The sequence below is a fragment of the Gigantopelta aegis genome, chromosome 8, assembly GCF_016097555.1.
Source record: "Gigantopelta aegis isolate Gae_Host chromosome 8, Gae_host_genome, whole genome shotgun sequence".
NCBI lineage: Eukaryota > Metazoa > Mollusca > Gastropoda > Neomphalida > Peltospiridae > Gigantopelta > Gigantopelta aegis.
In genome coordinates, this window is record NC_054706.1 from 72,204,340 (window position 1) to 72,348,518 (window position 144,179).

The window sequence follows — 144,179 nt, forward strand, 5'->3', positions numbered from 1 at the left end:
ATTAAAAACAAACCATATTGTCTGGCTGGCTGTCGATCTGTCGGTCTGTCATGTATGTCTGGCTGTCGGTCTGTCTGTCTGTCATGTATGTCTGTCTTTCTTATATCCGTCAAGTCTGCCTGTAGTTGTCAGTCCACCAATCTGTCTAGAGCTGTTGTTCCATCCATCCGTTTGTTCGTGTATCTATCTGAGTCACCGGCCTCGGTGGCGTCGTGGTAGGCCATCGGTCTACAGGCTGGTAGGTACTGGGTTCGGATCCCAGTCGAGGCATGGGATTTTTAATCCAGATACCGACTCCAAACCCTGAGTGAGTGCTCCGCAAGGCTCAGTGGGTAGGTGTAAATCACTTGCACCGACCAGTGATCCATAACAGGTTCAACAAAGGCCATGGTTTGTGCTATCCTGCCTGTGGGAAGCGCAAATAAAAGATCCCTTGCTGCTAATCGGAAGAGTAGCCCATGTAGTGGCGACAGCGGGTTTCCTCTCAAAATCTGTGTGGTCCTTAACCATATGTCTGACGCCATATAACCGTAAATAAAATGTGTTGAGTGCGTCGTTAAATAAAACATTTCTTTCTATCTGAGTCACATCCTGTCTTTCACTGGATACAAACTGCTCAAGGTTCTGACAAGTCTTTCCTGGCACAGGTTCCAGCATTCGCTACGTAAGCCTAAAGGTTAAATAATATACTGGTGGAAAGAAATCGTATGGTACTTGAGACCACATTTTAATTCACTATTAGAGAAGTTATGCCTGTATAAAATACACAGACGTAATGAGGGACTACCGGGCTTCGTGGCGCAGTGGTTAAGCCATCGGACTACAGGTTGGTAGGTACAGGGTTCGCAGCCAGTTCTTAAGGGCTCAATGGGTAGGTGTACGGTCACTACATCCACTCACTAACCACTAACCAACTAACAACTAACCCACTGTCCTGGACAGATAGCCCAGATAGCTTAGGTGTGTGCCCAGGACAGCGTGCTTGAACCTTAATTGGATATAAGCACGAAAATATAAATTGAAAAACAAATGAGGGACTAAATGTCAATGCTGTGGTATGAGAGTTGACATGCTAATACTATAGATAAAATAAATAAAGTTTGTTTTGTTTAACGACACCGGCAGAACACCTTGACTTCATAACCCTCGGCCAAACATTATTGAAATTTTGATATGTATAGTCTTAAAGAGGAAAGCCGCTAAATGTTTTCATTAATAGCATAGGATCTTTGATATTAACCTTCCCACAAACAGGATAACACATGCCACGGCCTTTAATATACCAGTTGTTGGTGCACTGGCTGGAACGAGAAATAGCTCAGTGAACCCACCAACCCATCGGTATATCTTGCCTACCTGACATGTTTTCTACTTGAAAATGTAACATTGGAGTGGATACTCCCCTTTCTTTTACCGCCTCGATGGCCTTAGATGATTTTTTAAAAATTGATTGAAACATATTTTATTGCTTTTGAAAAACAAATTGGCTAGGCTCACGTTTTTCACCTTACTGGGCCTTCTGTTAAATGTTTATTAAGAGTGTCATTCATTGTCAGTCACTGTCCAAGCGCGTGTGCGGGGTGGGGAGGGGGTTTCGGGGATCGAAACGCCCACCTGCCCAACTCAAATTTCCTTCTATTTAAAAAAAGAAAAATCCGGGGAAGAATGACTGGAACACCCAAGAAACTTTGCTCGCCCCTTGCATAATTTCCTACATACACAAACGCCTGTTGAGTATCTTTCTCTCTTTTTTTCTTCTTTTTTTTTTGCTGTACAGGTCGTTGACCTTCTAAATGATCTCTACACGTTGTTTGACTCGATCATCGCACACTACGATGTGTACAAGGTGGAGACGATTGGCGACGCCTACATGGTGGTCAGTGGTCTACCCATCCGCAACGGCGACAACCACGCGGGGGAGATCGCGTCCATGTCGCTCGAACTGCTCAGTGCCATCAAGAGTTTCAAACTACGTCACAAACCAGGCGACACTCTCAAGCTGCGGATTGGGATTCATTCAGGTGAGTCAAACAACGTTACAAACCAGGCGACATTCATTCAGATATGTCAAACTACCGTATGTCACAAACCAGGCGATAGTAGGAACGATATCTGGAGGTGATCATAATTTCTAGTGGAGGGGGCACAGTCTCTAATGGACGGGGCACAGTCTGTAGTGAAAAGGGTACAGTCTCTAGTGGATGGGGCACAGTCTGTAGTGGAAGGGGTACAGTCTCTAGTGGAGGGGGGATAGTCTTTAGTGGAGGGGGCACAGTCTCTAGTAGAGGGGTCACAGTTTATAGTAGAGGCGACATAGTTTCTAGTAGAGGTGGCACAGTCTCTAGTAGAGGGGGTACAGTCTCTAGTGGAGGGGGCACAGTCTCTAGTGGAGGGGGCACAGTCTCTAGTGGAGGGGGTACAGTCTCTTGTGGAGGAGGCACAGTCTCTAGTAGAGGAGGCACAGTCTCTAGTAGAGGGGGCACATTCTCTAGTAGAGGGGGTACAGTCTCTAGTGGATGGGGCACAGTCTGTAGTGGAAGGGGTACAGTCTCTAGTGGAGGGGGGATAGTCTTTAGTGGAGGGGGCACAGTCTCTAGTAGAGGGGTCACAGTTTATAGTAGAGGCGACATAGTTTCTAGTAGAGGTGGCACAGTCTCTAGTAGAGGGGGTACAGTCTCTAGTGGAGGGGGCACAGTCTCTAGTGGAGGGGGCACAGTCTCTAGTGGAGGGGGTACAGTCTCTTGTGGAGGAGGCACAGTCTCTAGTAGAGGGGATACAGTCTCTAGTAGAGGGGGCACAGTCTCTAGTAGAGGGGGTACAGTCTCTAGTAGAGGGGGCACAGTCTCTAGTAGAGGGGGCACAGTCTCTAGTAGAGGGGGCACAGTCTCTTGTGGAGGAGGCACAGTCTCTAGTAGAGGGGGTACAGTCTCTAGTGGAGGGGGTACAGTCTCTAGTAGAGGGGGCACAGTCTCTAGTAGAGGGGGCACAGTCTCTAGGGGGCACAGTCTCTAGTAGAGGGGGCACAGTCTCTAGTAGAGGGGGCACAGTCTCTTGTGGAGGAGGCACAGTCTCTAGTAGAGGGGGTACAGTCTCTAGTAGAGGGGGTACAGTCTCTTGTGGAGGGGGCACAGTCTCTAGTAGAGGGGGCACAGTCTCTAGTAGAGGGGGCACAGTCTCTAGTAGAGGGGGCACAGTCTCTAGTAGAGGGGGCACAGTCTCTAGTAGAGGGGGCACAGTCTCTAGTAGAGGGGGCACAGTCTCTAGTAGAGGGGCACAGTCTCTTGTGGAGGAGGCACAGTCTCTAGTAGAGGGGGTACAGTCTCTAGTAGAGGGGGTACAGTCTCTTGTGGAGGGGGCACAGTCTCTAGTAGAGGGGGTACAGTCTCTAGTAGAGGGGGTACAGGTGGAGGGGGCACAGTCTCTAGTAGAGGGGGTACAGTCTCTAGTAGAGGGGGTACAGTCTCTTGTGGAGGGGGCACAGTCTCTTGTGGAGGGGGCACAGTCTCTAGTAGAGGGGGCACAGACTCTTGTGGAGGAGGCACAGTCTCTAGTTGAGGGGGTATATTCTCTAGTAGAGGGGGTACAGTCTCTAGTAGAGGGGGTACAGTCTCTAGTAGAGGGGGTACAGTCTCTAGTAGAGGGGGCACAGTCTCTAGTAGAGGGGGCACAGACTCTTGTGGAGGAGGCACAGTCTCTAGTTGAGGGGGTATATTCTCTAGTAGAGGGGGTATAGTCTCTAGTAAAGGGGGCACAGTCTCTTTTGGAAAGGGCACTGTCTCTAGTAGAGGGGGCACAGTCTCTAGTAGAGGGGGCACAGTCTCTAGTAGAGGGGGCACAGTCTCTAGTTGAGGGGGTATATTCTCTAGTAGAGGGGGTATAGTCTCTAGTAAAGGGGGCACAGTCTCTTTTGGAAAGGGCACTGTCTCTAGTAGAGGGGGCACAGTCTCTAGTAGAGGGGGCACAGTCTCTAGTACAGGGGGTACAGTATCTTGTGGAGGGGGCACAGTCTCTAGCAGAGGGGGCACAGTCTCTTGTGGAGGGGGCACAGTCTCTAGTGGAGGGGCACAGTTGCTAGTAGTGGGGGCACATTCTCTTGTGGAGGTGGCACAGTCTCTAGTGAAGGGGGCACAGTTGCTATCAGAGGGGGCACAGTCTCTTGTGGAGGGGGCACAGTCTCTAGTGGGGGGGGGGGGGGTACAGTCTCTAGTGGAAGGGGCACAGTCTCTAGTTGAGGGGGCACAGTCTCTAGTAGAGGGGGCACAGTGTCTTGTGGAGGGGGCACAGGGCACAGTCTCTTGTGGAGGGGGCACAGTCTCTAGTAGAGGGGGCACAGTGTCTTGTGGAGGGGGCACAGGGCACAGTCTCTTGTGGAGGGGGCACAGTCTCTAGTAGAGGGGGCACAGTCTCTTGTGGAGGAGGCACAGTCTATAGTAGAGGGGGCACAGTCTCTAGTAGAGGGGGTACAGTCTAGTAGATGGGGCACAGTCTCTAGTCGAGGGGGCAGACTCTTGTGGAGGAGGCACAGTCTCTAGTTGAGGGGGCACAGTCTCTAGTAGAGGGGGTGTAGTCTCTAGTAGAGGGGGCACAGTCTCTTGCGGAAGGGGCACAGTCTCTAGTAGAGGGGCACAGTCTCTAGTAGAGGGGGCACAGTCTCTTGTGGAAGGGGCACAGTCTCTAGTAGAGGGGGCACAGTCTCTAGTAGAGGGGGCACAGTATCTTGTGGAGGGGGCACAGTATCTTCTGGAGGGGGCACAGTCTCTAGTGGAGGGGGCACAGTTGCTAGCAGAGGGGGCACAGTCTCTTGTGTAGGGGACACAGTCTCTAGTAGAGGGGGGTACAGTCTCTAGTGGAAGGGGCACAGTCTCTAGTAGAGGGGGCACAGTGTCTTGTGGAGGGGGCACAGGGCACAGTCTCTTGTGGAGGGGGCACAGTCTCTAGTAGAGGGGGCACAGTCTCTTGTGGAGGGAGCACAGTCTCTTGTGGAGGAGGCACAGTCTATAGTAGAGGGGGCACAGTCTCTAGTAGAGGGGGTACAGTCTAGTAGATGGGGCACAGTCTCTAGTCGAGGGGGCAGACTCTTGTGGAGGAGGCACAGTCTCTAGTTGAGGGGGTGTAGTCTCTAGTAGAGGGGGCACAGTCTCTTGCGGAAGGGGCACAGTCTCTAGTAGAGGGGCACAGTCTCTAGTAGAGGGGGTGTAGTCTCTAGTTGAGGGGGCACAGTCTCTAGTAGAGGGGGTGTAGTCTCTAGTAGAGGGGGCACAGTCTCTTGCGGAAGGGGCACAGTCTCTAGTAGAGGGGCACAGTCTCTAGTAGAGGGGGCACAGTCTCTTGTGGAAGGGGCACAGTCTCTAGTAGAGGGGGCACAGTCTCTAGTAGAGGGGGCACAGTATCTTGTGGAGGGGTCACAGTATCTTCTGGAGGGGGCACAGTCTCTAGTGGAGGGGGCACAGTTGCTAGCAGAGGGGGCACAGTCTCTTGTGTAGGGGACACAGTCTCTAGTAGAGGGGGTACAGTCTCTAGTGGAAGGGGCACAGTCTCTAGTAGAGGGGGCACAGGGCACAGTCTCTTGTGGAGGGGGCAGAGTCTCCAGTGCAGAGAGCACAGTTTCTAGTAGAGGGGGCACAGGGCACAGTCTCTTGTGGAGGGGGCAGAGTCTCCAGTGCAGAGAGCACAGTTTCTAGTAGAGGGGGCACAGTCTCTTGTGGAGAGGGCACATTCTCTAGTAGAGGGGGCACAGTCTCTAGTGGAGGGGACACAGTCTCTAGTGGAGGGGGCACACTCTCTAGTGGAGGGGGCACACTCTCTTGTGAAGGGGGCATAGTCTCTAGTGGAGGTGGCACAGTCTCTAGTGGAGGAGGGGGCACAGTCTCTAGTGGAGGGGACACAGTCTCTAGTGGAGGGGGCACAGTCTCTAGTAGAGGGGGCACAGTCTCTTGTGGAGGGGACACAGTCTCTAGTAGAGGGGGCACAGTCTCTAGTGGAGTGTGCACAGTCTCTAGTGGAGGGGGCAGTCTCTAGTGGAGGGGGCACAGTCTCTAGTGGAGGGTGCACAGTCTCTAGTACAGGGGGCACAGTCTCTTGTGGAGGGGGCAGTCTAAAGTAGAGGGGGCACACTCTCTTGTGGAGGGGGCACAGTCTCTTGTGGAGGGGGCACAGTCTCTTGTGGAGGGGGCACAGTCTCTAGTGGGGAGGGCACAGTCTCTTGTGGAGGGAGCACAGTCTCTTGTGGAGGAGGCACAGTCTATAGTAGAGGGGGCACAGTCTCTAGTAGAGGGGGTACAGTCTAGTAGATGGGGCACAGTCTCTAGTCGAGGGGGCAGACTCTTGTGGAGGAGGCACAGTCTCTAGTTGAGGGGGTGTAGTCTCTAGTAGAGGGGGCACAGTCTCTTGCGGAAGGGGCACAGTCTCTAGTAGAGGGGCACAGTCTCTAGTAGAGGGGGCACAGTCTCTTGTGGAAGGGGCACAGTCTCTAGTAGAGGGGGCACAGTCTCTAGTAGAGGGGGCACAGTATCTTGTGGAGGGGGCACAGTATCTTCTGGAGGGGGCACAGTCTCTAGTGGAGGGGGCACAGTTGCTAGCAGAGGGGGCACAGTCTCTTGTGTAGGGGACACAGTCTCTAGTAGAGGGGGGTACAGTCTCTAGTGGAAGGGGCACAGTCTCTAGTAGAGGGGGCACAGGGCACAGTCTCTTGTGGAGGGGGCAGAGTCTCCAGTGCAGAGAGCACAGTTTCTAGTAGAGGGGGCACAGTCTCTTGTGGAGAGGGCACATTCTCTAGTAGAGGGGGCACAGGGCACAGTCTCTTGTGGAGGGGGCAGAGTCTCCAGTGCAGAGAGCACAGTTTCTAGTAGAGGGGGCACAGTCTCTTGTGGAGAGGGCACATTCTCTAGTAGAGGGGGCACAGTCTCTAGTGGAGGGGACACAGTCTCTAGTGGAGGGGGGCACACTCTCTAGTGGAGGGGGCACACTCTCTTGTGAAGGGGGCATAGTCTCTAGTGTAGGTGGCACAGTCTCTAGTGGAGGAGGGGGCACAGTCTCTAGTGGAGGGGACACAGTCTCTAGTGGAGGGGGCACAGTCTCTAGTAGAGGGGGCACAGTCTCTTGTGGAGGGGACACAGTCTCTAGTAGAGGGGGCACAGTCTCTAGTGGAGTGTGCACAGTCTCTAGTGGAGGGGGCAGTCTCTAGTGGAGGGGGCACAGTCTCTAGTGGAGGGTGCACAGTCTCTAGTACAGGGGGCACAGTCTCTTGTGGAGGGGGCAGTCTAAAGTAGAGGGGGCACACTCTCTTGTGGAGGGGGCACAGTCTCTTGTGGAGGGGGCACAGTCTCTTGTGGAGGGGGCACAGTCTCTAGTGGGGAGGGCACAGTCTCTGGTGCAGGGGGCACAGTCTCTAGTGGAGGGGGTGTAAAAGGAACGCAGGACCTCGGTTCCTAGGAAGAGTAGTCCTATCGGACCTCCATAGCTTAGGAACCATAGTCTTACCCGGACTTTCATTCCTGGTTTATTTTAGAGTTGTTTTTATCCTAGGACTTGTATTCCTACCGGACTTAAATTCCTTCTACAGCAGTGACAGAAATACTAGTTTGGCAAATTGGATGTCCGTTTATTATACTCTGCAATTTGCACGAGCTGCCAGAAAGACACGAGATAAAAAGTGAGGTTTTGGCAGCCTTCCCTCGTAGTGTAATATGTAGCCCAAAATTGTTTTAAAAATATATATATTTAAACTGGTAACTCCAAAAAAACTAACATTTGGTGAACAACAAAAGACAATTTCTATATGCACCAACATAATTTTTAATAATATGTTCTGTAACTTTATATTTTGACGGTAAGTCACAATCTGATTAATTGTGATTTTCTTAATCTTTGGCCGATCGGACTTCCATTCCTCGGAATCCTAGTCTGTGGGACCTGTATCCCTAGGAATTTAAGTCTGTGGGACGTACATTTCGAGGAATGTAAGTCCGTGGGACTTTTATTCCTGGTACTCCTAGTCCACCGGACTTTCAATCCTAGTATTCCTAGTCCTCTGGAATTTATTTCCGATAGTTTGCTTATTACATATATATGATTCCTGAAAATCCCTGAAATAAAACTTTTAAAACTGTACTTAGTTCTAGTAGTTAGTACTTATAACTGGTACTATAATGACCAGTTACTACAATATAAAATAACAGGAATAATAAGCATCAAAATTTGATTTTTTATTGATGAACAATTAAAAATAGCATCAAAACACTTGAAATTAATTATCACTGACTGCCTTATGGCAGTTTCGACCATAAAAAGCATAAGATATGAGTTGGGGAAAGGGTCTCTATTATAATACCTGGCCGTTAGGAACATCATAAGCGTTCGATACTGGGTGCAGGTGAGAGTCGGGGGGGGGGGGGGGGGGGGGGGGGGGGGGGGGGCAATGGACATGTTCGGGCAAAATGAGCTGACCAAAAATCTTCACCATGCATTTCCATAATTTTACTCACAATATTAGTTGTAATCCATGTAAAAATGCAGACTGATTTGTTTGGAATCCTATTTAGCATATTGGTAGTAATGCGAATATAAATATACGTTGTGTCCCAGATTTGGACATTTTCGTTTCATTCCGGCAATAATGATCAGCATGCCTCCCCCACCCCCTCTCCCAAAAAGGGAGTCTGAATGCCTATTGCGACCAAAACGGTCAGGTGTAAAAGTGTCATGAGTAGTTAGTCTGTTTAAAAGGATCTTTGTAAATTGTGTGTGCATATTATTAACAGTATGATAATTGTTCTATGATTACCGTTTTGTTTTAGTCGGTCTAGTAGCCCATTGAGCTGCTAAAACCCACTTTTAGTCATTGATATTTCTATTAATTGATAAACATTAATAAAAACCATTTAACATATTTGTTTATCGATGGTATGGTTTGTTGGGACTAAGATATCATAGAGGCTAGAGTCTGATATGTCATATGTTAGACCAAATTGATTTTTAAAATGAGCAAACTTGACAAAGCAGGCACATGTTCAGTAAGCTATGCAGGGGAGAGGTGAAGAAATGTGCTTTGAAGAGGGGTGTTTAGAACACGCTACCCCACCCCCACACCCTATGTACACGTGCCTGCAACATTATTGACAGAAAGGCACAAACTTAAAATTATATAATAACAAGATAATGTATATAACGCAAATATCACATTTTTATAGTTAAATTATTATTATTATTATTATTATTATTATTATTATTATCAAATACCAATATATAATGTCTAACAGATAATTGTGTTGGTATATCATATGGGCAAGTTAAACTTATTTGCGAGTACTAATATGCTTCAAATTATGGTAAATGTTTTTGAGTTTTATTAGTTGGAACAATACGCAATGAATAAAGACCTTGGTTCTGCTGATGTAATAAGGTCAACAAAATGTGTACAAACTCTTGCAAATTATATAAATGGAAAATATTGGAATAAATAGAAAATGTTTAAATAAAGAGAGGCGCTAATACCCTAAGTTAATTAAATAAACCAAAAAGGAAACTGTTTTTCGTTTTGTTTACATTTATAATTTAATTTTTATGTGTACGACCGGACTTAAATTTCGATTGTCCAGGAATGCAAGTTCGGCCCGGACTTCATATCCTGGCAGTCAGACCAGTATTCCTATTGAATGTAAGTCCTAGGACTTGCATTCCTAGGTATATTAGACCAAGGACCTTTCCTAGGACCCTACGGAGCATTCCGTTACACCGGCCAGTGCATTCTAGTAGAGGGGGCACAGTAGTAGACAGTCTCTTGTGGAGGGGGCACAGTTCTAGTAGAGGGGGCACAGTCTCTAGTGGAGGGGGCAGTCTCTAGTAGAGGGGGCACAGTCTCTTGTGGAGGGGGCACAGTCTCTTGTGGAGGGGGAAGTCTCTAGGAGGGGCACAGTCTCTTGTGGAGGGGGCACAGTCTCTTGTGGAGGGGGCAGTCTCTAGTAGAGGGGGCACAGTCTCTTGTGGTGGGAGCACAGTCTCTAGTAGAGGCGGCACAGTCTCTAGTTGTAGGTTTCACATTTTGATATATATATTTATATCTATTTGTGATAATTACCCACAAAATAAACCGTTTCCATACATAATATTTGCATAATTCAACAGGGCCGTAGCTAGCGGGTGTGTGTGTGTGCAGGGGGGTGGGGGCAGTTGCCACGGAAAGCATTATAGAAACTTAAAATTCTCTCCTTAACCGTTTAAGGAGTTTTAGACTATTAACTACTCAGTTGACCCCCCCCCCCCCCCCCCCCAAACGTTTGTGTCTTTATATCCTGTATATACTTGGTTAAAATTAAAAAAATACGCAGAACAAGCTACGTCACATTTGTTGGTTGGTTGTTTTTCTGTTGTTTATTATTATTTCTTTTCTTCTTCTTTTTTTTTTAGGGGGGGGGGGGGGAAGAGGCGATATGGTCTTGTTGTTTTTGTTTTGGTTTGTTTTGTTGGGTGTTTTTTTGTTTTTTGTTTTTTTTGGGGGGGGGGTGTTAGTTTTTTTTTACTGAACCTATAGTCGTTTTCAGACTCCAACACCTCAACGTACTGGAGGTACATTGCCCTATCCTTAACTGATAGCAAAGAAATATGGCTATACTGTGTGTAGCGCCCGTGTGTGTATGCCTAATTATTATTAACTCATATACGCTACATTTGTGTAACGTTCAACATCGTGTGTTTAGGATCCTTCCGGGATGTTTTAAACATGCATGTGTCATTTAATTGTAGGCTCGTGTGTGGCTGGTGTGGTGGGCGTCACGATGCCACGGTACACGCTGTTCGGGGACACGGTGAACACGGCGTCCAGGATGGAGTCCAACGGGGAAGGTGAGAACATATGTATTATCGCGGTCGTACGACTCGCATTAGTGTGCTTAATGTTACAAAGGTATTCGCAAACAACAACAACCTTGGTGTAATGCTATATACATGTACGTACGTACATGTATATAGCATTACACCAAGGTTGTTGTTTGTGAATACCTTTGTAACGTACGTACGTACATGTATATAGCATTACACCAAGGTTGTTGTTTGTGAATACCTTTGTAACGTACGTACATGTCTATAATAAAAAGGGAGCTCTTTGTTATATATATATTTAAACATAACTTTACCTCGGTTTGTCGTTTAGCGGTACCTGTGAACATTTCATTCTGTTTTCCCAAATTTGTTTTAGAAATGTTTCTTGTATTTTATAGAACTATTTTATGCAGATCCGTCGAAGAGAAGTTTGAAGTATTATATACAGTTGTTTATTATTATTATTATTATTATTATTATTATTGTAAATGTCGCTAGGTTCATTCTTTGACTTTTAAAATCAATTTACAACCCCACCCCATTCAACTATATTATGCATAAAGATGTATTTTGTATACTACTATACTATCCACAAACAAACTTTTTTCTTTTTAAATTATTTTCGTCCTTACATCCAGTTAAGGTTCAAGCACGCTGCCCTGGACACAAACCTCAGCTACCTGGGCTGTCTGTCCAGGACAGTGGGTTAGTTGTTAGTGGTTAGTGAGAGAGAAGAATGTGTAGTGGTCTTACACGTACCAACTGAGTCATTAAATCTCGCTCTGGGTGGGTGCCGGTACCGGGCTGCGAACCCTGTACCTACCAGCCTTATGGCATAACCGCGCCGCGACACCACTGAGGACGGTCAAACAGACTGATAGACAGACTGAAAGACAAATGCAGCTTGGGAGTTATTCCTCTATTCTTGTACGAGTTGTTTCCCTTGTGTTGCAGCCTTGATGATTCACATCAGCGCCAGCTGTCGAGATCTGCTCAACAAGCTGGGGGGATACGAGACTGAGGAACGAGGTTACGTCACCATGAAGGTAACACAATCATCTTGAGAGGGTTTTTATTAATTTTTTTTTTTTTTTTTTACTTTTCAGTCGCGGGGTGCAAATTCTCAAAGCAAAAAATCTTCTCTTTTTCGTATGTTCTCCAGGGTAGCATGACCCAACCCACCGACCCTAGAAACTTCGCTAGCCACAGTCAAGATTCCCCACATGCATAATTTTCTGCACACGCGCTTGCTTCTTTATTAATATTTTTAAACTTTAAACACGACAGAGTTTAACATTTCACAAATATAAAGCTTTATTTTCATATATTTTTGGTCAAGATTAATACGAAGGTCTGTATCAAGAATATTAAATTTTAATTGGATTGTGATTTTCACGGATGAAAAGGCGCAAAACTGACATCACAGCATTGCGGTTATTAGGTGTCCATTGGTTTGTGTGATACTTTGTGGACGCTCGACCGGCCTCGGTGGCGTCGTGGTAGGCCATCGGTCTACAGGCTGGTAGGTACTGGGTTCGGATCCCAGTCGAGGCATGGGATTTTAATCCAGATACCGACTCCAAAGCCTGAGTGAGTGCTCCGCAAGGCTCAATGGGTAGATGTAAACCACTTGCACTGACCAGTGATCCATAACTGGTTCAACAAAGCCTATGGTTTGTGCTATCCTGCCTGTGGGAAGCGCAAATAAAAGATCTCTTGCTGCTAATCGGAAAGAGTAGCCCATGTAGTGGCGACAGCGGGTTTCCTCTCAAAAACTGTGTAGTCCTTAACCATATGTCTGACGCCATATAACTGTAAATAAAATGTGTTGAGTGCGTCGTTAAATAAAACATTTCTTTCTTTCTTTCTTTTTGTGGACGCTCTGCCACTAGACATCACCAATATATCTTTAAGATACAAATTGTATTCTACAATATAGATGTTCTCTTAATATACTGATTCTGAAAAGATTCTTTGGTTTCAACAAATATTATTATTATAGGCATACGAGATGGCTGGATGAGGGTTACTAAAATGAACGGGAATAGAGTAGTTCCCTGAATTGGAATTACTGGTCCACCAAAATCCGTCAGTCTGTTTATATACATTGACTTTGTTTTCGGTTCCATGATTGTTTCCAATTGCTCCACCCATGACCCAAAACAATTGATATATCACAAACATTGTGTATTGGTATAAAAATCCACTCCTTTATTCACATTCGTTAGCGGTTGATTTTGGTTTTGGTTTACCTAAACATGCATTGTTTTCTCTCACTCAACTCCCTCCTCCCCTCTCTCTCTCTCTCTCTCTCTCTCTCTCTCTCTCTCTCTCTCTCTCTCTCTCTCTCTCTCTCTCTCTCTCTCTCATACTTTTTTCTCTCTTTCCATTCTATCTACCTACTTTTTGTTTTTCTTTCCTGGACGTGTACCGAATGTTGTTATATTTATATTTAGGGAAAGGGTGACTTGCTGACATACTGGTTGATCGGCGAAAATCCGGAAGTACGAAAAGTGAGGATGTTTAACTGCAATCGTGGGAATTTCTCCACCTCAGCGAGCTGTGTCAGAAGTGAATCCGTTAAACATCGCTTTGCTAACAGCGTGATTCGATCAGGCCGATGTGATTCGCAAAAGCAGATCAATGGACCAACAGCGGATGGTGGTGGTTCGTTGGAGGGAAAACAGCGCAAGCTGTTGAAAACCGACAACACTTTGCCTCTAGAAAACTCTTCCAGCCATGCTCTCTGTTCAAGATTCAGTTCTTGTAGGGAAGCGGCAAAGACGCCGAAGTCGTCTGCTCATGAACGGAACTCATCTGGTGATCATATTTCCGGCCAGATGGACCGTGCGTGTGATTCGAAGGATTCGTTGGTGAACTATTGCCTAGACAACATTCGACTATACGTGCCTGAAAAACGTTCTGCCAACACTCACAATTCTTGTTCCAAATTTAGTTCAGAGTCTGGTGCGAGTCCAGAAAGAGAGGACTCGTTAAGTATATATGATAATGAATCTCCGGAAACGGAGAGCTTGTTAGAAAACGCCAATCCGTCCATATTCATGCCTCTTGATCCTAAGAAAAGAAAAATTAATGGACGTCATATAGTGCCAAACGCCAATGGACATCCAGTGTGATTTTTTGTTTCTTCCTTTTTCTCTTTTTTTTTTTTAAAGTCGGAACTAAAATGTAGACATACTTTCACATTATCTAGTATTTAAAAACGAGTTTATGTGTGGTAAAATAATGCCACACACACTTATCTACCACAACTTACATTTTCTTGGATGTTATTTTGTCAACATTCTTGCTTAATATTTAAGCCTACATTTAGTTACGCAGTTATCATACATCCGTTTTTAGCCAATTTCGTAACCAACGCCCATTTCCTGTTTCTGCCAGCGATTGTTCAGACATCAGGTTACAAATAGCTGACTGAAACAGTTTATGTCTGCGATGGCATAGGTTTTGTGGGATATATAAATTTAAGAATACATTAACGGGTCTCCTCCTCCTCCTCCTCCAACTCCCCCACCCCGGTTCCTACGGCTGCACTTCTTGTAACGTTTCTCGTTGTAGGTCCTCATTCGTATTAAAGTTATAGTAACAAAATGTACGTAAAACACCCCTTCCCCAGTCCCCTCCATCCAAAGATTATAATATTAATAAAATAAATCTGATTTAGATTGTAAAATGTCTAGAATAATAGTCTATATCTTGTATACCTATGCAGTTTTTTAATCTGGTTTTGGAAGAGTTTTCTTTAATGTTCATTTCAGTTTTGTTTACTTCATGTTTTACTTTTCTTTTTCGGGGGGCAAGAGGGATATTGAATTTTGGTGGAAGGAGGGATGGGAGTGAAGTCCTTTTTTTTTAAATCGTTATGTACTGACAATCAAAAGAAAGCATGCCGAACAAATTTCTTTTTAAAAACATATTTTTGAGGGGAAGCATGAAACAACAGAGAACCCTAAAACTCCTCTCACTATATATATCATTCAATTTTAACTTTTAGAGACGATCATTTTATTTACTTATTTCACGAAATATAACATTGGCATCAACTTTATGCTTTGTGTCGTTTATACAAAAAACTGATTCATATCATATACTTTCTTTTGATAGTCATTTATTTCACGAGTCGTTTCTCATTTCCTTTGGTTCTATTTTTCGTTACAAAATGAAGTAAAATTCTACAGAACGTGGTATCGAGTCGATACACTGAATGAGAGATTTATTAATCTCGGTCTCGCCCGTTTTATAGAATTGAGAGATGTGTTTCGTTTACGTTTAACAATGTTTACTCATGTTTGATGTTTTTACAAATGTGTGATTAAGATGTAGCTGTAAATTGGTGTTTATTGTTTGTTGTTACAGTTTAAAACTGCTCCAGAAATAATGCCTGCCATATTCAGCAGTATTTAGTTTCAATTTACTATAATTTGTCTACAACAGATGAGTGCCGTCTTATCGCATGGGCACACTGGGCAGTTGCCCGGGGGCCCCGCGATTTTGGGGGTCCCGAAATTCAATTTGAAAAATAAAAATTAAGGTTCATATTATTAAATAGGGGCCCCAGTACATTGTTTTTCCCGGGGGCCTCAAATGTTCTTAACACGGTCCTGCAACAGACGTGTTTAAACACGTTTAAAAAAAATAATAATAAAAAAAAAAAAAAAAAAAAATATTTGCCAACTACAAAGTTGACTATAGCTCCTGATTTCATTCTTCTCGTTTTTCTGGGACGTTTTGCCGAGGGACGGGTTAGTTTTTCGGAGGAGTTGGGGGTTATGCTTGCTTATATATATATATATATATATATAAATATATATATATATATATATATATATATATATATATATATATATATATATATATATAATGGTTCAAGCACGCTGTAATTGGTACACACCTCAACTATATCTGGATTTTTTGTCCCGAACACGGGTTAATGTTTTGTTTTAGCCGTCAGAGAAAGTCGGAGCAGTCTGCAGTAACCTCGCACCTGCAGACTCGGACGTTAAGTGTCAAAATCTAAGTGGGTAGCACCTGCCATCCGACATCTTTACACCACCATCGATTTCATATGGATCATCCTTAAGTTCAGTCAGCTGCTTGTCGCTAACGCTTCCTAGATGTTACACGTTAAACCGAATTGTAGGAGACTTCTGATAAAGATGGAGAGTGTGTGTGGGGGGGGGGGGGGGGGGGGGGGGGTGTTGGACAGAAGGCAAGTACCTCGTCAGTAAAATAATTTGGGACATCTCGGCAGAAAATCAGGATTGATCTCAGGGTTGGAGTATCACTCTTCCCAGCGCCACCCCCGGGGAAACTAGACGCTAAAACCCATGTGTAAATAAGCTTCATAAACCGGTTTGGCTAATTCGATAAAAGCTGAACAAGAAAATACAGGAAGTTAATTTATTTCAATTTTCAATGTCACATGCGCAAGGTGAGATTATGTCTCAAATTTATCAAGAATCACACTGCAATATTTTTATCTGTTATTTTATGAAATCAAAGTCTATTATTCCAATTAAAGACTTGAATTAGGTATGGATGAATAAAACATACATACTGTTTGATTTTGATGAGCCATATTAAACGTACAAATGCGTAACAGATATAAATCCCAAAATGTTCATTCCATCATATACAAAATATCATTTGGACTATATTACTGGCTCAAGAAACTAGGCAACAGATACATTTTAGATATGCAAAACAAAAACTATAAAAGAACGAGAACTGGTTAAAAGCTGAACATAGATGGTTGTGTGGTCTTACTTCCACGAACGTCAAAAATTATTATGTTCAATTTTTATAATTCTAAATGTATAACTATTCATCAATATAAAATATTATGAAATAACAAAATGGAACTCTTCTTCAGGGAATGAATACACCCAACGAGCCGAATTTCTCACATTATTTCATACAACAGAATTGTAAATAATTAATAACATTTACCGACTGAACCTTAAATAATGTAAACAATTGTTTATTAATTTAAAACAAAGAAACCATCTGAAATGATCTATTTCGTTTTCCAAGCACTGCCGAAAGTAGTGCAAAAAGGAGCTATGCACGTCGGTCTTTTACGTCACATGTATCATTTGGACTAATCCAAGTAGTAACAAAATAATATTTTCAGATTGGAATTACTGGTTAATAATTCCAATATGTAGATATACTTTTGCTATAAAGTAAAAACATTTGATATGTTTAACAACACCACTAGAGCAGATTGATTTATTAACCATTGGCTATTGGATGTCAAACAGTTGGTAATTTTGAGTCTTAAGACAGGAAACTCGCTCAATTTTTTCACTAGTAGCTACTGGATATTAAACGAAGTTCCATTTTGTATCATTTTTATGTCCCGAGTGAAATAATTTTCAGTTGTCACGATCTTTAGCGAGTGACAGTGAAAATTATTTCACGAGGGACATAAACATGATACGAAATGATATCTAGTTTAATGTCCTATTTATTACCCAAAATCGATCTTAATTTATATCACACTTAACTCGTTTGGTTGACATTCCTGCAATGTTTATGTAGCGTGCTAATCGATGGTGTCACTTGGTGTTTTAGTGGGGCGTGTCACTTTGTTATGTACCAAGATATTTTTTAATCATATGGGTAATAACGAGATTTTATATATACACCATCCTGCAGGATATCACATACCACAGCCAGATGGTGCACTAGCTGTAACGAAAACCAGCCCAATGGGCCCACCGAACGGCTTTTGTTATAAATGCTTGAATTGGTCCAAATGGTATGTAACGTAAGAAAACAAAACAAGAAAGAAAAAAAACGTCATTCATAAACTCCTTGGAGTTTAATACTGCACTACTTTCGTTAATGCTTATAGTCGGAAAAGTTGTGTTGTTACAGTATTTTACACCTATAAAATAGTTATACACTTGCAATTATACAACTTGAAAGTAACAGGTGCTTGACGTCCGTTCAAGTATGAACCTCAGAACCGCAATACACCTATGTATGAACAGTTTTGCGCCAACACCTACGTCATTTATCCAGTGTATAAAAAGCGGTTCTGTTTCTCATACATCCATGAGCGACAAAATTCTCACGATCAATTCGTAAATAACATAGATGCCCCAAATTCCGGAAGGGTAATGACAAAATCGCGAATAGGCCTATGATACGTACGTAAATTAATTTCTAGTTGGAAGTTACGGTAAGTAAAAAAAAAAAAAAAAAAAAAAAAAAAGAGAGAGAGAGAGAGAGAGAGAAAAAAAACCCATACAACTGAACAAGCACGCCACAACAAATTGGGTGCTAATTGTGTAACAAAGCAAGAAAAATCAAACCTTACGGAGTTTCAATCATAACGGAATTAGGGGCACATTGACAACAAGTGATTTCATTAAAATAATGTTCAGGATTGTTACCAAGAACGGGGGGGGGGGGGGGGGGGGGGGGTATAAGAATTATTATTGATCGAAGAGAGGCGATAATCCCGACGTAAGAGCAAAACCCAAATCCGAGATATCAAAAAGTGGATTCATTGTACGAGACCCACACGAATCGTCATGCGTCAAAGGACGAATACGCCCACCCGCATTGTATTGGAATTATTTAGTATTTTACGATTGAAAATCCTAACAAGTAAATATGCCAATAGAACTCCAAATTAGTTCCACTAATCCCAGTTCAAAATGTTCTCCTATTTTCCTATATAACACTGCGAGACATATCTGAGGAATAAGTACCAAATGAATACTGCTGCCAGCTGGCAAGTGAATATGGTGGAAACACGTGTCATATCACGGAGATGAAAACACGAGTCATATCACTGACGTGAAAACACGAGTCATATCACGGAGATGAAAACACGAGTCATATCACGGAGGGTAAAGAATCACAACACCTGTAAATCTTCTATCGTTGCAGACTTAGTAATCCACCCTGGCATTTACAGATTAAATATAAATTAAATCTATGCGACTATCTAAACAAGTTATTCATTTTAGTGTGTTTCAGAAAATTAGTTGGTGTTATTGTCTGTACTATTAAGCAACAGTTTAGCATAATCAAAGGAACATTCTTAATTTTATAGCCACTGGTAAGGAAAGAAGACGTTTTATTTAACAGTGCATTCAACACTATATATGGCTATATGGAGGACCACACAGATAATTAGAAAGAATGTCTCAATGCTCCATGGGTTAATATTTTTGATTAGCACCAAGGATCATTTATATGCACCATTCCACAGACAGGACAGTACATACTTTTACCACAGCCTTTGTTAACCAGCTGTGGAGCACTGGCAAGAACCAGAAATAGCATATGGAGCCCACTGATGGAGCTTAATCTTAGATAGATAGTGGGTTAGGTGAGTGTTTTACCTTTGACTTATGTTCCATTCCCTATAGCCACCATTAAGAGCTTCTAGATAACAAAGCCCTTTCATCTATTAAAATAACACATTAATTACATTTCTTAGACTTTGAATATCAAAGTCTGGATGTCCAGCGTGTTTGTTATTTTGTTGTTACTGGTTTATTTTTGTTTTTTATTCTGGTCCTAATGTTTGTAGTAGCTCAAAATTGATACTACCCAATTTTATTTTTTAATACACAAGAACGTATGGAGATGTACAATCTAGTTTGAGATACTACACACTAGATACACAGACCTGGATATTCCAACTCTCATGATGTAAATAATATGTAATTACCGGTCTCGGTGGTGTCGTGGTTAAGCCATCAGACATAAGGCTGGTAGGTACAGGGTTCGCAGCCTGGTACCGGCTCCCACCCAGAGCGAGGTTTAACGACTCAATGGGTAAGACAACTACACTCTCCTCTCTCACTAACCACTAACAACTAACCTACTGTCTTGGACAGACAGCCCATATAGCTTAGGTGTGTGCTAAGGACAGCATGCTTGAACCGTAATTGGATAGAAGCACGGAATAAAGAAAGAAAGAAAAGAGAGAAAGAAAAGAAAGAAAGAAAAGAAACTGTAATTTGTGTAGTTGAAAGGAACCTTTTAGCTAAAATTGTTAGAATGTCTACAGTCAGGAATGTTCATTTAATTAAAAAAGTTGACAAACAGCAACAATAATCAAACTTGCTTGAATGGAAGCTGTTAATTAATACTATTTTTGGTCTGATTAAATGTGTAAGATTAATCAAGAACAGGTAAAAACAACCAAATATTATAAAGAATATTCAACGAGTACTGAATTTGTAGAATTCATACTGTTTATAACACCACAATCTAGCAAACCTAACATTTCTCAACAGTGCAAAATAAATGAATAAAGAATTTGACAAAAAATGCCATAAAAATAATATAATGCACATAAGATATTCTAGTTATTTATTATTAGAACACATTCATGCATAAACACACTGTTTGTCAATGACCAGAAAGCAGATTAAAGTAATGACAAACATTTTTATCAGGTGTAAATAGAAGAATTCAAAACACTCTTTATGGTTTTTAATTTCTGAAATGGGACTCAAATACATCATTCAACTTCAGCATGCATTACTTAACTTGTAAAATATCAAATAAGATATTCACTTTTTTTTAACTTATAAAACAGAAATTGATAAAACTAAAAAGTTTCACATTTAATTAAGGCCACCCTATTTAATATATCGGACAATAAATTGACTAAAGTTTAAAGTTGCAGCCTGAAATGAAAAAAATGCTATTATTAACAATATGAAGAGATCTTGTTAAAACAAAACTTTTAAGTCTGGACTTTAGGTTTTTACAAAATACTGAGATTAACTTTAGTAGGTATGTCCTAGAACTTTGAGCACTACTTTCATTATATGCTAATTAAATAATTTACATAGCATTTGCCACAAGAAAAGAAACATAACTGTTCTCTGTACATCATGCAATTTTACTATAAAATATTCACACGGTATAATGTACAAAAATATGCATTGTTACAGAAAAGATTTCTGTCTGTACAACCACCTACTATTGGACGTGAAATAACACTTCAGTATTAATCAAACATGATGGAGGCACATGAACAAAGCAATTGCACTAACTAGTAATGGCATGTGGTCAGGATTTCAAAAAATCACCCTGCTTTTACAACTATTTGAGTCTATAAGCTGGAAAAAAAACAAAAACTAAATGAAATTCTGAATAGTGTTGTCAAAGAAAAATAATTAGGAAAGAAGGAAATGTAAAGGTATGGTTATAAAATGTCCATGAAATGTAATAAACACCATACATTTATTATATAACATTCAGTGAAGTATCTGAAAATATCAGTCGCTAGTGTACCCTTTGCCACAGCATAAAGTGTTCTTTTCACTGCAGTGTCGCCACTTATCAAAATGACATATAAATCTACATTTTGATGATTGTTAATCTATGTAGTTAGAAGTACTATCTCCTTATTTCAGACAATCTGAAACTGATGTAATATGTAACTAAGCAGCAGTCAGGACACACATTTTGTTGCCAACACCCACTAAATATTTTTATGGTCCTGCGTACACTATCCATTGTGTTTAATTCAAAATCCAGGCTACAAAGAATTTGATAATGCTATGAAGCATGTATGCCAATTGAACAGGTTTTTCTAAATGTCAACATCCATTATTTAAATGTAATGGAAAACAATAACATTCCATTTTCTTAACATAGTTTTTTAATTGTCCTACATTACTTAAGAACACAAAAATACAAACAAAATGCCATTTGTCATGGCAAAATTGTTGCATATATTTTGTTACAGTATTAAAAATATTTTATTTCACAAAATATTTTTACACATAAAATTTACGTTGGTAGTGGCATGAGGAAAAATAAGTTTCAACAAAGCAAGCTAAGAGTTTTAAAGAACTGGACACAGTTTTACAAAGCAATCGTAGCAAAAAGTTCACTTTAAGTGCACGGAGTAGTAATGCACTTAAGTTGATGTTTGCGCTAAGAATGCTTCATAAAACAGGACCCAGGTGAACATTTTAATATCATATCACCTCATAGAATTCACAAGAGATAGGGTCTCATCACAATCACAACTTTAGCTTTAGATCTTCAATCAGTCTATTTATTTATCGTTCTTCTTTTTTCAATCCATATTATATAGCCAGCAAGCTTCACAGAATTTCTTGTCTTCAAATTTAAAAAAAAAAAAGAATCAACAACAAAACAAATCACAATTTCTTTCCAATTATTTCACTTTCATTTAACAAGTATTTCACTTTCATTTAGCTGGCCATTCCATGCATTCCGACGTAATATATTATATTCAAAGACATTTTTGGTTTCACTCATTCTCTTGTTCACCAAACTCAAAATGTGTATATACAGGTGACGTCTCACACCTTGTGGATGAAAGTGCCTTCAGTTATCATTCACAGCTATAGAAGTAGCAAACTAGGTCGAGAGGTCTGCGGTACGCGAGCAAATTACTTCTACATAAAAAGAGTCAAACTTTGTTGTTTCTGTGATGAAGGGACAGACCAATCACAAGACACTGGTGGTTTGACATAAATATAATAGCGGTTAGTGAAAATTATGCCATGGGACATTTTCTTGACCTCAACATATCCTGGTTTCTCGAAATAACAAAGTTTGTCTGTACATGGTATTATTTTCTCTATTTTAAAATTTCATGTTTTCACAATGTGTTAAAGATGTGAAAACACCATTACGTGTTAAATAATGTTTTGCTACACAGATGAAAATCAACTTGGGACAAAAAAAGGGTGGGGGCAAAGTTTGGAGTTTTAAGGAATAAGGATAGAAAAGGTGTAGCACTAAAATCAAGAATTTCGGAAACATCTGAAGATTTTGTCCATCTCTGTTGTTAAAATGGAATGCAAACAATCCTCACCATCTCCCACACAACTACCACAAAAAACAAAATACTTTCACTCCAAGTTTGATTTGTAGTTTTATATATATATAAATACACCATCACATTAATTACTTACATCTACAAATCTCATGATGAGGGCAGAAATAAAAATCAATCACCAAAGATTAGTACAATGTTACCAACCTGATTCTAACATCCACCACCTTATACCCCTGAAATAAGTCATCATAAACCTGGACCAAGAGGACACCTCGATATAGTTGGCACAGGTTTAAGGATGCAGATATTAATGTATGTTTAATTACACCAATGTAAAGGCGAGAGCATTCTCGGCAGCTCTCGTCACTTCAGCCTACTTTCTATACTGATCATTATATAAATCACTGCACTTATTAGATATAGTCACCTACTTTTTTTAATTTCAAAGATAAATAAATGCCCTAAATGCGTGACAAATGATGTATGTTCAGGAGGATGAGCGATCACGGCCACTCATTAAGACTGGTTTTTGCCCCTAAGGTTATATGAAAGTGATATGACAGAAGACAAAAGGTACCAGTCAAACAATTTCCAATCATTCAGCCCTCCTGAACCTGCCACTGATCACCAAGATAGATATCCGTTTATTGACCACCTTCAGATTCGTAATTTCAGTTTAAAATGATCAAACAATCATTACATTTTTAAACAAAACTTTCTTGAAATTTGTATATTCTTACTATAAACATTGCCATGTGGAGGTAGAGAAGTTCTGCAAGAGTGTAAGACCCGGGAATAAATAAGACAATTTGACTGATGTATCCAGCTGAGTCCTCCATAACACAACTACGACCTCAAGACTCTAGATTGCTACCTCGAAGTTGGGGAGTTCAATTTGACAGTTGCCTAAGGTGGTCCAGTCTCAGTTGATGAACTGGGCCAGCCATCGGAATCCTTCACCGTAACCCTGTCTCTTTAATACACTGCACATGAACAACTCCATGGGACGGCCAGGCAGGTCATTCCGACTCACATTTCCCTGCAACAGAAAAAAACACATCTTGTACTGGAAATGAAAGAAAGAAAGAAAAGAGAAAAAGAAATGTTTTATTTAACAATGAACTCAACACATTTTAATTATGGTTATATGGTATCTGACATAAGGTTCAGGACAGATAATGAGAGAGGAAACCCACTGCTGCCACTTCATGGGCTAATCTTTTTGATTAGCAGTAAGGGATCTTTTATATGCACCATCCCATAGACAGAACAGTACATACCCTGGCATTATGGAGCACTGGCTGGAATGGCAAACAACCCAAATGGGTCTACCGACAGGGATCGATCCTAAATCGACTATGTTTCAGGTGACCACTTTACCATTGGGATACATCCCACCCTCTGTATTGGAAATGTGATTTCCCGTCAACAGATATCCATTAATGTGACCAGTATTTAACACACATCAAAATAACAAGTCTGGCAGTTGTACAAATAAACAGCAATAGAACTAGTGACAAAGAATGAAGTTCATGTATTTTAATATATGGGAATTTTTGACCCATCATGTAAAGGAAATGTCAAGCAAAGTTTCCATACCAGTTACAGCTTACCTTTCCCGTTGTCATTCCATGAAGACCGAACAAGTGTCTAATTTCTTCCTCACTGGCGGCACCCGGTTTATCAATCTTGTTACCTAGAATCAATACGGGGGCATTGGCTACCTGCTCATCGGCTAACAAACTCTGAAAAACAACAGGTAGTGTTAGCAACATTCAGTATCACCGAGCACATCTCTCACTTCTTACGGTCTGAACCAAAATCTTAACTTTAAATCAAGTGGAAGACATGCTTAGCAGGCTCTAGAAAACTAAAGGGTTGCTGTGAACATTTCACAAAAAACTAAAACAGGACAGTTTTCTCGTTTGTTCTGATGGATGCTGATGGTAAGTAAAATATACTGTAAATAAAAAGCTACATGTTTTCTTGTAAATAATTTCTGTTTTGTTTGATGTAAGAAAAAAAGTTATTTTTTTTTGAAAATAACAAAAAATTACTATTTCTGTGTCCAATTTAGAAAACAATCAGCTCAGAAATAAATAACGTGTAGTAAATTCCTTAGCATGAAAAAAGGCATTCCCCATGATCAAGATGGATCAAGAACTACAGGTATAAATACTAGTTATACATAAACTCTGTTAATAGGCTAACTTAATAAACAGCACAAACAATGACACCACTAGAGCGCACTTATTTTTTTATTAATCATCAGCTATTAGTCTCATAGTCTTCACAAAACCTTTTTCAATTAGCAGCATACCATTTATATGCAATTTCCCCCAGACAGGACAGCACATACCACAGCCTTTGATATACCAGTCAAAGAATGGGTTTAGAGGCCATCCATAATTTTCAACATTTTCAGTGTACAAAGAGTACACTTTTGACCAACTTTTAAAGCAACTGAAACATAACCACTCACATCTAATTCAACCTTTGCTTCTGAAAATCTTTCCCTGTCGAAGGCATCAATAAGAAAGACAACCCCGTCAACTGCTGGAAAATAGTCTTTCCATACTCGTCGGGCTGTTGACAAAAACAAACAAATCATCATGAATGCATTTAGTATAATATTAACGTAATGATTACTTTATTATAAGTTTAGTAGTATTAATTTTTTGCCAATGTGTTGTTGAAATTAAAGAAACACACAAAAATATTTTTGTATCAAATGTCTCTTTCATTTTGATAGTGTGAAGACTGGATTAAGAACCACTACCACTATTTAATTATTATAATCATAATAACCCTATCTTTGTTTTAATTTTATTGAAAACATTTAAGTAAGAAAGAACAAAGTATTTCATAAAGAATTAAGTGCAAAACATGTCATAGCAATGACATGTTACCATTGGCAACAGTTAATAAAATGTAATAGAAAACTCTCATAAACTATATTACAGAGAAGAACTCTGATAATAGAGAATATGGGGGGAAAATGTCTGAAATGCATGATAAAGAAATAACCTTTGCTAGGGACTGATTAAAGAAGAACAAAGAATTTCTGTTTAATGACGCACTCAACACATTACTATTTTTATGGCGTCAGACATATGGTTATGGACAGATGAGAGAACACCCACTGTTGTCACTTCATGGCCTACTATCATGGATTGGCAGATACGGATCTTTTATATATGTTATATCACCTTACTCTTGCTAAAACAAGAAATAGCCAGATGACTCAACAGGATTGACATAAACACAAGTGGGGGTAGCACTGGCAGGATAAACATTTATAACATTAATGATGGGCAATGTTATTATATACAATGAAGACTAAAGCTCAAAAGGCAGTACAAGAAGAATACATTATACACTTCAGCACATTTAAAACAAACACATCAGCACATTTAAAACAATGGCTGTTTTGACCCTTGATTTAGAAAGAGGAAAGCTGGTACCTCTACCAAAAAGTGGCACTTTCTCATAGACAGGACAGTATATACCCATGGTCTTTGATGTACCAAGTATGGGGCACTGGTTGGGAAGGAAGGAAGGAATATTTTATTTAATGATGCACTCAACACATTTTAATTAGTTATATGGCGTCAGACATATGGTTAAATATCAGAGAGAAAACTCGCTCCCACCACACCATGGGCTACTCTTTTTTATTATAGCAGCAAGGGTTCTTTTATATGCTCTATTCCACAGACAGGACAGAATATGGCACAGCCTTTTTCACACCAGTTGTGGAGCACTGGCCGGAATGAGAAATAGCCTAATGGGCCCACCAAGGGAGATCAATCCTAGACCGACCGCACATCAAGCAAGTGCTTTACCACTGGGATACGTCCTGCCCTACACTGGTTGGGACGAGTGGGAAAATCGATCCTATGACCCATGGCGTGTCAGGTGAAAACCCTAGCACCGTACTGAGCTACATCCTAATCCCAAGTAGCAGCACGAAGATGATCATCACCTTGTTTATGTCCGCCCAGATCAAACGTGGTGAACTTCATGCCACCCATCGACAGCTCCTCTGATGCTGAAATGAACAATTGTCTGTTTAATTAGCAAGTCTATACATGTAGTTACAGAATGTGAATACTGGAAATAATCAGAAATCATAGTTTGCCATTCATATCCTATTCCTTTTCGCTAGTTACTTAGTGCATAACTTATATTCATTATCGTATTTCAGTATGTGTACTTTATTGTGGCCATTAAGTTAAATATTATTCATCCTGCTACTTAACACATTCATTTCATGCAAATCAACATTTTCCTTTAAAAAAACAAAATAATAAAAATAAAATCATTTCAATTTTTAAAACTAAATCTAATTTAATATCAGGAAAATTACATCTTACAATGTTACAGTACTATCTATATACCTTATTACAATCACACATTACACAGAAATGTATACAATGTTTCTTATTATTAATATTAAACATTATTTTAAATATTCTATTATAAGAAAATTTACTATCACACTTCCTAATTAATTAGCCGTAAACATAACATTCATGCTCTTACACATTATGTTAATGAACACACAAGTTATTAAAAAACAAAACAAATATTAATGTTGTAAAAAATACACTAATCTTGAAGTGTTAAAATTATTAATGTTCAGTGAACAAAACGGGTATTAGCCGAGATATCATATATACAGGTACATGTGCATTTGGTGACAAATTTATCAATTATTAACATCTTAATTACTTTATTAAATTAAATTTTAAAAGGTTAGACCCAAAAGCAAGGCCCAAAATTCATTGTGTGGAGTGGAAAGCAATTCTTGTCGCTCAAAAATCGGGAAGCAGTTTTAGAAATTTATTTTAAAATTGAACTCCTTATTAAATGTATCGCATAACTTTTTTCAAGCGAACATGTGTTAATTCTGATATGATGAATATTGGACTAAATGTGGAATACTGATAAAACATAACATGGAATGAAAAAGCTGTCTGTGAAATTGATTATCAGAAAGCATATTGTGCATTTCAAGTAGCATATTGTGCATTTCAAGTAGCATATTGTGCATTTCAAGTAGCATTTGCTGCTTGCCTTCAGTCAGTTTTGAGCCATGCAAATGTACTTCCAGTTATCAATTTTTTCAACATCAATTCTAAACTTCTACCCCTTTACAGTGATCACTTATTGCAAAAATATATAACCATTTATTTAAACTGTAATGCTTTGAATTAGCATTTAATAATAATATAAAAGGTATGTATTAATAAATTGTATATAATATGCAGATAAAAGACCACAAAATAAGATTTATGTTTGTTTTTAAACAAGACTCCGGATATGGTTGACTATCGTTGGTATCCAACATGCAACAAGGTACAGGAAGCTACATGTACTTGTAGAATCTGTGCAATTAATTAATCTCCATGTTCTGGGGATTTTAGGGAGAGGGGGTAGTTTTCATTTGTTATCTTTTTTCATTTTTGTTAAGTAAATGCAGAAATTTATGTTGTTAATGACAAGCACTACTGAAGAAAGAATATATGTGTATTTATTATTAAACAACCACACATTATAGTCTAAGCACTATTTTCAAAAGTCAAACTTTTCAGACAATATCTACTCCATGTACATGAAATCACTAAAATCTAGTCCTCTGCAAAGCCGCGCGATTACATCGGGGAAACATATGCTGTATCAGTATCCTCTTACTTGGGTGGAGTGTGGGGACATGCTGTGCCATTCTGTCATCTTTGAGCATGTGCAACAGAGTTGTCTTTCCTGCATTGTCAAGGCCCAGAAACACAAGCTTACCAGACTTTTTGTACAAACCTACAAAATCAAACACATGCAGTTAGGACACACAGGCAAAACAAAAACAAAACAAAACAAAACACAGAACAGAGACAGTTCACAACTAAGGTTGGTACTGCAATCACAGCAAGGTATGTGCAAAATAAATTATTAATAGGCCAAGGATTATCCAAACTTCATCAAAGGTTAAATGCATGTCTTGAATGTGGAGAGAAATTAAAAAAAAACATTTTCTAATAACAACAAAACAGGGATACGAATCTTATTTTTTGTAATTCTGAACCTCGAGAACTGTGACCATGTATGATGTATATATGGAATGCATGTACTGACTGACACTCTTTTCTAATAATACATTTCCGACTATAATGATGACAGTCCATCAAGGAGGTGGTTTCTGGTATTATGGCTCTCTTTGGGTTCTTGCACGTGGTATTAAAGGCCATGGAAAAGCTCATATAAAAGATCCCTTGCTACAAATGAAAAAAATGTGTGGGTTTCCTCTCTAAGACTATGTCAGAATTACCAAATGTTTGATATCCAATAGCTGATGATTAATAAATCAATGTGCTCTAGTGGTGTTGTTAAACAAAACAAACTCAGTTTAACTATAGTTTCTAGATTTGCAAATTGGGTGCATGTCATCCCATGAATTTAAATCCTAATTGAAACACTGGTTTCATTTCTTTTTGAACTGTTAAAATCAACTTGTAAAAGATCACATTTAGTACAAAACGCTTTTACATTCCTTTGATGAAGTTAGCCTGATTAGTATTCAAGTGAACCAGGTGCTGAAATGCCAAGTGCACTATGGGTAAGTTTCACAAGCAGGTGATCTGTCTAAAGCACGGTTACCACATACTGGGGTGCAGTGTCGGGACAGGCTGGACCATGTGCCCCTCTTTGAGGACACCTAACAACGTAGTTTTTCCAGCATTGTCCAAACCCAGAAGTATCAGTTTTCCAGACCTTTTAGTCAACCCTAAATAACATGCAAAATCAAACAGTTTACTGAAACTTTGTTAGATATACTGTGTATGGTACAGAGCTGACATTTAAAATATTTTTTTAAAAACAAAAAGAAAGTAACTATTTAATCAAATTACATAATTTCTCTTTGCTCGCATTACACATACTTTCCCCCTCCCCTCCATTACTACATCTAACAAAATTTTAAAAATTAAAAAACACAATAGGGAATCACTATCACTGGTCACTGACCTACTGTTATTCCAACTGAGTGGACAAAACCAGTTCCGTCAACTCTCCTAACGTAAATCTCACTACATAAAACAATGTATGTAGTGTACAGCTGCATGTTTTGTAATGTGAATGAATGAATGTTTAACGACACCCCAGCACGAAAAATACATCGGCTATTGGGTGTTAAACTATGGTAATGCAAATAAATAAAGTGATGATCAACATCAATATAAAAATTCAAGACTTAAACAAAAACAGTGTAAAGGACTGTGCAAAAACACAAATATCACAGAATTTTACGGATACTGAATTTTACTCAAAACTTCAATTTTGTGCTGTATTGGCCATTCTCAAAGAGAATGTTACACCCCTGCACCACGATGAGGTTACAGCACACGCAGGGGATTTTGTAATGTGAAGTTTTGATTAACCTGTACAGATTATGTAACATAACAAGTCCATGACAATTTATTAATTTAACAGCGAGATCAATAAGCATCTACATGATAATATTATAATATTATAACGTCACTACATGTAGTTCAAATCTCTACAAAACTACATACTATGCAACTTGATTTCCGCAGTAACCAGAAATCGGGTTTAAGGTATTTTATGAAAGTCACTGTAACGATGTCTACAATGGGTTGCACTTTAATAGTTTGCAAAGAAAACAGTGCGATCCATCATCAGTCCAAGAAAATGGTTTGATGTCACATCCACACTTTTAAGTTTTTGTTGACGTCACTACGTGTACATTCAGTAAGTTCCGTCAACATCACTACCTCAAGGTGCATGTATATGCTTTCTGATTGTTTAGGTTTTTAGTAAAACTGACAAAGTTCCTTCTGAGTGGCAGGAATGAAATGAATAGGTGTTTAATAACACCTCAGCTAAAAACAAATACATCGGCTGTTGGGCATCAAACAAAAGTAAATACATGAATAAATTGATATATAATGATAACAAAGGGGTGGGACATAGCCCAGTGGTAAAGCATCAGCTTGATGCAGTCAGTCTGGGATCGATCCCCGTCAGTAGGCCCATTGATCTATTTCTTGTTCCAGCCAGTGCACCACAACTGGTATATCAAAGGCTGTGATATGTGCTGTCCTGTCTGTGGGATGGTGTATATAAAAGATCCCTTGCTACTAATGGAAACATTATATTGAGTTTCCAAATATTTGACATCCAATAGCCGATGATTTTAATAAATCAATGTGCTCTAGTGGTGTCGTAAAACAAAAACAAACTTTGATGAGTAGCAGGAGTTCTGAATAGTTTTATCACATTCACAATTTCAGATATTTTGGTGGGGAAGGTGGCATGCATGTATATGAAATGACAGGGCTTCTAGATTATGGCAGCCCCACTCCCATGGCTAGAGATATTCAATGTGACAGTTGGGCCAGTAAATAATTACTATTGCCATGCCCGTCGGCTAGTGAATTTTTGTTGTCAAATGTTACAGTTAAGTCTATTTTGTAAATATGAATATCCTGCCCCCATTCCCCAATGTTAGTTTTTTAAGCTCTATCTCCCTCTTTCTAGGTATATCACTATTATTTTTGTAAAATGTATTAACTTAAAGTAGGGCTAGTGAATTTTTAATCGTAGTTAGTAAGTTTTTTAAATCACTGATCCCATGGCTAGTGGATTTTATATAAATTCTAGAAGCCCCGGAAATGAATTTAATATGTAGTACATGTAAATAAGAATAAATAATGAATGTATCTACATGTATCTACAGAGGTCGCCTCTAGCTGGCGTAGATGATCTGTAAGTGACACACTGATATTGTCCAATGCATACACAGGCCTCAAAATTTCTTCTCTTTTTTTGTGAATGGAAGAAGGAAGGAAGGAAATGTTTTATTTAACGACACACTCAACACATTTTATTTACGGTTATATGGCGTCGGACATATGGTTAAGGATCACAAAGATATTGAGGGAGGAAACCACTTCATGGGCTACTCTTTTCATTTAGCAGCAAGGGATCTTTTATATGCACCATTCCATAGACAGGATAGCACATACCACGGCCTTTGATATACCAATCATGGTGCATTGGCTGGAGAGAGAAATAGCCCAAAGCGAGCGATTTACCACTGGGCCACGGGTAACCCTTTTTTTTTTAAATGGAATTTTATACCCTGTAATCATTGGAACATATCGTAAACTTGTTCAGTATGGTAATGGTGGATTATGTTATACGATACCATTGCATGTATTTTGAAGGGTCCATGGGAATAATGTTTGATGTCAAAACAGATAGTCCGTATTATAACAATTGTGTGTCATGGTCACAATGACACACTATGTTAAAAACCTATAATTATGGTAGGTCATGAAAAGTAGTTGGTAAATTCTGCTTTTTTAGGCATCAATATACCAAAATTTCAGAGACATTGTAAATGTTAAAATTTTTAAAAAGATCATCTAATTCAAAATGTGACATCAGATGTCGGTCCTTGGTTTTTGAAAATTATAGGAGAGTGGAAAATCGCACACCTCAATATGCTAATGCTAAGGCGAGTGAAAAATCACTCTCCAAAATAAATAAAGTAACTCCGATTGGATTTTGACTGGTACGTCTACAAAATTGTTTATTAAACCAGTATTTTCCGATTTGTTCAACAAAGTGAAATACCAGTTTAACGACTGCATGGAAGCCACACTGCCATGTTTTTATTATTCTTTTTTTTAATAAAAGGACCTTCCTATCAGCTAAATGAGCTATGAAAACTGTTGAATTTTGTGAACAGTGGAAATAAATATACCCATCTATTTTACGTGCGCCGTTTGTTCAATATAACGTGCGCTGTTTTTCACACTCATCAAACTAAAATTACATGCGCTTGTGCACCGTAAAAAGCAAGGTCTGAGTCGTAATTCTCATGGACCCTCTATATATATATATATATATATATATATATATATATATATACATGTATATTCTAACATAAGTTATTATTTACCAAAAATTAAATGTGTTATTTTGTAACAAAGTATACACATTTTATGTAGGCCTATACAACCGTGTCAGTTTACCAGTTCAAATTACCCTCAACCTACCAAGGAAATTTAGCATACTCGCAAACCATTCCCATAGAAACATCTTTGTTCACCTGCAAAGACAAAAAGAGAGATGCTAGTTAGAGCTGAAATATATTCAGAACTGGAGACTAATTACTGATGTTAATCTGAGACCATGTACATGTAGACTCAAGACTGTACAAAATGTAAGAGTAAACTTGTATACAATTTGTAAGATATTAATGCAAAAACATGTGTCCGATGTATCGACACAATAATTAGTTGATGAATTATATTTTTAATCTATAACACCACTTAAAAATCTCAGAAACAACCAAACGTGTATTTATTAGAATAAAAATGCTATTTTATCTACAGGTATATTGCTGTATATTAACTGACTTTTCAAGCCTCTATAAATACCATCATGAGAAGAGAGGTTGGCCAATACACAGTCGACAAAACAATTTCTACAGAAATATGATACTAACGAAAACTTGTCTGTCATTCTAAGCTTAAAAATCGTACTGTTGCATTTTAAACCAGTATTTTAACCGCCTCTATCAAGTCGCATACCAGTGTCCATTTGTTTGTTTGAATTATGATACACAAAATAAATGTTATATTTGAGAAATGAAATGGAAATGTATTTTATTTTTATTGTACTGACAATTTCCTGCAAAAGCGACCGACAAGTAGTACCAGTATTTGGCACCAAATTTGTCAATTGATCGAAATGGTCATTATATATTTTTATGACCAAAGGTTTAAACAAATTCCCGCGATTTGTTTTGATTTGTGATTTTTAAAAGTTGCATTTCCCAGATGCATCAATACAAATATGCATTTTAGTTTGTACATGTATGTACCTGTCCCAACACAATAATATCATGACTCATTATTTTCATGATTTACAGTAATTAATCAATTTTCTGTCTGTTCAGAAATTTATTATGACGGATCCTCTGATTTAAGTGATGGCAACACCCATTAAACATTTGATTGTTATGCTCTGACTTCTTTCATAAAATTGGATCGACACTCACATATTTGGAAGATTTAACCAAAAATGAGTAATCGATCCAAGCCTTGACAGGGTTTCTACCAGAGGGTAAAACAGGTATGGTCCCATACGAGTACGGCTCAGATCATGGGTACACTGAGTGTATGTTGAACAAAAAATCAATTTTCAAAGGATATGTAAAAAATTTCAAAGTTGCTTTTACAACTATGTCCAGGAAAGACTTTATAGAACCTAGTAGGAGCAAAGTTTGCTATGTTTGGTTTGCACCAAGTTCAGGAAAAAGCTAAAACGACAGTAATAGTGGGTAAAAACAATGGCCATTTTGTTACATCATGACGACTACAAATTTTGATCAACAAATGCCCCATGTACAAAAGCAATATACAGACCACAACTACCACCTAACATAAGATAAATACTCTTGTTATTTTATCATTAAATTGTTTCCATGTATATTTAAGTAAATTGCATGATTTTACTGGCAATAAATCTACATTCCGCTCATAACCATTAGTGTCTTATTTACATTAATTCTAGACAACGCATGTATCTACTGCAACAAAGTGTTTTTTCGTCACAAAGACCACATGGCTTAATATGTACACTTTAGTACTGTACACGGGAAAAACTGAGATTTGTGATTGTAAAATTACGTAATTTATGGTCATATATATAACTCGCAAGTGATTGGTGTCCTGTGCGTTATGAGCGAAAGAACACACGCTGCAACTTTGGGTAAAATTGTGATATGTTCTAAATTTGCTTAATACATTCCACAAGTTGTTTACTAAAAGCAACGCGTCATTGGTTTGTGCCAAGCGCGTTGTGATTTACAAAGAGAGCTTGATCTGCGTTCGTGTCTGTTGGTTTTGACACATGTTATGAGCGGAAGACAATTTGATCCAGGGACGTTTTTCTTCAATTTGGTTGATAACCGAGCAGTGCACACGAATGGAAGGTTAGTATTTCTTTTGTTAATATTTATTCTTTTTACTTGACACTTTGTGATAAATTTTATGACGATAAATGCATTTTTGATGGTCATTCTCTCACCACTAGAATCGCGTCTTCGTTATGAGCAGAAGTGATAGTTCGCATATAACATGCCTAATTAATTAAACCAGCTTTATGTTGGTGCACATTAATGAAATAGTGCTTGAAATATATCTGTCTAATTTTTGTAATAAATAAGCAAATTTTAACCCAATTGTAACTCATGGTATTCTGCTCATAACACAGACACCCATTTTATTTTAATTTTTGGAGTCTTTGTTATGAGCTGAAGTGATTGTTTGCAAATCAATGTGCCTAATTAATTAAACCAGCTTTATGTTGGTGCACATTAATGAAATAGTGCTTGAAATATATCTGTCTAATTTTTGTAATAAATAAGCTAATTTTAACCCAATTTTAACTCATAGTATTCTGCGCATAACACAGACACCCATTTTATTTTTATTTTTGGAGTCTTTGTTATGAGCTGAAGTGATTGTTTGCAAACCAATGTGCCTAATTAATTAAACCAGCTTTATCTTGGTCCACATTAATGAAATAGTGCTTGAAATATATCTGTCTAATTTTTGTAATAAATAAGCAAATTTTAACTCAATTGTAACTGATGGTATTCTGCTCATAACACAGACACCCATTTTATTTTTATTTTTGGAGTCTTTGTTATGAGCTGAAGTGATTGTTTGCAAATCAATGTGCCTAATTAATTAAACCAGCTTTATGTTGGTCCACATTAATGAAATAGTGCTTGAAATATATCTGTCTAATTTTTGTAATAAATAAGCAAATTTTAACCCAATTGTAACTCATGGTATTCTGCTCATAACACAGACACCCATTTTATTTTAATTTTTGGAACCTTTGTTATGAGCTGAAGTGATTGTTTGCAAATCAATGTGCCTAATTAATTAAACCAGCTTTATGTTGGTCCACATTAATGAAATAGTGCTTGAAATATATCTGCCTAATTTTTGTAATAAATAAGTAAATTTTAACTCATGGCATGCTGCTCATAACACAGACTCCATTTATTTGTTGAAGTACAAGAGTACAAAGCTTAGACAAAAAGCCTTTTATGTTGTCTTTTGAAATATTTTGAACTTTTAATTATCACCAATGTGATAATCCACATCCTTTTGATACTACAGATTCAAAGTGAGGTTGAATGTATTGTATAGTAACACCTCCCACCTGTGTGGCCCACCTGTGTCTACCTTTAGAATTTTTATTGCCCCTAATTGCCACCTGTTCTAAAAGATGTGTTAACAAGACTAGCCACTTTGTTCTTTGTAGTCTTTGATGGTGAAACAAAAAAGGGTTAAAGTTCTTTTATTGTGTTTGATGTACTTCTATTCGGTAATCAAAATCTTTGAACAGAAAAGTTTTAAGCAGATGTCTGAACAGTCTTTTGAGGATTATTTTAGTTAGTCTTTGTTATGGCCGAAAAAACTTTAAATAATCAAAATCCATCTTTTCGTTGGCTATTTATGTAGGCATTTTCATAACCATAGCAACCACAAACTTTAACCAAAAAAATGCTACAAAAAATATTGACTTAGTTGTTTTATCTATAAACATAACTTTTAGGTATCATTTTATGTTAACCATTGAAAGTGTTTGTTTTTTTACATTTTAACACTTTATTACAAGGAACCTGGAAGTAAAATACAATTAGACCAAATTAAATAATATGTGTGGCTCGGGTTACCTGACCGATCCTAACCCCCTCACCCCCTTTTGCCATTTGTGCCAAAAAAAACTTTATGGAATGTACAAAACAGATTTAAGTTTTGGATTAAATTACTTAGTTATTTAAACCTCATGAAAATTTATTTGGATGTTGACAACAAACCCTGTAAGATAAACAACAGAATCAACAGCACAAACATGAAACAAATGTGGAATTTTTTCTGTTTACATTTTGTCAGTACATTGTACAAGCTTGTTATATAATGTGACATTTTCATATTTTGCAGGTTGAAAGTGTTGATGACGATGGAACAGAGCTGCGTTTCCTGAGGAAAATGGGGCAGCACTATGTCAAATCTGATGTATTGGACATCTCGTTTTTTTTTCTCCAATAAGATCCTGGACATTATGCCTGTTCCAAGAATTTCTTTTAAAGACACAAATTACCTACATGATTTCTGTTTAGTATTGGATCCCAATGATCAAATTACAAATTTTATTCCAGTGATTGCCAACTATTTTTTCCTCATATTTCGTTTATTGTTTTTTTTTCTCCCAATCATTAAAGTAAGATGTTATAACTTAACACTAATTGAGAGGCAATATTATCCTGCTGAGTATATTTACAGAGCTTCTACTTCCAATCTTTTATATTCATTATAAAAGTGAACTCGAAATATTACAAAGATTCAGTTTTTAAAAACATATTTTACCGGTTTTCTGTGTCACAAGTCTATAGCATATATATACTAGTACATTGTATTTTTTTTAAATTTATTATTACTCAAGACAAGCTAACACATCCTAGGAATGATTAAGTCATTCTGTCAAATGGGGTCACATCTGTATGATTTGCAGTGTTTTATGATGTATTTTGGCATAATCAGTGTCTGTGTTATGCGCAGAAGGTGATTTGAAATAGTCTTTCTACTTCAATGTGTGCTATTGATTTTGGGTTATCATAAATGATGAATAAATCTATTTCCATGTACCATATTGTGTTCATTGTTGTATATGTCCAATGGTGTTAGTTTTCTTTACCTGGAAACTTTTTTTTTTTAATCTGCTGCTCATAACGGTGTCTATTTTACAGTGTCACTTCTAAACTTTAAGTTTATACACAATTTGGGGTTTTTGGTGTCTTCACATAGTCTTCCACTTATTCATGTTTGTTTTTGGGTTTAATTGTGAAATGACCTTATTTATTGTCAGTTACTATGCATCACAAGACACCATGTTATGAGCAGAAGATATGCATGTCTTGCTATGAAATGCTCCGTCAAGAGCAAAATTCTTATGTTCTTGATCTGCAAGTTATAAATCTACATAGTTTAGATATCAGTCAGTAAATTAGTGTCATTTCACATGATTTGTGCAAAGTTTAATATTTGACCTAGGTGTAACAGTTTCTGTACCCATGATCTGAGCTGTACTCATACCCAAAGTTGCTGGCTTACAATTGCTGTAGGTGGGCTTAAAATTACTGTAGGTGTCCATTTTGTCTATGGCTAATCATTTTTCAAAATTGATGCAGATAACAAATTCTTAATTTCAAGCTCTTCGATCATAAGGCCAGAAAGATACAAGGGTTCATCCGTTTACTGTCTAATATGGAATAAATGAACAGCTCTGTATTTTTTTTACCAGTTAATGTATGGCTCAAAGGTAATAAATTGAGATTTAAATTGCTTCTGGTCAGTGGCACCACAAATGGCATTTTTGTGTCATTGGATAAAAATTACTGCCTTCAGGAAAGCTTCTCAATGACAGCAAAATGTATACACCTGGTGTATGATATCTGTTGGTATTTAACAATATATACAGTACAATGACATGTTCTTTTTTGTGATTGGTTATCAACTAAATTATAAATTTGTACCCGATGTTAAAGAATGAAAAACAGGTACATGCACAACACCTGCAGTTAAGAAAATTACCACAGCAAAAAAAAAATGCTGCACGGAAAAATAATGTCCACAGCATTTTCCACTAGGGATGAGACGATTATTTGATGTTACCGAAAACCACGATTTTAGACCCACGGTTCAGTGCACCGTTTCCCAATTCGCGAACTGCAGTTCATAATTCACACGAAACATGTTGTATACCCTCAGGATAATTTGGAATGTTTTCAAATTATTTTGAAATCACTGGCATGATTCTGTAAGTAAGGTTTTGATTGGTGGACATGAGCTCCAACTGGCTGCTGTTAGATCCACATGTAATAGTGGAGCTAATTTTAATTAGATTGTTAATCAATGTGCTCTAGTGATGCCGTGAAACAAAAACAGTCAAATCCTGGGGCAAGTTTAGTCAACTGCTTGTCACTAACATCCACTAAACTGGTTTTTATTCTAACAGTAGCATGAACCAACAGGAACAATAACTCGTGACGGCATGAATTGCGTCTGCGCAAAAACTGGCTCCAGATTTGTCTCATTTAATGGGTACAAACTCCGTCTTAAAGCTCTTTTCTGATAGGTTCTGACACAGGAAACATAGCCAATGAGAAAAGTTAATACATTAATCTGCTAGAACATTCTATTTTCACTTAATTATGCACGCATTTGCCTAAAAATAATTCAGTGTGAAAAGTTTGCTTCAGGTAAAAATGTAGTTAGGAGAGGTGTTCTACATCGTGGTTTGGTAATATGAAAAACCATCCATACCTTTATTAGTGTAAATCAGAAAAAATACAGAAAATGGGCGTAAAATTGTTGATTTTGGAAGTTTAACAACCCAAAGTGACTATTTCCGAGCGCTCACGGAAATCAACGGAAATTTCCGATCGAAATCCAAGATGGCGGCGCCCATTCCCGATCAGTATTTACAAACTTTTAAACGTATTCCTTGACAATGCAATCAATTCTACATGGATTATTACAAGTAATTTGGGGACATATAGCATATAAATTATAATCCAATACTTCGTATATATAGACCTCTATTATTGAGTAGAAATTGTTGCAAATGTTGAAACATTTATTTTGTAACTTCCTCCTCATACCACTTCGCACCCTTTTCATACTATTTAAAAACCCATTCAGAATATTGTAATGTATGTTTTCCATGTCCATGTTGACAATGATACATCCACTCCGGCTCTACTCTATCGGCACCCGGACACGTCCAACAAACTTTACAAAGATTATTCCAAATCATAGTCCTACCAAGTCAGTTCAGTATTTTGTTTGGTGATTCCTGATGGTGTATTTTGTGAGATCTCTGACGGGATGCGGTGAACTTGTATGGAAACAAACTCGTATGAACGAAAAACTCGTATGGAAAACGAACTCGTATGGAAAAAATAACGGTGAACTCGTATGGGGATGTATGCAGATATACTAACTTTGATATTTCTCTTAAATGTGTATTTTGACACTTGTTTTGTATACATGCTTCTTATTTATGTCCCCATCAGTCAACTATTGGCGTGTCAACCGCAGTTTGTGCGTCAAAGGCAGTCACCTATAATTAAAACATGCATGTCATTAGACTTATTTCCTGCAACTGAAACCGTAAACAATGCATGCATGTTTTGCGTTTCTCACCAGCCCGAACTTAAAAACCACTAACCAATGCCATGGACGTTGGGCTAGCGGATTTGTCGAACTCTGCATAAAAACTACAAACAAGTTGCTATACAGTTATGGATATATCCGTTTGTTCACTGCATTTTCCCCCATACGAGTAAGTTTTCCATACGAGTTCACCGCAAGCCTATCTGTCTCTGGAGGAAATATTTGATAGATTTTGATTGGTCTATCTATTTATTACTGGCTTCAGAGGTCCCACAAAAGACACCACATCACCAGCAAAAGTATTTCATGAAAACAAAAAACTAAAAATAATTTTCAGACATTGGTGGATGAATATGAACATGACTATTCTCATTACTGACCCTAGTTGTGGACACGTTACTGTGCCAAAACTCCCGTAATATCCATAGCAGACACAGTACAGGAGTTTTTGCGGAGTTACGTGCCCACAACTACATGTATACATACCAGTTCATTTTTCACATGCATTCTATAATCATAATGCACTAACATGAACATGGAGGAACCAAAGATATAGACGTAAGTAGTCTGTTTCGCTGAAAATGGTGACTTTTTGCTTGCATATATCATTGTAAAACGATACTTAAAACCATTTTAATTCTGCGTTATATTATTTGTTTCCATTTTCAATCAGATTAGAGGTCATATTACATGTAAAAAACAAAATAATCACCAGTTATTTGGATGATTGCCATGTTACCTTCATTATATTCATTATACAGGTTTTTGGACAGAAAATGAAAAAAAATATTTAAAGGTCCGTCAACCGGCCGTATACACAAATTAGTTAAAAATTAATTTTTCACTCTTTTTCATTAAAACAAAAAGCATTCATCTTCTAAAACCCATACTATGGAAAGTGTACCGCCCGTTCCCCCCATTAGTTATCGATCTAAAGAGGGATTTTTTGATGGGGTATATATATCCCTAACCCTAACCCTAACTAATATCATCATGTTACAAAACGACCAAAAAAAAAAAGAAGGAAACATTAATAAACTATTATAAATGATGGGGGGAACGGGTGGAGCTCTTGCCTGAGTCTCGAGTTGTAGGTAAGAAGGATAGTAAGTTAAAATAGAAAATAAGCAATCTATTTTTCTTCCTCACATTACAAAAAAAACACCAAAAAAATGGAAACCACAGCCACGAGCGAAACGAAAATAGGGTCTCACCATAATAACCGTCCTCGACGACGATACCTGTAGCGTATAAAAATTACATTTTTGAAATCAAAAGTAGGCGAACAAAAATACACTTACTTATTCAAGTAGATACCCTATTCAATGTAAATTTGATTCAAAATAATTCCATAAAACGTAAAAGAACGTTTTATTCTGTCTCAAAAATAATACGTGACACAAAATGGCTGAGAAGGATGACGTATGTCCGCATTTTTAAAAACTATTTTTGATTGGATAATTCGGACAAGTTAGCGAATCAAAAATCGGATAACAAAAGTGACGGTATATTCTACAGCATGGCTTCCGTGATCTGTCAGGTGCTGTTTGGTTTGTTTCTACTTCAATTTTAACAGCGTTTAAAAATTGTTGTGATATTTTCTTTAAAAATTTTGCTGATTTTTTCCAATATTATTTTACTCACTTCATAATAATATGAACTAGGTAAAGCGTAAAAAGCAAAAACAATTTCTAATAAGAAATTAAGGTTGCAATGACAGTCACAATGTCAAAGTTGCAAGTGTTATATTTTTACAGTTTTTATTGTATCGTACCGTCATACAATTTCGATCGACATATGTTTTCGATACTTTGTTTGTAACTGCATGTATCGCGAGATTATGCGAGATATTACGTCACTATCAGCCTAAACATAAACAACGAAGTGTCTTTTACCTCACAATATTAAAAATGCTTCAAGTCAAGCTGCCAACTTTATGTTTTAATTATAATACCATAAATAGTGTGCATGTTATCAGTTTTTCGTAATGCAATATTTTGGTACTAATGAAATGCCTCACATAGCGAAATCCAGGTATCACAAATCCTTGCAAAATTATCTTAGACTGCAACACTGACATCTGATCTGTCAAAGTTTGACGATATACCACGTGATCATTACACTGAACAATAAAATTTATGGAAGGCTGGTTGGGTTACCTCTTATGTCATTCACAGCAAAGATCTTTTCGGTAATTTCTGGTGGGGGCATGTTTACATGTGCATCTACATTTACATTTACTACAAATAAAGGTGGTTTGGTGGAATTAGATTTTTTGAAAATATATAGTTCTGTATCTCTGTACTTAAGGTGACAGTCTGAATTTAGGTGTCGTTGATACATATAACAAGAGGATTAGACATTAGACTATGACGAAAACATAATGTAAATATGTTTTAAGTGAACACTGTCTATTGGTCTGAAGATTATTCAATATTTTGTACAAGTTACAAACATTATATGATTTTATTTTCAAAAGAAGATTTTGATGTAAATTATTGCACAGAGTATAGACCGTTCACTGCCATAAAAAGGACAAAAATGGACAACCAATGAAACTACCGAAAACATATGATGTTTGTGAAAATATAGCAGAAACACCTGTATGACTTAGCAGCTAGTGTTTTTGGAGGAAAATTTGATGTTTGTGACGGTACATGCTCTTAATTTCTTTTCGCCTGTGGCGATATTAATTGTTTTAGAAGGCCGTGTGCAGTTCCAAATGCATTTAGCCCAGATGGGCAATTTGTTACGTAATACCTTCACGTGACCGTGCATTCCAATATGCACTTAGTCCAGCTGTGGAGGCCATGTGGCCAGTAGTTACGTAATAACTCTGCGAGTGCGTTTTTTACAACCTTGAATTTCGCGACTGGCGACAGAATGTCTGGTCATCTAAGGAAAGATACCAACTCTGGGAGAGGTGGAAATATTAGATGATACGTGAGGTACCGCCTTGTACCTCCAGGCGATATTCGCTGTCTCTGAGAGTTTTGAATAAATAGCTAGGATTTTAGAGATATCGGGGAGAAACATAGGAAGGCTCCAGGGGATCGCTGTCCGTCCGGACTGGTAAATAATTTTATTTCTGCTCTGTGTTTAACCTTGATGTGATTGATGTGACCTTAAATATTTTAATACTGTATTTACCAATATTATTTAGACGGTGCTGCCGGTCATCTGACGCAGTAATCTGTAGGCACACTGTCCTAAATAATTATAAAAAGCTTAACCAGTCATCCTAGAGGACCTAGGTAAACTGTAGGTTATTGTCTTTATTGTGATAGGTACCAGTATTAATTTTGTATTACAAGGTTATTGAATCAGTAGTTAGGGTTAATTAAAAATTAACCGGTTAGGAATAGAGTTGTAATTCCTTTATTAGTTAAGTTCTCCTGGAAGCGTTTCTCAATTATCACGCGTTATTGAACGAGTAGTAAGGGTTAATTAAACATTAACAAGTTAGGAATAGAGTTGTAATTCCTTTATTAATTAAGTTCTCCTGGAAGCGTTTCTCAATTATCACATGTGTGGGTGTTGTGTCACGGTGAAGTGCATGATTAGCATATTGTGTAAACTAGACACCTAGAGATTAACTAATTAAGTGATTAGTTCTGGGTTGTTATTATTTGTTGTTGTTAATTAACTACTGCGGCAGTACATTTGTCAGTGTAGGTTAATACAGATTCCAAAGTGTATTGTGTTTTTGTTGTGTTTTCTAGTGAACTAAACGTGCTATAATAATATATACTTTATATAAGATCGTATTTCTGATCATACCTAGAGACGAGCCACAGCGGGTATAACTGCCTGTTACAGAGAGATCTAATAGATATACAGTTAGGAGAGATATTTGGATAATCGTGTTTCATCCAGTTACGGGTATTATAGAATCCCCGTGACAGTGTTCATGGGAAATTATCACTGTTTTTCACAATAAACTAATGTGCCTTGAGAAAGGTAAAGTAGTATTGTATGTACGAAGTATTGTTTTTATTATATTTAAATTTTTTGCTTATCGTATCGAAAACATATGACGCCAGGATACAATGTATGGCATTATCCGTACGTATGTCTGTCTGTTATCTAGTTTTTATCCAAGGCGTGTATAGTATACCAATTCATATAGGATAAAAAGTTATTTTGTTTTGTTTAACGACACCACTAGAGCACATTAACTTTTTTAATCATTGGCTATTGCCAGTATTGGAAGTCAAACATTTGGTAATTCTGACATATACATAATGTAGTCTTAGAGAAGAAACCCACAGCATTGTTCCTTTAGTAGGAAGGTTTTTTTATATATGCACCATCCCACAGATACGATAGCACATACCACGACCTTTGATATACCAGTCATGGTGCACTGGGTAGATGGGCTCACTGACCGGAATTGATTCTAGACTGACCGTGTATCAGGCAAGAGGTTTACCACTTGGCTATGTCTCCCACCCTTGTATAGGATCATCAAACCTTGTATGTGTATGCAAGAACTCTACCATTCGAAAGCTAGACGGACAGTTGGACAGTTATAATCACTCTGCTATCAGAGACAAGTCTATAATGAAAACAGAATGTTTGCCTACAACTGAATAGACAAAGATTCCTGCTCAAATACAGTGATAATCCTATGTCTGAATTGATAATTTTGGAGTTCGCTAACAAACATTTCACATATTAATCACATACTATACAGTCCTGAAAAAACCTCTCAGCACCCACTTTCAACTTCTCTGTTGGTGGGCTCATTGAGCTATTCAAGGTTACCTATGGGTAAACCGAAAATTTGACAATTTATCTATTAAACTTAAAAAATTGCAGAAAATTGGTTATTTTTTTAACAAAATATCAATTATTGCATGATATTATATTTTTAAATTAAAATAAAATTTGACAATTGTTTTAGAAATTTGCATTTGGCGAGTACCAGAGCTAGCCGTAGCTATTTCTAGTTCTAGCTAGGTGCTTCGCAAAGTGGTATACGTAACAAAAGCTGTTGTATGCACTGTCATATCTGTGCATTACATGTAAAAGATTCCTTGCTTCTAATTGTGTGGTGGCAGCCTGTTTCCTGTCATTAAATCTGTGTGGTCCTTAGCCATATGTCTGACACTATATAACTGTAATTAAAATGTGTTGGTGTGCATCATTAAACAAAACTTTCCTTCTTTCCCTTTTCAAAGATGGTTCAGATATACATGTATGTATGTATGTAGGTTCTTTCTGGTTTCTTTCTGTAGTGTCTGTATTAGTAATGAATATGTGAAATATTTAATTATATAATGAAAATTGATCAATTGATCCAGTACAAACCAATTATATTTCATGACTGATGATAAAATTTCAACAGAATTCCAGTGCTAGTGACTATGGATTAGTTGGGGATGCAACTATTGTAGATCTATGCATGTACTATGTTGACATTGTATATTATATACATGTATACATGTGCAGTAACTTCTTATTCCTTGTACTTTTAGATAATTCAATTAACAATCTACTGGATTTATTTACTTTTTAGATGCAGCGTCAACTGCTGTCTTCAGTCAAACAGTTGATGATAATCCGTGGCTTGGCAACAAGTCATTGTGCATGTAAGAACATCAGATCTGGGATCGTCAAGGCAACTGTCAGAGGAGATAAACCACTTACATATGAGCAGGCACTGGCACCATATCAAATTGGAGTGAGAAAGTCATGGAATTCATGGAATACCAGTAAGTTAATTAGTAGTATATGTATGGAATATCAGTTGTAAGTCTTAAGGTGATCCCCGTGTTTTTGGTATAGATACATAATGTAAGTCTTAAACATGGACAACGTAGGACATGTAAATGGCAGAACGCTAGCTTCTTGTAACCATACAAGCCGTTTTAGGGAACTTTAAAAAAAAAAAAATCTTGATTAGCAATATTTCTAGTCAATTGAAAATTGATTAGCAACTACTGTTTTATGTTTCAAAATTGTGTAGCGATCTCTGAAACATGCGTAGTGAATCGTGATGCAATGATGAACAAAATGTTCTTTACATTTAGCCTGAGATTCATTGTGAATATAGCAAAATGTAGCAGAAAATTTTACAATTCGTACTTTAAAAAAAAAATGTATTTATTAAAGTTACTATTGGTTTGTAAATGTTTTTTTGGTAATATTTTTTTTTTCATAGGCAACCTTAAAGGAGAAGGAAGAAAAGCTGAGACTGTTGTGGAGGACATGTTTATTCGGAAGTTTATCATGGGCACGTTTCACAGACTGTTTTGCTCGGAGGTGATCATAAAGCGACGTCACAACATGATCATCATCGCTGGCCTCGTGTTACAGAACACCATGCCTCGCAAACTCTACTTCCTGTGGGGATACTCAGAAGAGCTTTTGTCACACTACCTGAAATGTCCAGTCAAACTGGAAATACAGACTGTTGCGGACAGAAGGGACATCACTTTTAAGTATGTGTGATTTGGACCGTCTTTCCAGCATGTGATGACAAAGTGTGTTACAAGTCTTGTAGATAAGACAGATGGCGAAGTGACCTGATTTTTAATTTTTATTTACATATATAATATGTATAGCCGATTTGGTTTGTAATAAACATTGAAGAGAAATATAATTTTGTTGTTATCCTGTTAGTGGATGCTGTTTTGTTGTATTTAACCTATATGTATGTACACTTGATCTAATTGGGTAGCTTAAGGCCTGCCAGGGCTAGCTCTGGGTGAGAAGATAAATTCGCCATTTTATCTATTAAACTTCAAAAGTAGTATACTCTGTAACAAAATGTCTATTATTACATGTAATTTTTTCACAGTTGGCAAATTTGGTGAGTGCCAGAGCTAGCCCGGCCTGTTTTCATATAACAAGATTTTCAAGCATTTTCGCACTCCAAGTTTATTGATTCATACACATTATACCTTTTCCATGTGTCAGAAAAAGAAATTTGAGTGATTAGCGTGTCATAACATGAAGTATTTAATTTTGGCTTAAAGGGACATTCCTGAGTTTGCTGCATTGTAAGATGTTTCTGACTAAAAAAATATTTCTACGATTCAACTTACATATTAAATATATTTTCTTGTTTAGAATATCAGTGTCTATATAGTCAATGTGTTTCTGGTTGTCTTAATATTTGTAAGAAGCCCAAAGTGGAATCTGTCTTCAAATAATTTCGTACGTACGAAAAAACTATATTTTAGGAAATAAAATGAAATTTAACCTAGTACAAATATTACAACGATTCTAAACACATTTAATATACAGCCAATTATATTTGGTGCAGAAAAATATATTTGATATGTAATTATAATCGTTAAAAAGTCTCTGTTAATCGATAACATCTTAAAAATTGCAGCAAACTCGGGAATGTCCCTTTAAAAGAACACCATGACATTTTATATAGAAATCTGCTTGCAGAAAGTCTGATATAAAGAGCAAATTTCCATGTGTTGAAATGCACAATAAATGACGCACAGAATCCTGTTAATGAAAAGCAGGCCTTAATATCAGAATGTTGCATTACTACAAGTATATAAAACGTGCTGGGGTATCAAATATTCCTGTCCTTCAGAAACCTTTCGTGTTAATAGTAATGGTAGTAAAACACCTCTAGAGCACATTGATTTATTAATCAACTATTGGATGTCAACATGCTACATTTTTCCATTAGCACCATCCCACAGACAGGATAATATATATCACAGCCTTTGATATACCAGTCGTGGGTCACTGGTTGGAACAAGAAATAGCCCAATGGATCCATTGATGGGAATCGATCCCAGACCGACCGGACATCAAGCGAACAGTTTACCACTGAGCTAGGTCCCACCTCAGTAATAAAATAACTAAATGCAGTCCTTAATTACAAAAGGACCGGCATCATGGTTAGGCCATCGCTCTACAGGCTGGTAGGTACTGGGTTCGGATCCCAGTCGAGGTATGGGATTTTTAATCCAGATACTGACTCCAAACCCTGAGTGAGTGCTCCGCAAGGCTCAATGGGTAGGTGTAAACCACTTGCACAGACCCGTGATCCATAACTGGTTCAACAAAGGCCATGGTTTGTGCTATCCTGCCTGTGGGAAGCGCAAATAAAAGATCCCTTACAGCCTGTTGTAAAAGAGTAGCCTATGTGGCGACAGTGGGTTTCCTGTAAAATGTCAGAATGACCATATGTTTGACGTCCAATAGCCGATGATAAGATAAAAAATCAATGTGCTCTAGTGGCATCGTTAAATAAAACAAACTTTTTAATTACAAAATGTTAAAACCTTTCAATAAGGAAGGAAATGGTTTATTTAACGACGCACTCAACACATTTTATTTACGGTTACATGTATATGGCATCGGACATATGGTTAAGGACCACACAGATACTGAGGGAGGAAAGTCGCTGTCGTCACTTCATGGGCTACTCTTTTTTTTCGATTAGAAGCAAGGGATGTTTTATATGCCCCATTCCACAGACAGAATAACATACCATGGCTTTCGATGTACCAGTCATGGTGCACTGGCTGGAGTGAGAAATAGCCCAATGGGCACACTGACAGGAATCGATCCCAAATTGACTGCACATGAAGCAAGTGTTTTACCACTGGGCTACTTCTCGCCTAATATAACCCACCGCACCCCACCGCACCCCACCCCTATCAATAAAGGTTCTTTAGACAATGTAAATGATTTTTGCCGAGTGTTTTTTTCAGACCTGTCAACCTTTAGTCAAGAGAAAGCAGGAGGTGTGTTGAAAAGCAGGAGATTTTTTAACTTCACACAATTTAACCCAAAATCACAAGGTTGTTGTAAACATTATTACAATAAGTTATATGAACACTACATAATGTCATATATACTTGTTAACCGTAGATCTTGGCTTTAAAAAAAAAAATTAATTAATTAAATTTTTTTTTTTAAATGTGTGTATATATTTCTTTTCAAAGTTTAAATATCATTATGATTTAATAAATCTCTTTTAACCAAAAATGTTAAGAATATTAACAAGAAATTAAAAAATTTAATTAGTACATTTACGGCATTACACTTACAGGTTACGTTACATCATCATTTGTGGCTAGTGTACCCAAATTGAAGTACCCAAGACAAATTTAGATAAATCTTATAAATTAATATTCAGTTTTTAATATAATAAGGAACAGTGGCATTGTACTTATTTAAAATCATTATAATGAGGCAATAAACATTGTATTACCATTAATCATAAGTAAAACCTCATTACGGACATTGTGTGAAATATACCGGAATTATACATTTATTAATTGTAAAAAAAAAATCCATTGAATGGCCCCTTGTTACCAACATTTTACTGCACAAACATACAAAATTAACTGACACAAGTAAGTTTATATAGCTAATTGGTCTTTTCTTGGTCTTGCTGTGACATGTGATTTTAACATACATCGTGTGTATTGCTGTCAACCCTGGGCCAGAGTCTGGCACTTGAGATCCATCATAGTTACTTCCCTTATGTTATTTTCGTAAAAGGGGATATTTGTTTTTTTATGCTTACAAAAATGTCATTTAACAGGAGAAATTGTCTCCTGCACAGATATCTCGAGATTTGATCAAATACCAGGAGACTCCTGCCGAATCCAGGAGGGTTGACAGGTCAGGGTTTTCTGTGTGGGATCAATATACCTGGGCTTTGAAATATGGTTCAGTGGTAGAGCATTTATCAAATACACATTAGGTTGTACAGTCAATCCACAACTACTATACTAGTATCAAAGGGTACTTTGTAAGACCTGACCATTTAAAGTGAGCTATCTCTCTCTCCCCCAAAACTAGTTCAGGAAGAGTAATTTTTAGCTTCCTTTAGTATATAGCATCGGTATGGTAATATCTTAAATGGCTACGTATGATCCAAGTTAGAACAATTGATCGCTACCCTCAATATTTTTCACACCGAGGAATGCAGACATATGCAACTGGTGATGGCACAGGTGTTTGTGCTGTAAAAATTGCATTAAAAGCAAAATCATTTTGGATATCTTGACATTTCCACCACAACCCCTTAAAAGTACACTAGTGTATGTGTTGGGGTCATCCAACTGCCCCCTTTCCTCTCTCCTTTGAGTTCCATCTCATTTCTTCCCAATCTGGCAGCTCCCATCTTTCAACTTCTTTCACCATCCACCTCCACACCACAGTCCTTGTCCCTCCCAACTGCTGGTCTCTTGTGGCTATCCGTGCCACACACCTTTCATTTCCCCCATCAGCTTTTAATTGTGGGCTTAGTCTGACCACTTCGGAGTATTCAGTAGTTACCTCTAGCATTGTTAAGAGGCACTTGTACCCACCTACTACAGACAGTCGTTAGTTTGTGTCATGGGTCAGACCACTTTATTTGCGGAAGAGGATGCCAGGTGGGTGCACACTAGCGTATGTTTGTATGCTTTTAAAAATATTGATAACTAATAAAAAATATAAAAAATTCATGGTGCCTTTAAGATTTGTTTCCCAATATCAACAAGACAAAAACATAATTTGTTTTGATGGTTTTTATTGTTTTACTATTAACAGCTTTGAAGAGCATCACAAAATTGGTAAAAGAGTTGTTGGATGCATATATGTACAGTTTATCGATGGTCACATTTACAATTGCAGGACTGGAAAGAGCTAAAACAGCCAGTCCTGAGTGCATATTAAACGCACTCTGTCGTTGAAACATTTACACACACTATTTACACTAATGGAAGCTACCATCAGTTTGGCGTGGTGCGCAAAGCTGAACATGTCTGACCACACTCATTCTTGGCACGTTATAAATTAAAGCATTACTGCTGTTAAAAACAATGTACACTGGCAAACGGTCAAATCTAGACATAAAATATACAGTGCCACACAACAAGACAAAACAGAAAAAAGACTGTGAATACATTAATAACTTGAGAACACTTGCACCTTTTATTAAACATTCATACAGTACAAATCTGTATTGTTAAATAGGCTAGATTAGCTGCTTATTCATCTGTGTAACATGTATTATAAATAATTATCATTAATATTAACATTTCTTTATTTAAAATCATTATTGTTCTTGTGAAATGATGAAGTCTCAGTGTTTGAAATGTTTGATGGATAGATTTTAAAACCGAGGATATTACGCTATTCCAGAAAGAATTTACATGGTTTTGAGGTTGTGGAGAGAATTAATCTAGAAAAGATACAACTCATTAACATTAAATTAATGTTCCTGTAAAAAAAAGGACAAGAAATACATTTAACTATTTAATGACTTTCTGAACAGAACAATTATGATTAACTCGTCCACTAAAAAGGTTTTGGGGTTCTTTTTAAAATTCCTATAACACTTGTGATATCATTAAAATTATACCAAATTCCTAAACAGGTTTTTAATAGGGTGGGGTTTTTTTTTTATTACTTGAGGTAAATAATTAATTTTGATTGATCTGTTTGCGACACCTAATAGCCAATATTAATATTTTGTGCTGGGGTATCGTAAAACATTCATTCAGTTTGTACAATTCATACGTGTTGTGCTAATTTTTTTAACATAAAGTTGTCTGTACATGCTGTGGAATAAACACTGAATAAATACAGTTTGGTTCTTCAATCACATTCACTCCTGCCTTTCATTCGAATATGCATCAGTAAATAATTTAAGCAAATACTACGAGACAACACTATGATGGCAGTCAAATACATCAGACATGGGTATAGCACAGATACTTGTAGAAATAGATTTCTATTTAAAACTATTTTTCACTCCATGTATTTGCTATTTACAACTGTACTATATTTAAAATAAAGATTGAGCGAACAAAATATATATCTATATATTACGTAAATGCACATCAATCTGAATTAAAATAAACCTAGGAACAAAATCATACCAGTAATTTGAATATTACACAACGTATGAAGTCCATTACACAGACATGACAATACATATAACAACAGTACACACAGGTTTGCCCGGCAAAAGGCAGAATGTAAACAAAAAGAATACAAACTAAGAGGTACAATTGCCCATGGAAAATAATACTAAAAGTTATCAATACACACAAGTACACCAAATGTGCTGATGATGGGCGATTATATATACCAGTATCGCCCATAAGTAAAATAATTCTTAAATCTTATTTATTTTGCCTTCTCAAACAGAATACAGTTTTTGTCAAATTCTTTCAGAATAGCCAAGAGCAGAAGTAAGAAAAGCAAAATTACAGAAATAACAACTATACTACACATAAACGGAACTCAAAGCAGTTTTTACCATGTCACCTGTTTCAAGATTGCACAAGAATAATATCCCAATCTACCAGTAAATAATAATAATTAAAAAAAATCATATTCCATTTTGTGCAATCTCAGGTTGCATGGTTTATGTAATATTTGGTTACTGGTCATTTGAACCGGGGCAAAAGGTAATATTCAGAATATTATGTATGTCATCTACCAAGTTATTGCCATAGATTTTGCAAAGCATTTTTTTATTATTAGTGACTGATCAGGTTTTGGGGGTTTTCTACTAAATACTTACAGCATTTTATTGAACAAACCACTGACAATGTGGAATTTATCCTTAAGTATAAAATAGTCAATTCCAGAAATAATTGAATGTAAAGATTCAATATTGTAATTGTACTTAGTTCATTATATGTGCCACTGAAAACAACTTGAACCCCTACCCACACAGAGCACCCTATAGATGCAAGTGCTTATGAAAAGACAAGGAAAAGCATTTGATACACACAATGTATGAAGTCTTTAAAATATGTACTGACCTAAGGTGGTTGAAACAAAGACTAGAACAAAGCTTGCAGGTGAAACGATGATCAATTGGTTGCATAAATCCTATCACAGGGCTTCTACATTATGGTAGCCCCACTCCGATGGCTAGTGATATTCAATGTTGAACTAGTAAATAATTACTGTTGCCATGCTTGATGGCTAGTGAAATGTTTTTGGGTCAAATGTTGCAGCTAAGTCTTATTTTGTAAATATGAATATCTTGACCCCACCCCAACCCACACTGTTAGTGTTTTTAAGCTCTGTTTCCCTCTTTAGGTGACATATCTGATTATTACTATTATTAGGTAAAATTGTATTAACTTAAAGTAAAGTAAGACTAGTGAATTTTTAATCATGGCTAGTAATTTTTAAAATCACTGATCCCATGACTAGTGGGTTTAAAACAAATTCTAGAAGCCCTGTATGAGTAAAACAAGGTGATTGGTTTGCAGTGGTTGCACAACGCCTACATCAACAAAGGATGCATCAAGTCTATGCAACAAGATCTCTAGTTGTTGGAAATCAAACCACAACAATCCATGAAACCAGGAACATGACATAACGGCTGCACATGTTTATAATGGTTGTAAAACTCGTTACAGATGAGAACCATTTATTAAAGAGGAATTAAATATATAACAAAAATATTTCTTCTAATAGGTTAAACAAAACCATACAAGAATATTATTCAACAATCACCTCACATTATAAACACGCATTAGCATTTCTGATTATGTTTTCTCTCTCACTCACCATCACAAATTTAATTCATCACAAACAATTAAACAGTTACACAACTAACAAAACCATAGTGTTGTAAAATATTACATTTTATCTCCATTACATAGAGATGTTAACTAATCCAACAGAAGACCATGTTAGTTACTGGACTAAACTGATCAAATATAGCCAGGATGTATAGGAGTCTTGAATCTTCTGTTAAATTATTGACACACGTATACAACAACATGACAGTGCAACAGAGAATTCACCAAATTAAAATAATCATGCCTGAAACAATTACATTCCATGTAACTTTGTTCATGAACATTTCAAACACTATGTGAACTCATTTCATAAACATAATCTAGGACAACGGTTTTCATGCATAAAATGTTACAAAATGTATTGAATTACCAATAAACAAAAACATACACACTTGATAATTCAGTATTTAAATGGGAGACATCTGGCATGGAGTTGAACCCACGTAGTATGTAGCAGCTGGATTCAAACAATGGAACAATGTACAATAGACCTGTCGTACCTTTTTGTCAAAATATTAGTTTTATGTCAACCTGTTTTGTTCACATCTCTATGCAACGGAGAAAAACATACTGAATCTAATCAGAAATTAACCGGTTACAAAATTACACTTTTTATACTGCCTACAATGCCCCAGTCACAAGAGCTCTAATGGTTGGGCGTTTTAACAGCATGTACCAAATTATTCACTCAAACATTCGTACCACACATAGATTATGACTTTTATTTCAGTATACTTCTCCAACCTGATCTGGATCACCTAACAATAAAAACAGGGTTTCTGCCAGAGGGTAAAACGGGTATGGCGCCATAACCAAATTTGTTTTGCAGATTTTAATTTTTTTACATTGACCTTTTGACAAAATTAATGACTCTTTTATTATTTCTTAACCCTAACCCTAAACCTAACCAATTTTCTTTCTGGGAGAGACCCCCATACCTCCTGTTAACTGTGGATGCGTTCAGCACACGCATTGTAAATATTCAATTCCATAGCGCCATACCCAAAAATGTCTTTCTGGCAGAAGCCCTGAAAAAAAAAAAAAGAGGGTTTCAGGATTCCATGTCACTGAACGTATTTCCTCTGCGTGGTTTACACATTTATCAGCACCAAGACCTAACGGCACCAAAAATAAGTGGGACACTTACTTAAGGATTCACTCATTTGATTGCACTATATAAATATAACGAGCCATTCTCTCAAAACTACGTCAAACAACTACATACGATCTGTACAATTCAAGAACAATCATGCATGGTACTTTCAACTAACCAAGGCTTTATTACGCTTGCATATTTCAGTTTAAGCTACTGGGGTCCGTGCAGGAACTGTTACACCCTATACTGCCAGTGTCAAGTCTTGGTTTAAGTACTGGCTCCACATACAGTCTCGTGAATTTTCACTAGATCACCAATGTGTCTGTATTTATCAAACTGAATTCCATTTGTTCTTAGCTGAATAGTTGTACACATGAAATCCACAGTCTTCTATTTATCCAGACAATTTTCACGGAAGATCATCAAATATATATAATCATTTGGTTTCACAACATGTTTTTGTATTTTTTTTGTAATGCACCCAACTGTTCACAAGTTGCCAATGCAATGGTAGAATGTCCACACTACATCATCACAGAATGGATCACTCCACTGTCAGAATGCCGTAGTTTCAGTTAAGTTTGTGGACGCTAGTTAACGGAGTTGGTTAGCTCTTACTCCTCTGTTGTAAATATTGCAAGAATTCATAGTACGACATGCTCGATTCACTCCTGTCTTCAGTCATGTGTTCAAAAAACAGGTACCTCATTTTACTGTCTTCCCTGGAAACAGAACGAGAAACACTAAATTAGTTATCACTGGAACAATCACAATTCCAAGTCTCAAGTATTTTCAGAGCTAGCTTTGGTACTCACCAAATTTGCCATTTTGCTAATTTTGAAAACAGTTGTTGAATTTTATTTTAAATTGGCGATATAATCGCATGTAATAACTGGTAAGAAAATAACTGGGTTTTTGCTATTTTTAGCATTTATTAGATAATTTGACAAAATTCTCTACTAATGCAGGGCTAGTCCTGTGTTTTAGTTATCATAATACTAAAAACACTTTAAAAAGAGTGACTTTTTTTAAGTTACATTTTAAACTGGAAATAAATATGATCTCAATGTAACCGAAATTATTTACGTTATACATGTAAAACTAAATACATTTGTCCTCAGAATATTATCATTAAAAGGAGAATCATATTTTAAACTATGACTACCTGATATCTATAACATAGTTATGTTAACACAATTAAAAGAGAGAGGAAACCTGCTGCTTTCTTATAGGCTACTCCCACCAAAAATGTGATGTGTACTTTGGCATAGGCAGGACAGTACATACCATAAGCTGGCCCTGTGCTTATAAAATTTGTAGACTCTAGACTCAAAGACTCAATAGAGTATGCAATTTAACGCCATGGCCACGCCATACAAATTGTATACGTATGACGTCATTAGAGGTTGGAGTCTGTACTATTAAAACATTTTCTCAGCAATGGCCCAGATAGTTAGGACAGGGGCACCCTCCACCCTCCCGTGTCCAATGGCCCAGATAGTTAGGACGGGGGCACCCTCCACCCTCCCGTGTCCATTGGCCCAGATAGTTAGGACGGGGGCACCCTCCACCCTCCCGTGTCCACTGGCCCAGATAGTTAGAACAGGGGCACCCTCCCCCCTCCTGTGTCCAATGGCCCAGATAGTTAGGACGGGGGCACCCTCCACCCTCCCGTGTCCACTGGCCCAGATAGTTAGAACAGGGGCACCCTCCCCCCTCCCGTGTCCAATGGCCCAGAGATAGTTAGGTAAGGGGCACCCTCCCCCCTCCCGTGTCCATTGGCCCAGATAGTTAGGACAGGGGCACCCTCCACCCTCCCGTGTCCAATGGCCCAGATAATTAGGACAGGGGCACCCTCCACCCTCCCGTGTCCAATGGCCCAGATAATTAGGACAGGGGCACCCTCCACCCTCCCGTGTCCAATGGCCCAGATAATTAGGACAGGGGCACCCTCCACCCTCCCGTGTCCATTGTGCGAACTAGCACACCTCAGCCGAATGCTTTATTAATGAGCTACATTGTGGCAATATTAATCTTACGACAAAAAAGAAAACTGTTGACCATATACATGTTAATAATTACCTGATAACAAGAAATGTGGAACCACTTGGTGCATTATCGGTCAAGTTGTTCACAAAATTCCTAACATTTTCTGAAGTTAGGTTTTCTAGTTCAGGCAAATCAGTCTGAAAAAAACCCAAAAAACAACTACACTGAAAATAATGAAGCAGCAACAAAGGTAAATACAATATGCAAGTCCTAATTTCTGTATCTTGTGACTATTCAATTAATTTGCTGTATGAGTGTAGAATTAGAATTATCACTGTGACCGTAAAATATTCCTGAGCACAAAAACATTATATTAATTAAATTAGGGTCAATTCCTTTCCTTTTTCACTCCTTTTTTTTGTGGGGGGAGAGGGTGTATCATTAACTTGAGTTCTTCAGCTCACCACTCTAATACCATAACAAACCTAACCTGCATATTAAATATTCTACAACAGTTGTTCCAGACTTGATCATAATCAGGGTGGAGGACAAAAGGGGAAGGGGGATTTTAAATATACCCACAACCCACAAATTAAAAAAAATTAAATCATAGAGTAAAAGATGTGCAGATCCACCAAGGACAAAATAAACTATAATGAATTCCAGCCCTAAACAGGACTCGGCTCTTTGTACTGACCATGCCATCAGGTATGGACATGAAGTTGGGTTTGTCGAAGACCTGCTGACAGAAGTGATCACTGACGGCCCCTCCCACCAGCATCAGCATCTGTTCACCAGAGTCCATGAGGTACACGCCGTGACGGTCGATGTTCGCAGAGTTCAGCTGCAGCACGGGCGGCTTCGGGATAGTAATGCCGTTCTTTGATTCCATTACCTGAGCGAGGATGGAAAGGTTGAAATAAAGCGATAAGTTAACATCAAGGGTAATAAAATATACATGTGTATATACGATAAGAGGCTCCGTTAATATTACAATGTGTGTAAGGAAAACAGCCCCCATTATCAACAAGCTTTTTGAGAGTGTTGTTAAACCAATGCATGTTTCCGACTGCACCCAACAAATTTTTGTTCAAAAGCCGTAATTCTGCCAAAAAATTAATAAATTACCATGAAAGTCAAACCTAACCTACAACAGTACAAGATAAAGTTATACACAAAATTTCAGCTCAATATCTTAAGGCACTGCAAAAAAAAAGGTTTGGGAAAAATATATGCAAGACAGACAGAAATGACGACAGAGACGAAACCTAGTCCCCTCCGGTTAGACAGGTAGCGGACTAACAAAATACAACAGGTTTCTCTTTTATAAAATTATACATTCAGAGGTCTTCCAAAATTGATCACACTGGATGGAGAAAAGACGTGGCAGACCCACAAGTCGTAAAATAATAATTTTAATGCTTTCCCACCACGTTATTAATTTTGAAATAACCATAATGAAGACGCCCTACCTCTTTGTCCAGGTTGTGTATTGGGTAGAGATCAGGGTAGATGAGTTGGATTAGGTAGTTACACGGTAACGACTTGAACTGCTGCATCAGAAACACGCGGTCGTCCAGCTTGATGGTCGAAGACAGCCGAAAAGCATTCTGGAAACAAAACATATTTCATGTTTTCATATCTTGTGTATGTAATGATTAACACATTTATTTAACAAAACAAAACTTAATTTAAACAAATATAAATTAAAGTTCAAGATAATCCCCATGATCCTACAATAAATGCAATCAGTCTCACATATTTCGTACCTAGCAGCTGTTCAACAATTAACTAATTGTTTGTTAATACTTATTTTCCAGCTTATATCCTATTACGGTTCAAGCATTCTGTCCTGGGCACACACCTCAGCTATCTGGACTGTCTGTCCACGACAGAGGGTTAGTGGTTAGTGAGAGAGATGGTGGCGTTGTGGTCTTACACCTACTCACAGAGTCGATAAATTCGCTCGGAGTGGAAGCCGTTACTGGGAACCTCAGCCATACGTCCACTGGATTAACCACTACACCACCAAGGCTGGTATTAACTAATGCTAAATCATTCTATTTGTTTTCGATCCTTTCCCACTTTTGATGCTTTTTAAAACGCATTCCAAAGTCATAACCCTCCTCCACTCTCAAGCATTACACAATTGTTGAGCGACCAATACTACACATTCATGTATACATTTTAGTTTCAATACAACAAGCCTTACACTTTTTATCAAGGACAGAATGAAGACAGGCAGACAGCGCAGGGTGAAGGGGTACAGCAGAGCACCCATATGTTGGGAGGGTGCGATGTGGCTGGAGTACGACTGGGTCGCATCCAAGGCAGCGTTTATCATAGCATCTTTGGCATCCCCCACAGACGACGATACTGACCTGTCAACAGCTGAAAGAAACAACATGCATCTATAAATATTAGAAATGTAGTAGTGTTGGTATAAAGTGCTCCTACTGGCAGTAGCTAGTGGGAATTTCCCTATTAGCTCAGTTGGTAGAGCGCTGGATTCTCATACTGAGAGTCCGTGGTTCGAATCCCCTCAGTGGAGGTTGATTTTTCTGTTACATTTGGAGCCGATGTAGGGACTGAGTGTGTTCTTAACACAAGAATACAATTATAACCCAGTCGGGACCCGTAACAGTTCAACTGCCCGTGGCCCACAGCTCCGGGAAGTAGCTTCACTTGAGGGGGGAGTATGTAGTAGTGTTGGTATAAAGTGCTCCTACTGGCAGTAGCTAGTGGGAATTTCCCTATTAGCTCAGTTGGCAGAGCGCTGGATTCTCATACTGAGAGTCCGTGGTTCGAATCCCCTCAGTGGAGGTTGATTTTTCTGTTACAGAAATATATTTTAAAGAATATTAAATTGCATAAAACATTTATTCAAATAATATTAAACTGCAAAATATATTTAATATTATTTACACACTTTGTTGAACCACTGTTTCCTCTAAATGCTATTTGGACCCAAAACCGACCTGTGAATTTGTTTGTTGGGACAGTAAAAATGGTAACCATGAAAAAAACAGGAACTGACCTTTGTGATTAGTCTGCAGTATAAAAATATTCTATAATTGAAATACCCAGTGAGTCAGGCAATTAACCATACACCAGTAAGAGAATGAATGATATATATTTGGTCCAAATTAGAATAACAAAAAAAAAATATAAGCATTTCTTAAGAATAGTAATGTTTTTTTTTATTAAATGTCAGCATAGTATTAAATACTATTAGTTTTAGATATGCATAGTACTTGGACTTTTTTTTACCCATTTTCTACGTTTAGAGTATTAAAACACTACTCTTTCCTACCCATTTTCAAATATTTGGTACTAAAACACTACTCTTTCCTACCCATTTTCAAATATTTGGTTTCCATATTAAAATATTAAAAGGTTTCTTACCCATCTTGGCTAACAGAGAGATAATGGCCTGCTGGTCAGCTCCTCCAAACAAATCAGAGATTTGGTTTGTAACCGGCAGACATAACGTGTGCACTCTGATCCTTCGCTCACCTTCAGTAAGAAAATTATTTTAAAGTTAATATTTGCACCTCTGTGTTAAGATACAGTAATAAATTATACAGTACTGAAATTGTAACTGTTGAAACACTGGAAACATAAACTGATGAAATAACACACAGCTCACCTGAAGACATCTAGTATTGAAAATTAAATATTGCATGATAAGTTTTAACTTGTTGATCATCATATCTAAATATAATGGACAACAATATCACTTGTATCCTGCTTTCAGGACATAATAAGCTTTTTCAAAGATTATTATATATAATTGTAAAAAAAAAAAATTGGTATTGGTTGGTACAGACACGCTTATAAGAAACAATGGAAAATGCACATTAAAACTTACAAAAATATACTGAAGCACACTTCTATTAACTTTACTATATTAATTCTAACAAATCATTTGCTAATCTAATCTACCTGTATTACAAAACCACCTGTCTCAAAACAATCATTCTCAGTGTTTTAGGTGGCAGTTTCAGTGAGCAATATTTTGTGACTTGATTACAAAGAGTTCAGTACCTTTGCTAGACGTGTAGAGTAGTGCAGCCTGGAAACACACGGTGGACATGTCGGTGAGACTGTCTTCGACTGACATCTGCATCCCAAACCCAGCATCAGGGTTGATGTTCGGAAGTGAAAGCAGGTCAGTCGACCGCACAAAGAAGTTACCATGGAACGTGTGGATGCTCAGACCTGTGGGAATTAAAACATCATTTGCGGATAAATATTTTAAATTCATACTTGATTAACTTCATGAAAATTTTGATGTTTGTAGACTAGTTTCATAAATGTGAGATTCATGGAAACTGTTTGTTGTCAATCTTAATTTTATCAATTTAGATTCTTGTAACTGAGCTGTTTCACACAATTAAATACTTGTAATTGATTAGTTTTATGAATTTAGATACTAAGGGTCAACAAGTTTCATAAGTTTAGATATCTGTAGTTGACTTGTTTTATTAATTCAAGATATTTGTATTAAGTGACTTGCATGAATTTTAGATACTTGTAGATATCTAGTTCCTCTTTAACAATAAAATAATTTCGCTGAAAAAAAGTACAATAATTTTAATGTTTTTTGTTTTTTTAAAGTCTAAAACAAAATCTTGTTTACTGTACCTCTTGTACACCTAATTCTCATAACAGCCTCGAACCCAATCTTCCTTGTGAAGTAACGCCGTAAGTCCATGTCAAACTTATCTGCCAAGCTAGGATTCTTCAGAGTGTGAAATGAGGGATAATATTGAATACATCCTGCTGAATACTTTGATATACATGCTGAAATCAAAAACAAATAAATACTTATACAAGTAATTACACATAAAACGAGAGTAGAGCATGCGTTAATAACCTCACCAATATTTAATGCACACATTACAAGTATCCAATCAAAACAAAAAGGAGGGTTATAACAATAACAAAAACAAAAAAACTAATGGGTTATAGAAGAATATTTTTATTTGAACTGGAATCAATGTTTTAATACATGAAATGGCTTATTATTATGTGTTAAGCATTTAGTAATAGTGACCTAATTTCAGAAGCTGTCCCATTCAATTAGCAAGCCAGTTTGTTTTGTTTAACAACACCACCGGAGCAAACTGATCAACTACTGGGTTTCAAATTGAGACACATGACATCCAAACATTTAATAATTCTGACAGTCTTTAGAGAAATCTTGCTACATTTTTTCATTAGTAGCATCGGATCTTTTATATACATTTTTCCCACAACAACAGCACATACTTTGATATACCAGTCATAAGGCACTGGTTAAGATGGAAAAAATAAACACAAAAAACAACAGATCAACAGAGGTGGTTTGATCCATTTCTGTCTCCATGAAAACACCATATATATATTTATCTCATCTGCTATATACAGGGCTAGCTCTGGTACTCGCAAAATTCGCCAATAGTGAATTTATGAAAGCAGTTGGCAAATTTTATTTTAATTTGGAAAAATAATTTCATGTAATAATTGACATTAAAAAAAAAAAAAAAACTGTTCATTTCTGTAATGTTTAATGTTTAATAGACAATTTGGCAAAATGTTTTGTTCACCCAGAGCTAGCCCTGTACATATAACTACAGTGTTAAATCTAAACATGTAATCAAATATTCTACACTGAACGAGCTGTTGGTCACATGATTTACCTAGTGAGGCTATATCAGCGTACTGGCCATTGAGCATGAACAGGTCGACGGCAATCTGCTGAGCCGAGAAGTCGAGCGCCATCTTCTTGTAGAAATCTGTCGCAGGACCAAGATGGGGGATATTCTGCCAAGAAAAAAATGCATATAACAATGCTGTAAAAAGAAACATCTATTTAACAATTCTTCTGCAACCTGTTTAATTAGTATAGGGGATGGGAGTAGAGTGGATCTAGAATCTTGGGAGTTGAAACATCCTGAAAATAAGACTTTATGAAATCAATTGGCAGTGACTGTATTATTACACTGGGAAGTTGTGAGCATACAATTACCTGTCAGGTGTAACAAAAGCATATATATTATAGACCGATTCAAATTGTCTGTGTAAAATTGCATGTCAATATAATTTTTTCACCAATATTTTCATAAATCATATGTAAAACCATGGCGGGGTATAATTTTAATTAGGACTGTAGCCTGCATCATCAATACTGTTTGTCAGGTGGTTTATAATTTTTAAGGAACAGAAATGGTAAAATTATTAGTTTTTACATGTTAACTTGTAATACAAAACAAGTAACAGTGTTGGGACCAGAAGTAAAACAGCACAATTGAAATTGAAATGGAAAAAGCAAACACCTTACCTTTCCCACGTCTTGTGCTGGCATTTCTCTCATCTGTAGAGCACCCGGTCCGACTGTTGGTAACACAGTCTGCATGACTGTCACCCGACCTCCAGTCGAACTCTGAAAACAGAAACAATTAATTATAACTTTTTACCATTGATACTTCATATCGGATCAAATATGTTTGTCTTCTGGGAAAAAGCAAACATGACAAAGAGCCCGAAATAAACAAACTTGACTGTCACGGCAAAGTGATGACTGTATATTATTACTTAACCTGATATTCAGCATTTGTTATTTTATTAAATTTCAATGCAGAGTGTCAACCAATATTCCCAGTCATTCAGTTTACAGGTTTGAACATATTTGACATATATTCAGATTTGCAAATGAAAGTAAGGTTCAATCTTGTTGTTTTGGGAACACAACCCATCTATTAGGACTATCTGTCAAGGGCAGTGGTTAACAGTTAGTCATACGGTTATATTGCTTCAAACATATGGTAAAGTACCACACTGATAACAGTTTATGTAAAATTACATCATAGTGACCAAGCAATGACACAACCAAAAAGTTAAATAAACTTTAATAACTGAAATAATATGGAACAATATATATTTCACATTGCCTTTAGTCCTACCCATTGCACAGAGCTAAGACTGCTGGGAAGCGACTGACATCGCTTCCACAATATGACGTTATTGCTTGGTCATATGACTACACAGAGGAAATATGCTGTCACCACTTTATAGGCTATTCTTTTTTTATTAGCAGTAAGAGATCTCTTATATGCAGAATTTCACAGACAGAACAGTACATACCACAGCCTTTGTTAAACCAGTTATGGAGCACTGGTTGATATAACAAACAGTCTAATGTGTATACCAATGGGGATCAATCGTGCATCAAGCGAGCATTTACCCACTGGACTACATTTCATCTCCTTTTGGTAGGATGCAAACCCAGTACCTACCAGCCTTAAGTGTGATCACTTAAGCCATTATGCTAAATTTTGTTTTGTTTAACGACACCACTAGAGCACATTGATTTATTAATCATCGGCTACTGGATGTCAAACATTTGTTAATTCTGACATTATCAGAGAGAGGAAACACGCTACATTTTTTTCCTATTAGTATCAAGGAATCTTTTATATACATCATCCCACAGACAGGAGAGCACATACCATGCCTTTGATACACCAGTCGTGGTGCACTGGCTGGAACAAGAAATAGCCCAATGGGCCCCACCGACAGGGATTGATCCCACACTGACCGCACATCAGGCAAGCACTTTACCACTGAGCTATGTCCCACCCCTAGCCACTGTGCTACCACGGCTGGTTTTTGCATAACAAAGTACAATTTATTTAAATGAATCGGTATGCCTTTGTCATACTTACCATCATCTTGTACGCAGCCTGCAGAGCGGCCCCCAAGGCACTCCCCGTCTCTCCGTTCCCCTCGAACAGACCCGGCAGCTGGGAGAGCAGATCAATGACCAAGTCCTTAGACTCGTGCAGGTTCACCAGCAGATTGTCCGGACATGGCAGGAAAATATCTGAAACAAAACACAACATTTAAAATAGTTTTAACATACTTCATGAAGCAGGTAAGAAACAATCTAAAATTACATTTTAAGTTAGTAAACTAATAATATGCAAGTGCTGTAACTACTAGAAGAATTTTTGTATTGAAGAAAATAACCAGGCACTAAATCCACGAACATAACTTTGGTATTGCAGAAATAAGCAGTCACTAAAATCACTAACAGAACTCTGGAATAGTAGAAAATAAGCAATATCTAATACCACAAATAAAACTCTGGTATAGCTGAAAATAAGCAATCCTTAAAACCACTAACAGAACACCACTACTAGAGCACATTTATTAATTAATCATCAGCTATTGGATGTCAAACATTTGGTAATTCTGACATAGATTCTTAGAGAGGAAACCCACTACATTTTTCTATTAGTAGCAAGGTATCTTTTATATTCACTTTTCCACACAGGAAAGCACATACCACGGCCTTTGCAGACCTGTTTACCCTAAGTGATCTGTAGGAGTAGTTTGGTTCAGACTTGTCAGTAGTTTTGACTTCTTGTCAGTAGTAATACTATAATCTTCAAAAGAAGAAACGCAAAACCACATTGTCGTAACATTTGGAGAATTGATTTAATTATTGAATGGTGAGTCTGGTAATTACCAAATGTTGCAGGATTGTTCACAATTCACTCTAGTCCATTGTGAGTAAGTGATAGGACACACCACCAAGGTCAAGGTCATCTGGAGTCAATACCGGGTGTGGCCTCCGCGTGTGTTGACAACTGCCTGGCACCGCCTGCCCATTGAAGCAACCAGAGTACGGATGACGTCCCGGGGGATGGTGGCCAACTCGGCCTGCAAGGCTGCTGCCAGCTCGGGCAGGGTCTGGGGCTGTGGTTGTCGCTGTCGGAGGCGTCGGTCCAACTCGTCCCATAGATGCTCAATTGGGTTCAAATCCTGTGATATCGATGGCCAAGGAAGGACATTAATGTTGTTGTTCTGTAGGAAAGCCGTTGTGAGACGTGCTGTGTGAGGCCTGGCGTTGTCATGTTGGAACACTGCGTTGGCGTTGGCCATAACTGGAACGATGTGTGGCCGGAGGATCTGGTCAATGTAGCCCTGTGCATTCAGGTTGCCCTGCACGTGGACCATGTCAGTTCTGCCAGTGTGTGAGATGGCTGCCCACACCATGACACTACCCCCGCCGAATCTGTCCACTTCCTGCACGCAGTTTGCCGCATAACGTTCACCACGACACCTATACACGCGACATCTTCCATCATGACGTCGGAGCAGAAATCGGGACTCGTCACTGAACCACACCTGTCTCCATCGCAGTTGAGGCCATTGTCGATGTATCTGGCACCACTGCAGTCGGAGTCGACGGTGTTGTGGTGTTAACATGACACCTCGAACTGGACGTCTAGCACGAATTCCTACCTCACGTAGGCGGTTCCGTACGGTCTGGTCGGATATCCTGCGCAAACCTGGTATTGCTGCGGCTGTGGAGGTGGCAGTAGTCAATCGTTCCCGAAGGTGGCGTACCCGGATGTAGCGGTCCTGCCCGGGGGTAGTGACCCGTGGTCGACCGGATCTAGGGAGGTCACGTGTTGATCCATGTTGCTGGTAACGGTCCCACAGTCTGGAGATGGTGCTTGGGGACACATGGAATGCCCTGGCAACGGCCGTTCTGGATTCGCCTGCGTCTAGTCGGCCGATGGCATTGTTTCTCTGCGGTTCACTGAGACGTGGCATGTCCTGGATAGTCAACTGTCGGCCAGATACAGAGGCCAGGCAAGCGAACACCCTGCACTTTTATACTGTCAGTGTTCATGTTGCACGTGCAGACAACGCACGTGCAGTGGTGACATGGTTTGCACGTGGCTGCGTTTTTGCGAATATTCACATTTTGGAACTTTATTGTACAGTAGCTGCGTTTTATCGAATGTAACCGTGGGAATGTGTTTGGGACATGCAATGACCTTATATTCACAAAGCATGAACCAGTAGGAAACATAAAATCCGAGTTATAACCCATTTGTACCCTTTTGCGGTTCTTTTTTTGAAGAGTATATGTTCACAGATTTTAAGGAAAATAGTTCTCAACCGGCAGGATCTTTTGTATGCACTCCTCATATTAGCAAAAAGCACATGCATGTACTTTAGAATTGCATTCTGGGCCCTAGCTCTGCCCACTCCCGCTCTCCACACTGTTGATCTGATGACATAATGCACATTTGAAGTTAAAACGGCATTAAACTGGATGTTACAAAGCTAAAACTTCATTTAACAAAGTTAAAACTGGATTCCACAAAGTTAAAACTCATATCACAAAGTTAAAACTGCATTTAACAGTTGAAAAAGGATAAACTTGCATAACACAAAGGTAAAACTGCATAATATTTTACTGGGTTCCACAAAAATAAAACTTCCTTCACAAAACTGCATAATTTATGACAGTCAGGAGTTTAAATATAACAATGTAGTTGCCTATAGTAAGCCCCTTTCAGATGATCTAGAGTTTTGTCGGAATGCTGTCTGTATGTGTCACAAGGATGTCCTGGTCTTGATTTCAACACCAACAGAGATTCCAGTGTGCTGTCCCCAAGAGAAGCTCTCTGGTCTGTTCTGTTTTTCCAAACTGTGGAAAACACTCGCTCACAGTGAGAACTACTGTGTGGAATGCACAAAATTCCACACATAACATGCGCCAGATTTCTGTACAGTAGATGTCCGTTCACATCTTGCATTTTACCTATGGCTATCCAAGTTTGATCCAGTCTGTCTTTTATCAAATGTTTGACGTCTTGACACTGATATGCTATGACCTCTTCCATCACCAAATCCTTGGAAATTCCTTTTCGAAGTAAACGTGGAAATTTATCCAAAAAATATCTCAATGCAAGACTGGATGACAGTGACATCTGCTACCTCAGCATGGCACAGTATGGGTTCATTCAGTGGCAGTTTCTGTATGAAGTAGTCACATGCATTTTGAAAATACATCCGGACACATGCGTAGAATTCTGCAATTCTACTCTCTAGCAGATGATTATTTCCCTTATTTGCTATATACTCCTTGGCTGCCTCTCCAATGACTAGCTCCTCGTTGGGTCTTCTGATTATATTTCACTTTGTATTCAACTTTGTCAACAGACTTGCCAACAATAAAGACGGGATAACGGAATCGACCATTACGCCGCTTTTAAAAATATCATCTGAAGGACTTTTTCAAGAACCAGTTGATGCGCCTTTTATTCGGCAAACTCCGTAGTTTGCTTCGGTAAACTCCGCAGTTTGCCGAATATACCATGTTAAAAAAAACCCAATAAAACTAAAAACAACACAAAGTCGTAGTTTGTTTGAGACAACACATAGTCCGTACTTTTTGGCAATTTTCCGTAGTAACTACGGAGAAAACGTAGTAGTAAACAGGTCTGCCTTTGTGATCCACTAGTTGGAACGAGATTTTTTTTTTTTAATTGAATAGATCCACTAAGGTGGTTCAATACTGCAATGCTAAATCCCATCCCAAAAAATAACCAATCATTAAAACCAATAACAGAACTCTGGTATTGCAAAAAATAAGGAATCACTAAAACAATAGGTAGAACTGGTAGATTAGAAAATGACTAAACATTAAAACCAGTTTCCTACAATCATAGCCAAGTATGAACAAAACATAGAATAACAAAGTCTGTGACAATCCCTAACCTTCCAGGTCGGGTACAATCATCATCTGGGGCTGGGCGAGGCCCTCCGCGAGGCTGAAGAAATAGAGGAATCGGTCGTACCCCACGAAACCGATCTGTGTCCGGGAGTCTCCAGGAAGTTTGTCTAGCTCATCGAGAAGTGTTTGACAGAATAAACTCAAATAACCTGGAAATTTGAGAGAGAGAAAACAAACACAACAAGTTAATTATAAGTTCCACAACATTATATCTCATCCCATTTAAAAGCAGCAGTCAAACTTAATTACAAGTTCAATAACCTTTAGGTACTCTCATTTTGAAGTAGCAAAGTCAAAGTTCAGATTAAATACCGTTTGTGCATATTTCACTCATATTGAAAAATCAGCGAGCTGTGTTAATAAAATAGGATGCATGGGGTTATCCCAACTCAAATGTGAACTATTAACAAGGTGTCATGTAATAATATTAAAAAACCTACCTGTTTCAACAGCGTTAAAAGAGACATCTAATAAAAATAAATAAACAGCTGGCTGTGGAGGTCTCAACTGAAAAACAATTTTTTTTTTTGGTAAAACATGATTGTAACATATCATAAGTTGGTATATTCAGTTTAATTAGATTAATTTTTTTCATTTAACTATTAAAAAATCACTTACAATAGAAATAAAGGATTAGAAACGGATTCATTCAACTGATTGTTGTTGTTTTTTCATTCCAACCAGTGCACCACAACTGGACAAAGGCTGTGGTACGTGTTTTCTGTTTGTGGGAAAGTGCCTATAAAAGATCCCTTGCTGCATGACTACGTGTCAGTATTACCAAATGTTTGACATCCAATAGACTCTGTTAAACAAAACAAACTTTAACTTTGTACTTTGTTAACAGAATTACATTTAATATCAATTTTAAGCAGATCAGTAAATGGATGACATAACAAGAACTTAGAATGTACGGATGTTCCACAATTGATCACATGGGGTTGGAGGGCAATGCTGGCAATTGTTTTATATACACAGTACTCACAAGGGGCGGAACATAGCCCAGTGGTAAAGCACTCACTTGATGTGCAGTTAGCGTGGGATCGATCAGTGAGCCCATTGAGCTATTTCTCATTCCAGCCAGTGCACCACCACTGGTATATCAAAGGCTGTAGTTAGTGCTATCCTGTCTGTGGGATAGTGCATATAAAAGATCCCTTGCTATTAATCAAAAAGAGTAGTCCATGAAGTGGCAACAGCGGGTTTGCTCTCTCAATGTATGTGGTCCATAACCATGTCTTACACCATATAACCGTAAAATAAAATGTGTTGAGTGCGTCACTGAATAAAACATTTTCTTCCTTCCTTCCACAAAAAAGAAAATTTTATTCAAAACATATACACACAGTGGACAATATGTAGCAGATCTAGCAGGCATAAAATAGGTCCAGTGTCTCCAGCCTCACCCCACCACATGTGACAAGCCTAAATAAAAGCCTGAAGAAGAAGCTAGTGGTTACCATGTATTCTGACGGAGCGATGAACTCTATGGTGGACGACCTCACTTCTGGGCGACGCTGTGGATCTCCGTAGGTCTTACTTACTGGATCAAAGGAAAACTCCTCTGGTACTGGAAACACAAAATAATAATGTAGCTATACTGACAATGTGCATTTACTCAATATTCCCAACCGTCTTTGAATGGGTTAAAATAGAATAAAATAATGTATTATAATTATATTGTAACATTTTTAACCAGTAAGGTATTAATTTGGAGACTAACATGACTGTGGACACATAATCTGGATGAGATTGCTGGGTCTTAAAAAGCAGCAGCATAACTGGGACAAGACCAGACAGGTCTCTGAAAATTCCAAGAATGATTCTTTCAGTCATGGGCCACTAATTGCAAGTCTAGTTTAACAACACCTATAAATAACTTACTCTAGCTATAAATTTATGCTGCACATTAAAATGAAACTTATGCCAAGATTTTTAAATCTAGTATCCTAAATTATTTTACAAAGGAATTTAGATGTAGAAAAAATCATAGTTTGGAAAATTTCTGTTAAAAAAAAAGAAATGTCTGAATATTGCAGCCCTTGCCTATATGCATTTGTTGCAGTGGGTGTATCATGATATTAAAAACTTATATTAAAACATGAAAAACTTAAAATAGAAAATAATTTAGCCTTATGAAAAGATAATTAAATATATTTGAAGAAGTATAACTCAAATACACATTTTTAGAATTAGTGGATTCTGTCTAAACCGGATTCAAATGGGAAATGTGATGTCGGCTTTAACAGAAATCCTGATTAAACAGATGCCAGTTTGGTCAAAATACACAGTATTTGTTAATTTAAAAATATATGTACTAAGCTCATTATCATAATCAATACACAATTAACAGATATATTGTTAAAGCTGCTAGGTTGTCCAATACTTACATTCATTTACTCGGTAACAGAGATTGCACTTCCATCTGCGTTGATCGAGAAAATTAACAAACGGGTTGATGTATGTTCTGCATGAGCGACACCGAACTATCACACTTGACTGAATCACAGGTAGTTGCTGCAAAATACATCAAGGAAAACCCCCAATGTAGTAGTCTTGTAGATTAAAACATACACACCTTCTGGACTTTTTCTGCTGATATTTGCAACTTAATGTTAACCCACTATTCAGCACTTTTATACTCTTCATATAATTAGATAACCACATGGAGATTTATATTTGTGGGTGTTATTGTCTATTTGATGTCCACAAATTGAGTTTATTTTAAAATTGCTTATATATATTGTCGTTCAGATATTTTCTCGAGCAAGATAAAACAGTACGGTTTTATACAAACTGGTATATCACATTTTCTAAATCATTTGACGTTCATGTACCAAACATCACAGGATCAATTCTCCAGACAAACTGTTCTAAAGATGAATCCAGTACCAACTTGTACATTCATGAATATTAGTTTGTATCTGAACTGTTTCTGGATAAACAGAGATAAATAATATCACAGCTAAAAACCAACCATTCCATTCCAATAATATTATGATATTATTTCTTCTAAGCAGTGCACTGCCACAGATGTGGCAATGATTGTACTATCAGACGAGACGCCTTTCACATATCACTGATCCATGCATCTACTTATTACACCTGACAAACCATATTCTGCCTGCTTCATTAACCTGTTTGTAAATACACTTAATGACCTGAGGTTTATAAAACATTATTCACACTTCAGCTGAAAACCAAGTTTTACAGCTTTATACCATCTATCCATTAATTGGTTCCATATTCTTATCAGTCAGAGGTGTTAAACCATTAATATTACACTGATGGCACCTAAGTCTGCGCACCTAAGCATTTGTGTTATATTTTTAAGTTAAAATCTTTCTTTAAAAATATTTGTTTCACCACCACAGTACAATGGAACAATAAACATGTTACTACTAAAAGTTATTTTAATTTTAATGGGTTTTTTTAGTGCATTTGAATGCATTTTTAGTGGGACCCCCTGTATTTACTGGCCTGCATGGCGGCACATAAGTATGCGCAGCAAACATTAAAACAACACTTCTGTTGCTAATATTTACAGAAATAGCAAACAAATAATGAATCCGACTTTTTGTAAGTTCTAAACAACAAACACTTCCTGTTATAGTCTGTTTCAGTAAAATTTTGATTATGCAAATGGCATAAATATAAATGGTGTTCCATGAACCTTAGTTTGGACAACACAAAATGACAATATATAAAAAGCCAATGTCAAACATTTTGATCATTATTCAACAAAAGTTGTCTGCTATTAACTGTGTAAATGAGTACAAATAGTGTTCGTTAGATATATAGGACAATCAATGATAATTTTGAAACAGACTATAGCTAAAATAGGCCATGCTGTTAGTGCAGGCTTCAAAATCTGTGTGCAGCCATTTTGCATTATGTCACTCAGTGGGAAATTCAAAGTATGCTTGAATATTTACGTTAACATAAAATAAAACACTTATTTCATTTATGGATTCATAAATTACAATAAGGTATGTATTGAAGCTTCTATGTAAACTTGTGTAAGTTGATATACAAGGTTGATCATTACATGATCATGTGACATGTTGACAGGTGATACAAAAAACACGTTGATCGAGGCTGGCAAAAGTATACTTTTAGTGCATTAATTCAGAGGGGTTTTTTTTCAATCAAATTGTTATCTATCAGTTTTATACATATATTCACAATCAAGATGTGTTGTTTTAACCATTGTTTTATGAATTAAATTAACATTGTTTGTTTGTTTACAAACATACCCCAACACTTATTTCAAGGCGTAATGTAAGGTAATTGACGTGCGCAGACTTTTGTGCCGCACAGACTAAGGTGACATGAGTGTACATACAATCATAAGGCCTTTGTATTTGGAAACAATAGGTAAAAAATTTCCAATGAGGAAAGTTAAAAGTTTGTTTTGGTTAACAACACCACTAGAGCACACATTTATTAATCATTAGCTATTAGATGGGCAATCAAACGACCGTAAAATGCACTCCCTGATTTAATAAAAAGGAGGAGGTGATTGCAAGCCACTGCTTGCCATTATGTTGATCGTAATTAATTATTTGTAAATTACATGAACTACATGTAGGTTAATACCATTCATCAGAAAGGGTTTCTTAGATTTCTTCATTTATATTCTTATTCAACTTGTGTCTGGTGCTTGTAGTTAAAAATCTAGTATTTCTATTTGGTTTATGAATCTGCATGATTCAATTTATAATATTTTTTATCATAGTGAAAATTCTGCATCAATTACATTACTTTATAATAGAAAAACACCAAATTCAGAATTTGAATATTACTGAGCTATTATTAAATTCATATTTGTGTATTCAGTAACTTTCTACTGCAAGCTACTGATATTTTTTAATATCCTGTCTGAAAAAAAAATCACTGATCAATGCATCTACATTGATAAGCAAATTAATTGACATAACAGAAAAAAAAGATCATTAAGCTTCTATTCTTATCAAGTCCAACTTTGAAAGTTTCCCAATAAAAAGTAATACAACATTGTTCAAATTTTCTGCCAATGAAAGTTCATGTTAATTTTGTTAATAATTTAAAATTATAATTATTTCGAGTTAAAATATTTAATGCACTTTATATTAAAAAAATAATAATAATAAATAACAAGAATACAAAACCACAAAGAACAACCAACAGTTAATTTTGTATTTTTGTAAAAAAGGATTTTCTTTTTTTTTAAATTGATTAAACAAGCATTTTACTGTTCCAGAAATACATGTCCCCTTCCAGACCCAACAATTTTTCGTATTTCCTAAATTCAATAAACCCAGACATTCTATGACGCCATACCCCACAAAGGGTACACTTCTCAGCATATTCTCTATAGGTAGATCTCATTTAGCCAATAGTTTGGCAGTTTTCATTTGTGCTAAGTAGTATTATTCACTCTTGTAATACCCTCTACACTCAAATATTACAACGACATAGGAAAACAAAATCAGAAAACAATGCAGGGTATTGAAAAGGAGAGAGTACCATGAGCTTTTCATCACTGAACAAGAATATGAAATGTTTAGGGTAATTCTAAAATCACGAATTTCAGAAAAATAGTGTTTTAATCTGGGCATACTGAATGTCTTGCTATTATTAGGGGTGGGATGTAGCCCAGTGGTAAAGCGCTCGCTCGATGTGCAGTCGGTCTGGGTTCAATGGGCTATTTCTTGTTCCAGACAGTGCACCACGACTGGTATATCAAAGGCTGTGGTATGTACTACCCTGTCTGTGGGATGGTGCATATAAAAGATCCCTTGATGCTAATCTGTGTGGTCCTTAACTATTTGTCTAAAGCCATATAATAGTAAATAAAATGTTGTTAAATAAAACATCTCTTTCTTTTTTTTGCTATTACTGCATTATCCATATGCTGCTGGAAAGGTGTTATAGTTGTTTTGGGGTTGTTGTTGTTGTTTTCTGCTAGGTTGTGTGAAAAAGGAAAAATCTTAAAGATGTTGCAAGATGTGTAACCAAGAAGCAAAAAAAAAAACCAAGATTCAACCACCAGTCTTAGGAATGATGATGAAACGTGAACAATAGACCAATGGTGGATGAAAAATTAAGACCAATACACTTCATGCAGGAATTATCAAATGATTTATTCCTTGCAATCAGTAGCGTAAATTTAACTTTAAATGATTGAAATGGAACATGTGAATGCACCTCAACAGAACTGAAATGTTACTTACGGGATCTTCAGGATAAGTCTGTAAAATAATGTTTATTTAGGAAATTTAAAACCACACTGGTGTGGCAGACAGCTTTATATCACGGGGGTGCAATGGTTAGAACCTATTTTACAAGCATTTTCTAAAGAATTCCTAAATCTTGTGTTTCAGTCTGCGTGTGCTGTCATTTGGTAGTGTGCTGTGTTTATGTAGATCCAACTTCAGAATATTATATTCCTTATTACAGATGTATTATACATACTATATACATGCTGATGTCATTTATAAAATACAAAAATTCCAATGGATTTCTGAATTTTGATGTGACGATGTATGGTCATTGAATATTTTCATTGGTTTTGGGAATACAAGCTATTCCTACAAATGTATCCAATTTTGTCCCCCTCCCAGTAAATTCCAGATAAGCCAATGACAATTCAATGCATTAGCATATTTTGTTCCAATTATATTATAGACAACAGACACCGTAGCTATTATGCAAAATCTCAGGAGATGCAAAGCAAAAACTTGACTAATACAAGCCAGCAATTCATGCACTGTAATCACAAAAAGAAAACTGCAATACATGCTTTAGCCATAAAATACACAAGAGGCTTTAAATCAGTAATTAATTTAAGCCGTTTGGAATGTATTATAAAATGCATTTGCCAACTAAGATGCCAATAAATGATTTAAGCACATTCTACTTAAATGTATTTTAGCGCATTTTAATGTTTTCAAAATGAGAAAAATCCATGTTTAATCATCGTCATACACAATGTGACAAATTATAACAACTAAGTTACAAGACACATTTGCACAACACCAAAGGGAAAACGAACAAGAGAAAAACTTACAGATAAATCTTTAAAAGGGTGGATTAATATTCCTAGAGGCAACCTCGACTTGCTCAGGAGAGAAGCTGTCTGAGGAATACATCGCAGAGTGCAGCGGAAAATTCTACAAAAATAAAACAAGTCAGGAAAATACATTCCAACTTCTGAAAACAAAAATTAATAACACATCGAGACATCAAGACTAGCATTTATGTTAATTCAATAAGGACAATAACACAGCATTATGATTACAAAAGAGAGAAGTTAATCCTCAACAAAAATAAAAATGAAGACTCTGCTCATCTTACTAGCATTTACATTTCATTTTAACCTGATGTTATTATGACTGAAACAAATTCAACCAGTTTAATATTTTCCAAGTAAAAATTACTTTTAAAATATACATGTCAACCAGTTTTGTCTAGTGGTATCATTAAACAAAAGAAACTTTAACTTTGTATACAATGAAGTGTGTCCTAACTGACATCCGAGTAAACTGCATTTTTGTGTAAGCCAGCACGATCAGTCCCAATCTGTGACAACAGCTTGGTAGACATCTAATTCAACACACTGTGCAGACATGCACCATTTGTCAGTCTTTTTAGAGTACTGTGGTTTATTCATTGCAATTGCAATATGGCATCCGTCTGTCTAAAGATTACATAAAATCAGAGTTCATAATCAACAACTGCATGACTGAAAACTTCGTTATCACAGTTACTGGTATATCAAAGGTTGTGGTATGTACTGTCCTGTATGTGGAAAGTGCATATAAAATATCAATTACTGTTAATGGGAAAATGTAGTGGGTTTCACAATGACCAACTGTTTGGCATCCAACAGCCAATGATTAATAAATCAATGTACGCTAGTGGTGGTATTAACCATTAAACAAAACAAACTTTAACTTTTATTATCACAATTAAAGTTAAAGATGACTCACTCGGGGTTGCAGTTCACGTTTTTGAAGTCATGTTGCAGGGTAGGTTTAACTACTTCCAGACCTTCTGGTGGTATTAACCTTTTCTCTTGCATCAAATTCACTGTTCTCTGAGAATCCTAAAATGCAACAAAATACATAGTGGTATAAACGTATTAAAACATAATACATATTTTATTTATAGATCAACAGAACAGACCTGATTTTATATTTTCCAAACATTAGTCTAAGAGGCATCTATTAAGATTTTTGGTCAAGGCTACAGGTGAGTTTCTTTTATAAGACATAAGCAAGTAACCAAACATTTCTGTGGGGTACAGGTTTTAACAAGCAAAACCATGTTTTCAGTATATTTTAGGACATATGAACGACTTAAAGTATTTATTTGAAAGACTGACAGGATTTTGCTTAACTGTAGATGGCTCAATCCACGTGCTATGAGATGTAGGATCACACCCCGTTGGTGAATCTAGAGTCCCTTCCCCCTACCCCCATCCAACCAGTGGTATATCAAAGATCATGGTATCTGTTCAGTAGGAAACCACATATGATTCTTTGCTGCATAATTGGTAGTAATCTTCATGTATGTGGCAGCTGTGTGTTTCCTCTCACACACTCTAGGCCAAGTGTCGCAATAATTTAAAATGAGCTGAGATGTCACTAACACTATTCCTTATATTTCCTTTTGTTTATTTCACCAATAAAAACTATTTAACTTACATTGACACCAAATCTTGCGAAATCTCCTGACATGGCATTCATGCTGTTCTGCTGCTGCATCATCTTCTGTTGTGCACCTTGCTGACCTGGTTGCGGCATGAAGCTTCCCTGTCCTGTAGGACCAGACATCAGCCCAGTAGGACCTGACAAAGGTCCTGCAGGACCAGACATTGGCCCTGTAGGACCTGACATTGTTTGTCCTGCAGTTCCTGACACCAGCCCTGTAGGACCAGATATTGGCCCAGGGGGACCTGACAATTGTCCTGAAAGTCCTGGCATAGTCCCTGCTGGACCTGACATGGTCCCTGGAGGTCCCGACATTGGCCCTGTAGGTCCTGACATGGTCTCTGGAGGTCCTGACATTGACCCTGTAGGTCCTGACATTGACCCTGGAGGACCAGACATTGACCCTGGAGGACCAGACATTGACCCTGGAGGACCAGACGTTGGCCCTGGAGGTCCTGCCGTTGGCCCTGTTTGGTAAGGTTGACCTGGCCTCATCTGCTGGTTGTATCCCTGTGAAGGTGGGACTCCATAGTTCTGTATTCCGGGAGTGCCATATCCTGCTGTCGACTGTGGGTTTTGTCCTGCTGTTGCTGGTAGCCCATACATTCCTGGCTGGGACACTGGTGGCCCTGAACCACTTGCTGGTGGATATGCACCCTTCAAACACAAACAATCAGATGAAAAATACTTCATGGCTCAAACAAAGTAATTGTTAATGACCGATCAAGCAACATTTTCCCATTACCCAATATGCACCTGTAATCCAAGAACAACCAATCACATGAAAAATACCTGATGGCTCAAAAGTAATTGTAAATGACCTATGACGTAACATTTACTCATTACTCAAAATGCATTATGTAATTCAAGAACACACAAACAAAAGGTTTATCTTTGGACCATTGTATCAATTACCAGTAAATGATGAAATGATCCAAACCAAAATCCCCTATGGTACTATGTTAAAACAAAATAAAAAGTTGCAGAATCTGAACAGGGGCCTAATTCACAAAGGTCTCTTAGGTTCTGCTAGACAACAAAACATCCTCTTTGCAAGTCTTTTAGCATCGCACTGCGAGATCGCAAAGTTGCATGAGTTTAGTGAATTAGGTCCCAGATATCTTAGCAATACAAACTGTTCAAACACTTTAATATTTTATAACAGAAGACATTAAAATGAGTATATAATATAATTTAACACAAGAGTTTAAACCATGTTATACCATTTGAGGATACTGTCTTCTGCCTGTGATTCCAGCTGACTTTTGACTTGAATCTTGCTGTGTTGGAGAAGCTGCTGTCTGAGGTACACCAGGTCCCGGTGGTTGACCAGGAACACCTAATTACAACAAATCCTTCACATCATTCACCAACACTCAACGTACAACAGCTGTCATCATCTACCAGCTAACACTGGTTACTTTTTCTCTCTAAAATTGCTAATATTTTTTTGTTCAGCAGTTTTAAATCCTGGCCATTTTATTCAAAAGTTACAGATTCAGTAATGTTATTTATCATATTCACAATATAAGATAAAAAAGACATACAAAACATAATCACATAAATTATAATCACATGATGTCTATTGCTATTGAACAGTAACAGCTGGTACTTTGGTTGTCAATAGGCAATTTATATTCGCCACATATTTTACAACGGAGTGTGACAAAGTGTAATTCATTCAATTTTAAAGTAATCGCTCTGCTAACAGCTATTGTTTGTAATAAACTATTTATACCATATTTCGAGAAACCCTCAACATCCTTACTATATTACCTAATGCAGAGATTATAACAAATGCAAATGAATCATGATATACTTCATTTAGATACAAATTCCCGATATGATGAGTAAATATTTTTGTAATTAATTTAACCATGGTGCACTGCATTATTCAATGGCCTAAAACTACCACCATTGTGATTAAATCATGCTAATTTTCCCAATCCCATCAGACAGGACAAGCTGCTGAAAAATCGCAGACAATGAATGAAAAACCGTTTGTTTTGTTTCACGACACCACTAGAATACATCGATTTATTAATCATCAGCTATTATATGTCAAACGTTTGGTAATTTTGAAATTTTTCCATTGGTAGCAAGGGATCTTTTATATACACCATCCCAGACAGGATGGCACATACCACGGCCTTTGATATATTATTCGTGGTGCACTGGCTAGAAGGAGAAATAGCCCAATGGGCCCACCAACAAGGATCAATCCAAAACTGACTGCAAATCAAGTGATTGCTCTGCCACTGGGCTATGCCCCCCCCCCCCCCCCCCCCCCCCCCCACCCTCGTGACAATGAATAAGTACATCATGAAAGACATGAACAATACCTTGAGCTGTTGGAGTGAACTGGCCCTCCAGGGCATCAATTGACTGCATGCTGACTGGAGATGGTGCTCTTGAGGACTTCTGTGATGGAGGGTCTGAAAAACAATTAGCAAATTTACATTATTAACTTCACAGTTTACAATTATACACATGACACTGGATTTGATACATCTAAAGAATAGCTATAATGGTTTCTGCGAAGGCTAAAATTACATACTCTAAAAAATTTGTAGTAATTGTTTGGGATTTTTTATATATAGATAGATGATAGTAAGAGAACTCCTGTTTAAATCTGTCAAGTACATAAAATGCAGTGTCCAATTTCAAAATATTTCAAACCCATAACCACCTAATAGTGACTCATGGTCTGGATTTTTTTTTATTACGTACTCTTAAAATATTTTCCGGCAGAAACCATGGCTATGATAAATAAGCATCCCTTTTTACTCTGTTTACAGTACAAAATCAAGACTCCTTAATAGAAAACAGTTAGAAAACATTTTTGCAAGAAAAAACAAACCAGGACCATTTCAAAACATACCATGCAAATTTGGGAAACAAATGTGTTTAATTTAAACCATTTACAATTCAAAAGTACTCAAAGTACTCAGCAATACAAATACATGTTTCCCCCACCAGAAAAATAAGAATTTGAAAGTCTAGAAAATGTTGACCATCCATCACCATTATTTTAATAAATGCATTTCAATTAAATTATTTGCAATACATAAACGTGTATGTACTTTTATGAAAATTAATGTATTGACATGTACTTCAAACTGTCCTCAGATTATTTTTTAAATGGATCTGAATACTATCCTATATCATGTGTAATAGTGTCAAAAAAATTACATGTGTTTTACTGTTACCTATAGTACTTAGTTTAACTGTTATAAATGTAAATGTTCAAATTTCATGTATGTGAAAATGTTCTAAAATGTACCTGAGCTGTTGGGTGTAAAGCCAGGTGTGAGCTTCAAGGACGCACCCACTTGGTGAGAGTATTGACCATGGCCATGATATGGAACGGGCAATTCATTTGGTCGACCTACGGGAACAATCAATGTGCAAGTCAAAGGAAGTATTGAAAATTTAGCAACTCAAAAAGAAAACATTCAGAAACATGGCTAACTCACTAGATAACCATCTTATAATTTGTGAAATAAATGTAAATTTATGTGACATTGTTTACAAGTACTCATACAGAAAATACAATAACAGAACTGTACAAATACAGTGCTGTTAACTAATGTGCCATTTACTTTCAATGTTTATTAAAGACAATTAAGAGCAGAGTTCACTTCAGAAATCTAATATAAGAAATAATATAAAGTCCACCACCACAGGTTTAATAAACACCCACTATCATAAAATTGTATAGATGCAACCCCTGCAATTAAGAAAATGTCCATGGCAAAAAAAACCACGTCATTGCAAAAAAGTGCTGGGAAGAATTAAAAACTCCAAGGCAAACTCCAATTGCAGGGGTTGTAGATACATACAATCATAAAACACATCTGCATGTACATGTATGTATGGACTGAACAAAATTAAGACAAAGATGTGCAAAATTTTCTTTTATTAATTTTACATTCATCACAAAAACATGCAAGCAGAAAAACCAGCAGTTAGGTTAAAACAAGCCTTGATCAGAATGCATTCCTTACACACACACACACACACCAAGAAATTACTATAACCGTAATATGAACCAGTAAAAAAAAAAAAAAAATCAATGTATACAGGTATAAAACATTGACTTATAGGTATTTTTATCTGGACTATGAAAATAATTCAAGACAACTCAATCATGACATCATCGCTGATCTAGGAGCCAAAACAAACATACAAACTAAGATATTCACCTGTCGTCTGTCCTTGAGGCACCATGTTAGTCGGTGTGTTTGCTTTAGGTGGACCACCACTAGGAGTCATCTGACTAGCTGCTCCCTGAGGAGGTGGAGGACCTGGCATATTTGATGGAGGGACACCAGCCCTTGGTGGTGCAAAACTAGAGCCTTGAGGTGGTGATGGTCCTGCACTTGCTCCCATAGGAGGTGGAACCCCACCTTGTGGAGGCCTCATCCCACCTTGTTGAAAAGACGGACCCATTCCTGGTGGGGGCATCCCTCCACCATGTGGAGGGTTTTGAGGCATCCTTGGCATAGCCTGTGCTGGATTCACTCCCATAGAAGAAGTGGGCATCCCACCTTGTGGGGCACCCTGGGTCATCTTTGGAACATGTGATGCTCCAGTTTGTTGAGACGTCTGAACCATTCCTGTCGGAGGCATCATCCCCCCACCGTGTGGACTGTCTGTTCTGCCCCCCGTAGTGGGTGGCATTCCACTTTGCTGTGAACTTGGTGGAAGCTGGCCCTGAAACCTATTTACAGATGTGTTTGGTGGAAACTGTCCAGTGGGCTGATTAGCAAGGGAGCTTGGTGTTGGAAAATTGGACGGTCCATTCATTACTGGATTAGAGAACTGTGGCTGAAACTGGCCTCCCGGTGGACCTGAAGACACAGGTGGGTGTGGAGCAGGACCAGAAGGTCTTTCGCCAACAAACTGTTGAGACTGGTAGCCTGGATGTTGTCCAGGATGTGGTGGCCTTCCACCATCAGATGCTGGAGGCATGGGGTTTGGTAATGGTTGTGGAGGACCAACCCTGTTGGATGTTGGTTGGCCAGGAGGTGGCATGCCATTTGCAGGTGGTGCATTTCTTCCTGGAGGTTGGTTCGGCCCTGGTGGCTGGTTTTTGAAATGTTGTGGCATGCCCATTGCCATTGGTGGTGGTGGTTGTGATTGCTGACCTGGAACAGGAGAAGCATTCAATGGTGATCCATTTGGCTGAATCTGTCCACCTGGTGGATATGGCATCCTTTGGCCACCTACAACAATTACAAGCAATGTATACTAGACATTTACAATGCTTAAATATTTTTAAAACCATAATTTTAACTCTTTTTTTCCTAACCAACATAAAAACTACAATTTATATGTATATACATATTACAGTTGTAATTCATTTTAAATTATGTTCCCACCCAAAGTTGCACGATGTCATATTTTACTGTTTTAGTGCACAGATAAAGCTTACAGTTTGTGTAAAACATGCATTGAACATGGGGATCCAGAGGTTGTTCAGTAAACAATTAGATTGACTTCTTGATTACTGAGGGGTGGGATGTAGCCCAGTGGTAAAGCACTCGCTCGATGCGTGGTTGGTCTGGGATCAATCCCTGTCGGTGGGCCCATTGGGCTATTTCTTGCTCCAGCCAGTGCACCACGACTGGTATATCAAAGGCCATGGTATGTGTTATCCTGTCTATGGGATGGTGCATATAAAAGATTCCTTGCTGCTAATCGAAAAAGAGTAGCCCATGAAGTGGCGACAGCGGGTTTCCACTCTCAATATCTGTATGGTCCCTAACCATATGTCCGATGCCATATAACCATAAATAAGATGTGTTGAGTGTGTTGTTAAATAAAACATTTCTGTGTGTGAATTTGTATAAAATCCACTAACAGTGAATTAAAAGTTAAAAAAATTACTAGCCACGATTAAAAATTCACTAGCCCTACATATGGGTGTGGGGCTACCATAATCTAGAAGCCCCGATGACTATAGTATATAGTCACAAATGTGACCATAAGCTGACAACTTTAAAAAACTATATTTTTTAATATCTAAACAGGTGCTTGTAACCTCAAACATTCAGTATTAAAGTGTCATAAACTAATTATAATGTTTATTTTTACAGTTTTATGTTTTGCTCCAAAAATAAATAGTTTGTCCAATTCTTTGTTTTAGTTTTAGGTACATAGTGCTCCTATTTCAGAATGTTAACTTTGATTCCTGGAATTTATGACATGTTGTCTAATGCAATTTGGAAGAAACGAGGAAATATTTTATTTAACAACGCATATTTTAATTAGGCTTATATGGCAACAGACATGGTTAAGGACCACAGAGATGACAGAGGAAATCCATTTCTACCATACAATGGGCTACTCTTTCTGATGGGAGCAGGTCAACTCGCCCCAAAACCAAGTCACCCCCAACCAACTTGCCCCAGCGGTTTGGTCAACTCGCCCCACACTGTTTCTAAAAAGTCAACTCATATCATTACCATTTTATTAATTAAATATACCAATAATTTAAGCAATAACAGGGTATGTACTTGAGATGTTTTTTGACTGGCCAATCGGGCCACTCACAGCAACACTTTGACTCGCCCTTACAACTTTTGAATGGCCCGCAACAGAAGTTCGTTAAATTTTTTTAACTTACTTGAATTGTACTTTAAAAACATGTTATCATATTGTACAAACAATAATAACAATACAAAAGAAGGAAACAGAATTTGTTTTAGTTGTATTACAAACTGTTGTAATTAAATTGCAATTATTATGTTGTTACGGGACCCACACAATCAAACATCTGGAATGTTTTACCAAGGCTCGGTCTTGGAATGAATAAGGTGCTTTTATGGCCGTATGACGAGAAATTAAAAAACATTACTAAGCTGACAGCAATCTATACAAACAATAATCACATCCACTAGAGAAATAAACTTTCTGATCTTTTACAAACATTAGTTATTTGCATTTTGATACATAATACAATATGCGGAAATTTTCGGTCGCCAGGCGGGTGACACGCAATATGGTTTTGATTTGCCCGATGCTATTCTGACTCACCATGGGCAATCGTGCAACCATAAAGTGCACACCCTGCAATAATGTGCATTAAATATTTTTTAATGTGCATACCAGTCAGTCCAAAAGGCCTTGCCTGATCATTGCTTTGAGGATATGACGGACAAACTTACAAGTTACATATTTTGACAGTTCATTGTAATTGATTATTGGAGCTGCCCAACACAAAACCATTTTAATAAGTGGTCATAATAGCTGCATTACACTGTAATATTAATACATAAAATGACACAAAAGTTGTAGACATCCACTTTTAATTTCGTCACAATTATTTACGGACAGTAAAGTTTGGGACGAGTTGTCCAAACACTGGGGCAAGTTGGTAGATGGTGAGTTGGTTTTGTGGCAAATTCACCAGCATTCTTTCCGATTAGCAGCAAGGGATATTTTATATGCAGCATCTCACAGACAAGACAGTCTTCATTACACCAATTGTGGAGCACTGGCTGGAATGAAAAATAGCCAAATGGGTCCACTTACTGGGATTGATCCTAGACCGACAACCCACCAGGCAAGCACTTTACCACTTAGCTATATCCTGCCCCCTAGTACATGTGGAATCATGTCACAGAAAATTGTTAACCCGTGTGGCAGTCACAGTGATTGAAATAATGTTTGTATAAGTCTTGTGAAAATATCATATGATGTGACCAACCTGGTAAGATAGCTGCTGCATCTTAGTATGGACATGAGTCTATTCTCAAACTAACAATGAATTGATTGGGTTTTTTAAATATGTAGGAAAATATAGTTGACTAAAATTTTATAAATTATATGTTACTAGTGTACCAGACCAATATATCATATGTACATTTCCAGCTGTTAAATAATTAGAAAAACGATATCAATGTATTTTGTACCTGGTAACCCTGGTCTCTGGGTGTAATCGACCTGCTGAGTTTGGTGCTGTTGGTAATTTTGAGACGAGAGGGGGTCAGCCATTGCGAGTCAGATGTTTTACAAATTCCGACAATCAGTGAATCACCTGCTGAAACATACAAATGATCGCAGCCTCTACAGTACAACAACTAGCGTGGTGAATTAACAATCCACTACTAGTAAATAACAATAAATGTAAGTACAGTCTTCTCTATTTGTATATTACAACATTACATTCATTCTAAATTCTGCAACATTTCTACGCGATCACTTGCCATTTTCCGGAAGTTGTTTCCACTTTTAAACATGCGCATTACGAATATACGTGGCAAAAGTAAAGGGAGGTAAATATTACATAGTGAAATTCTACGTAGGACAAGACTGCGTGTCCACAAATATTATAATAAACACCCAATCATTAAATATAGTTTTACAGGCCCGTAAACCGGTGGGGTGGGTTCACACACACACACAGACACACACACATACACACACACACTTGAGGACGAAAATGTACCGTTTTGTTTTGTGTTCTCTATATTAATAAAGAAAAAAATCTTGGTATTGAAAAAAATGCTATAGTTATTATTATTTACAAAGGATTAGAACAGAACACTACTATTTATATTATTATTAAAGGTACTTGGGTTTTACGACTACAATATAGGGACTAGGTGTATAGGTGTATCTAGGATTTTTTTTTTTTTTTTTTTAATTTTGGGGGGGAGGGGATGAATTCTCGGAACCAACGAGCACATCTAAAACTCCTCAAACGGTCAAGAAGAGAATTTTAAACTATTTTTTACCGGAATTAATGTTTGTTGGTTGTTGTTGTTTTTTTGTTTTTGTTTTTGTTGGGTTTGGGGGTTCAGTTTGTTTTTTGTTTTTTGTTGTTTTGTTTTGTTTTGTTTGGGTGTGTGTGTGGCAATTGCACCCACACCCACCCGCTAGCTACGGCCCTGCTAATGTACATTGCTGATGAAGTGGGGTGGGGTGGGGGGGGGGGGGGTCCACCGGGGTCCCAGGACATCTACTCTCTTGTCTGAAGTGTCCTTTTTTAATGAAGTGGGGGTTCTTTCTTTCTTTCATTCTTTTTTTCTTTCTTTCTTTTTTCATTATTGTTGTTTTTGTTTGTTTTCTGAAAAACGCCTCTCTGAGCATTTTAATTTTTAAAATGTTTAATAGCATACGGTCTTCAAACACCCATATACCGGCCTCGGTTGCGTCGTGGTTAGGTCATCGGTCTACAGGCTGGTAGGCCTACGTACTGGGTTCGGATCCCAGTCGAAGCATGGGTTTTTTAATCCAGATACCGACTCCAAACCCTGAATGAGTGCTCCGCAAGGCTCAATGGGTATGTGTAAACCACCTGCACCGACCAGTGATCCATAACTGGTTCAACAAAGGCCATGGTTTGTGCTATCCTGCCTGTGGGAAGGGCAAATAAAAGATCCCTTGTTGCCTGTCGTAAAAGAGTAGACTATGTGGCGACAGCGGGTTTCCTCTAAAAAATAGTGTCAGAATGACCATATGTTTGACGTCTAATAGCCGATGATAAGAAAAAAAATCAATGTGCTCTAGTGGCGTCGTTAAATAAAACAAACTTTACTTTCAAACACCCTTACAGATCTTGCTCCTTTCGGTAAACTTTGCTTGCCCTTTTGGGGGAATTGTGTAACTCTATCCCCTTTACAAAATCATGGATCCGCCTCTGATTAATATGGTTTTTATATTTGGTAAATTTAAAGTCAATTTACGATGGTTCATGAATTCATGCCACTTCATTCTACCTAACACGGGGCGGGACGTAGCCCAGTGGTAAAACGTTCGCTTGATGCGCGGTCGCTCTGGGATCAATCCCCGTCGGTGGGCCCATTATCGTCACAGCCAGTGCACCACGACTGGTATATCAAAGGCCGTGGTATGTGCTATCCTGTCTGTGGGACGGTGCATATAAATGAAACAAAAATGTAGCGGGTTTCCTCACTATGAAAATGACCATATGTTTGACATCCAATAGCCGATGATTAATAAATCAATATGCTATAGTTGTGTCGTTAAACAAAAAACTGTACCTAACACACACACACACACACACATATATATATACATATATATAGCTAAGTTGTAATTCTTCTCATAGCATTTATACTAGTCACCATTCAGCTGATTGGGTTGGGTTTTTTTTCGTTCCGACCATTGCACCACAACTGGACAAAGGCCGTGGTATGTGCTTTCCTGTCTGTGGGAAAGTGCATATAAAAGATCCCTTGCTGCATTAGGAAAAATGTAGTGGGTTTCGTCTAATGACTAAGAGTCAGAATTACCAATAGCTGATGATTAATTAATCAATGTGCTCCAGTAGTGTCGTTCGGAAAAATGTAGCGGGTTTCCTGTGATTATTACGAATAAAAATTACCAAATGTTTTACATCCAATAGCCGATGATTAATTAATAAATGTGTTCTAGTGGTGTCGTGAATGAAACAAAACTTTTTATACTAGCCACTAACAGTTCTTTTTTCTTTTAAAATTAAATTTTAATCACCATCTTCAATCTATAGCAACATGTTACATGGTACATTTTATTATGACATATTGTGTCACCAACATATACATTGTAATTTGTTTGGAGTGGTTCTGAACAGATATATATAATATAGCCACAAACAGGTTTTAATTCATAAGATAATGTGTAAAATCGAAAGGTTCAAACTAAATACCTTTAGCATCAGATTTTTTAAAATGTGTGTAGGAAACCATTTGGTTGTCAAAAATTAACAATCGACTACAAATAGTAATATCTAGCCCTGTCCCAACGTATGAACTGGTCAGGCTACAGGACACTATGAGCTATAGTGCTGTCGGAAATAGAATAAAAATTATTTTCGTCGATTATTTCTTAAATATTAAACAGACAAGTAAATATTTTGTAAATATCTATTTAATTATAGTCTACCTAATTTAGCATTTACTTGTTTTAGCTCTCATTGATGCACAAGGTGGTGTTTACTCTTGAAATTAAAAGAAATATGTCGGTAAACAGATGATTTGTGCACTTTATTGGAACAGACTATAACAAAGTTTGGTCAACATATGTCAATTTCATTGCTGTTACAATATGTGAGGGACCCTTTCTGATGATGGTTTACCCCTATTCCTCGCCAAAACAAAATATTTGTAGACATTTATAAGTAACTTTTGAGCAAAACTGTCAAGAAACATTTTGAGTTCGTGATCTATTTTCCGGTATTAAAGGTGCTATCTCATAAGTTGCATAATGACAGCTATTGCAAATCATGTTTTTATTAAATTTTGCTTTAACATTTAAAGACTACACCTTTAACTATATGCCCATAAATGATTATAGGAAATGATTTTATCTACTAGTAGAAAATACATTTTTATTGGAGAATCTTTATCACAAACAGATGCTCACATATAACTTTTGATATAGCACTGTCACGGGGATCCTGATAATACCCGTAACTGAATAAAACACGATTATCCAAATATCTCTCCTAACTGTATATCTATTAGATCTCTCTGTATCGGGCAGGCTACTACCCGAGTGGCCCGGCTCTAGGAGTGATCAGAGATAAGATCTGATATAAATATATATATATGTAGAACGTTTAGTTCACTAGAAAACACAACAAAACACAATACACTTTGGAATCTGTATTAACTCTAACGCTTACAAATGTACTTGCCCAAGTAGTCCATTAACAACAACAATATAATAACAACCCAGAGCTAATCACTTAATTAGTTAATCACTAGGTGTCTAGTTTACACAATATTCTAATCACTTCACCGTGATACAACACACACACACGTGTGATAATTGAGAAACGCTGCCAGGGGAACTTAATTAATAAAGGAATTACAACTCTATTCCTAACTGGTTAATTTTTTAATTAACCCTTAAATACTCATTCAGTAACCTTGTAATACAGAATTAATACTGGTACATATGACAATAAAGACAATAACCTACAGTTTACCTAGGTCCTCTAGGATGACCGGCTAAGCTTTATCTTACCAAATACTCGTATAAAAATATTAGAACAGTGAAGCCTACAATTTACTTCGTCAGATTACCGGAGACACTGTATAAAGAATATTGGTATAATACAGTATCAGAATATTTAAAGTCACATCAATCACATCAAAGTTATACAACAGAGCAGAAATATATAGTTACCAAGTCCGGTCTGAACTAATATAGTTCGTTCAGTTGGACAACGTCCGTTCCCCTGGATACTTCCAATGTTTCTCCCTGATATATCTAAAATCCTAGCTATTTATTATAAAATTCCCAGACTGGTCCGGAGACAGTACGCGGGACCGAATCTTATGATGTGTATATTTCCACAGTGATCAAGACGGTATATTTTCTTATAAGCCTAGACTGGTCGTCGCCAGTTCGCTAGAGATACCATGGTCGCGCGGAGGTATTACGTAACCACTCTCCACATGGCCTCCACACCTGATCTGGGTGTGTATTAGGAGGCGCAGTCGCGCGGAGGTATTACGTACCAAGTTGCACTAGCCCCCCAACACAATGGACATAGCCACAGGCGAAAAGATAAGAGCATGTTACGTCACAAGCACCTTTAAGTGCTTGCAAGATTGTATAAATTTCTACTGTATATTTTGAATTCATATTTACTAAATATGCTGGTCATAATTAATAATTAATGCTGCAATTCAAAATAATCAATTATCTTGCAGTTTTAAATTAAAAGTTTGTTTAAGGGTAAATGAAATTGACACATATCCATCAAAATGTGTTATAGTCTGTTCCAATAAAGGTCACACATCACCTGTTTACTGTTATTTTTATTTTTATTTCAAGAGTAAACACCACCTTGCACATCAATGAGAGCCCAAACAAGTAAATGCTAAATTAGGTAGACTATCATTAAATAGATATTTACAAAATATTTACTTGTCTGTTTAATATGTTAGAAATAATCGACGAAAATAATTTTTATTCTATTTCCGACAGTACTATAGTTGTTTATGTAAGTTATATCATTCCAGTCCAAATTAACTAACTGCATCTCTAGTCTCATTATGTACGCGTGGACCCCATATCCAGACTAACAACCTAGATACGATAAAGTAGCGCTGACTTTGATGTAGATGTTAACAGTTTCCGTTATAATACCGTAACTACCAATGCCCCTGTACTATCAAACGCTTACGTTTCTTTCTTCTGTAATGGTAATTAAGGAACATATAAATTGCTAACTCTTGCTGTTAATTGGTAAATGTAGGTAACTCTGTCTAAAGTTACATCTCAGTCCCAGTTTGAACTTTATTTGGACATAAACACAGAAAGAGTAGTAGCATCATCAGCGACATCATTATTATGGACTCGATCGTTTTCTCTTGGAGAAAATAATCAGTGCGTTCAAAAAGGAGGGATGACTGTAAATGACAATAAACATGGCCGATCATTGATTGTTTTTTAGCTGTTTTTCCGGGTGTCATTTTTGGGGAATGAAAAGAGAGCAAAATCATGGAGTTGCAAGATATGTTTTACCCACATTCAGACTTTATTGAAACTGTAAGACTTTGTTATCATAATTTTAGTGCAGTATTTTAGGACGTGTGTGAAATTTACCACCTTTTATCCATTGCCGATTCGGCGAGTGTGCTGTCATTTTAAATTGTTTGACGATCCTGTGTAATGTCTCAAATACACACAGTTTCAAGACGTGATGTAACCAGAAAGTAGGTTATGGTATAATATCCGCCCGGTCCCCTCCATTATTATTTTTAGTTAGGGTTAGGGGTTAGGGGAGGGGGGGACTGGGCGAATATTTTTCCGAAAAGACATTGCTAGTGCTAGGATAGCCCAAGTTACGTATTATTGAAGTAATGAAGTATCCTGGACCTATCGAATTCCATCCCATTTTCAGGAAAACGCTACTGGGCATGTTTAATACAACAACAGGATAAATTTAATGACATCATTGTTTACCTCATCGAAATCAAAGTAAAATAATAATAATAATTTTGTAATTACTTACCTTTGTTGTCAATGAATGTAGAATTCCCACCATGAAGTGAATATTTGTAATTTTTTAACACCATCGAAATCTTTCCCATATGAACGTCACAAATGCGGAATGTATGAAAGACCACACCCATCATAAAACTGAGGGAACAACACTACAACAGATTGTCAATGAAGGCTTTTTGAAGCAAATATAAATGAATTATGAACATATACACATGTTTGGTGAACATTGATTGTCGACCAACACCACTGTATTCAAGATTAAAAAGTTCCCCTTGCTTTTTTATTCTTTAGAGTTTGTTTTAGAATTTGATTTTTTTAAAGATGCTTTTTAAACAGTCATGCCACTCTTAACAGCTTTTCAAGTAGTCCATAAATTTTCATGAATATTGAAAAATGGTTTTCTTGTGCTAACAACTTTTGTAGTTGAATGAAAAAAGAAAAAGCTTTTTTCTACAAACGGTAAAAAATCTACTACTGTTGTTTCTCAATAACAATTGTCAATCTGACACAAACAGTCTTTCATACCCCCCCCCCCCCCACTAAGAGTGTCAGTCATGTGACTTGTTACTAAATATAGACAAAACTCATGCAGATGACAGTCATTATCGATATGTCAGATCTAGTCTTTTCATTTATAAAGGTTTTAGTATATTATAACCTTTGGATATGGTTCCTGTATGCAATAATAGAATCACCAGTACTGTACAAGGGAGATCTTTTTCTTTTTTTCAGCTTTTTTTACCCTCATTTTCAATGTTGATCGATCGAGGCTTGGTTAGTTGATGCAGTGGTATTAAAGTTCGTGCTTGTGCAGTTTGATTAAAAAGAGTGCGGAGTTCGATGGGGGGTGGAATTCGATAGTTTAGGATACTATGCTGTTTGAGAGCTAGACAGACATTAGTATGGTTATGATTGCTCTCTCAGTCAGAGATTACTCTGTAGTGAAAGCACCGTATGGTGGCTACAACACAGTAAACAAAGATACCCACTCTAATACAACAACAATTCTAAGTTTGACGCTAAATACCTTTACTTTGATCATTTTTGAGTTTTGTCGATAACAAATATTTTACATAGTAACCACTAATACACGCACTACTTGAAGAACCTGGAGAGCACCCCCTTTCAATAATGTTCCTGGTTCAATATGTAGGTGCTGTTGACAGGTTTCTTCCTTAGTGGTGAGTAAGCAAAATTTTGGTTATCAGAGAACGTCAACTTGAATTGAAAATTATCAGTGTAAAGGTATTTAGCATCAAACTTAAAATTTTTGTTGTATTAGAGTGGGAATCTAGAGCAGAGTAATTTCTTATTGAGACGGTGATCCAGAGCTTCTAGAATTTTTATAAAATCCACTAACCATGGGATCAGTGATTTTAAAAATGTACTAGCCACGATTAAAAATTCACTAGGCCTACTTTACTTTAAGTTAATACAGTTTTACTAAATAATAAAAAAAACTTGGATATGTCACCTAAAGAGAGAGATATAGCTTAAAAACAGTAACATTGGGGGTAGGGGTGCGGTGTAGGATATTCATATTTACAAAATAGACGTAACTGCAACATTTGACCAAAATATTTCACCAGCCGTCGGGCATGGGAATAGTAATTTACTAGCCCAACATTGAATATCACTATCCATGGGAGTGGGGTTTCCATAATCTAGAAACCCTGGCAATCGTAACCATAAAATGTCCTAGCCCTCGAATGGCAGAGTACTCGGGCCACTGCTAGCAGTAGCACTGATCATTCAATACATTAGCTTAGAGAACATATTACATACATGTATGGTATATGTGGTGTAAATTTGCATTAAAAATACTTATTGTGCACATACATTGACACTGGCGTAGGAAGCGGGCTGGGGGGCAAGGGGACATGGCACCTTTCTACGTCACTGATGTATGTAAACCTGTACATACAATAATATGTACTGAGTTTGGCTTTATTTCAGGCTTCTGGTAATAAAGTGAGCAGGCAGAGTGTCCTATGTGGAAGTCAAAACATTATTATTAATGGAAAGGTATGGTACACAATAGACATGATCAATGCAGATTTGTTTACTTATTACATTGTAGTTTTATGTGTAAATTTTTATTTGTATACACATAGATATACATTTATTGGTATGCTGACCTTTGAGAAACCTGGCCATGAAAACAAAATTACAGTGGAGTGATTAATTTCTCTCCTAACTTAGTTTATGGGGAGCCATTTAAGATATTACCATATATTGATACCATATAAGGGAAGCTAAACATCATTCTCCTTGAAGTAGTGTCATGGGAGGGATGGTGAACAAGTTATACATGTATGTGATGTATGTAGTTCCCCTTAGATGAAGACGTCTTCAAATGAAGGTTCAGAATGTAATCTTGAGGTAATTTAGTGTTTTTCTGAGAAAGTTGCCAAAGTATGGTGGATTAAACACTTCGGGGATATTTTCACTATTTTCAGGGCCCTTTTTTATTTATTACAACAACAAAAAAAGGTAATAAAATCAAATTTAATTAATGTGCTTGTTTTAATAAATAGATGGCAAAAATTTAGCAGGAATCTTGCATTCATATTTTATTAAGTAATAATATATACATTATATATTAATTACATATAAATATAATTACAACCCATATAAATTAAGTATGCACCTGGATTTATACTGATTTTGTAATATAAGTCATTTTACATGTACAAATGTATGTTAGTAATTTTAAATGAATATATTACCTATTTGTATGTACTGTTACTCAGCTAGTCTTGATTTCTTTGAAGATGATATGTAACACTGTAGAATAACATACAAACATATATGTACATGTATATACATATGGACCATACACAAACATGGATACATGTAGATAATTAGAAATAATTACAGTTTTGAACTCAGTTGTACAGCCAGTGTACCATGACTGGTATATCAAAGGCTGTGGTATGTACTACCCTGTCTGTGGGATGGTGCTTATAAAAGATCCCTTGCTGCTAATCGAAAAGAGTAGCCCATGAAGTGCCGACAGCAGGTTTCCTCTCTCGATATCTGTTGTAGTCCTTAAAGGCATACTGTCACAGATTTAAGGACCTTATTTCTAAAAATGGATAATTAAAAATCACATTATATTATTGGTGGAAACCAAATCTAGCTATTGCATCACCTTAACTGAACCATGATGGAGTGAAATCCATGTCAACCCTCTCGGCAATTTTAGTTTTTGAATTATGGACCATTGCCATAATTAAATTATTTTTACAAAATGTCATTAAATAAATGGAGTATGGTGGTTATGAAGATGGTTGAATAAAGTACATTTAGGGACAAATCAAATTATGTTTGTTTAGCTAATACTTTGTTAGACCATTAAATAGGTCAGTAGTCTGTGACAATATGCCTTTAACCATATGTCTGACGCCATTATAACCGTAAATAAAATGTGTTGAGTGAGTTGTTAAATAAAACATTTCTTTCTTTCAGTTGTACATGTATGCATGTGATCATGTTCTGACATGTAGCTGAACATACACCTGTGCATGGTAAACTCGCTGAATGAAAAATATTTTTTTTTGTATTTCAGACAATAATAATGACTGACTGTATGATACGAGGAGATTTAGCAAACATTAGAATTGGAAGATACTGTATAGTCAGCAACAGATCTGTCATCCGACCAGCGTTTAAGAAGTTCAGCAAGGGGTACAACTGCATTTTCAATCTTTAAATTGTTGTTACATACACAAGGTGTAAGTTAAATAAAGCATTCTTTTATTCTTAAAATGTGGCAGAATAAAAGCACATTTATAGTAATTGTAAAATTCATTCATTAACAAATATTGCATTTAATATAATTATTAATTTATAGCTTCAGGTATTATCATTTTATTTTGAGTTTGATCTGTCCATCCATGTGTATGTCAGATTATTATTTCTTTTCTTCAGAGTGGCATTTTTTCCTCTTCACATTGGGGATCACGTGATGATAGAGGAAGATTCCATTGTCAATGCTGCCCAAGTTGGATCATATGTTCATATAGGCAAAAACTGTATCATTGTAAGTCAAGTGTCAAACCACAATTCTTGCTCACCTCTAAATGCTCTAGATAACAGAATATGAATTTTCAGTTGTTGTGAAAGTGTTTACCACAGATTTTCAAAGTCTGTTGTCAGCTTTTATGTCCACTGTTTTATATAATTTTTAGGGTTTTTTTACTAGAAAGATAGCATGGAATATTTAGTTTAGTATTGTCTCACAATTTTCCATGCAAGTTTCAAATACACAGTTCTAAAGCTTTAAACAGTAGTTGCTAAGTAATGAACAACTTTTGGGACTAGGTAACCGTGACATCTTAATGTTATATTTTTAATATTAGATAGGGTGTTTTGAAGTTTTATATTTGATTTGTTGTGTGTGTATTTTCCACCTCACATGAACAGTTATACACTAATATAATGATACAAACATTTATATATGAGGCAAAGAAACTGTACAGAACTTTGTTTATGCATATCATTGTATTTTATTTTTTGTTTTATTTTCAGGGTCGTCGCTCAGTATTGAAGGAGTGTTCTGCTGTAGCAGACAACACAGTTCTCCCCCCTGAAACAGTTGTGCCCCCTTTCACTATTTTTGCTGGATCCCCAGCCAAATGTGTAGGAGAGTTGCCCGAGTGCACACAAGAACTAATGCATGATGTAACAGTCAGCTACTACCAACATTTCAGAGCTCTAGGCAAAGGGAAATAACCAATGCTAATTTGATAAATAGCTAATATACTTCATGTGTATGATGTCAGGCTATAAAGAATTCTAATTTGCTTCAACTCGGTCTCACTGCCAACGTGCTTCAGCAGTGTGTTAATCACTAGATATGTTTTAATAGCAGAATTTCACTTCTGAAACTAATCTTGGCCTTTGACTCAAGTACAAGACTTTTGATAAATTATTTTGTGCAGCACATGCTACCCCCACCCCCACTTGAGGATGAAAATATATGGGGTTTTTTTGTCCAACTCCATAGAAATAAAGATGAAAAACATGGCTTGTATTCCCTCTAGAGGCTGTGACCCACCAACCACATTAGGGATCATCTCTCCCCTCCAGTTCTCATTCCCATGGGGCTGCATTGTGTACTATACTGTTATGGGAAATTGTATATTAAGACCTCTTGCTTAACATTCAAACTCAATAACAAGGTTAGCACCCTGTCATTCTGGATACCAAACTGGTGTGACTTGAGCAATGACAGTACTCTCACTGGGAAGAATTGGGTTTGTATTCTGGGAAGAATTGTGTTATTTTAGCTAATTTTCAGATATGTAGAGTTTCCTTGAGAATGATTAAATGTTAGTTTTAACAAGATTTATTAGCCAAATACAAAATCTTTTAGCCACTTTGTGTGAACAACAGGAGCAATTGGCAATGGGCAGGGTGAGCTCTGAATCCTCTTGATGATCTTGCCATGCTTGCAACATCTGGTATTTCCTTTCAAATTGAAACTTTTCTTGGACAGGAAATCGTCATTTCAAAAACGGCCTAGCAGCTAAACACCCCCGACTCGCACAGACTTAACCCACACAAACAGTGATGTAGCACTTACATGTGCTCATGTTCAGCTAATGACTATTGCTTTTCGGTCGGAGTGACTTGTTTTAAACTTTCCCCCTGCAGCATCATACAAATTAGAAAATTAAAATCAGACTGGAGTATGTTTAATTTAAAATATACATAATGTGGTACATTTTCCCTCCTTACAAGTGCAATCAGTACTGTTTCTAGTTTTGGTTTTCGGGTGCTTCGTATTTATGTTTATTAAGACTTGTTCAGATATGTTTGTATTCTGTTAGGTATTGTACCAGAATCATGTGTTTCCTAATGGGAAAACCAGTATTCTGTTAGGTATTCTATCACAATCATGTTGTTTCCTTATGGAAAAACCAGTATTCTGTTAGGTATTGTACCAGAATCATGTGTTTTCTAATGGGGAAAACAAGTATTCTGTTAGGGTATTCTATCAGAATCATGTTGTTTCCTTATGGAAAAAAACAATGTTTCGTTTTTTTTTTTAGTAAAATGATGCATAAGTTTATTATTTTTAAAACATTAAAAAAATTATTATTATTATTTAGCTTATAACATATTTATGGTATGTGAAAATAAACTTCATCTGCTACAATGTGTAATTATGTTTGTCAATAACTAGTATAGTTAGTAATCTTGGTTTGAACACTCTTAATGTTATGAATAGATCACATACTGGTGATCCATATGGTTCGTGTGGGAGCAGGGAAAGTTTGTTTTATTTTCTCTTTCAACCAGTGCTTCACATCATGTATCAAAAGCCATGCTATTCGCAATCCTGTATTTACCTTCTGTTGATTCACCCACTGAAGTTAAAAATAAAGGAAACTACAGAAAGTATAAAATCTGTTTCATAGAGATTCAGAACGACGTTGGCCTTCATACAAGCTGTTTAATAAAAGGGGTGACTTCAGCTTTCCAATAATATTCCTTCTGCTCCTGCCTTTACTGTTTATATTTTGCAACTTCTGAGATACCTTAGGGCATGCTTACCATATGCCGATTTTAAATACTGATATATCGTTCTGGTAGATATGTTTGATCAGGGTTATAACATCCAAGGCAGGCGCGAATCCAAGGGGGTGTCACAGGGGTCCCTAAATGTTTATTAATATTATCACATGTAGACGAAATCCATTAAATAGTCCGCTTAGTGGAGACGAATACATTTTTGAGGGTGATGTATATCGAGTGTAGCCAAATGCTGTCGACCGTAAGAAAATTCATGTCTATTCTAAATTGTTAAATAATGCATATAAACCCCGATATTTTGCATCTTTAAAATACCTTCACTTAAGCGACAGTCTCAAAGTTGCATAATAACCAAAATATTCATATTTTTTGTGACGTGACAGGACAATATATAACTATTAACGTATTTGAACGACTGAAAAATATATCCAAATAATTTTATTTACAGGTTCTTTTTTAAATTTGTGTTATTAAAACACTTAATAATGATGACCAAGAGGCATGGGAGCAGAAGAAAACCCCCACAGCATTTTGACATGTTCCGTTAATTATCGTACCAACTCTATGGAATGGGGTTTTTCTCGTTCTAACCCGTGCATCACAACTGGTCAAAGTGCGAAATATGGAAAAAATCAAATAATATACAAGATCCCTTGCTGCAGTAGGAACATGTAGCGGGTTTCCACTGATGACTACGTGTCAGAATTACCAAATGTTTGATATCCAATAGCCGATAATTAATTAATCAATGTGCTCTGGTGGTGTCGATAAACAAAACACATTTTAACAAACTTTAAGTTACGAAAATGGCCGGAAATATTTCCTGAAAATTTTTAACAGTCCTTTGTTATGACGTCAACAATGCTATGACGTTTTAATTAATATGCTTATTGCTGTCAACGCGATACTACGTACATTCTTCTGACTGTTTTAACTTCAGAAATGTGCGAACAGAATCGCCATTTGTCATTTAATAATCATATTTAATTACATTTGTATAAATATAAATTTTTATATCCAATACTACCTACTGATGACAGCTCACCTCTGTTCTGTTGCAATGTTTTCAGCGAGTTTTGAGTGGATATATATATTATCAGTAGCTTTGTGGTAAGTATTATATATTTGTTTGATTTGGTTTATCAGAACCGTCCATGGCCCTCATTCTCCATCCTGGCTAAGCTAATGCATATTAATGAAACTGTACAAGAAATATTAGCGAGGTTAATTCAGTTCGGTTCAATTGAATGCATTAATTTAAACGTAAGACCTGCCCTCTAGGGTGCTGGATATGCGCACCACTCCAAAATCCAATATTTAGCAGCTAAACATAGTGCATTTATTAGTTTTTAGTGGGGAACATGTTTACAATGGTCAGCTTGATATTTTTGTGGAAGATTACCATGTAAATAATACATGCTACTAACATTCTTAGAGAATTCTCTATACTGTTAGTAGGTGCCTCTTTTAAGCATTCCGCCTCCTCCATTGAACCATGGTAGGCGTACATCCGCCCCTGCCTGTTTAAAAAAAAACCCGCAGTATTTAATACTAATACCCACCCTTTCCCATCCGCCAGCTTCACAGCCTGGATGTGACCCCTTATGGTTTTGATGCTGGTTCCGTCACCGCGATGTTAGTTTTATCGTACTAGACACCCGGAGGCCATTTCACGATATGATGATGCAATACCCCATGTTGACCTTGTACATGCCTTTTGATATTTTTAAAGAAAATATTATGCATTGGACTTGATGGCAGTAGGTTGTGCTCATGACGAATACCTGGGGCAGGATATGCTCACCTTTCGCGAACACCTGATGGCATCAGGGTTTTTTACAGTGATCCACGAGTACGTGCCATCACAGCTCTACATATTCCACTTGACTCTTAACTGCGGGTTTCTAAGCTAGTCTTGGGAGTGGCAGTCCTACAGGAGGTGCACAATGGATCAAACATCGTGTTAAGGATCTTCTAAGGGAGGGGCGGTCCTCCTAAGGGTGCGCCCCTGATAGGGGATCACGGAAATAATTACGACTTTGCCTAAAGGTTCCTTTGACTCTCTCTCTCTCTCTCTCTCTCTCTCTCTCTCTCTCTCTCTCTCTCTCTCTCTCTCTCTATTTGCCTCTCCCCGTCTTTCTTATTTCAGTTGTTTCTTGTCGTCCTCTGCTGACTTGGGGTCTAATTCACAAATCTTTCTAAGCAACATCACATTACCTTTGCAAGTATTTTTGCATTGCATTGTGAGAATAAAACATTGTGACGTTGTTTTTTTGTTGTTTTTTTTTTTTTTTTGGGGGGGGGGGGTATACTTAACAACGTGTTTGTTCTTGAACACGTACGTTTTTCTGATATTAACAATCATATATTAGGTTTGTTCAGGCCTTCGCAGTCGCTGGTATTGTAGCAATTGCTATGGTTCAATGTTTTCAAGCACATCCATGTTCTGAATATAAATTAGGGTATATTTGCTGAGAAAACAAAAATGACATTCAGTATATGAGTTTCGTTTAATAAGGGTGTTATTCTCCTCGCTTATACGCCCGTTATACACACAAAAAGTAATCTTCTGTTCCAATAAACCTGTTAAGTTCATTCTCGATTTATTTACACGACATATCTGTTGGGTGTGTGTATATTTTGTTTGAAAGAAAGTACATGTACATGAGACCTTGTAATAAATGTAGTATTATCAACAGTTGTGTAAACACGTGCGTATCTACTGCTCACAGAACCAATCAAATATAACTTCAAATACGCCTTTACTGTAAGATGTTACCTTACTTTCTGGGGTGTGACTCCAAAAGCCGATGATTAATAAAATCAATGTGATCTAGTACTAGTGGTACGTTGAATAAGAGAAATTTTAACTTTAACCGTAAACTTTAACTTTAAAAAGATGATAAATCAACTTAAATATTTTCTACAGTTAAATCTTCAATCTTAAAAAATATTTTTATAATTTAACCAGACCTAGAAGTCGCATAAAAATGTATTAACTTGCTACCTGTAATAGTGTTATAAAAGATGACGTAAGACAGTTTGTTTTATCAATATTAAAACAACTGCAACCACTCCGTGGGCTACTCTTTTTCGATTACAAGGAAGGGTTTATTTTGCATTTACTATCACACAGACATGATAGTAGGCTACTTACCATGGTTTTTGATACACCACTTGTAGAGCACTGGATAGAATGAGAAATGGGCCTGGCCACTGACGGCGATCGACCCTCGAGCATCAGGCGAGTGCTTTACCTCCCGGCTATATCCCGTCCCATTATTAAAGGGACATTCCTGAGTTTACTGCAATTTTTAAGATGTTATCGACTAACGGAGACTTTATAACGATTGTAATTATTACATATCAATATATTTTTCTGCATAAAATATTAGTGGCTGTATATTAAACGTGTTTCTGATAGTTCTAATATTTGTACTAGGTTATATTCCATTTTCTTTCTTAAAATATTTTTTTTCATACGTACGAAATTAATTGAAGACAAAATCTTGTGCTTTTTACACATATTAAAACGACCAAAAACACAATGAATATATAGACACTGATATTCTAAAGAAGAAAATATTTGTAATATGTAAGTTTAATCAGGAATGTCCCTTTAAGAGTTTCCTTCTCCTTTGAGTGATAACTTGTGGAATGAAGCATTCTGGTAATGGTTTTGAACTGCAGTGATGTTTACATAGCAAATTATTGCGTGTGAGGGTTTGTGTGATTGTCTTGGGAATTTAAAAAAAAGTTGATGTTTTGTTTCATGTAAGTAAAACGTTTTTTTGTTATTTTTATTTACAATTCAAAACTTTTTTTTGTTATTTTTATTTACAAATCATGTAAGAAATACAGAAGTCCCTTTTTTCACAGAACTACATTTTATAATAATCACTCTCCCAACAGTAACCACCCTTTCATCTGAAAACTGATGTTTGTTTGGACATCGATAAAACACAAACGGACAGTATATTCTGGGAAGTTTGAAAGCAAGATCTATTTGTCATATGCGGTTATTCTAGATATCACTGAAATCAGGCGTGACACTACGAATGTTACGGGGATGCCAATAAAAACACTCCTAGAGTTGCGATGTTCTCTCTCTTTTCTGCAGTTTATTAAAGAAAATTAAATACAAACCATAAACTCTACTAGTTAATTTTTAAAACATACCCTTTAAACATTCCTGTTACCGTCATTGGAAATGTCAACAATTTAGTTAAAAACACACTTTATTTGAACGTTGAAACCATCGTTATTAAATCTATAATAACTCGTCAAATTAGACGGGACTTTTTCTTTCTTTTTCTTATCACTGAATAAAATTTAAAGCATCCCTAGAATGAAAACAAATTAAAAGCTGCACGCGTTGTGCGATTCAAAGAATTGTCCAGTCAATCAAGGCATAGTTTCTGTCCTGTTGGAACGATTCCCTCTATCCTCTGATGGAGCAGGATTTCCTCATTTTAGGGCTGACACATTTCTTGGTGCAGGGGTTGTACACGACTCCTTGGTTGCACATACAGACGAGACACAGAGACATGTAAGGCACTGACGTCAGAGCAAACTTGCGAGGATTTCGCCTCATAGAGCGGGATGGGTTACACCATCTTCGTGCTGTAAAGACAAATTTCAAATTGCATTAAGAATATAATTCAAATTCAATATTTTGTTTTATCTTATTCAAGCCATATATTTTTTATTTATTATTATATATATTTTTTATTTTTTATTATTATTATTATTATTATTAGTACCTAATTGTTAGGTGTAGCTATAACTAATTAAAATAGTATATTTCACGTTTTCCTCTCTCTCTTTTTATCTTCATTCACATTATTTATTCGTTTTGCAAGCACATAAGGTGACTTAACCAAGAATGTATTTGTGTGCAATCATTAAAAAGAAGGAAGAAATTAGAAGCAGTTGCATAAGTGATGCCCAAACAAAAAGGGCACCCTTTCATACATATTTCGGGCGAGGGCTGCTTCCATGCTACCACTTCGTTAGTTACAGCCGAGCTTATGTAATGTATGTCTGCGCATGTTATTTTTATGCTGTTGAGGATAAGCAGACACGTAGGGACCTGAAGCCTGTGCAGACCCACTTGAGGACGAAAATGTACTGGTTTTGGGGGTGTTTAAAAAAAAAACATAAATAAGGGTACACATCTTCCTTGTTCCGCCCCCCCCCCCCCCCCCCGTCCCTACATACACACATTAAACGCACGCATACACTAAACACTGTGCCCCACCAAGACCCCCACCCCCCTAGCAACCAGTGGTCCACAACTGGTTCATCGCAGACCGTGGTATGTGCTGTCCTGTCTGTGGGAAAGTGCATGTAAAAGACCCCTTGCTGCTTATCGGAAAGAGTAGCCTATGTGCCGGAAGCGGGTTTCCTCTAAAGAAATATGTCAGAATGACCATATGTCTGACCTCCAATAGCCGATGATAAGATAAAAATCAATGTGCTCTAGAGGCGTCGTTAAATAAAACAAACTTTATTTTTTACCAAGACAACCACCCCCACCACCACCCCACACTAGAAATTGTGTCTCCACAATCCAGATATCGTTCCTACGGGCCTGACATGTGTTACTTAACATACCGTAATAGGTCATTTCGTATAAATATGGCTCGTGTCATAAATACGATTAAAAACATTAAAAAATAAATAAACATATGAGCTGAAATGGTTAGTGTTACTTACGCATATACTGAATCCTGCATGCACCCCAGTTGCGTACTTTACGTTTTGGTGCCGCTGTGGTGGTAGTTGTTGTTGTTGTGGTAGTGGTAGTGGTGGTGGTTTCTTGGGGTTTTGTCGTTGTTGTAGGTGTGGTAGCTGTCGTCGGAGGTGCTGTTCTAAAATTTACAATTTCATTTTTTATTTTTTTATTTTTTATTGTCCCCAGAAACATAAGCAAGGTCAAGGTTGGGGCCTTGAATCATTGCTGTACATGGTATTATTGTATATATATAAACGATACATAATTAAAGCTATACACTCGTATATAAAGCACTTATTAAACAATATGTGTATACATATGCATGTGCGTGTGTGTGAGAGGGATAGAGAGAGAGAGGGGGGGGGGGGACAGACAGACAGACACGGACGTGTGGAGTAACAATATCATTTTAGTAAACTTCTAAAAGCATTGCAAGGTTATTTGTTTAGTAAGCCATTAAACGTATAAACAACGTACAACACTAAACTGCCCTGAAAATGCGTCTCTGGGCATATTTATTTTATAATGTTACGAGGAGCATATTTCGATTTCAATTTACAGATTTCAATCCGCAAACTCGCCATATCTGTAATTGTGTAACCCCTTTACAAAATCATGGATCCACCCCTGCGATATTTATGTCTTATACAGAATCTGTCGTGGTAGACCATAATTATACTGAGAGACTTTGTGCACCTTTATAAAGGGTTAACATTTCTTCCTGGGGCAGAAGGAATATCAAACCAGGAGGCAGGACGTAGCCTAGTGGTAAAGAGCTCGCCTGATACTCAGTCGCTCTAGGATCTATCCCCGTCGGTGGGCTCATCGGGCTATTTCTCGTTTCATCCAGTGCACCACGACTGGTATACCAAAGGCCATGGTATGTGCTCTCCTGCCTATGGAATGGGGCATATAAAAGATCCCTTGCTACTAATGGGAAAATATAGAGGGTTTTCTCTCTAAAACTATATGTAAAAATTACAACATGTTTGGCATCCAAAAGCCGATGATTAATAAATCAATGTCCTCTAGTGGTGTCGTTAAACAAAATAAACTTTAAATTACCAAATGTTCAACATCCAATAGCCTATGATAAATTAATATGTATTTAAACAAACAAACTACAAACTTCTACTTTTCTTTTTTTTAATCTAAATCTCACCTGTCGTCGTCATTAGGTAGACCGTCTTTAAGTGCGTTCATTAGGGGGAACTTTCCTTTGCCGCAGAAATTACCGTAGTCTTCATAGTCGAGACTCCAAACCATCGCTCCACCCAGACCCTTATCTTTGATGTACTGAATCTGCGCAATATAAAGGTACCTATAGCAGTGATATGTATAATATTACTGCTTAACTTATGATCATTAGCGGCGACGATCTGCATTACCAGGGTTTGCTTTTTTAACATGCGCATGAACAAATAAGTATTATATAACAGAAATGCCATCAAAGAAAGAAGTGTTTTATTTAACGACGCACTCAACACATTTTATTTACGGTTATATGGCGTCAGACATATGGTTAAGGACCACACAGACTTTGAGAGGAAACCCGCTGTCGCCACTACATGGGCTACTCTTCCGATTAGCAGCAAGGGATCTTTTATTTGCGCTTCCCACAGGCAGGATAGCACAAACCATGGCCTTTGTTGAACCAGTTATGGAGCACTGGTCGGTGCAAGTGGTTTACACCTACCCATTGAACCTTGCGGAGCACTCACTCAGGGTTTGGAGTCGGTATCTGGATTAAAAATCCCATGCCTCGACTGGGATCCGAACTCAGTACCTACCAGCCTGTAGACCGATGGCCTGCCACGACGCCACCGAGGCCGGTGAAATGCCATCAAACACTAGAATAACCAAGATGTGTATGGTGCGTGCGTATTCACTGACAACCTGCCCCAACTCCGAAAATATTTTCGTTTGTTCGAAGTTTTATTTGTGTTCCTGTTCTTCGGTGTTGTTTTGTTGTTGTTGGATTTTTTTTTCTTGGTTGGTTTGTTGGATTTGGGGGTGAGGGTTGGTTACTTACATTTTTTTTCATACAGTGCTATCTTTGTTGTCCAGATATCGCTTTTAAGACCAACTAGAAAAAAGATTTCGTACCCTCCTATACCGGTCCGCCTCCCATCCACCTCCACCCCACCCCCACCCCATTATAAATATCCTTTCTACAGGCCCGTATATGTTCCCAACGTTCATGACACTATACTCTGTTTGGAAGGAAGGAAGGAAATGTTTTATTTAACGACGCACTCAACACATTTTATTTACGGTTATATGGCGTCAGACATACGGTTAAGGACCACACATATATTGAATAGGGAAACCCGCTGTCGCCACTTCATGGGCTACTCCTTTTGATTAGCAGCAAGGGATCTTTTATATGCACCATCCCACAGACAGGATAGCACATACCACGGCCTGCGTTATATCAGTTGTGGAGCACTGGCTGGAATGAGAAATAGCCAAAGGGACCACCGACGGGGATCGATCCTAGACCGACCGCGCATCAAGCGAACGCTTTACCATTGGGTTACGTCCCGCCCCCACACTGTTTGGAAACCATCTTCCAAAGAAACATAAAAACGTAGACATTTTATACACAAACTATAGACAATTATCACTTATTAATGTCCTACACCCCACTTTTCTTACTACGGGAACAATGTTTTTGATGTTAAATCAGATGATATGCTAGTTACCTTTCTTTTAGTACTTTCAATGTCGTCGTAGCCGGACCACTCTAAACCAGCTGACGAAGTGCCCCATGTTGCAGTGGTGCCGAGAGCAGGTATGTACTTCGATGTCCAGCCATTATTTTTAACATTCTCACAGATCTGGAATTAAAACAAAAAATAGGCAAAAATTAAAAATTAATGTCTTCCAGTATTAACGTCCCTCTTCCCAAATATATATGTTAGAGAAAGAATATTTAAAACAGGAGAGGTTGTGGTTATATTTTTACAGCTAAAGTCATTATTGGAGTTGGGTAACAATAGGGTGATATTTCTGGTGCTGCTATAGCAACTGCTACAGCTAGTTGGTACTATATACCACAACTACCACCACTGCTCTTATTGCCACAACTACTTCTACCGATTACCAATGTTTCTACTGTTGCTACTGTTACTACCTCTACTAAAACTTTATTACATACCATTTGATCTTATTATAGTATTAAAGACCATTCTGACCGTGCCAGAAACAAATGTTTTATTGAAAATACACAAATATATGTGTAATACAAAATCTCGCTTGCGTGGTACGTGGTCACTCGAATTACGTCATGTCCAGCGTTCTATCAATTGCACAAAATTCAAGTGACTTTCCAGACACAATAAGTTATGTTAATTATTTAAAATTGTGTTAATCATAATACAGAAATGTGATATGTAATAAATACAGAACCAAATACCAATTGTTTTTATTTGTTATTTATTGCATATTGTTTATAGTGCGCAAGATTTATAACAATCGACTGCTACGCGGTCTCGTTGTATAATACTTTTGCGCACAATTAACTTGAAAAATAAACAACACGGCAAAACAACTGGTATTCAGTTCTGTGTATGTACTTCACTTTAATAAACCAAACAGTAGATGGAGTTCATTCTTACCTCGAGATATGTTAATGTTCCACCCAATGACGCGTGTGGCCCTGCAACCCCGGGACCCGTGCTTGGTTCGCCAACTCCATTGTTGGGCGGTGGGTTGGTGGACGACTTCAGTGTAACTGAATTACCATATGCGGGTATTCCCATCGTCAGTTTGGCCGGAAGTCCTGAGTCCTGTATCCAGGCTTTTATTGTGTTGTCCTAAAAATAATTTACAACGTGAATTACATCAACATGACAAAATTCTACTTGTTTTGTTTCATTTTAGTGGTATATATAGTTGAAACGTGTTATGTACTGTATCTAGCATATACTACGTGACGTATGTTATGTGGAGTCTACTGTACACATGTATAATACGTAACGAGTGTTAATAATAAATAATAACTTATGTGGAGATAGTCAACTGTATATAATACGTGATTTCTGTTATGTGGAGATAGTCTATTGTATATAATACGTGACGTGTGTTGTGTTGAGATAATTTGCTGTATATAATACGTGAAATGCGTTGTGTGGAGATATCTACGGTATGAATACGTAACATGAGTTGTGTGGATATATCTACAGTATGTAATACGTGACATGAGTTGTGTGGAGATATCTATTGTATGTAATACGTGACATGAGTTGTGTGGAGATATATACAGTATGGATACGTAACTTGAGTTGTGTGGATATATCTATGTATGTAATACGTGACGAGTTGTGTGGAGATATCTACTATAATACGTCACATGTAATACATGATGTATGTAGGTTTCAAGCGGGAGCGCCTGTTTCACTCACGATGTTTGAAAATAGTTCTGCATGTGAATAGGCTCCCCTGGCAGCGTCCCAGTTGCCATGGAAATCATACGACATAATGTTGATGTAGTCCACAGCTCTGAAATACATGTGATAAAATAATTATAATACTTTTGACGTAGATAACAGCTCTGAAATACACATGCTATAATGTTGATGTAGTCAACACTCAAATACATGTGATATAATGTTGATGTAGACGACAAGTCTGAAATACATGTAATATAATGTTGATGTAGACGACAAGTCTGAAATACATGTGATATACTGTTGATGTAGACGACTAGTCTGAAATGCATGTAATATAATGTTGATGTTGTCAACAACACTGAAATGCCTGTGATATAATGTTGATGTAGTCGATAACTCTGAAATACATGTGATATAATGTTGATGTAGACGACTAGTCTGAAATACATGTAATATAATGTTGATGTAGACGACAAGTCTGAAATACATGTGATATAATGCTGATGTAGACGACAAGTCTGAAATACATGTGATATAATGTTGATGTAGACGACAAGTCTGAAATACATGTAATATAATGTTGATGTACACGACTAGTCTGAAATAAATGTGATATAATGTTGATGTAGACGATAACTCTGAAATACATGTGATATAATGTTGATGTTGTCAACAACACTGAAATGCCTGTGATATAATGTTGATGTAGTCGATAACTCTGAAATACATGTGATATAATGCTGATGTAGTCAACACTCTCAAATACATCTGATATAATGTTGATGTAGTCAACAACTCTCACATACATGTGATATAATGTTGATGTAGTTAACAACTCTCAAATACATGTGATATAATGTTGATGTTGTCAACAACTCTCAAATACATGTGATATAATGTTGATGTATTCAACAACTCTCAACTACATGTGATATAATGTTGATGTTGTCAACAACTCTCAAATACATGTGATATAATGTTGATGTAGTCAACACTGAAATACATGTAATATAATTAGGAGATAACCATATGGAGTTTTTAAAATTGCGGGTGTTATTGTCTGTTTGATGTAGACAACATTTTATAAATTAACTGATGATCAAAAGAAAGTAAACCAACAAATATATGCGATACTGTCTAAAGGGAGGCGTGATCTTCTCGCGTTTTCTCGACTATATATTACACGTTTCCTTTACTTCTTACTGGTGAAAAAAGCACAGGAATGATTGGCCTGGGAATACACATATATGGTCAACGAATATATCCGAGGATATCCGATCCTTCTAACAGTAATACTCACTTTGCTACTTGCGCTATGTCGTAGTATCTGCGAGCCCTTTCTATGGAGGCGATCACCGCTACCATGAGCTCTAGCCGTGGCTGTTTCGTCTGAGCGGCGTCATCTTCAAACAGCTGTCGCAGCCTCTACAACATCACATGAATGGTTAATGTTTCAGCTTCATTCTCACGAATGAGAATAACACATTAAAATATCGGGGTGGGGGATGGGCGGGGGGGGGGGGGGGCAGTAAAAAGATAATTTGAGTATTTGTAGCAAGACAAAATCCATCCCCGGCCCGAAACGTTAGGTATAATACTTGGAATATTTCAGTATAATTAAGCGTGAATTCTAAACTTTATGATGTCATGTAAAAGGTAAATATTGTACTAATCACAATACTATTATATCTTTCACTAACTGCGACATCTGTGGATTCTAAAACTAATGGTACCTACAGTATCAACCATGGAATATTAATTCCTGTACAAGGAAAATGAAACGCACTGAATCGAATGTGACAAAACACACACAGTGGCGCTAACTAGCATACAGATCAGTCATCAGACGTTATAGAACATGCACTATATCACCGACTGGCAAGTGCATAATGACCGAACCTTACTCTTTATTTATTTAAATGTATGTGTGTGTGTGTGTGTGTGTGTGTGTGTGTGTGTGTGTGTGTGTGTGTGTGTGTGTGTGTGTGTTATAAAACGTTACACTTAATGACACAGACATCAAAATACACCAGATGTAATGTCGTTGCCACCCTCGCCAGACCCAGAGCCAGCTTCGATGTCTTTTGGGCTTAAACAGCTGTGCTGACTTCACCGCATGAATCACTATCCAAGAGATCAGCAAGCCCTGACCCATCAGTGGCACACGCCCCGAGTACAGTTGTATAGGCAAGCAATTAGATTTCACTCAAATTGGACTATGATCTACAAACCTGTAACCAGAGTGTGAAGCGCTGTTTATCCTGCGGGTTTCCTTCTCGGTCAGTCGGGTATTCCCAGTCTATATCAAGGCCGTCGAAGTTGTGTTGTCTGAGGAAGGCCAGCGCCTTGACGTTGAACTCGTTCATCGTCTCATCGGTGGATACGATTTGCGTGAACTCCGTCGACTTGGCGTTCCAGCCGCCCACCGCCAGCAGAATCTTGAGGCTGGGGTTCTGTGTCTTCAGCGCCGTCGTGCGGTTATACCTGCAACAAAACAATGACGTAGATCTACATGGGTCAACTGGCAGAATTTGTTTTGACACAAAATGTACAGGGAGTATTTTGTTTTAATTAGACATTAACCATTAACAATTTACCACAAACCCATTGCCCTGAACAGACAACCTAAATGGTTGAGGTGTTTGCCCAAGCTATCGCATTTGAACGTCAGATGGATACAAGCACAAACTAACTATTAATGAAATGAAAGGCGGCCTATACAGTTAGGTAGTTTCAACATTTTACACACTAGTACATTTGTCAGTAAGAATGGTAATAAAAACATTTTAAAACCAAATCGTCCGTAAGGTCCTTACAGGTCCAAGTCATTCGCTTCGATGGTTGTGATGCTGTTGGTGGTGGCGTTGGCATCTCCAAATGCGAACAGAATGTGCGTACACACATACGGGTCGATGTTCTCTGGAAGGAACCGGCCCTTGCCTTCTCGATACTGGGACCAGTTAGTGTAGTAGCACACGCGGACATAGCCATGGGTCACTGCAACCACAAAACAGTAGTTTAGAAGATCGCCACAGCGCACGTCAATTTCTACACACACACACACACACACACACACACACACACACACACACACATGTCAATCCATGTATATATCTTGTGACCGTTATGGCAAGTTCAACTGTTAATTTTGGACAAAAATAGTGGTCATTGTAATTTTGTGGCCGTTATAGCAGGTTCAACCATTCATTTTTGTCCTAAAATAGTGGCCGTTGGCCGCATTGAACAGATAGCAGTTATATACATGTAAAATAAAGAAGGAAATACATTGGGTGGGAATTATGGTGGACGTTATGGGCAGGTGGCCGTTATATACAGGTGACCGTTAGACCAGTCTCGACTGTACATATATGTGTGTGTGTGTGTGTGTGTGTGTGTGTGTGTGTGTGTGTGTGTGTGTGTGTGCGTTTTCAAACATTCTTTAGTCCAATATTATTTGAACAAGACTACTACACTCACGTGACAGTATGGCCGCGAGCACGACCAAGATGAACAAAGCATTTGCGCAACCACCACGATGATTCGTGTTTGTTCCCTGGAAATAAAAGATTAATTACTCGACAAGGCCTCTTTAAAACATCACTGTTTATGACATTAGTCATATGCAGGAGACGGCACGATGTATTCGAGATAAAGGTTTTTTTTTTAAAACAATACCATTTATGGCATTAGTCATATGCAGGAGACGGCACGGTGTATTCGAGATAAAGGGTTTTTAAAAAACAATACCATTTATGACATTAGTCATATGCAGGAGACGGCACGATGTGTTCGAGATAAAGGGTTTTTTAAAACAATACCATTTATGGCATTAGTCATATGCAGGAGACGGCACTATGTGTTCGAGATAAAGGGTTTTTTAAAAAACAATACCATTTATGACATTAGTCATATGCAGGAGACGGCACGATGTGTTCGAGATAAAGGGTTTTTTAAAACAATACCATTTATGACATTAGTCATATGCAGGAGACGGCACGATGTGTTCGAGATAAAGGGTTTAAAAAAAAAAGAAAACCATTGAAGCACATTGGTTTATTAATCTTCGGCTTTTGGATGTAAACATTTGGCAATTGTGGCACGTAGCCTAAACCAAAACCTGCATTAATTGTTTTCCCATTAACACAAGAAATCTTTTATATTCACTTTCCCACAGATAAATAACTACAAATTAATCTGTACCACATACTCTTTTTTCATAACTCAAGAATATTGTAACGTGCTGTCACAAGTCAAAAGCAGTGATTTCCTGAAGAATCATGGGCAAAAAAGATAAAACAAATAGAGAAATCTACGTCACATATTCATCACCATCAAAGAATTATGTTACCTGAAACGCACGCGCTTAATCAGTCTGTCAGCCTCCAACTTTTCCCATTAAATTGATGTTTTTCGGCAGTAATGGCTTTCGATATTTACCATCGTTCGATTACTATAGCTTGTTATGTTACATGGTCGGTATTAAAACTATACAATAACACTTCATTCTCCAGTTAATAATAATGGTCTTAAAGAGAATATCCCGACACTACTGCCACCATAAAATGTTTTCTACTAATACAATATTTTAATGACTAAAATTACATATTAAATGTTGTTTCTTGTTTTCAATATCAGTGTCTGTATATTCGATATGTTTCTGGTTATCCTAATGTTTGTAAGTAGTCCTAACTGAATTTTGTATGTATGAAAAAAATATATATTAGGAAATAAAATGAAATGTGACCTCATATAAACTCTAGGACGATCAGAAACACGTTTAATACTACAATATCATTGCAACAAATATCATTTCAGTCTTACGAATAAAAAATAGCCGAATAATCAGGATCATTTATGTTTTGTTTTTACCTCAGTTAACAAAACAAAGTTGCAAAGAAGATTAATTTGTAATTTAAAGGGACAGTTTCAAAGTTGCATAATAACCAAAAATATGCATTAATTTTTCAAGTGATTAGTAAAAATTATATACTGACTTACACAGCCACAAAACAATTAAAAAATATATACTGACTTACACAGCCTGAGTTTGCTGCAATTTTTAAGATGTTATCGACTAACAGAGACTTTTTAACGATTGTAATTACATATTAAATATATTTTTCAGCATAAAATATTAGTGACTGTATATTAAACGTGTTTCTGATCGTTCTAATATTTGTGCTAGGTTAAATTTCATTTTATTTCCTAAAATATATTCTTTTCATACGTACGAAATTATTTGAAGACAAAATCCTGTTTGGGCTTCTTACAAATATTAAGATGACTAGAAATACATTAAATATATAGACACTGATATTCTAAACAAGAAAATATATTTAATATGTAAGTTTAATCGTAGAAATATTTTATTTTTCGGAAACGTCTTACAATGCAGCAAACTCAGGAATGTCACTTTAATGGACGCCAAACATTCATAGCAATTTGGCGAATTTGATCAGAAAATTAGTTTCCAAATTCAAGTAACATTTATCTAAACAGAATTATGTCTTGAAATAGCTATACACATATAACAAGACGTGGTTTTCAAATTAGCTTTTTGTCGAATTGGTAAAGACATAATATATTAACAAAATTCAACTTTGGCGATTTGACAAAGGACAGTTTAAACCTAGGATACGCAATTTTGATGTTCTTGAGTTAATTGTGCATGTATTATACATAGGATCAATTAACTGGTAGTCATTTATCACAATATCACAAATATATCTAAAATTAACGAAATATAACATTTCAACTTTGAGAATGTATCTTTAAATGACAGCTTAAAGGTTAATGACACTCTGTCACATTGAAAACTGTCATTATTAAGACTAGTATATGTAAGTTAAATATATGGTAAAACCTAGTATATATATATATATATATATATATACACACACATGTGTAGTTACATATAAACTTAAATGAAATGATATTTCTTTATTAATTAATCTACAAGTAATTATTGCAGTACATACCATCTTTCCGAGTACGGTAAACCAAGTGAAGAACAGGCAGCACTCTGACAAAATTATATTCGTATAGTAATATATGTCATTTATTTCTTCACTGAAGTATTTAGCGAAGGTACAAGTTGTGCAAAGAAAGAGCACAGGGTCACCCGAAATGAATCTGACGAAAAAGCCTTGATGAAATTGGGTTTTTAAAGAAAACAAATTGTAAAGAAGAGAAATATATGAATGTGGACAATGATGACACTTCAGTTTCACAATACAACGTCATAGTTCTCTATTAAAACACTGCGATCGACTTATCATTGGACATATCGCTTTGTGATCTGCACACCCTCAATTGCAACGCTTAACCGTCAACAAGCAAAAAGCTATAGGTATACATGGGAAAAGTCAATATGGTAATATAGAGAAGAAACAGGGGACGTGTGTCAGTCTATGAAGATGGTGTGAGAACTGGAAAACAAGGACTAATTTTGGCAGCACATGCTGAAGCGTGGACAATGGTGTTAGAATTCCAGCGATCGTGCGAAGGTTTCATTCTCCAGTCCTACACGAAATCTTGACGCACATGCAGTTTGTCGATGACACATATATCTGTATATCATTTATGTATTTACGTCAGTTTAAAATAAATATGAAGAATAATGGTGTTTTTGAGACAAGTCAGTCCCACGTATTCCAGCGAGTTTCAGACACGTCAATATGATGAATGTTAGTGTAGAGTTACGTTTTGTACGGCAGTAACAATAGAAGATGCACGCAAGTCAGTGCAGTTCATTTTGGAATACGTCTTTCCTGAACTGTTGGTGCAAGCATTCTTAATTTATTATTAAAAAAATACATGTCGTCTGCTTTACCAACAGTTTCGTATTCATAACTTGTATGTTTAAATTATTTTACGATATACCCGTGGGGGTGCTGACAGAAAACATTGGTTACTCTTCGTTTTCTAAAGTTTGTTTCGTTTAAGGACACCACTAGAGCACATTGATTAATTAATCATCCGCTATTGGATGTTAAACATTTTGTAATTCTGGCACGTAGTCATTAGAGGAAACCCGCTACATTTTTTCTAAGGCAGCAATTGATCTTTTATATGCATTTTCCCACAGACAGGAAAACACATACCACGGCATTTGACCAGTTGTGGTGCACTGGTTGTAACGAGAGATAAAACAGTCAGTTAAATGGATCAACCGAGGTGTTTCGATCCTGCGACGCAAGCACCTCGAGTAAGCACTCAACCAACTGAGCTATACCCCGCCCTCTCTTCGTCTTTTGCTTCATTATCATCATCATTATCATCATCTTCTTCTTCTTCTTCTTCTTCTTCTTCTTCTTCTTCTTCTTCTTCTTGTTAGTTTGGTTTGTTTTTTTATGTTGGTTGGTTGGTTGTTTTGGTGTTGTTGGGGTTTGGGTTTTTGGGGTTTTTTGGGGGTTTTTTGTTTTGTTTTGTTTTCTGTTTGTTTGGGGGGTTTTGTGGGGTTTTTGGGGGGTGTACTTGTTTTGTTTTTCTCTGTTTACTTTAAGGTTTTTTTTGTTGTTGTTTTGGGGTTGTTGTTGTTGTTGTTTCTCTTTTTGTGTCTATTGTTGTTATATCTTTGGGGTGTTGACACTTTAGTTTGCAACTAATTATGAGAAAGCCGTCTAAACCATTCAATTACTCTCATAATGACGAAATAAAGTCAATGATTTTTTTTTTTTTAATAAGCGAAAGGACGAACGAATGAAAACTAAAAATTACTTCATGGTAGAATTATTTCGGGAGTCCACACCTCCCCCTGCTCTAAAAAAAAAATCAATATATTTTCCTAGGGGCATGACCATCCCCCCCCCCCCCCCCCCCCCCCCTCTATAAACGTCGTTCGCCACAGTCTAGACCTCCCCCTCTACTAATTGCAAACTTCGTTGAACCCGCGCCTGGATGGACGTTAATGTGCCATGATTTTCCTTTTACTTCCTCTGGCATTTGGTGTTTGTGTTATTGCAATGTTGAGGTATTTTAGTGCGTATTCGTGTATTTCTGACATTGAGTGTTTCCTGCAATGCCTGTACTACCCAGCATGCTATTTTTGCCTAAACGGAAACCACAGTGTAAGAATATTTCCACATCAGTAATATCCGAGGTTACTGGGGGCTATTGAGATATGTTAATGGACATCAGATACATCTCATAATTAAACACGCACTCATTGCCTGATCTATTCGGGCATAACGGTTGCTAATAGGGTATAGTAGTTTGAAAACGGAAGCCTGCAGTCGTAAATAGCTTGTCTTGTAACCTTGGCATTCTGTTTACACGCTCTGTAGTTGACATATACAACCATGTCCGGTGTATTATCTTCATAAATCAAGGCTAATATTCGTTCGTCGTATTCAGCCTTGATACATGTCGTCAAGAAATCGTGCCACAAAATGCTTAAATTTCATTGGATGCGATGAGATCTGATTGCAACGAATCGCAACGCTCCTTATAGATGCCCTTGTTATTGTAAACAAAGATGGCAGCGTCAGTGTCCGAGGAAACGTGTCGTGTTTGTCACGATATGTTAAAAAAAAGGTTTCGGCGGTTAGTTTTTGATATTGCTTTCAAGATTGTTTTTAACGAATTAAAGTTCAATTTCTTTTTCAATGGTTAATAAAGTATCAACATATTTATTGTTAAGGGTGCAATTAAAAAATAAATAAAAAAACATTATCAATAATTATATCATAATTTCAAAATAAATCATTCACCTGTTTTCGTGTATATAAACGCGAAGTAGGTCAGCTTATTGATGTTAAGAATGTTAAAACCAGTCTGAAAACACCTTTCCCGCATTTTTAAAATTATAGTAAACAGTATAAATGTAATTATTTTTGTTCGATTATTTTTATTTAAACTGAAAAAGAAAACACAGACAAATGCAAACAAAACGAAAATTTTACACCTTAATTGACAATAATTCCAGTTCACAATTGTCACATTGTTATAAAAAAATAAAAATGAAATAAGATCCACGTGTGTGCACAATCTACCCGAGAAAAATTAAATCCATGTAGGCATCTTAGCCATGCATGACAATGAACATGTATACATCTGTAGTACTGTGCCACTCAAGAAAAAGATTCCGAAACTGATCATGAGATGGGTCATGTGTGATCGTTAATTTCATAGTAATATTTTTAACAAGACAAAACAAAAAAGTACTAAAATAATTTTTGGACAATAGTGTAGCGTTTATGGGCTAAAAGTGAGGTCATGGGCGGTCTATAAATAGCGGGGTTAACGATCCACATCTACTGCGCCGAATCACCGGACATGCAAATCGTTTTGGATACAAGGGGGTGCCTATATTTATGCACCATTTTAAAATGTTTATATACTACAGACATAAAACAATTTGTAGTGTATTTCAGATTATGCACTGCTTCATTGGTGAGAGACAAATTTTATTAAGTATTTCACAGTGTTCACATAGAAAATGGTCCTTGAATGCTTAGGTGCGCCGATACACCGGACAGCACTGTATATTATATACACGTCAGTCGGTGGTCAGGTCGCTGAGTACTGTATGGTCTACTCGTTGAACGTAGTGCAAAGAAAGGTAATGGAACATATGTTTAAAGGGACATTCCTGAGTTTGCTGCAATGTTTAATATGTTATCGACTAACAGAGTGTTTTTAACGATTATAATTACATATCAAATATATGTTTCTGCATAAAATATTAGCGGCTGTATATTAAATGTGTTTCTGATCGTTCTAATATTTGTATTAGGTTAAATTTAATTTTATTTCCTAAAATATATCCAGTTTGGGCTTCTTACAAATATTAAGATGTCCAGAAACACATTGAATATACAGACACTGATATTCTAAACAAGAAAATATATTTGATATGTAAATTTATTCGTAGAAATATTTTATTAGTCGGAAACATGTTACAATGCGGTAAACTCAGGAATGTCCCTCAGGGGCGGTTGTTTCCTATAATTAGGATACCAGACCCTGTATCACAGATATGAATGTGAGGTTGAGTCTCAGGTTGGAACACACAGACACACTCAACTGCCGCCCCGCCCCCCTCCCGTCCGACTAGTGCTGGAGTAAAACCTCAAATTCGGGCAAATGTGCTATCCTGAGACATTTTTACCATGTATTTCCATCATTCTACCCTCAAAATTAGTTGTAATCTATGTAAAAATGAGTAGTGAGTCGTTTGCAACCCTATATATATATATATATATATATATATATATATATATATATATATATATATATATATATATATATATATATATATATACACACATACATACATACACACATACATATATATATATATATATATATATATATATATATATATACATATACATATACATATACATATACATATACATATACATACACACACACACATATATATATATATATATATATATATATATATATATATATATATATATATATATATACATGTATATATGTATGTATGTATGTATAATATTGTATATACATATATATATCTGGTAGTAATGCTAATATGAATAAAAAAAACTTTATCTAGATTCGGGTATTTTCGTTTAATTCGGGCAAAAGCCAGCCTGTGTCCCCCCCCCCCCCCCCCCCCCCCCCCCGGCCCCATCTATAAAAAGGGGAGTTCGTGTGCAAATGTTAGTGTGAAAGAGGAAACCCGTGATCACCACACTCATCATGCCGCCGTTTCTGATTCAAAACACTAAATGACATAAAACCACCGTAAAACATTGTACGTCAAGGCGAGGCAAGTGATATGTGCTATCCTGTCTGTGGGATGGTGCATATAAAAGATCCCTTGCTGCTAATCGAAAGGAGTAGCCCATGAAGTGGTGACAGCGGGTTTCCTCTCTCAATATCTGTGTTATCCGTAACCATATGTCTGACGCCATATAACCGTAAATAAAATGTGTTGATTGCGTCGTTAAATAAAACATTTCTTTCTTTACATTACTGATCAACCTTAATGCTGCTTAACTTGAACAGTTCTGACGATAACCGGTTTAGATATCTAAGATATAGCTAATGTGTGTCAGGTGATGGTTGGCATACTAGGCCCACAGGAACGATATCTGAAGTGCTGTCCTGTTAACTATTGGATGGCGCATATAACAGATCCCTTGCTACTAATGGAAAACCGTAGAGGGTTTCCTTTCTAAGACTATAAGTCAAAATGTCCAAATATTTGACATCCAATAGTCGATGATTAATAAACCAATATGCTCTAGTGGTGTCGTTAAACAAAACAAATAAACTTTACTCCAGAACTAGTCTTGTGGTATATGACAGTTGTGTCAAATGAATTCATCAACGTGTTGTAGGATCTCTGCTAGAATGAAGGGAAGTAATATGTTCACTTGGAATATGTAAAGGAGTTGTGTCCCTTGTACGCTCACGCTATAGGTTGGACTATAACAAATAAAATCCCATAGGCGACCATGTTAACGTTTGTGTTTAAAAACACCATATGCAATATATCAACTAAACTATGACCCATAAATATCAGTACTACAACCCCTACCTCAAAGTATTAACTGCAGAAATGGTACCTTTCATGGCTTATTTTCGGTATAATCAGATGTTTTTACAACACCCCTAGTTTCGCACAAAATTTGAGTACTTTATTTTACATGTACCCCATACATGTTCCATGCACAAGGCTACTTGACACAGTGGTACTAGATGAAATAAAATTGTACACATTTTTAACCCAGATGAAACTAATTTTTTTTACAACCAACACATTCACATTCATAACCAATCACAGGACTTGTGGTGTTAACTTCTCTATTAAAAGATCGGTGCACCTCCAACTTTGACCCAGCCGGAAGTTATTTGGTTTAGTGCTACTTGAGCACAATGCGGGCCTCGGTGGTGTCGCGGTTAAGCCATCAGACATAAGGCTCCCACCCAGAGTGAGTTTTAACGATTCAGTGGGTAGGTGTCATTACACCCTCTTCTCTCTCACTAACCATTAATAACTAACAAATAAGCCACTGTCCTGAACAGACAGCCCAGATAGCGTGCTTGAACCTTAAATCGATATAAGCACGAAAATAAGTTGAAATGAAATGAAATGAGCACAGTTATCGTTAGTGTTTATATGACTAACTAATAAACTTTGGTAGTGACTACAAGTACGTTATATAGCCAAACACATAGGCGTACGGGCTCCGATTTTTGTAGGGAGTGGCGGGTAGGGGCAGGGGTCAGGCTGATTTTTACCCGAATTAAATGAAAATGCCAGAACCTGTATAACAACATTTATTTATATTATTAGCATTACTGCTAAACAGTTATATAGGGTTGCATACGAATCACTACGCAATTTGACATGAATTACAACTATTAGTGTGGTTACAATAATGGATATACACGGGGAAAACGTTCCAGTCAAGCTCATTTGACATGAATTACAAGTAATAGTGTGGTTACAATGATGGATATACACGGGGAAAACGTTCCAGTCTAGCTCATTTGACATGAATTACAAGTAATAGTGTGGTTACAATGATGGATATACACGGGGAAAACGTTCCAGTCTAGCTCATTTGACATGAATTACAACTATTAGTGTGGTTACAATGATGGATATACACGGGGAAAACGTTCCAGTCTAGCTCATTTGACATGAATTACAACTATTAGTGTGGTTACAATGATGGATATACACGGGGAAAACGTTCCAGTCTAGCTCATTTGACATGAATTACAACTATTAGTGTGGTTACAATGATGGATATACACGGGGAAAACGTCCCAGTCTAGCTCATTTGACATGAATTACAAGTAATAGTGTGGTTACAATGATGGATATACACGGGGAAAACGTTCCAGTCTAGCTCATTTGACATGAATTACAACTATTAGTGTGGTTACAATGATGGATATACACGGGGAAAACGTTCCAGTCTAGCTCATTTGACATGAATTACAACTATTAGTGTGGTTACAATGATGGATATACACGGGGAAAACGTCCCAGTCTAGCTCATTTGACATGAATTACAACTATTAGTGTGGTTACAATGATGGATATACACGGGGAAAACGTCCCAGTCTAGCTCATTTGACATGAATTACAACTATTAGTGTGGTTACAATGATGGATATACACGGGGAAAACGTTCCAGTCTAGCTCATTTGACATGAATTACAACTATTAGTGTGGTTACAATGATGGATATACACGGGGAAAACGTCCCAGTCTAGCTCATTTGACATGAATTACAACTATTAGTGTGGTTACAATGATGGATATACACGGGGAAAACGTCCCAGTCTAGCTCATTTGACATGAATTACAACTATTAGTGTGGTTACAATGATGGATATACACGGGGAAAACGTTCCAGTCTAGCTCATTTGACATGAATTACAACTATTAGTGTGGTTACAATGATGGATATACACGGGGAAAACGTCCCAGTCTAGCTCATTTGACATGAATTACAACTATTAGTGTGGTTACAATGATGGATATACACGGGGAAAACGTTCCAGTCTAGCTCATTTGACATGAATTACAACTATTAGTGTGGTTACAATGATGGATATACACGGGGAAAACGTTCCAGTCTAGCTCATTTGACATGAATTACAACTATTAGTGTGGTTACAATGATGGATATACACGGGGAAAACGTCCCAGTCTAGCTCATTTGACATGAATTACAACTATTAGTGTGGTTACAATGATGGATATACACGGGGAAAACGTTCCAGTCTAGCTCATTTGACATGAATTACAACTATTAGTGTGGTTACAATGATGGATATACACGGGGAAAACGTCCCAGTCTAGCTCATTTGACATGAATTACAACTATTAGTGTGGTTACAATGATGGATATACACGGGGAAAACGTTCCAGTCTAGCTCATTTCATTGACATGAATTACAACTATTAGTGTGGTTACAATGATGGATATACACGGGGAAAACGTTCCAGTCTAGCTCATTTGACATGAATTACAACTATTAGTGTGGTTACAATGATGGATATACACGGGGAAAACGTCCCAGTCTAGCTCATTTGACATGAATTACAACTATTAGTGTGGTTACAATGATGGATATACACGGGGAAAACGTTCCAGTCTAGCTCATTTGACATGAATTACAACTATTAGTGTGGTTACAATGATGGATATACACGGGGAAAACGTTCCAGTCTAGCTCATTTGACATGAATTACAACTATTAGTGTGGTTACAATGATGGATATACACGGGGAAAACGTTCCAGTCTAGCTCATTTGACATGAATTACAACTATTAGTGTGGTTACAATGATGGATATACACGGGGAAAACGTTCCAGTCTAGCTCATTTGACATGAATTACAACTATTAGTGTGGTTACAATGATGGATATACACGGGGAAAACGTTCCAGTCTAGCTCATTTGACATGAATTACAACTATTAGTGTGGTTACAATGATGGATATACACGGGGAAAACGTTCCAGTCTAGCTCATTTGACATGAATTACAACTATTAGTGTGGTTACAATGATGGATATACACGGGGAAAACGTTCCAGTCTAGCTCATTTGACATGAATTACAACTATTAGTGTGGTTACAATGATGGATATACACGGGGAAAACGTTCCAGTCTAGCTCATTTGACATGAATTACAACTATTAGTGTGGTTACAATGATGGATATACACGGGGAAAACGTTCCAGTCTAGCTCATTTGACATGAATTACAACTATTAGTGTGGTTACAATGATGGATATACACGGGGAAAACGTTCCAGTCTAGCTCATTTGACATGAATTACAACTATTAGTGTGGTTACAATGATGGATATACACGGGGAAAACGTTCCAGTCTAGCTCATTTGACATGAATTACAACTATTAGTGTGGTTACAATGATGGATATACACGGGGAAAACGTTCCAGTCTAGCTCATTTGACATGAATTACAACTATTAGTGTGGTTACAATGATGGATATACACGGGGAAAACGTCCCAGTCTAGCTCATTTGACATGAATTACAACTATTAGTGTGGTTACAATGATGGATATACACGGGGAAAACGTTCCAGTCTAGCTCATTTGACATGAATTACAACTATTAGTGTGGTTACAATGATGGATATACACGGGGAAAACGTCCCAGTCTAGCTCATTTGACATGAATTACAACTATTAGTGTGGTTACAATGATGGATATACACGGGGAAAACGTTCCAGTCTAGCTCATTTGACATGAATTACAACTATTAGTGTGGTTACAATGATGGATATACACGGGGAAAACGTCCCAGTCTAGCTCATTTGACATGAATTACAACTATTAGTGTGGTTACAATGATGGATATACACGGGGAAAACGTTCCAGTCTAGCTCATTTGACATGAATTACAACTATTAGTGTGGTTACAATGATGGATATACACGGGGAAAACGTCCCAGTCTAGCTCATTTGACATGAATTACAACTATTAGTGTGGTTACAATGATGGATATACACGGGGAAAACGTCCCAGTCTAGCTCATTTGACATGAATTACAACTATTAGTGTGGTTACAATGATGGATATACACGGGGAAAACGTTCCAGTCTAGCTCATTTGACATGAATTACAACTATTAGTGTGGTTACAATGATGGATATACACGGGGAAAACGTTCCAGTCTAGCTCATTTGACATGAATTACAACTATTAGTGTGGTTACAATGATGGATATACACGGGGAAAACGTCCCAGTCTAGCTCATTTGACATGAATTACAACTATTAGTGTGGTTACAATGATGGATATACACGGGGAAAACGTCCCAGTCTAGCTCATTTGACATGAATTACAACTATTAGTGTGGTTACAATGATGGATATACACGGGGAAAACGTCCCAGTCTAGCTCATTTGACATGAATTACAACTATTAGTGTGGTTACAATGATGGATATACACGGGGAAAACGTTCCAGTCTAGCTCATTTGACATGAATTACAACTATTAGTGTGGTTACAATGATGGATATACACGGGGAAAACGTTCCAGTCTAGCTCATTTGACATGAATTACAACTATTAGTGTGGTTACAATGATGGATATACACGGGGAAAACGTTCCAGTCTAGCTCATTTGACATGAATTACAACTATTAGTGTGGTTACAATGATGGATATACACGGGGAAAACGTCCCAGTCTAGCTCATTTGACATGAATTACAACTATTAGTGTGGTTACAATGATGGATATACACGGGGAAAACGTTCCAGTCTAGCTCATTTGACATGAATTACAACTATTAGTGTGGTTACAATGATGGATATACACGGGGAAAACGTTCCAGTCTAGCTCATTTGACATGAATTACAACTATTAGTGTGGTTACAATGATGGATATACACGGGGAAAACGTTCCAGTCTAGCTCATTTGACATGAATTACAACTATTAGTGTGGTTACAATGATGGATATACACGGGGAAAACGTTCCAGTCTAGCTCATTTGACATGAATTACAACTATTAGTGTGGTTACAATGATGGATATACACGGGGAAAACGTTCCAGTCTAGCTCATTTGACATGAATTACAACTATTAGTGTGGTTACAATGATGGATATACACGGGGAAAACGTTCCAGTCTAGCTCATTTGACATGAATTACAACTATTAGTGTGGTTACAATGATGGATATACACGGGGAAAACGTTCCAGTCTAGCTCATTTGACATGAATTACAACTATTAGTGTGGTTACAATGATGGATATACACGGGGAAAACGTTCCAGTCTAGCTCATTTGACATGAATTACAACTATTAGTGTGGTTACAATGATGGATATACACGGGGAAAACGTTCCAGTCTAGCTCATTTGACATGAATTACAACTATTAGTGTGGTTACAATGATGGATATACACGGGGAAAACGTTCCAGTCTAGCTCATTTGACATGAATTACAACTATTAGTGTGGTTACAATGATGGATATACACGGGGAAAACGTTCCAGTCTAGCTCATTTGACATGAATTACAACTATTAGTGTGGTTACAATGATGGATATACACGGGGAAAACGTTCCAGTCTAGCTCATTTGACATGAATTACAACTATTAGTGTGGTTACAATGATGGATATACACGGGGAAAACGTTCCAGTCTAGCTCATTTGACATGAATTACAACTATTAGTGTGGTTACAATGATGGATATACACGGGGAAAACGTCCCAGTCTAGCTCATTTGACATGAATTACAACTATTAGTGTGGTTACAATGATGGATATACACGGGGAAAACGTTCCAGTCTAGCTCATTTGACATGAATTACAACTATTAGTGTGGTTACAATGATGGATATACACGGGGAAAACGTCCCAGTCTAGCTCATTTGACATGAATTACAACTATTAGTGTGGTTACAATGATGGATATACACGGGGAAAACGTCCCAGTCTAGCTCATTTGACATGAATTACAACTATTAGTGTGGTTACAATGATGGATATACACGGGGAAAACGTCCCAGTCTAGCTCATTTGACATGAATTACAACTATTAGTGTGGTTACAATGATGGATATACACGGGGAAAACGTTCCAGTCTAGCTCATTTGACATGAATTACAACTATTAGTGTGGTTACAATGATGGATATACACGGGGAAAACGTTCCAGTCTAGCTCATTTGACATGAATTACAACTATTAGTGTGGTTACAATGATGGATATACACGGGGAAAACGTTCCAGTCTAGCTCATTTGACATGAATTACAACTATTAGTGTGGTTACAATGATGGATATACACGGGGAAAACGTTCCAGTCTAGCTCATTTGACATGAATTACAACTATTAGTGTGGTTACAATGATGGATATACACGGGGAAAACGTTCCAGTCTAGCTCATTTGACATGAATTACAACTATTAGTGTGGTTACAATGATGGATATACACGGGGAAAACGTCCCAGTCTAGCTCATTTGACATGAATTACAACTATTAGTGTGGTTACAATGATGGATATACACGGGGAAAACGTTCCAGTCTAGCTCATTTGACATGAATTACAACTATTAGTGTGGTTACAATGATGGATATACACGGGGAAAACGTCCAGTCTAGCTCATTTGACATGAATTACAACTATTAGTGTGGTTACAATGATGGATATACACGGGGAAAACGTCCCAGTCTAGCTCATTTGACATGAATTACAACTATTAGTGTGGTTACAATGATGGATATACACGGGGAAAACGTTCCAGTCTAGCTCATTTGACATGAATTACAACTATTAGTGTGGTTACAATGATGGATATACACGGGGAAAACGTTCCAGTCTAGCTCATTTGACATGAATTACAACTATTAGTGTGGTTACAATGATGGATATACACGGGGAAAACGTTCCAGTCTAGCTCATTTGACATGAATTACAACTATTAGTGTGGTTACAATGATGGATATACACGGGGAAAACGTTCCAGTCTAGCTCATTTGACATGAATTACAACTATTAGTGTGGTTACAATGATGGATATACACGGGGAAAACGTTCCAGTCTAGCTCATTTGACATGAATTACAACTATTAGTGTGGTTACAATGATGGATATACACGGGGAAAACGTTCCAGTCTAGCTCATTTGACATGAATTACAACTATTAGTGTGGTTACAATGATGGATATACACGGGGAAAACGTTCCAGTCTAGCTCATTTGACATGAATTACAACTATTAGTGTGGTTACAATGATGGATATACACGGGGAAAACGTCCCAGTCTAGCTCATTTGACATGAATTACAACTATTAGTGTGGTTACAATGATGGATATACACGGGGAAAACGTTCCAGTCTAGCTCATTTGACATGAATTACAACTATTAGTGTGGTTACAATGATGGATATACACGGGGAAAACGTTCCAGTCTAGCTCATTTGACATGAATTACAACTATTAGTGTGGTTACAATGATGGATATACACGGGGAAAACGTTCCAGTCTAGCTCATTTGACATGAATTACAACTATTAGTGTGGTTACAATGATGGATATACACGGGGAAAACGTCCCAGTCTAGCTCATTTGACATGAATTACAACTATTAGTGTGGTTACAATGATGGATATACACGGGGAAAACGTTCCAGTCTAGCTCATTTGACATGAATTACAACTATTAGTGTGGTTACAATGATGGATATACACGGGGAAAACGTCCCAGTCTAGCTCATTTGACATGAATTACAACTATTAGTGTGGTTACAATGATGGATATACACGGGGAAAACGTTCCAGTCTAGCTCATTTGACATGAATTACAACTATTAGTGTGGTTACAATGATGGATATACACGGGGAAAACGTTCCAGTCTAGCTCATTTGACATGAATTACAACTATTAGTGTGGTTACAATGATGGATATACACGGGGAAAACGTTCCAGTCTAGCTCATTTGACATGAATTACAACTATTAGTGTGGTTACAATGATGGATATACACGGGGAAAACGTTCCAGTCTAGCTCATTTGACATGAATTACAACTATTAGTGTGGTTACAATGATGGATATACACGGGGAAAACGTTCCAGTCTAGCTCATTTGACATGAATTACAACTATTAGTGTGGTTACAATGATGGATATACACGGGGAAAACGTTCCAGTCTAGCTCATTTGACATGAATTACAACTATTAGTGTGGTTACAATGATGGATATACACGGGGAAAACGTTCCAGTCTAGCTCATTTGACATGAATTACAACTATTAGTGTGGTTACAATGATGGATATACACGGGGAAAACGTTCCAGTCTAGCTCATTTGACATGAATTACAACTATTAGTGTGGTTACAATGATGGATATACACGGGGAAAACGTTCCAGTCTAGCTCATTTGACATGAATTACAACTATTAGTGTGGTTACAATGATGGATATACACGGGGAAAACGTTCCAGTCTAGCTCATTTGACATGAATTACAACTATTAGTGTGGTTACAATGATGGATATACACGGGGAAAACGTTCCAGTCTAGCTCATTTGACATGAATTACAACTATTAGTGTGGTTACAATGATGGATATACACGGGGAAAACGTTCCAGTCTAGCTCATTTGACATGAATTACAACTATTAGTGTGGTTACAATGATGGATATACACGGGGAAAACGTCCCAGTCTAGCTCATTTGACATGAATTACAACTATTAGTGTGGTTACAATGATGGATATACACGGGGAAAACGTTCCAGTCTAGCTCATTTTCCTCGAATAGCTCTAGCGTTTTTACCCGGTATTTGAGAATTTTCACCAGTATCGGGGGGGGGGGGGGGGGGGGGGCATTTGGGACACCACACACACACACACACACGCACACACACACTGCCCCCTGTATTGTACGCTTATGGCCAAATATATACATTAAAATACTTAAAAGTAGGGATAACCTTTTTAACCTACATCGGCGTTGATAGCGGGGGGTTGTGGTGGGGGCAGAGGGATACTAAAGATACTATATCCTCCCACCCCTACCCCCCAGTTGCAGTCAACTTCCGAAGTTTATTATCTGGAAAAAAATCTGTGTACTGTATAAATCGCCCCGTTCTACCGTTCTCAACCGTTCTAATGAGGCGAGTGTTAAAAAGTCAAAGTTTATTTTGTTCAACGACACCACTAGAGCACATCGATTTATTAATCATCGGCTATTGGATGTCCAACATTTGGTAATTTTGACATATAGTCTTTTTTCCATTAGTAGCAAGGGATCTTTTATATGCACCATCCCACAGACATAATGGCACATACCACGGCCTTTGATATACCAGTCGTGGTGCACTGGCTGGAACTGGGTGGGAGCCTATACCGGGCTGCGAACCCTGTACCTACCAGCCTTATGTCCGAGGGCTCAACCACCACCGAGGCTCGTTTTAATTTTAACTGAGTTTCGTGCTTATATCCAATTAAGCTTCAATCACGCTGTCCTGGGCACACCCCTTAGCTATCTGAGCTGTCTGTCCAGGACAGCGAGTTAGTTGTTAGTGAGAGAAAAGAGTGTGTAGTGGTCTTACACCTACCCATTGAGTCGTTAAAACTCGCCCTGGGTGGGAGCTGGTACCGGGCTGCGAACCCTGTACCTACCTACCAGCCTTATGTACGATGGCTTGATCATCGAGACCGCTAGACATTAATGCCGTAGTTAGCAGTATACAGTTAGCTCCCTTGTGTACTCGCGCAAAGAGTTCGCTTGTTGGTTTTGCACAGATCCAGGTTTGTAGGCTAATTATTTGGAATAGGAAGTAAATTATTAAGCTTAATGATAGCCAAAGATTTATTTTTTAAAAAGACAATTGATTTTTCACCAATAGTGCATCTGTAATGAGGCTTGGTATTCATAAACTGGGTTTTCCTTGGAACAAAAGTGGGGCGCGATCAATTTGGGTAATTTTTAAACGAGCAGATTTTGTGAGAAAAAAAATTGAATATCTAAATGTTTATTCAAATGAGGGTTTTTGTAAGGTTTCAGGAGAAAACTTTCTATAAATATATGTGTGATATCCGCCAACACCCGCTTGGTTGTGGTTTGTATGGGATGTGAACATTGTCGAAAATACAAACAAAATTATGCAGTTTGGGCACATTATGATGGAAGTAAGAAAAAGTAAGATTTAGCTAAAAATATTTTAAATGAGTCCTCTTTATAATTATGACCCTTTTTGTAACTTCCCCGAGACTAAAAATACCTGTATCTTTCTTTATTTGTGGCTGGCATGCATAAATCTCAGCTGAATTTCGAAAGCGAGCGCTCGCGACATAACTTGTGCACAGAATTCCACTGTCTGCACTGCCAACAGTGTCCGTGTTACTATAAAAAAAAAAAAAAAAAAAAAAAACGTGTCGGAAATGGAATAAAACGGCTTTTTGTCGATTATTTCTTTCATATTAAACTGACAAGTAACTATTTTGTAAATATCTATTTAATGATACTCCACCTAACTTAGCATTTACTTGTTTTGGCTCTCATTGATGTACAAGGTGGTGTTTACTCTTGAAATTAAAAGAAACATGTCAGTAAACAGGTGATTTGTGCTCTTTATTGGAACAGACTATAAAATAATTCGATCGACGTTTTAATTTCATTGCTGTTGTAATATGTGAGGGTTCGTCTCTGATGACAGCTTACCCCTATCCCTCTCCAAAACAAAATATTTGCAGACATTTCTAAGTAACTTTTGAGCAAATCTGTCAAGAACCATTATGTGCGTGATCTATTATATCGGTATTAAAGATGCTATGTACATGTATTAAAGGTGCTATCTCCAGGTTGCATAATCACAGCTATTGCAAATATTTTTTTAAATTAAATTTTGCTTTAAAATTTAAAGACTACACCTTCAACTATATGCCCATAAATGATTCTAACAATATAATTTTATCTACTAGAAGAAAATACATTTCATTGGAGAATCTTTATCACAAACATATGCTCACATATAACTATGATATAGCACCTTTAAGTGGTTGCAAGATTGTGTAAATTTCTAATGCACTTATATTGAATTTATTTTCACTAAATATGCTGATCATAATTAATCATTTATGCTGCAATTCAAAATACTCAGTTAATTTGCAGTTTTAAATAAAAAGTTTGTTTAAGGGTAAATGAAACTGACAAATGTCAATCCAAATTTGTTATAGTCTGTTCCAATAAAGTACACAAATCGCCTGTTTACGGACATCTTTCTTTTAATTTCAAGAGTAAATACCACCTTGTACATCAATGAGAACCCAAACAAGTAAATGCCAAATTAGGTATATATATATATATATATATATATGTGTGTGTGTGTGTGTGTGTGTGTGTGTGTGTGTGTGTGTGTGTGTGTGTGTGTGTGATTGTGTGTGTGTGTGTGAGAGAGAGAGAGAGAGTGTGTCAATCTGATTAAAATTAGCTCTACTGGTCTCACCAGTAGATCTTACAGTATTGCGTGGACTCCCATGTCCAGGTGACATTTCATCTATAAATAACAATTTAAATATCGACCAATTACACTTCGCCTTTTATAACGTTATTCGGGAGCATACAGATTCTAAAAATATCGGTCGAGACTATTTATGCAATAGGCGAAATTGTTGGTCTATTTCAACATTGAAAAAACAGGGGGAAAAGTGCAATAATAAACTCTGGATTGTATACTAGTATAAACAGATTTTATGGCTTACCATCACGTTTGTTTTTATATAAAATTTTATATTGAAATTAGTTTCCGGCATACTTCGTAATTCACCCGAATCATTTCGTATTACCTCGGCATAAAACCGAATGTTTTCAAATTATTTTCAAATCACTGGCATGATTTTGCAAGTAAGGTTTTGATTGGTCGAATGAAAGGTCAACTGGACATGAGCTCCAACGGGCTACTGTTAGATTCACGTGTAATAGTGGAGTTAATTTTAATTAGATTGTGTGTGTGTGTATGTGAGTGCGTGTGTGTATGTGTGTGTGTGTGTGTGTGTGTATGTGTACGTGTGTGTGTGCGCGTGCGCGTGCTCCCCCTCCCTAATGTGGGTGCCCCCATTATGAAATCCTGGCTATGCCAGTTCTCGAGCTGTCGGATACATAAAGAATACTAATTGAGTTCCCGTGAGATACCGTTAATATTACAGCGAGTGTGTTTTCAATCGTATTTCACGAGTGAAAGCGAATGATGTACGACCAAAAACATACGAGGTGTAATAGAAACGGTCTCTCACGGGAACGAGTGAAGGACACATGTACTCTGTTTATTACAAAGCATATCACTGGACAAAACTTGGACAATTACTTCCAACATAAATAAGCGAAATATGGGATGTACAGAGCTAAGACCAGTGAAGATGACATCGTAGTCACCCGAGTTATCAATGCAATTTTGTAATTCATTCCTACGCCACGATACTATAAACGTATTCAAGGCTTAACAGAAGTATTCAAACATATAAATTATTAACTATGTTTAATTATAAGTGGAATTGAACGTAGAAAAACATTCATTTTCTCGGATGATCGCCGTTAGTATCTAATGATATCTGAAGCAGGTTCGAGTCTTATGCTGTAGACCAATGAATCAGTGGAGTTTGCTCTGGGATAATTCACATAAGGGAACTAGTAAGACATTGTATACATTTTTATTTTCAGAAAAAGTACCAATGTACATTGCGATATAAATACTGCATGGTGAAAACAAAAACAAAACAAAACAAAACATCATATCTAATGATGCGCAAGGGGAAAAATCTCAATCATTATCAGACATAAATCGATCATATTTGACAAAACTCAAAAGGTATCTGATGAAAAATCAATCGGTAATTTATTAGCGTTTACGTACATACATGTATACTGAACTACATTGAAAATGCACCAGTCAGGTTGTACTTGTCAAAATGATATGATTTGAAAAAGAGTAATACAGGTAACTGATTTTATATAACTGGGTGTATTCTGGTAGGTAATAAGGAACCCAAAAATTGTACACGCCGGTTAGGGTATTGTCTTTCATAACAACCAGCCATATCGAGCAATAAGAACTGAACATTGTGTGGTGAGTTTTCAGTGTAGTTCAGTATAGATGGCTGGTTTGGCAAGTCGTAAGGTTACACGCCACCATTAATTACTCCATGCAGTTCAATACAGTTTCTATGTCAGAATATAGTCTGTGAAAAATACAACACTGTCGAGAGGGTCATGTGACTACTAATTTTAGGGAGTGTTCTCGACTGACAAGTACCATGTAAAAAAATCAACATAGGTCGTCCACGAGGTTTTTCAATTGATGGTCCCTATGCCTGACCACCGTCTCGTATTGCTGTTATACAAGTGTCATCATACCACTTGCACAGTTGTTATCAGTTAGTACTACATATAACACGTTACTTCAAACCAATGGGTTATTTAAATACTACAGAGGTCAGCCTTCAAAGAAAGATTTTAAAAAGCATATCAGAATTTTGAAGTATTTTTTATGAGGAACTATTTCCTAAACCGGACTATATTAAGCTGCTACAGCAAGTAACAACACGACAAATGGTGGCGTGATGCCGTAAGCATTTCGCGGGAGACGCACATTAAATATTTTAACCCTTTTTCCCACTCAGGCAACTTCAGTCCTGTACAGTTTCAGGGAAACGCTCTACCTCAAATTCCTTTTTTAAAAGATCAGAACCTCCAACATTATTTCACCCAAGGACCCAGTCCCCAGCAATATCTTACTAAACCTCCAGAAAGCAGGTAGGAATCCCTTGACAGGCTTTGGCATTGGCTTTTGATTACATAATACTTGATATAATATATTTGGACATCATGAAATACTTGTAAACAATTATTTACAATTAAAAAACAACAACATAATGTTGATAAAACAGGTATAAAATTAAAATTAAACCTCGCAACACTCAACACTGATATAGTATAGGGACAGGAAAATGATAACAAATAGGGATGAGTGTGGTGAATCTACAGTCTATTACCCTCAGAGTTCGAGAGCAGTGCCCCCTGCCCCCACCCACCTACTACCTCCGCTTCTGACGACTATGTATCTATTATATGATATAATAGTATCATGTCCGTATGTAGTTAATATCAAGGAACAGCCTCGTTTGGTACTACCATACTAAAACTGTTGCAGATGATGGGAATAGTTTTAATTTCCTGAATAAACTAATCACACAATGACCTTTTCTTATTGTCAGCTGGTCGGCTTTAATGTCATATGTATCCATCATCAAGGCTGAATTGCCAATCGGAAAAGTATGAAAGGAGAGGATAGGAAAGTATGTTAAACGATTCTGTAGTACAATTTAAAATATTACTGTTACGTGTCCAACTCGTCAAGTGAGAGAAGATGCTTAGTACTCCTGTCTAATAGCAGCAATGGATCTGCATTTTTGCACTCATGCTACATGCTACTGTGCAAACATCGAAGCATAACTGTGGGACAGATTCTGACCCTAAATTCATAATTAAATGGGGTTTTGATGACATGTCGTATATAGTAATGCATTTTTAAAAAGTGAATGAGTGAATGAATCAATGAATGAATATTTAACGACACCCCAGCACAAAAACAACAAACAAAAACAAAAAACGCTGTCTATTGGGCGTCTAACAAAAGTACATGATGATCAACATCAGTATAAAAGGAGGCTATAAATAAGGGGCTATCTAAGAAAATATTGTATCCAAATCTGCATGGTGGCTATATACATACTTGACAACTACGCCACAGTATGAAGATAATCCTCATCCCAACGGATTCTCCAAACTACATTGTATATTCCCATTAGCCTTGAAAACGGTTTTTGTGTGCTTATTATGTCTATGTCAGTCGTATTTGTTTCGTACTAAATCTCTCAGACTATCCGGTTTTTCATCCAACGAACGTGTTCTCATTTTGCACAATAATCCATGGATGTAATGTTACCACTGAGCCTTTAAAACATCTTACTCCTTCTGGTCCTCCCCAAAACCAGTTTACATCCTATGACAGTTAGGTGAAGATGGAGCATGCGGCTCTGTTGCTAGGGAAGTCACATGTCTTGGTGCACGGGTTGTACAAGTAGTCTTCGTTGCACGTGCACACCATGCAGAGAGAGATTTCGGGCATGGAAGTCAGTGCAAATTCGCGCGGATTTTCTCCCATAGAACGACCAGAGTTACACCACCGCTGTGCTGTAATAATAAAATAATAAACTTCATCAACGAAATGTAGTTTGAAAAGTTAGAATTAAATGGCACCTTTACCTCATGAACACAAAAACATTATTTTAATCGTATTCCTCTACTTGTAAGATGAAGACCATAGGTGACTTCATCAGAACGTTTACTGATTCCAAGGTCCAAGGACATCCCCACAACACTGGCGACTAACTTCTTTTTAAGACAACAAAAACATGGTAGGTAAAAACCCAAAAACCCCCAAAAACAAACATGATAGGTATGTTTGTTTAATGAAAGCTTGGCACATTTAATCTACGATTAAAATAGGGTCGTTGCATCACTTGATCTGGATTAAGAGATATGAAACCTGCTGCCAGTCGTACTCAGTCTATTTTGTTTAACCACACAACTAGAGCACATTAATTAATTAATTAACTATCTATTTCTGGATATCAAATATTTTGTCATTATGACACGTAGTATTTAGAGGACACCAGCTGCATTTGTTTCCATTAGGAGCAAGAGATCGTTTACTAGCACTTTTCCACAGACAGGACAGCAAATACTAGTCTTTGATAACCAGTTCGTGGGACACTGGCTGGGATGGAGAAAACCCCAATCAGAGAATGGGTCCCCTAACGGGATTCGATCACCAGTCTTAACATCTCAGATGGGCTGACTGAGTTACATCCCACCCCATTCACGTAATGGTTATAATGATACGTCGCCAATTCCATGTGTTCATAATCCGTATACTTAAACGTATACAACATCCACAATGCCTAGAGTCATACGCACACGTGTACGGAAGAATGAATGAATGAATGAATGAATGAACGTTTAACGACACCTCAGCACACAAATACACATCGGCTATTGGGTGTCATAAAAGGTAAGTACATGTATATGGAAATATTATTTATACAATTATTTAAAACCACAGTGTATGGAGCTGGGGTGGGGGGGGGGGGAGTATAAGACAATACATCAATCAAGGTAAAGTATATTTTAAAATTTTATACAGAAATCAAAGTATTTTAAAAACTTTAAAATTAATTCTGGATGGAATTTAAAAGATACCAAAGCATTTCTGTTTCCAAATATATCATTTCTCGTCGGATTCAGATGATCGTACTCCACCAAAATGTGGCGCACAGTCAGTGTACACTGACAATGTTCACACTGAGGGGGAGGGTCCTTTTTAAATAAATGAATGCGTCAAATATGTATGGCCGATACGGGCACGGCACAAGACTACTTCATTCTTTCTGCACCGCCTATAAGAGGACTGCCACTCTCCCAGGACTGGTTTGACAGAATGACGCTTGTTCGCGACGGCACCGTCCCAATCATCTTGCCAAGTCGAAAAGATACATTGATTAATATATTTGAAAGCACTATAGGGGACAACAACACCGACATGGGGCAAATTCAAAGCAGACTTGGCAGCAAAATCTGCCTTTTCATTGTTCTTAATGCCAACATGGCTAGCTAGGTACCCAACACAATATAACATCTTTATTGGCAATTGATAAAAAGACACACTTTCGTATCACCATCCCAACTAAGGGGTGCTCCAACGTGTACGGAAGATGCGTAAACACAAGCCATTTGAATAGAAAGTGATTGTTGTGGATTACGAATTTCGGACGACATACACGTATATAAGCATGTGGATTATAGACAAATGGACTTTGCACCCAAGTCTCCCAACACATTGTCACGACTATTAGTATACATAGGTGATTAATATGCGGGCTAGACAACAAAATAAGAAGGAAGGAAGGAAATGTTTTATTTAACGACGCACTCAACACATTTTATTTACGGTTATATGGCGTCAGACATATGGTTAAGGACTACACAAATATAGCTGAGAGGAAATCCACTGTCGCCACTTCAGGGACTACTCTTTTCGATTAGCAGCAAGGGATCTTTTATATGTACCATCCCACAGACAGGATAGTACCACAGCCTTTGATATACCAGTTGTGGAGCACTGGCTGGAACGAGAAATCAAAAGAAGATACTCGACGAATTTCAACGGCCTGGTACTTACGCATAAACTGGATTCTGCATCCACCCCAGTTGTGTATCGGGGGTCTGGGGGATCCGCCCACTGGCGTAGTCCCCTCCCTGGGGGTGGGCGGGGTCGGTCTAGTCGGTGGGCGGACCGTGGTTCTAATGGTTCGCGGCGTTGTGACCGGTGTTGATGGAGTAGTTATTGTGGATGGCGTCGTTGACACGCCTGACGTCGATGTGGTCGTCACGGTTCTATATAATATGAAATACAGACTGACTTATAGTTTTACATAAAATTATTTACATTTGTTGATGTGTTATATGCTTTATCCATTTTCCCCCATAAACATGCTATTTTTTATTAAATATGAAAAGTTAGTTTGTTTTGTTTAACGACACTACTGGAGCACATTGATTTATTAATCATCGACTATTGGATGTCAAACATTTGGTAATTTTTACATTTAGTCTTATAAAGGAAACCCGCTACATTTTCCATTAGTAGCAAGGGATCTTTTATATGCACCATCCCACAGACAATATAGCACATACCGCAGCCTTTGATATACCAGTGGTGGAGCACTGGCTGGGACAAGGCATACTATGATGTCAATAAGAATTGTATACAGACAAAAATAAATAATAAATAATTTAATTAAATTAAATTAAAAAATGAAATGAATAATTGAATTTAATTTAATTTAAAATTAAATTAAATTATTAAATTAATTGAGTGTTTATAGACAAAAAACTATTTAACAATAAATAAATAACTAAATAAATAAAATAAATCTCGCCTTTCGCCGTCACTAGGGAGGGCTTCTTGAAGAGCACTTGCCACGGGGTATCTTCCCTTGCCACAGAAGTTGCCGTAGTCGTCGTCGTCCAGTGTCCACAGCATCGCCCCGGCAAGACCTTTTTCTCGAATGTACGCAGCCTGTAAAATAAAATGGTATTATAGAGGTTACTAGCTTTCTGTAAATCCTGGCTCCCATAAAATATGTGACAAGTCACAGATGGTCGCATTTTCGCAGTGAAAACAAAACTGAGTCGAGTGATCAATTTCTCCTCTAACTTAGATTATGTGGAGCCATAAAGATATCACCATACTGAGCACTGGTATTTAATCCTTCTGTAGTGCTATTTTATAAATTCACATGTTAAATGGAACTAAGATAACTCTCGTTGAACTAGTTTCAGGTGAGTGATGGGGAGCGGGAGTGAAAGCTGACCTCAAACGGCAAGGTCTGCATTGCTCAACATATTTTATAGGAACCAGGCATACGTTTTACTGCCAGAGCTTTTCCAGAAATGATCTCACAAAACAGAGCACTATGGTGATGGAGACGGTAATGACACTGTTCTTTAGCTACGTGCACTTTTATTTTTAGGAGCGGGATTTAGCCCAGTGGTAAAGCGCTCGCTTGATGCACGGTCGGTTTGAGATCGATCCCCGTCAGTGGGTCCGTTTTGGGCTATTTCTCGTTCTCGTTATCAAAGGGCGGGGTGTCTACTATCCTGTCTGTGGAATGGTGTATATAAAAGATCCCTTGCTACTAATGGAAAAATGTAACAGGTTTCCTCTCTAAGACCATATGCCAAAATTACACAATTTTTTACATCTAATAGCCGATGATTAATAAATCAACTTACTCTAGTGGTGTTGTTAAACAAAACAAACAAACTTTTTTCTTTTTTCTTAAACATGATCCTCCGATATAATTATATTAGATTCAAGCTCATTCTCTGATTGTTTGTTTGTTTGTTGTTTTTTGTTTCTTTTGTGTGTGTGTGTGGGGGGGGGGGGGGGGGGGGGGGGGGGGGGGGGGGGGGGTGGGTGTGGGGGGGGGGGGGGGGTAATTTTTTTATCCCGTACCAACCGGTGCCTCACGACTGGTATATCAAAGGCCATGGTATGTGCTTTTCTGTCTGTAGAACATGTACATATAAACGATTCCTGACTGCTAAAGGAAAAATGTAGCAGGTTTCCCCTCAAAATATATATCAAAATTATTAAATGTTTTACATCCAGTAACCCAGTTCAGTAATGTGTATCACCTTTCTTCTGATGCTCTCGATGTCGTCGTAGCCGACCCACTCCATCCCGAGTGGTGACGGACCCCACGCCACCGTCGTCACGCGAGACTCGAGGTAAAGCGACGTCCAACTGTTGTTCTGAATGTTTTCACAGATCTGGAAAAAAAAGAGGATAAAATTTAGAATTTAATTAAATGGACTATCCTCAGTTTGTTACATATTAAAGATATTTTCTTGTTTAGAATATCATTGTCGTAATGTTTGTAATAGCCGAAATTGGATTTTACCTTCCAATTATTTCGTACGTGTCAAATATATATATATATATATATATATATATATATATATATATATATATATATATATATATATATATATATATATATATATATTTACGATGTAAAATGAAAAATTGTTGCTACAAACATTACCACATGACCAAAAAAAAACATTGGATATACAGCCACTAATATTCTAACTAGGAAATATATGTAATATGTCATTTTAGTCGCCAAAAAGACTCAGTCGGGAACATCTTGCAATGGCTTTAAACTCAGGGCAGTCCCTTTAAATATAATATTCCACTTTCACGTCCCCCTCCAAAATCGACCTATTCGTACTTTAGGTTGAATATGGGTACCGTCCGAGCGTCTCATATTACTTATATTAATGGTACATCACGTTTAGTTCAAGGCTTTTTTACCCTCTTTCTTACACAACCGTTGGTGAGAACACCTTTCATTGTTTTTGATAATACATATTTGTTTACACATGTACGTGTGTTAACAATTTCAAGACATACGACTGGCTGCTCCTAGGTGATGACCAGGTCACCAATGCCATACATTCAATGAAAAAACAGCACGATCGAAATCAATTACACTGTGACGTATAGTTAACCTGACAATAATTTGTCTGTGACGCGTAAGTTAGCTACAAGTGCAAAGGCTGTAAATAATTTTTAGTCAAAAAGATGTTAAAATTTGCTTAAAACCTGTTTTTTGAAGATATGTAAGAAATATAATAATACATGAGTGGCCGTTAGATACCATTTATCTTCCAACTCGCTTTCGCTTTCGCTTGTTAGATACATTTTAAAACAACTCGCTGTAAGAAAATGGTATCTAACGGCCACTCATGTATTATTCCCTATTTCATTACAATTTTCGCTAATGATGTAGTTGCTGCTGCTGCTGCTGTTGCTGCTGTTGCTGTTATTGTTGTTGTTTTGTCTATGGTCTTTTTAAAAACACGGATACGAATCTTTATCCTGTAGTTGAGAATGAAAATCTTGGATACATTTTATAATGACCTTAGCAGAAACACATCATATTATACACACTATATCATCTTACCTCTAGATACGTTAACGATCCGTTTTCTGGTGCGTACGGCCCGTGGATGGCGGGTCCGCTGGTGGGTTGGCCGATGCCGTAGTTGAGTGGCGGTGTGGTCTGTGATCTCAGGGCGTACGCGTTGCCGTAGGCGGGGATCCCCATGATCAGTTTGGAGGGGAGTCTTGACGCGTTGATCCACCCTCCTATTGACCGGTCCTGAAACGTGGACGTAGAACGTGGACGAAATATAACATGGGAATACAAACGACAGGTAAATATTGTTATAAAGTTAAACATGCAGCAGTTTAATATAGGCGCACGGGCTCCCATTTCTGTAAGGGACAGGCTGATTTTTGCCTGAATTAAAGGGAAACATCCTAGTTTTTAAACACTATGACTTCCAAAATAACTAAACAAAACAGGAAAATACACAGATTAAAGACGTCGCTTACTAACATGACGTCATGTTGTTGCTACTTCATTTAGCTATTTATCAATAAAACTTTGCATTCCTACGCCACAGATTTATCAATGAAGTTTACACAAACAACATTATAATTATAATACAATTCAAGGCTAAACTAAATTATCAAAAAAATATATATATTGTTCAGTTATGCTGCCAATATTAATAATAAGAACTGACAGTAAGTATTTTTCCGATTTAAAAATATGAATAGAAAGAACCATGTGCACACTTTTCACATAACATCTATTCGGAGATGTATTGTGTGACACCGTTGTTCACGTGATCGGAGGTAATGACCTCTCAAAAGACGTATTTTTACATGTGAAGAATACGATAAATATCACATGGGTATCTCTTCCACCACGGTGTAATAAATAGGGAATAACTGGTTACTGTCTTAAGATATCGGCTTTATCCTGCGAAGGTTAGAATGGCGAGTGCAGCGAGGCTCTGCCGAGTTGCATTCGCCATTCGTCCTGAGAAGGATAAAGCCGATATCTTAAGACAGTAACTAGTTATTTCTTTTATCCTGCAATCCTACAGGGATATTCGAAAAATTGTTATTTATTCCAGTTTTGTGTACGCAAATCGAGTATTGTCAATCTAGCAAGACTTTTGCCGTATGACGTTATACAAGATACATGACGTCATTATTTGTAAGACACTAGCTGCATTCTGTCACATTAAAAAAGCGTTTCTAAACTCTAATTCACAAATAAATATACCAGTTTTGTATTGTTATCGCAAAACTAAAAGTTATTTGTATTTACTGTACTTCAACGAATGATTTAAAGAGTATGTTTATTGAAAATCTACTCTGAAATACTCGAGTCGAGTCGGGCTTATGTCACGTGACTTATATTTTTAGTCAGTGACCAAAAATATAGAGATTTATCTAGTCATCATATATTGCCAATGTATACAGTGATTGCTGGATAAACAAACGTATTACGTCCTGCTGTACTTACTACGTCTGGAAATAGCTCCGCGTGCGAGTAAGCTCCGGCTGTCGCGTCCCAGGTACCATGGTAATCATACGTCATAACATTGAGGAAATCTACAGTTCTGAAATATACACCATGTATTATTTATGTTTATTACCGCAGCAGGCATTCATAACGGGGAAAATAAAAATCATAATTTCTCACTGAGAGAAATTATCATGCATTGGTTTAACGTACACTACTATTGGACGATTTGATGTCAGCAAACCAATCACCTTGTCGGTACTAAATATGACGTCATCACAATTTGGCAAAGCACACACACAATGACGTCACGTAGTTTAAAGCGTTAGCGTTTACGCTGGTTTCAGTGTTAAACTTGTAATACAATGGTAGTTTAATGCAATTCATTATAGACTTCTTTTTACAGAATATATAGAACTTTGGGTTTTGAAAATTATCTGTGAACCGTGAATAAAATACAAAGTTAAAGCAATACCCAGAACAGTAAAGTAGTTTACTTCGTTTCTATATATATATATATATATATATACATGGACGTGTAGCCGATGTAGTCTATATCGAAAATAAAGGCTTTAAAAAAAAAACCCAAATAGCTGGGGTAATAAAGAGAATAACAAACTCGGTACCAGTTATTATAAAATTTATGTCCCTTGTGAAATAATTTTCACTCGGGACATACATTTGATAACGGGTAACTCGTGTATTATCCTCTATTGGTTCAGTAGGTAGGCCTACGTTTTGAGTAACGTGATCAAAATCAATAAACACAGACTCTTGAATGTTTGCCTACTATTTATGTTGTATGATAGTAAGGCTGCACTCCTAGGCCCTGTTCCACGAAGTGATCTCAGTGACGGATCTAAGGGGGTGCCCCTCCCCCAATAATCTTTCTCTATTTTTTAATTTATTAATTTATTTATTTAACGTTGTAGAACCCGAGGAATCCCTTCTGAAACGTTTGTGGTCTTCGGCCACATGCTACTGAGCCCCCCTAAATGGATTTTCTGGATCCGCCACTGGATCTTAGCATAAGGTAGTTATGTAGTTATGCAAGGTGATCTTCGTGTTAAGATCGTTTCGTGGAACGAGGCCCTGGTCGTATTCATTGTAAACAGATACCGTGCGCTTTATTTTTAGTAATGTTCTATTTTATTGAACATTTCCATTAGCTGCCAATTCTAAACGTAATAACAGATACATTTCATTTATTCATTTGTACTTATTTTCGTGCTTGATTTTTTTGTTTTGTTTAACGACACCACTAGAGCACATTGATATTCATTAATCATCAGCTATTGGATGTCAAACATTTGGTAATTTTTTTATATAGTCTTAGAGAGGAAACCCACTACATTTGTTCATTAGTAGCAAGGGATCTTTTATATGCACCACCCCATAGACAGGATAGCACATACCACGGCCTTTGATATACCAGTCATGGTGCACTGGCTGGAACGAGAAATAGCCCAATGGGGTTTCGTGCTTGAATACAATTAAGGTTCAATCACGCTGTTCTGGGCATACATGTTACCTATCTGTAGAATATTTTTCATCGAACGCCGAGTTTCATAAAAGGTATTTGGTATATATTAGAACCATTTTCACACAAAAAGTTAGTATCCTAAAAAAATGATCAAATCATCAGCTAACTGTCATTTGACATCTACGTTAGTGGCTTACAACTTCCTCGTACCAATTGTTAATTTTTACCGAAATTTACGACGATAGTAGGCCTAAGCAACGCCGCGTCGTGGAACGGGCTGGCGATCGTACAAAAAAAGTTAAGGTCGCGATGGTTGGTATTTACGACTATATTTGTGTTAAGATCGCGTCGTGGAACGGGGCCCTGAACTGTTTGTCCAGGACAGAGAGTTAGTGACTAGTTGTTGGTAGTTAGTGAGAGAGAAGTCGGTACAGTGGTCTTACATCTACCCAGTGAGTAGGTAAAATCGCAATGGAAAGGAGCCACTACCGGGATATGAACCTAACACATACAAAGCTTAAAACCTAAGAATTAATAATACTATGCAAGGTCAAGGTCAAGACGTTTAAGGTGCACATTCAGAACAAGCTGTTGTAGCGCAAGTCGAAATATACTACACCAACGATGCCGGCTTAAAAAAAAAAAAAAATACAATGCAGGGATCGAAATTGGCTGACATTACTGCCGGATATTCGGTCCGATAAGATACAAATTCTGTCGGCCAGAATAAAAACCTGTCGGACAAAACATGATTGACTGAAACTAATGTGTGACTATAGACGTAAAATAATTGCCGGTTCGACGGGACGACAGGAAAAAAAAACAATCTCCCGGCCCGAGGTGATGTTGATCTGCTAAATCAGGTCGGGACGGCAGGATTTCGATCCCTGAGAATGTTTATCATGATCGTACCAAAAACATTTTCGAATGAACACTGATTAAAGGCTCCTATAGATAATGCTGCGCGTCAGTGCGGACCGGCTAAATAAACTCGAAATACATTAGAGTGTCTACACTGGATGCGTGAGGTGCGTGCGTCGGCAAATAATCGTATTTGGTAAAAATGCCCAAAACGCAATCTGCAGACGCATCAGACGCAATAGTCGGACGCACGCACGCGCGGCACCCCAGCTATACGAGCCTTAATACTTACTGCACTATCTGTGGTATTTGGTAGTAGGCAAGGGCCGGGGCTATGGCGCCAACCACGGCCGCCATGAGCAGTAGCCGGGGCTGTTTAGATTCTATTGCTTCCTGTTCAAACAACTGTCGCAAACTCTGAAGAAAAAAAAATCACACGCAAAATCAGACTTCTTAAAAACAAAAATTAATAGATATCTCTCACACTACTTCCCCAAAATATTCCAATATCCAACATAATCATACTAAACCTCATTAGAAAACAGTTCTTTTACACACCCATGTGAGAGAACAATCGTATAAAATCATTTTCGTTTCCAACATACGTTGAAGATCGCGTTTGAGACTTGTGATTGGTTGCTTTACTGTCATAACCTGGTCGTCATAGCCATATTATCCAATAAAATAACTACAACTGAAACTGATTGCTCCGTAACGTAGAACTACGATGAAACTGATTGCTCTGTGACGTAGAACTACCCAGAAACCGATTGCTCTGTGACGTAGAGCTACCATGAAACTGATTGCTCTGTGACGTAGAGCACCCCTAAAACTGACTGCTCTGTGACGTAGAGCTACC

At 37.3% G+C, this 144,179-nt stretch overlaps 8 protein-coding genes across 12 annotated transcripts in view; 3 read left to right on the plus strand and 5 right to left on the minus strand.

Moving 5' to 3' along the window:
• LOC121379052 (receptor-type guanylate cyclase Gyc76C-like) overlaps positions 1-15,166 on the plus strand; it is a 158,112-nt gene extending 142,946 nt beyond the window's left edge. The window contains exons 19-22 of the mRNA XM_041507500.1: positions 1,778-2,021; positions 10,741-10,839; positions 11,770-11,861; positions 13,272-15,166. Coding sequence (XP_041363434.1) covers positions 1,778-2,021; positions 10,741-10,839; positions 11,770-11,861; positions 13,272-13,952 — 1,116 coding nt within the window. The 3' untranslated portion in view covers positions 13,953-15,166. The remainder of the gene's footprint in view (positions 1-1,777; positions 2,022-10,740; positions 10,840-11,769; positions 11,862-13,271) is intronic.
• A 4,997-nt stretch (positions 15,167-20,163) lies between these two features.
• Positions 20,164-41,343, minus strand: LOC121380009 (GTP-binding protein SAR1-like). 2 transcript variants are annotated; one of them, XM_041508725.1, is made up of 8 exons: positions 41,223-41,343; positions 32,716-32,768; positions 28,334-28,453; positions 26,622-26,687; positions 25,119-25,222; positions 24,250-24,381; positions 23,511-23,675; positions 20,164-21,948 (listed from the first exon to the last, which is right to left on the minus strand). In XM_041508725.1, the coding sequence occupies exons 2-7, from the start codon at positions 32,756-32,758 to the stop codon at positions 23,559-23,561; spliced, it is 582 nt and encodes a 193-aa protein (XP_041364659.1). In that variant the 5' UTR covers positions 32,759-32,768; positions 41,223-41,343; the 3' UTR covers positions 20,164-21,948; positions 23,511-23,558. The 2 variants fall into 2 exon arrangements, with proteins under 2 accessions (XP_041364659.1, XP_041364658.1); XM_041508724.1 differs by having other exon boundaries at positions 20,164-23,675.
• Positions 41,344-41,375: 32 nt separating this feature from the next.
• Positions 41,376-46,523, plus strand: LOC121378915 (28S ribosomal protein S24, mitochondrial-like). The gene is made up of 3 exons (XM_041507300.1): positions 41,376-41,461; positions 45,443-45,638; positions 46,088-46,523. Exons 1-3 carry the CDS (start codon positions 41,441-41,443, stop codon positions 46,375-46,377), a joined length of 507 nt encoding a protein of 168 aa, XP_041363234.1. The 5' UTR covers positions 41,376-41,440; the 3' UTR covers positions 46,378-46,523.
• Positions 46,524-53,014: 6,491 nt separating this feature from the next.
• On the minus strand, positions 53,015-85,032 carry LOC121378777 (protein transport protein Sec24A-like). 4 transcript variants are annotated; one of them, XM_041507092.1, is made up of 24 exons: positions 84,735-85,032; positions 81,021-81,965; positions 80,099-80,203; positions 79,158-79,250; positions 78,039-78,154; positions 76,810-77,472; positions 76,093-76,208; positions 75,171-75,273; positions 74,335-74,352; positions 70,510-70,636; positions 69,580-69,689; positions 68,560-68,626; positions 68,104-68,268; positions 64,245-64,402; positions 62,861-62,962; positions 62,220-62,343; positions 61,183-61,341; positions 60,583-60,756; positions 59,941-60,051; positions 58,748-58,926; positions 58,008-58,145; positions 57,233-57,430; positions 56,629-56,732; positions 53,015-55,268 (listed from the first exon to the last, which is right to left on the minus strand). In XM_041507092.1, exons 1-24 carry the CDS (start codon positions 84,814-84,816, stop codon positions 55,154-55,156), a joined length of 4,272 nt encoding a protein of 1,423 aa, XP_041363026.1. In that variant the 5' UTR covers positions 84,817-85,032; the 3' UTR covers positions 53,015-55,153. The 4 variants fall into 4 exon arrangements, with proteins under 4 accessions (XP_041363026.1, XP_041363024.1, XP_041363027.1 ...); XM_041507090.1 differs by having other exon boundaries at positions 81,021-82,043; XM_041507093.1 differs by lacking the exon at positions 80,099-80,203 and having other exon boundaries at positions 81,021-82,043.
• Positions 85,033-90,197: 5,165 nt separating this feature from the next.
• Positions 90,198-99,600, plus strand: LOC121378693 (dynactin subunit 5-like). The gene is made up of 5 exons (XM_041506977.1): positions 90,198-90,330; positions 92,746-92,814; positions 94,361-94,479; positions 94,723-94,834; positions 95,323-99,600. Exons 1-5 carry the CDS (start codon positions 90,283-90,285, stop codon positions 95,524-95,526), a joined length of 552 nt encoding a protein of 183 aa, XP_041362911.1. The 5' UTR covers positions 90,198-90,282; the 3' UTR covers positions 95,527-99,600.
• A 1,830-nt stretch (positions 99,601-101,430) lies between these two features.
• LOC121379810 (chitinase-3-like protein 1) lies at positions 101,431-115,765 on the minus strand. The gene is made up of 12 exons (XM_041508462.1): positions 115,721-115,765; positions 110,941-111,016; positions 110,280-110,460; positions 109,682-109,947; positions 109,526-109,623; positions 108,764-108,888; positions 107,476-107,572; positions 106,690-106,887; positions 105,775-105,909; positions 104,232-104,371; positions 103,051-103,205; positions 101,431-101,955 (listed from the first exon to the last, which is right to left on the minus strand). Exons 1-12 carry the CDS (start codon positions 115,763-115,765, stop codon positions 101,774-101,776), a joined length of 1,698 nt encoding a protein of 565 aa, XP_041364396.1. The 3' UTR covers positions 101,431-101,773.
• A 15,863-nt stretch (positions 115,766-131,628) lies between these two features.
• On the minus strand, positions 131,629-141,114 carry LOC121379938 (chitinase-3-like protein 1). The gene is made up of 6 exons (XM_041508628.1): positions 140,977-141,114; positions 139,558-139,755; positions 138,224-138,358; positions 136,963-137,102; positions 136,203-136,417; positions 131,629-134,155 (listed from the first exon to the last, which is right to left on the minus strand). Exons 1-6 carry the CDS (start codon positions 141,049-141,051, stop codon positions 133,974-133,976), a joined length of 945 nt encoding a protein of 314 aa, XP_041364562.1. The 5' UTR covers positions 141,052-141,114; the 3' UTR covers positions 131,629-133,973.
• Positions 141,115-143,608: 2,494 nt separating this feature from the next.
• LOC121379811 (acidic mammalian chitinase-like) overlaps positions 143,609-144,179 on the minus strand; it is a 5,825-nt gene continuing 5,254 nt past the window's right edge. Inside the window, exon 5 of the mRNA XM_041508463.1 lies at positions 143,609-143,737. Within this exon, the coding sequence (XP_041364397.1) occupies positions 143,609-143,737 (129 nt within the window). The remainder of the gene's footprint in view (positions 143,738-144,179) is intronic.

Bases quoted from the DNA above. Each gene is read 5' to 3' on its own strand.
- LOC121380009 (XM_041508725.1), bottom strand. From the start codon at position 32,758: ATGTTTCTATGGGAATGGTTTGCGAGTATGCTAAATTTCCTTG. The intron at 28,454-32,715 runs GTAGGTTGAGGG...TTGATTTTGTAG, and splicing joins GAGTATGCTAAATTTCCTTG to GTTTGTACAAAAAGTCTGGT. The intron at 25,223-26,621 runs GTGATGATCATC...TTTTGTCAACAG, and splicing joins TCTGGGCGGACATAAACAAG to CCCGACGAGTATGGAAAGAC.
- LOC121378915 (XM_041507300.1), top strand. From the start codon at position 41,441: ATGGCTTCCGTGATCTGTCAG. The intron at 41,462-45,442 runs GTGCTGTTTGGT...TTTACTTTTTAG, and splicing joins TGGCTTCCGTGATCTGTCAG to ATGCAGCGTCAACTGCTGTC. The intron at 45,639-46,087 runs GTAAGTTAATTA...TTTTTTTCATAG, and splicing joins ATGGAATTCATGGAATACCA to GCAACCTTAAAGGAGAAGGA.
- LOC121378777 (XM_041507090.1), bottom strand. From the start codon at position 84,816: ATGGCTGACCCCCTCTCGTCTCAAAATTACCAACAGCACCAAACTCAG. The intron at 82,044-84,734 runs GTACAAAATACA...TAATTGTTGTAG, and splicing joins CCAGAGACCAGGGTTACCAG to GTGGCCAAAGGATGCCATAT. The intron at 68,627-69,579 runs GTAACCACTAGC...ATTGTTTTTCAG, and splicing joins TCGCTCCGTCAGAATACATG to TTGAGACCTCCACAGCCAGC.
- LOC121378693 (XM_041506977.1), top strand. From the start codon at position 90,283: ATGGAGTTGCAAGATATGTTTTACCCACATTCAGACTTTATTGAAACT. The intron at 92,815-94,360 runs GTATGGTACACA...TTTGTATTTCAG, and splicing joins ACATTATTATTAATGGAAAG to ACAATAATAATGACTGACTG. The intron at 94,835-95,322 runs GTAAGTCAAGTG...TTTTATTTTCAG, and splicing joins TAGGCAAAAACTGTATCATT to GGTCGTCGCTCAGTATTGAA.
- LOC121379810 (XM_041508462.1), bottom strand. From the start codon at position 115,765: ATGGTTGTATATGTCAACTACAGAGCGTGTAAACAGAATGCCAAG. The intron at 111,017-115,720 runs GTTACAAGACAA...TTTTATTTCCAG, and splicing joins CGTGTAAACAGAATGCCAAG to GGAACAAACACGAATCATCG. The intron at 107,573-108,763 runs GTGAGTATTACT...CATGTATTTCAG, and splicing joins GACATAGCGCAAGTAGCAAA to AGCTGTGGACTACATCAACA.
- LOC121379938 (XM_041508628.1), bottom strand. From the start codon at position 141,051: ATGACGTATGATTACCATGGTACCTGGGACGCGACAGCCGGAGCTTAC. The intron at 138,359-139,557 runs GTAAGATGATAT...TTTTTTTTCCAG, and splicing joins GATCGTTAACGTATCTAGAG to ATCTGTGAAAACATTCAGAA. The intron at 137,103-138,223 runs GTGATACACATT...TTTATTTTACAG, and splicing joins TCGAGAGCATCAGAAGAAAG to GCTGCGTACATTCGAGAAAA.